The sequence below is a fragment of the Saccoglossus kowalevskii genome, chromosome 17 (genome assembly GCF_978046115.1).
Source record: "Saccoglossus kowalevskii chromosome 17, keSacKowa6.1, whole genome shotgun sequence".
Classification (NCBI taxonomy): Eukaryota; Metazoa; Hemichordata; class Enteropneusta; family Harrimaniidae; genus Saccoglossus; species Saccoglossus kowalevskii.
In genome coordinates, this window is record NC_140657.1 from 13,668,802 (window position 1) to 13,812,980 (window position 144,179).

Consider the following 144,179-nt stretch of genomic DNA (forward strand, 5'->3'; position numbering starts at 1 on the left):
TCGGTGAATGTAAAACGAGTGGCTAGTTTGTAACTAAACAAACTTAATTCAAACCACTATATAATTAAAGCGCGGTGGTCGTCGCGCTGCGCGTGTTTGAATTTCATGTAAATAAACAATGTATTTCACACGCGTTGTATACGTCGCTATGAGTCCCATATCAAACAGGACGCGGCACGACGCCCGCCGCCCTTTAATGCGATGCTGAGAGTACAGATTGAATCGAGTAATACCGGTACATTTTTCCTATGAAACACTCTTTTTCCTATAAAACCATCTTGCGACGAATCACTTCTATGACGTGACACAAGGCTGGTCAAACGTCTATAACACCTGGTCTGTAGTCTCCCATCAACGAAAATTATGTTTGAGATTTTACTATATTCTAGATAACAAACTACTACACAACCGAACAAAGTTTTCGATGTGAACGACATTGGCTGGATCCATATACTAGTCCGTTTTTTGTTTTGTTTTTGACGTCATATATGCATTCTGTCACTGGAGGGCGCGACTTAATGAATAGTGTATTACGTCACAGTCCCTCCACAACGTGGATGGACTGTGATTACGTGCATGAATTCAAACTGTTCAAGACTTGTCAAAATGAGGAATTGACTGCAAATGTATCTTATTATTTTGCCTAGCAAATAAAGAACGGTATCCATCTTGTTATAGCTCTACGCCCTACCATGGTGGCCGTATGTTGAATAGGCAAATTCTTCGCTTGTCGTTGACACAAGAGCGCCCCTTAAATTTAAAATTAGTTGTTTTGTTTTCATAGCATTTATTTTTACACGACAGACAGCAAAGGTCAAACATTCACACTAATTTACCCAGTCCACTCTGTCGCCTCGGTCAGAACGACACATGTACATAAGTTAATCGAAGTTTTTTGTGCCCGTATCTTGTCATCGGGACTATTTTAGTATTGGTTACATAATTTATGCTACTAAATTGTGCTTCATTGACGAATAATTAATAAAGCATCGTATTTCTGGCAATAACAATCGTCGTCGCATAGCAACGTAATACATGTCAACTATTAACAGGGGATACCAACAGAAAATCGATAAAACTGGGAATTCGCCCGACTCTAACCAATCAGATTAGTCATAGCATATCACGTGTTCTTGTCATTATCTCTACATGTCATCTCCTGTCATCAGGGCTAATCTAAGCGTCTTGTCGTTGCTGTTCTTATGAGTTATAGTCATTACAGTCGACAATGGGAAAGAAAAACAAAGTTGAGCACTCGGACATTGAAGGATCTGCCCATGACAGTTCAAAAGCAGATAAGAACAAAGACGGTGAGTGATTTTATGCGCCAATTGATCAAACTGAAAAATTACAATATTATATTGATTGTCCGCGTTGGAAGTGTTTACGTTTGCCATCGATGACAACATAAAAGCCTCGTTCCGTACCCCATAAGTATCTTGTGTAAAAATGAGCTAAGTTTCAGTTTGTAATATAGACAGCCTCAAAATCCGGGTTCGTTCAACTACCAAAGGTCGAATTTATATATTTATCTACTCTAGCGAGTAATAACTTTAGTTTAGAGCGCAGCTGTCATTTCCTTGCTGATCTATTTCAGAATGATGCTTTAAAAAAAAACATGGTTACTGTGCTATTTCAGTAGCATATTCTGCACGGAGAAGATGAGGTGGCCCTCTGGACAATATGTAAATGTTTACTTTGTTCTTTCTTTGCATGTAATGAAGGAAGATGTGGTAACGAGTTATGTTAATGTTGTCATTGTTGTAGTAGTTGTACTGAGTAAGTCGCGTGTGGTTACAATAACTCAAAAAGTTTGTATCCGATTGTTTAAAAGACAGTATAACATATCGGCTAAGATTTTTGCGCAACGCTCTAATTATGAGCTATGATTATATGTATATATATATATGGTTTCAAAGTCTATACAAACTATTATATGTTGTGCTTTAAACATTGAGTGTTATATGAGCTGCCAACTTATTGTTTCACGGGGAAGGAAGTTTTTACCAGCTATCTAATAAATCCTTCACTTTAAATTTGAAAAGTCCAGAGAATGGTATAATTTACCAATCATCAAAAATGACAGTAATTACCAGTAATTCGTTATGACTATAATATTATACACGCAGAAATTTAAACCACTAGAAAATATGAGTTTTATAATAGCAATTTTCGAAGAATGGCAAGTTTGCCGACTCATCGTCATGTATAGCCGTGGTTTCCCGGCGTTTTGGGTCCGGGAAGGTATTTTGCTTCGTCTGTCAATTATATATACATCGTCGGTATAGGGTCACCCGAACAAAAGCGCAACCACTTGCGCCAATGGGGCGCAAGGGATGGTGAGCATATCTCCTCTACGCAGCCCCCCCCCCCCCCATGCACAATTTCGTTCCACCGCCTTTGCAATAGCAGAAAATCATTCTTCAAACCATATGCATGACCGGAAATTACATCAACATAATTATATTTGTTTACAAGATATGTATGTATTGTCATGCTATTGTATTGATATGCGTCCGTATTTACATATATTGTTTAAACAAATTTTAACACAAGGATAAGAAACATTTTAGGTGATCTCATTAGCTTGCAGAGTAGCATCTATTGACTGTCGACAGTCCTCGGGCCTAATGTAAATATGTATCATAGACTAACGGCATTCCTGTCCCGGCGTTCGCAATGTATTCACGCCTATTATGTTCATACACAATATATAATAATAATAACAGATTAATATTAGGTACGACCCACTGTTGACAGTCTATAGCATCTAGTGAAGATCCCGTAGTTTCTTACGTGAGCTCACCAACTCTAGTTACTCAATGAAGATAAAGCATGTATATTCATGAATAATATGAGTAATGTAACCACACTGTACCATAAACCTTTTAAATAATTCATGCTTAAATAACAACGCTGCAAATTTTCATAAATATTCTTTTTTTATTTTATTCCTGTTATCTGGTTGACAAATTAAATATATCGACAATTTGCCAGTGAATAGAATATAATTTACACATTGTCTTATTGTATATGTAGTAAGTTATACCAGCTCATAGAACGACATAATACTTATAATAATATACTTTAGTATTATAAATCTGTCACCGTAACGCCATAAGTTGCAGTGTGCCGTAATTTTGCGGTATTGCACTGGGTATTTTCATCTTACCATATTAGGAAACGCGAATTACATGTAAACAAGCAATCTGATTTGCATACGAATATACAGTAACATTTGATTTTGGCAAGCAATTCATTCACCATGATTTATAACAACGAAAATCAACAAGGACCAATCATGTTTTCCGAGTATTTGTCATGTCATACTCTTCTAGCAACTACCAAACTGATATGACTCACTGTGCAATAACCAGAAGGCTGTAATGCGTGTTGGTACTTCAAGCCTTGCCGTTTGAAGCCAACAATGATGAAACCATTTTATTTCTATGTGCATCACAGAAATAATACTTCACGCAACTAATATCACAAATAGCACATTAATTACAAGTAATTATAGAATAAGGAAAAGCATGATAAGCTAATGTTATTGTTTAGGACAAAGCAAAACTGAAATACTGTTCACTCCACCAAAATCACGAATATAGCAGTAGGTAGTATTAGGGAACCTTCTTTTGTGTTTAAAAAAATGGCATGCCCCTCCCATATACGACCTCCCCCAACGGCAGAAGAAATGGTCAGTCCCTTAAATCATTCAATCAACACGAACAGTTTCAAACTATATAATACAAACGCCGTTAAGATATGGCGATGGTAAAAGATATTCAGCAGCTACATGTTACTGGATTACCAATATTTCCTGGAAAACTTTGTTTCCTTTAATGCTGAGGCACACGTTTTTTTTCATTGGCGATGCTGTGGTTTTGGTTGGTAGTTATATATCTTAAATTTTCAAGAGCTTCTAAATTTCTGTTTTCGATTTCTTCTCTAGACACTATTATCTTCTGTTCTGATGTGATGTGATATGATGCCTAATATCAACTTGTTGCTCAGTCTACATGTGACGTCGTTTATTTGCCTCTGCGACCATGAGGTTCACATCTCTTTAAATTTGGTAGCTTTTTCACACCAAGTTTGTAGTTGATACATTGGTGTATGCAGTGAACGATCTGTAGATAACAGTGTTTTAGTATGTCAGCCAAATAGGCTATAGACAATGTTTCCATCCCTCTTTTAATGCGTTTCTCGAATTGGGTAGTGATAGGTAAAATCAGCACCTACTTCACGTGACCTCAACATCAGTGATTTGGCAGTTTTAACTGAGTTCTCCACTTTGTTGCTATTATATGGATACCCGGAGAATTTGTTATGTTTTCAAATCAGTTTGCTGTAGCGTATTCGCGGAATTGTTTGGAGTTGTATGGCATGTCGTCACTGAAGTATTAATTGGTTTACTGAGAAGTGGCGTTTTTATTTTCTTGATTTCTGATGCAGTCTTCTCATACAGGCATCCAATCTCAAACTGTAGTAATTTAACAGCCAAAGGTGGTAATATAATTCCTTTTGCTGTATCTTAGAATGTCTGAAGATATTTTCTCCCAAGGAAAATCAAGAACATCACAATATATCATTGGATATCATCGAGATCATTTTTTCTTCCTGCTCAATAAATGACTTCACTGGTTGTTTGGAAGTTGTGTAATTTGTCTCTCTCGTCTTAAATTTAATCAGTATTATGATACATCAAAAACCTTTGAATACTAGATGTGAAGGTTAGTTGAAAGGGTATTTTTGTTAATGGGCCATACCCTCAAGATAACATCTTTAATTGCTGAAGGATAACATCGTTCGCATTTTCCCTTTGGGTTTCTCTTAGTTGTTGAGAGAAGATTGGTAGAAAATTTATCATATACCCACTTCAATATCTGAGCTATCGAGAAACGCAAGAAATTTCCTCGTCACGTTTCTATCTTTACTTTGCAAGTGGTTGTCACGCCACTACTGTACTTGCATCTCAGTAGCTGACCAGACTACATTTTGTGTAGTTCCATTCTACATCTTGGTGAGTTTATCTTCTCGCATATTTCAGAGAGATGTTCACAGTACTTTCCTCCTTATACGTTGTCTTAACTCAGAATTGTCAGAGAGGCATTTATCAGCGAAATGATTCATTCCACCACAATATGAACATCGCTTGGCACAAACTGGGCTCTTGTGTACTAGCACCGAATTTGCATTTTTTTAACAATCTGTGGATGTATCACGATTAGTAATATGTGACGTACTCTACTTGCTGGCCGTGTTTCCCTTCTTTACGTGTCTTTTCTTCTTCTTCTCTACTTCACTGAAGGTTTAGTTGTGACTCAGCATCACTAGTTAATATCAAAGTTCTCAATTCACAATGAACTGGAAAGGTATCTATGTGAGGTCTTTATTCAAAAACAACTAATACAATTCTACAGTCGTGCTAGTAACATCGAAAACACATTATTAAATAAAACTTTTGTAGTAAACAAACAATTAAAAAGCAAATGTTATTCTGCAATCAAATCACATTTATTAATAAAACAAATATTAATCTCAAACAACAGATAAATGCAAACACAGGAATTATAGCATCAACATTGAACAACATTTATTACAAATTAAAAGAGACATTCAGTCCGATAAAGTGACCACTCACTAAAAATTGAATGATGTGGCCAATCTAATGTACCCGATAATAAACGAATCTGTGGACAATGCGATGGCAATAGCCTTGAAGACGAATAGCATTTTATATTGGCTTGTACCAAACGCAAAAAATTAAATTAATTTAGATGCTCTCACAATCAACTTTCTTAATTTCTTAAATGTTCTATAACGTAATTACGAAAGCACGCGTTAGTATAGTTACAAAAATATCTCCGCCCGAAAGGATGTATTAATGAATCTTCGTTGACAAATCATTGATAGAGCACCGTAAATCTGGCTAGTGGCCGTTGCCACAGTAACGCAATATAATAAGTCTGATATTAAAGGCGGACTGATAAAACATTGTTAAATATAGAGCTTAGCAGGAAATACTTACCGTTTTACAGCTATCATAACACCAATAATGACTTACTTTATAAACCAACACAAACTGTAGCATATCGAAAGGCTAGGGAATCTATACATGGATATATACAGGTGGAGATAAAGGTAAATCTAGGCTAGACTTTGCCCTGGTTTTTCGACTAAAAATTCCACGCCTGTTAAACATAAACAAAAACAATGTCTAACAGCTCATCACCCAAAACTGACTTGTTAAATATTTATTTAAAATATACAAACAACATATCATTTTGTGTTGTTTTTTTTTGCATTGTTAATTAATACTTTATTCAATGCCGTTATTTAACCGATTTGACACCTTTGATCGTACAAAAGATACAAATTTCCGCGTAATCGAAATTCACGTAGATAACCATTGTCTAGTTTGTCAGGTAGTTTTCTAATGTTATGCCATAGTTGGATATATTATAAACTGTTGACGGCTTTATTATGCTTCAAAGCAGGTGTACCCAAATCATCATTAAATACAATCCCATTTCTTCTTTCACTTAAGTGTTTATATATTCAGAGCCATTTGTTTTAAGAGGATTTGGTAGTTTAGAAAATATTAGTGTTAATCGTTTGAAGTTGTTTATGTAATATCATTCATTTTAAAGATATTCCAAATGTTTGAAGAATATTCCCGAGCAGCTTCCATTTTTTCTTTCAAAAACATAATTTTCATTTCGGAATCCATTTTTTTTCGAATTAATGATTGAAAATACTTTTCTTTGTTTTAAAAATACTCTACTAATAAAGGTTTTATTTGGACATATTTCAGTAAATACAACATATTTATAAACTGTATACGTAGTACATGCATTATTATGATACGTTGTACGTGTAAAGTTATTGCAGAGGTTGTTTACCGTGGATTCTGGCTTTGCGGACGCTGATAGAGAGAAGAAAGCATGAAGGCTGCAGGGTTTACTTAGTATAGTTAATATTTAACAAGAGATACAACCATTAAACAGATGACGTTGGGAGATGCAACCGATTCTAACCAATCAGAATGGTCGTAGCGTATCACGTTTTCTGGTGGGCTTGTCAGTGTCTGTACAGGTCAAATGTAATCATTTGGGGGTATTAGATGGCTTATGGTTATAGTTTTTAAGAGTTTTAAATATAATAGTCGCCAGGACGATGGGACAGAAAGAGAAACATTATGATTACCCCGAGTCAGACAGCGATGAGTCGGACTCTGACAGGTCAACAGAAGAGACGAATAAATACGGTGAGTAACGGACTTTGTTTGTGATGCGCAAATTTAGTCGAACAGAAAAAATACATCGAGTAGAATGTTCGGGTTTTCGTTTGGCTACTGTTGACAAAATAAACGCCATGTTCAGTATCTCAAATGTATCCAGTATGAAATGTGTTCGTAGCCTCAGAATGGAGTTGAGAAATAGGTTTATTCTTCAGTTCCAGTTTAATGATATAAGTAGTGTGAATATACTGGTTGATTCAACAACCCAAGTTCGAATTTATTTGTTTATGCTAGTATGAGTTCCTCATAGACCTAAACATGTTTCCTGAAAATTTAAAATATTTAAAACATTTAATTTCGCGGTCGAATCAGCAGAATTATAGATAAAGCCTCTCACGGCCGATTCACGCGGAACGTAGATCCCATCAAATATGCTCAAAATGGTACAAAACTAATAGTTTGGATTACCAATGGGTGTTTTAATTTTTTTTAATTATCGTAAATGTAGATTCAAATAGTAGGTTGTGATGAATGTTTGTTGAGCTCTCATGTGTGCAAAGTTCAAATGGGAGGTAATGACGTTCTGATGTCTGTTTGTCTATCCTGTCATCTGTATGTGTCAAATCCTGATCCTTTAATATATCAAGCACCCCTGAAAGGTACACAGGTATTACAAACACCAGACCTGTTTATATTTTGCATATTAATTAGCTAGTTTGCATATTAAATTTTGAGACAAATCTATGCATATTAATTACTAATTTGTATAATTATTCGTAAATTTTAGGCTTTTGCACTGATATTAATCTGTGCATATTAATTATTTTATTTGCATGATTAGTCAATTTTTAACTATTGATATTTCAAGTACTAATCATTACATTTCAATGGAACTTGGCACATATATTAGTTTAGGTATAAAAAATTGTGCATATTAATCCCTGAATTTGCATAATGATTATTCAATTTTTGGCTTTTCCACTGAAATCTACAGTACTAATCATCCCATTTCATACATAGATGCTTTAGGACAATGCACAGAAAATGTGTGCATATTAATTAGCCAATTTGCATAATTAGCCGATTTTTGGCCTTCACACTGATATCTTTAAGTCAGTAAAAATTGTTTCACTGTAGCAGAGTGAAATGTTATTTGGGTTCGCTGTGAGATCAATTGTTTAAAGTTTAAGGAAGAGTATAAAATGGTTCAGATTCATCAGGGAGTTGTGGTCATTTGAATCAATGTTAAAATCACTGGTTAATATAATGTTTGACTGAGTTGAGTTCATTTTTAAGCCCATTCATACCTGGTTTTCTATGATATACAATACAATAAGTGTGTCTATCTGTTTCAATAGCCAGGTTATGGTTACAATAGTCTTTGCAGTTTAATTTAATTTTATACTAATTACCTGTAACTGTTTTTAGCTTACTTTTAAAAAAATTATAAAGAACATTCTGGATCAAAAACAAACTTTTTATTGAGAGAGACCTCAATAATGGATGTGAGTTAATCAGCCCCAATTAATTTAATTATTTAGTAATAAATTAACACACAGGAGTACTTCTCATGTTTGGTTTAAAAATGAGGAGCCATACATTAGCATAATATTAGCATATTATAATGGCCTACAGAGAAGTTAAAAAAATCATCCTCGACTGTGGCTGCTTTATTTTACACCTTATCATATGAGCTTATCATATGAGTGATTGTCCGTCGTCGTCTGTCGTCCATGTCAATGTTTTACTTTTTCGACTTCTTCTTGAAAACTACAAGCCTGAATGCTTTGATACTTGATGTATATGTACCTTGGGTAGACCTCTCTTAGATTTGTTCATTTCGTGATGATATCTTTAATTTGCTAATTTTAGTGAATATTTTTGTAATTTTTGGTAAAAGTGATATTTTCAACTTCTTTTAAAAAAATGCAAGTCCGATTGCTTTTATATTACACATATAGGTACTACATGTGGATCTCTTTCAGATTTGTTAATTTCGTGATGATATCTTCAATTATCTAATTTTGATGATTATCTTTGTCATTTTTGGTGAAAAGTGATATTTTTGAATTCTTGTTAAAAACAGCAAGTCTGGTTGCTTTGATACTACTGGTATACATATTGTTCATTTTCTAATGATATCTTCAGTTCTTAATTGAAATGTGCATTGCAAACAGCGGAGCTATCTCAGCTGACAGGCTGCTTGTTTTTCACATCTTACAGGCATGCATAAGTACTGCATTGCAATTTGTTTTCTGTTCTTGTATATTATCTTTAAAAGCATGTTTTCTCGTATCATGTATCCTATTTGACATCGTGACAAAGTTATTACGCCTTATCAATTTATTGATAACCTTTTTCATTATCTTGGGCGTGTGGGTCACGCACATCATACTTCATTCCAGATGTATGTACATGTATTTTTTCATGATTCAATTCAAGATGGCAGAATGGCAGCCATCTTAAGGCCAAAAATGTATTAATATCACATAATGTTCTCAATTCCGCAATGGATTCAAAATAGCAAACTCATGGTGGCCATTTTTTTCTCCTTCAACATGCATGGACCAATCAAGTTTAAACTTCACTCTTACATCAGACATCATATTGGACAAATGCACATGCATTTTTGTAACCATCAAATCCAAAATGACTGACTGGCGGCCATGGATATGGCTTTGGTAGTCATGCGATATCCCATGCCTGTAACATAAAACAGAGAATATGACATTGACACTGACTTCTATTCAAACTATGCCAACTTTTTGTTTCTGCAACACCATGCATGCATTTTTCTATTGGTGTCTAGCCTGCAAATTTGTTTTTCAAAAAAAAATTACCCTTGATTTCAAACATTCAAAATTTTTCCTGACTTTGGTGTTTTTGGGGCAAATTTTGTTGTTGGTCTTTTTTTTATCCATATAGAACTGAGCCAAAATGATCTTTGCGATTATGACATCACCTTATGATGTACTGTAAAATGACTAATTTTCACTTGGTTTAAATTTCGCTGATTTACCATTTCAGGCATATTCAGTGGGTTTTAAATTCACGGTTTTATCATTTCAGATAATGTGTTCTATGCTAAATTTTACATATTCATTGGGTTTTAATTTAGCGCATTTTCCAGTCAGTGAAATAAGCAAAATTAAAACACAGTGAATAATTAATCTTTTTAAAGTAACACCTAGACAGCTGGAAGGATTTTTTTGTTCAAACAAAGCGTAGACAAACAAAAAAAATTAATAAATCATGTGAGGTAGCATAACATCTTATTTGCATACTTTGATGTGTCAAAGTTGAATTTGTAGTTCTATACATAAAAAATATAAAAATATATGTAGAAACAAACATACAAGTCATTGTATTATTCATTATTAAAGCGTGGTGTTCGTCGCGCAGCGCATGTTCCAATTTCATGTAAACAAACAATGCATTTTACACGCGTTGTGTATGTCGCTATGAGTCCCATATCGAACAGGACGCGGCACGATGACCATGCTCTTTAATATACTTATATTCTTTGTTTCCATGACAACAGTATACATCAAAACTTGGCTCTGTTTAGGATTAATTAACAAGAGATTAATTTTGTAAGACAAGAAATAACAAAGAACAAAGAATGCCAGTAACTTTCATGAAATCTCAACTGCAATTAAATCACAAATAGAAAAATATGAAAGATTTCCATTGATAAAATGAATAAATAAAGCTAAGATAAATAATTAATAAATAACTTGTATCGATTTATTAGTTGGAAAATTTATTTTACTATAAAATGCATGCATATTATAAAGTAACTTATTTATGGGACTACCGGTATATTACATATTAACTCCATATTTATACACCCTTCAATTCAAATTGAAAAAAGTTGTTTATAATTTAGATGTTTTATTTGTAGCCATGGTCTGCTCATATGAATCTACTGTAAAATACTTTATTTTTGCTTGGAATTCATTTTCACTATTTTCGCTGAAGGAATGATTAAGTGAAAACAAAATCTAATGAATATACCCTTTTTCCTATGTTTCACATTCAACTTGTCAAAAATCAGTGAAAATAAATTCCATACAAAAACACCCAAAAAGTTTTTTCAGCGAAAATTAATTCCAGCTAAAATAATGTATTTTACAGTACTATATTTTGTCACTGACGAGCTGCATGTGCTAATTTATGAATATCCATATTTTTTAGTCCCCGTTTGGTGACTTATGTTTTGACCCTTGTGCGTCCGTGCTTCCATGCGTCTGGACCTGTATCTTAGAAATGCCTGGACGAATCATAATCAAACTTCACACATACATCATACATCATATTATACATATGCACGTCAATATGTTTCACGATCTGATTCAAGATGGCCGAATGGCAGCCATTTTTGTGCTAAAAAAATCATCATAATCAAGTATTTCTCTGCTGTTTACAGATGGATTTTGTTCAAACTTAGTATATACATATGCTTTGACTGATTATGTTCAAATTTTTAATATTCATTACACATCATGTCATAGATAGACAGATATATTGGTTTGATGATCCTATTCAAAATGGCCAAATGGTGGTCATTATTGTGCTAAAAAATCATCAAATATCAAGCATTTCTGGATGAATTTTGTTCAAACTTGGTATATACATCAGACATTACGGGTTCCTGATGCTCATCATTTTAATTTTCAGATCGGATTTAAAATGGCTGACTGGCGGCCATTTTGTTTTTATGAATGAGCTTCTAGACCCATATCTCTGACTTGCTTTGACTGATTATGTTCAAATTTTTAATATTCATTATACATCATGTCATAGATTTACAGATATATTGGTTTGACAATCCTATTCAAAATAGCCGAATGGTGGCCATTTTTGTGCTAAAAAATCATCATATATCTAGCATTTCTGGCATTTTTGAATGGATTTCGTTCAAACTTAGTACATACATTAGACATTACAGGTTACTGATGCACATCATTTTATTTTTCAGATCGGATTCAAAATGGCTGACTGGCGGCCATTTTGTATAAATGATTGGGCTTTTAGAGCCATGTCTCTGACATGCTTTGACTGATTATGTTCAAATTTTATATATTTGTTGTACATCATGTTATAGATATATACATCGCCAGTAATGATACAAACACCGGTGAACGATAAGAAACAGCTCTATTGAAAAGCAACAACAATGGCGGAAGACACCCGTCATGCACAGCGCTACTAAAGGAGCGCACACAACTATAAATACAAGCCTTTGGTGAACTATAAATACTAGCCACTGGCGCATAACAAATGGCTGATTTTGTTTTAATTAATGCTGTTTCAGAGCAATATCTCCCAATATGGACAAGTACTTGTTTGACGATCAGATACAAATGTCAATCTTTTTAATGTTAAACAATCATAATCTTATTCCTGACATGGTTATATTCCAGCTATATTACTATAAACAAAACTATATATCTTAAATTTGATAACTAACAGGGACTGTGCCATGCATGGCTTGTTCAATTTAAAACTAGCTTTTATCTCCATTACACTGGAGTCAACGTGCCCATGTTTATACACTGTAGTCTCGTTATAACGAACTCCTTGGGAGACATACAATTAGTTTGTTATAGTGAATTGTTCACTATATTGAAGCACATAATACATTGGGTTTATTGTAAGCGAGAGACATGTTATATGTTCATTATATTGAGGTAACAGTGTAATAGTTTTCCATTTTTACAATGGAAGGTTGTCTCCCATAATGCATTGTACATATGTGCAGTAACATGCCCAGTTGTGCAAAATTTGAATTCAATAATTCACAGGGTTGAATTTTTTCACCTTAGGGGGGATATAATGATGGGGTGGAGCTGCATTTATGGGGTGTATTTTATGATCACAACCACGTAGCTATAGATTTGATTGTCTCTACGCTGTAGAAAGCTGTCAAGTTTTTGACATTTTTCTGGCATTTCAAATGCAATATTTGTTTCAGACAATTTTGCATCATACCAAAATAAATAAAAAAAACCTAGGCGGGTCTGAGTTACACAGTCACACTCCTTGTAGTTGAAATTTGCTGAGTGAACCCTTAGCGGCCAAAGTCTTATCATGTAAGTGAGTGCATCCAGCTAATACATACAACCAAGACCAAGAAACAAATTTCCTCTTCAGGTCATGAAAACTGAATATTGCCCTCCACTTCAGTAGCTTTATGTTTAGCGTTGTCTTTACAATAGAATGTGAGGTACAAGTCATATTATATAATATTATATAATTTTTCACACAATTGTGTTATTTATTTATTTATTTATTTATTTATTTATTTATTTATTTATTTATTTATTTATTTATTTATTTATTTATTTATTTATTTATTTATTTATTTATTTATTCGTTTGTTTGTTTGTTTGTTTGTTTATTTATTTATTTATTTATTTATTTATTTATTTATTTATTTATTTATTTATTTATTTATTTATTTATTTATTTATTTATTTATTTATTTATTTATTTATCTGGTGCATCTCTTTCCCAACAGGACTAATTTATAAAAAAATGTTAATTATTTTATTATATGTTTGGTTTCAGGTGAGAAAAAAAAGTACGATCCTTCATTTAATGGACCAATAACAAACAGGTACATGATTTGAATATTTTTCAAATGTTTTTTATAAATAGTGCTACTATAATAACCTATACATAATCTGAAAGCTTACTATACCGGGTAATATCAGTGAATACGACCTCACCAATGCTTGTGTACAGATATTTAGCAGTTATTAGCTACGAAATAAAGGCAAATAAAAAAAACAACAAGACAAGATCATCTAGCCCCAATGTATATAAAACTTTGATATCATCAGTTTGCAATTTTATGCAAATTGGATAGATTCGTATATGTAAATACCATTTTCTGTGCAATTTATGTTTTGTTTTTAATAGTCGAATTGGTCAAAAAAGCACAGTAGCAAAATTTGGCATTGAGGTAATCTCTCACACAGACACTGGTAGGTATATGCAATTAATCGTCTTAATATATTTAAGCTTTCAGATGATGTATGCATAATAATTAGGTTGTAACGAGATTACAGCTCCCTGCTTATAGTAATTTTACCTTTCAGAGAATGTCTGAAACACAAACATTGTTAAATTGTTTTTTCCTTTTGCTATGTTTGTACCTTAATGACATTCAGCCGAATATATTGTTTGTAAAGTGTTGGCTGATATCAGGTTCGTATCAATAATAAGGATTTAAACAAGGAAGAATTGAACAAATTCTTGTGTTGATGTAACTCATATTCTGAACTTAAACAAATAGTATTGACATATTCGGACAAAGTCTGACAACAAGGTCTTATGTTTTAACCTCTGTGCATGCATCCATCTCTGTATCTCAGACACAACTTGGACCGATCACATTTTTGGGTTACATATGGCCAAATGGTGGCCATTTTTATGCTTAAAAATCATCAAAATCAAGCATTCCTGTCATTATGGAACCAGATCTGAGTTGTGTATGGACGGTACCTGTTCAAACTAGTACAAACATCAAAATTATGGTACCTAGACGGATCCAAATCATTTTGTTTTTTAGATTGAATTCAAAATGGCCGACTGTTTTTGTTTTTAATAGTGAATGCAGTTTTGGAGCCATATCCCTGACTGTTCATGTTCAAATGTTTCTCAAACTTGAGAACTCATTATTATTAACTTATCATTATTATTACGTAATCTTATATTGTATTATTTTAACTAATGATTTCATGTTTAAAAAAACTTTTAAAAAACTGACAGCAATTAATGAAAAAAAAAAGTATATAAAAATAAGTCTTTTCTGCTAATAATATTTTTTTGGAATGGTATTTATATGTATTTTTAGGAGCTGTACAGACGTTATTTGCTGCCTTATATTTGTTATCTTTGCAACTGGTCTTGGTTTTATCGCATATTATGGTAACTATAGCAACACAATTTTATTTTAGTAACCTATGTAGTCACTTTATTCAATGAACATTGAACATCCAATATTTACTATATTTAATAATTATACACTTTCATATTAATTAGAATTTCATAAACTACTTAGCATAATTTCAATAATAAAGTTTGGTGCATGTGTGATTCAGGATTGATTAGATTTAATTTAAGCTTCGAACAACATATTACTGATAAAAAAATTTTAAAGTATAAACAAAATATTATAAATAAAAACAATGCAGCAATTTTGGTGAGTTTGCACTTCAAGTGTTCCCACAGTTGATACATACAAGAAATGTTCAAGTAGTGCCCCTGGTGTGCATGGCAAGCTTTCTACACAGATGTATGTACAACAGTCACATAGTATCATTTGTATGATACGTACGTAGCATTCCTACAGTGACTAGAACTGTTTATACTATTCCATCGTTCATTGTACATCTTTAATACCATCACCTAGCTGTAGGGATACATACATGTATCACTGATCTACTGACTTCATTATCAGAACAACCACCGTATTATTGATTTTAAAGGTGGAGCACACATTGTGACCTCATGGGTGTCTGTGATAAACCCTCCGATGGTTTCAGAAATATAATAAATATCAGATATGATCTATTTATTTACATTTTTCCACCATTCTAAATACAGTTTAATTGCTTCCAATAAAAATCTTAAATGTTTTAAACTTTTCAACAAACTTCATATAGCAAAATATTATTTGTTCTGGTTCATACTGCTTGACTTATTAAGTTTATAGAAAATGTATATTTATTATCAATTCATTGGATAGGATGCGAAAAAATACCCTGATTTAAATTACATGTTTGCATAGTTTTCAGGTCTGTGTAAACTGTTTGATGTGATGTGTGTGTGAGTCACGGTAAATCATAAAATTGTTATTGCAGAGAAATTTTCAGTGAGCCTTGTTTTAAAATTAAAGTATTTATTTTATTTTCCTCTGTTTTATCAACTGCTTGCCATGTACACCAACATTGAAAAAAAGCTGGAGCAATACCTGATACTATTTTTTTTATACAAAACAAAATTTGAGAAGATTAAATTACAAATGCAGTGGGTAACAATCCATAGACACTGGGCGTAGATTATCCCCATTTTATTGTAAATGATTATTCATTAAAGCAAGATTTTCTATCTTCATTACTTTCTCTGTATATGAAGTGACTCAAAGTAAGGCCAGACTTTTATTATCCCTTGTTTCGCCAATCCGCCGAATGAACAGTAGCTGATAATGAAATAAAAATAAAATTTTATTTCAGCGTAATTTCTCGTGCCCGTCGACTTGTAAGCGCAAAAAAAATTGCTAAAAAAACATTATTTTTATCTTCATTTTTTTACCGTCCCCCACATACCAAATACAAGTTTCGTGGGAGTATCATGATCAAGGTACGGAAGTCTCGCGCAGATGAGAAACAAGGTTATACATTGAATAAAATTTTATTTCATTTCTTCTCTCCGATCAATGATCTCACTTACAATTCTTTGAGAATCACACAAATCGAATGGAAAAAAAAAATTAAAATTTTATTTTTTTTCCCACCCTCCTCAAAAAAATTGCCTCATAAAAACTCGAGAAACAAGGAATAGAAAAAGTCTGGCCTAATTTTGAAAAAAAAAATTTACTAATAGTTTACGATTTAAACAATTAGGTCAAAAAAAAGTTATGTTGAATATTTAGCATTTATTATAAAATACATGAATACATGCTTTAAAGATTGATTAGGATCAATCAAATATCCTCTGAAACATTTCCCTGCTTTACCATATGGTGGCGCACTTCACTCGTATGCAAATTTGCAAGAAAAAATTGAATTACTGTAGAATACCGGTACTTTATTTTCGCTTGGAATTCATTTTCGCTATTTTTGCCAAAGTTATTATTCAGTGAAAATAAAATCCAGCGAATATACTTTTTTCCTATAATTCACATTCAACTTGTCAATAATCAGTGAAAATAAATTCCATACAAAACACCCAAAATAGCATTTCAGCGAAAATTAAATCCAGCTAAAATAAAGTATTCCACAGTATTTATTCAGATATAAATCCCAGCTAACCAAAATAAAATTATGTACACCCAATCTGTTATCTTACAATTTAACCTTTCATAGTAAAAACAAATGTATTTTTGCTTCCCACCACTAGAAGGGAATTGTTTGCAATGGTTAATGATGGGATTATTAGTCCCCGTTCAGGCGCAGCCTGAAAAGGGGACTAATAATTCAGGTTATGTCCATAATTCCGTCTCCAACATTTTCTCAGAAATTCTACAGCAGATATCAGTGAAACTCGGCAGGTTGATGAGCATGTCCCCTCCGAGTATGCACGTAATTTTTTTTCCAGATCTGAAAATCCCAAGTGGGTCTTTTTCGCGATTTTATCAAAAATTGCCTCTCCCGGCAACATTGACAAAACGTCTGCGCATGCTCAGAATAAATTAATTACTGTAAAATACTTTATTTTTGCTTGCAACATTTTTTTGCTATTTTCGCTGAAGGAATGTTTCAGTTAAAATAAAATCCAGCGAATATACCCTTTTCTTATATTTTACAGTCAACTTGTCAAAAATCAATGAAAATAAATTCAATACAAAACACCCAGAAAAAGTCTTTTCAGCGAATGATAATTCCAGCTGAAATAAAATATTTTACAGTAGATTAGAGCTGTGAGTAAGGCTGCTGTTATTACGGCACGTGATTTCTCCATTGCGTGCAATTTATTATAGTACTGTTTATACATGTATTCTGTTTGGCTCAGTGGTCTCATTCACTCGTTACTAGAAGAACTAGTAACTTTATTTGATTTCAAGAACTTCAAGAAGGCGGCATAAGAGACGTGTTTGCAAAGGTAAGTTTTCCAGTTTATTGGGGTACGATTGGTGTACATTTCGTGACGTACGGACGTGAATATTATGATGATTGCCAGCTTTATATTCTTGTGAAAAACCAAAAAAAGCAAACAATTGTCTCTAATCTACGAAACTTGTTTGTGAATTGTATACCCTGTCAAATTATTGTACACGAACGATTAATTCACGAGGACATAGTTTTCAAGTACCGGTAAATCGTTTTCCGGTCTTTTGCTTGTGTAGCGATTTCCGAAATATTCACAACTCGGGGGGGGGGGGGATTTCTCTGTGTCGATCAATTTATTCATTATATAATAGCAGGTTGCCTATGATTATATTCGTATTTTTTATGTTGTGAGCATTGAACTGTTAGTTGCAATGAAGATTTTGGCGATCTTGTGCGATTCAACATGGCGGATGTACAGTGACAACACGTGTATGGACGGTCGGTCGAGCAGTCTGCAACGGACCACAGTCTGTGAACGGACCGTGAAATCGCCCGTTTTTTCGGCAGTTTTTTTTTTTAATGTTTTGGATACTTCATTCACTCCTGATGCCTAAAAGAGTCTAATTTATATTTTACCGTAGTCATTGACACCTATTCAAGAGTATCATGTTTATTGTGAATAGCGTGAATGGGTAAGCTTCGTTTCGACAATGGGCTGTTATTTCTGTGAACAATGTTAAATTATTCTTTGAATGCTCAGTTTATTTTTTGAAAACAACTAATTTTTCGATTTAAAAAAAATCATGCCGTTTTCCCCGTCAAAATCAAAGCATAAAGATCTTGCTAAACATCGGTGAATCCCCTGTTGCGTTCACCACGAGGTCACTGAGCCGTCATTAACATATTTAAATGACCACGTGTACTGAAATAACATGGCGGATATCGCATCGCATCGCATTTACATTCGACCGAAATCATTCGTTTACGATGAAACTAAGTTGAATATTACTTCCAATTCATAAAAATTCAACGAATTATTTTTTTGTGCGTATTATAATCATTACTGAATAATAATAAACAATTGCAATACTTCGAAAACAAGTAAGTTATTCACTTGCAAAACACAGAATGACCAGATTGTGCTACCGTGATCATTTGCTACCGGTACTAACAACTAAGCAATGTATTCGTGTTTGTATTTATTCGAAACTTCTTTTAGAAAATACTTTACTTTTCGTAATCTTTACTGAATTTTTGGGGGGGATTCAATTCCAACATTTCGCGATGCCAAACCAAAGGCCTTTCACTCTTTGAGTGTGACACCTAAACCAGAAGTTTTATGGTGTATAAACTGGCACTAAATGAAAAAGCCGTTGAACCTTATTCAAATTTATAATTACATGTTATTATGTATTTAATTATGAAAACTGACTAAATTAAATGTGATCTTATTTTTAATTTGAACAGAATTATGATTTATATCGGTAATGACGTTTTCATCCAATATTAATAGTGCAATTGTTAAAATGCCTACCTACACATTTATTGTTTTTGTTTCTGTTGCCCTGAAATAGACATTTGTAAAAAAAAAAAATTTAAAAATCATGCTTGATTCAAATTCAAAAAAAAAGATGTAGCCATGTAGCCCCTTCCTGTTATCTGTTTCCAACTTCTTCCAGAGTAAAACTGGTGAAGCCTTGTAATTGCCATACAATCATCAACTGTGGGAAAACTTGTATGTTATTGAAAATCTTTATTTTGTTGTCTGTGAATTAATATAATATTTGAAATGGTGTAATGGTGCAAAATATTCTCAAACAATTGGTTTTCTGGTGGCACTACACTGTGCATTTATGCATGATCTCAGCTTACTAAGTGATGATGGTGGTTGAAATGGAAAACTGAATACAAAAATCCAGTAACATCTCAAACGAATTTCCGTCTGCTGTGAATGCATGTTTTGTTACATCAAATAAATAACCCAATTTTATTGAATGTATCCAAAAACATGGTACCAATGATCTGAAATTTCAGGAGTGCTCACTGAAGGTTTATCAATCTTGCTTATTGTCTTGTTCTTTACCAATCCTGCATTTCAGTTACTAGAATTTATACTAAAAAAAAATAGTTTCTGTTTTTCTTCTAATAATTCGGCCACTCTCAAAAACAAATATTTTTCCATGGTCGAAATGCAAGAAGAATACAAAACTACTGTGATTGCCTAGCGATACCTGTAGGGCCATTGTCAATTAGTTCGCCTGATCAACACAGCGTTATACATAGGGCTGATATTGAATCACGGAGAGTAAAATCTTGTGATACTAATCTCTAGAACCGCTCAGATTGGTACATACCGGTATGTCTTATGAACCCACATGTGTATATCTTTAACAATACTAATTTTAAACTTTTTTTTTTTTACAGTGGTGCTGTGAACTGCTTCAATTTTGCAAGGCAATTTTTTCTGGGTTCCTACAACATGGAGTGTCAGGGACTTTATTGAAATTTCATAGAATCCTGAATATAGCTAGAAGTGAAAATTAAATGGTTTGCAGTATTTTATACCCATTAATAATGATGAAATGCAATAATATCACTGCACTAAAAAGACTTCAAACAATTATTGTTACTTCTCCATTGAAGGTTATGAGCAGACCAACCTTTACTGGCTTCCTTAATTATTACATGTACTTGCTCTGAAAACATAGCTTTTACAATTGTTTAAATTAACAGATGTTGTTCTATGTACAATGAATACATTTTAAATAATAAACCTTACTGTATTAATAAAAAATTGTATTTGACAACATGAGAATGATTCTGATGCCCAGTGGTGATGTTGAAACAAACCCAGGTCCTGGTAATATACCTGATTAACAAAGAAGTCATGTACATCAAGGTTCACTCAGATTTATGAATGCAGTTTCTTGAGCAAGTATACATGTATGACAAATAGTTTTGTTGCACTTGTGTACTCTGAGATTCTGAACATGGGTCAGTGGAAGTTCTTAGTTGTCAGTACAAAACTAGATTATGGGAAATCACTTTATGATGAGTTGTACCCACATAGAGTACATATTCATTCACCTGTTTGCAGATGTTCCTTGTACTACTTTATAATCAAATAACGGGGACTGTGACATTTCATGTCTTGTTTTTCAGGTTACACTGTGGGTGATCCAGACAAACTTTTTTACAAAGCAGATTCTCTAGGCCAGATTTGCGGGGTTGATGTTGAGTATGTTTTTGCTAATTTTTTTTTCTCATTTCATGAAACGTTTAAAAATGTCATTTTAACTTGATTATATAAAAGAATTAATTATTCACTGGGTTTTAATTTTGCTTATTTCGCTGACTAGAAAATGCGCTAAATTGAAACCCAGTGAATATGTAAAATTTAGCATAGAACACATTATCTAAATGGTAAAACCGTGAATTTAAAACTCACTGAATATACCTGAAATGCAAAATCAGCGAAATTTAAACCCGGTGAATATTAATCATTTTACAGTATAATAAAATATATAATATTAAAAACAAAAGAACTAAGTATTTCCAACTATAGAGTTGACCAAATACACTATAAGGCATCATAACATTTATAATGAATTGTTATTTATTTTTGTTATAAACTGTTTCCAACACCAGAGGGTAGAAAATTAAGTAATTTGATACAAATTGTTGTTTACAGGGATAGTCCATGTCTTTTTTACTTTGACTTCAAAGCATGCTCAGAAGAGACAGAGAACAATGAGTTGACCATAGAATGTGATACACCGCAAGTAAGCACAAAAGTTTTTAGACTTAAAAAATTTATTATGTAGAATTATCAACAAAAAAACTAAATAAGTAATTTTCAGCAACTGCAAATTTAACAGATTTTTCATTAACGAGCGTTAGTCGTCACGCTGCGCATGTGCGAATTTGTGTTGATAAACATTGATTTTCCCATAATTCAATGCGCTCTTCTAATGGAAATCACAAGTATGAGGTTCGACCTGGGCACGACTTGCACTATTTACCACCGGTGACTCATTCGATACCTTACAATCACCTAAAAAAGCTTGGTAACGCCTTTGATCTGCCCAACAGTCAAAGTCACCATCTTTGTTTATATGAGATCCATATATGTCGCGCATGCGTGGCGCGACGACTACAGCCCTTTAATTTTTTTTCGTTGTTAAGGTATGTATTGAGGAATGCCCGACAGAGAACTGGAATGGTTACGAAGAAGAATCCAGGTACTTAACGAATCCTACCAACGTCAGATGGGATAAATTCATATGCAAATATCATATAGATCCCGCTACGTCCGGAAAGGTATGTGACGTACCCTTGTTATATGAACACAGCATGTCATATTCTATAATCACAGTCCCCATTACAAAAAACTAAATATCAATTTTTTTAAAATAAATTGTTTTTGTTTGATTTTAGTCTCCAGCTGAGTTGTTTGAGGATGAAGACTGCGCCGCATACTATTTAGCAAGCTCACTTAGTAACTATTATTTATTTATTTCATTATTTTTTTTCAAATTTGTTATCATATTCAACTAGTGATTTGGGATTAGAAGAGGTTTTGTCTAACAATGGGGAAAAGGGGATTTCTTGTTTTGTGTATTAGAAAAATTATATTTATATTTCCGTGATTGTTTTACTTTTTATTGACATTTTAAATTCACCCTGGCTTAACTGATGTAGTCGCATATTCAAAATTCCTTATTGAAATTAGTAGATTAGACACAAATAGAGATTTACTATTTTTGTAACCTGTCTTGCTAAACATAGACTCAAAAAAGATCTGAACTTATTTTGCTGAGCGTTCATTATATGGCAGCAAGCAAAAAAGAAAAAAAGAAAAACTGTTAACTTTTTAAATGGTGATAATAATGCTGAACTTTTGGGGGGTTAAGTTTAAACTTTAAAAAATTGAATTTCCAGTAGGCAAAAAAATTGGAGAAAGAAATTTTGTGAATATTTCACTGGGATTCAAAATTCACATGACAATAAAATGTCCTTTTAATGCAAGAAAAATATTTTTTAGCCATATTTAACAAAATAAAATTAACATAATATTTTTCATATTTTTGACCACAATTTAATTAAAGGGCGGTGGTCATCGTGCTATGCATGTGCGACATTTGTGTTGATAAACATTGATTTTCCCACAATCCAATGTACTCTTTTAATCGAAATCACAAGTATGAGGTTTGACCTGGGTGCGACTTGCACTTATTACCTCTTGATACCTCCAGTCACCTAAAAATACCAAATTAAAGCTTTGTAACATCTAAACTGTCATATCCGCCATCTTTGTTTATATGAGACCCATATATCTCGCGCATGCGTCGGGCGATGACTACCGCCCTTTAAAACCTGTAGCCAATGCGGGCTTATGTCTACTTGGTCCACAATTATCATCAAAATGAAAATAGGCAAAATTTTTATCAAACTTAAGAATAACAGTTTATGCAAATATTTGATGATTGAATATAATTCTCGTATGCTTACAGGTGATGGAAGATGTGTTCCAGATTTTATTCTAAGTGGTGAACCACTTCCTGCCGAGGTTGTCAACTCCACATTACCAAACAACCAAACTTTAACGGAAGAGGATTTAGACGCGATTGATTCGTAAGTTTCAAGATTTGAATACAAATAGAATTTTCTAATTTTGTTAATGTTGCTTGATATAATAGTACATGCACTTACTAGAAGGTTTGTCAAAATACTAGTAATCCATTTTTCAATGATCCAGCATTAAAGCGAGAGGGTAGTCACCTGGGCATGCGCGGGAATTGAGTCCCAAGCGATGAGAACAACACACGCTAAAAACACAAAGGCTCATGGGTAAACCCTTGTTTGTAAACAATGACACGTTATGGCCATCTGACGCATGCGCAGGCAATGACTCCCCTGCTTTAAATAAATGCAATAAATGTAGGGCAAATGCAACATAAGCCAAAGCAATTATGCCCCCTTTTGTTGGATGAACTTCCACTTTCCATTCGTCAGTCAATCAAAATCAATATTTTTAAGAGAAATCTGAGAACTCATCTGTTTAGAAGACAGCTCTTCATTTAATTCCGATTTTACTGGTATTACAAATTATTTTTAAAGTATTTTGAAAACTTTTTTTTATAATATATATATGATTTGTATTCATGTTTGACACAATGAACATCACTTAAGAAATTTGTTATTATTATTATTATATTAAAGTTTAAGAAGTAAGGTACTGTGAAATACTTATTTTCACTTCGAATTAATTTATGCAATTTTTGCTAAAGGGAAGAATCAGTTAAAATAAAATCCAGCGAATAATACCTTTTTCCTAAACTTTACTTTCAACTCATCAAAAATCAGTGAAAATAAATTCCATACAAAACGCAAAAAAAGTCTTTTCAGTGAAAATTAATTCCAGCTAAAATAAAGTATTTTACAGTAAATGCAATCAAGGTCAAAGTTCAAATGTTGACTTTAAGTATTTTCTTACAGTGTGATAGCTATTGGTGGTCAAGTCATTGATGATGTCATTGCATCTCTGTGGTTTCTTGCAATGTAAGTATTGGTAGATGAGAGAAATATTATGAACTTTTTGAAATTAAATGTCATATTTGTATATCTGGATAAATTTGTAAATGTTTTTATTGAAAACAATTAGTCAATTATTGTATATGTATCGATAATACACAATTTTAGAAATTTCAGAGTTATAGAGTATATGTTCCATTCTCAACAAAGTGTGATTATGTTTCAAATGTTGACATTAGGACTGTACTCGTAAAACGAGGACTTGTGTTTTGGGTTGGTTTGATGACACTCTTGCATTGTGGGACCCCTCTAAATCTATCACTGATGACACTCTTGCATTGTGGGAGCTTTCTAAATCCACCACTGATGACACTCTTGCATTATGGGAGCCCTCTAAATCCATCACTGATGACACTCTTGCATTGTGGGACCTCTCTAAATCTATCACTGATGACACTCTTGCATTGTGGGACCCCTCTAAATCCATCACTGATGACACTCTTGCATTGTGGGACCCCTCTAAATCCATCACTGATGACACTCTTGCATTGTGGGACCTCTCTAAATCCATCACTGATGACACTCTTGCATTGTGGGACCCCTCTAAATCCATCACTGATGACACTCTTGCATTGTGGGACCCCTCTAAATCCATCACTGATGACACTCTTGCATTGTGGGACCCCTCTAAATCCATCACTGATGACACTCTTGCATTGTGGGACCTCTCTAAATCCATCACTGATGACACTCTTACATTGTGGGACCTCTCTAAATCCATCACTGATGACACTCTTGCATTGTGGGACCTCTCTAAATCCATCACTGATGACACTCTTGCATTGTGGGACCCCTCTAAATCCATCACTGATGACACTCTTGCATTGTGGGACCCCTCTAAATCCATCACTGATGACACTCTTGCATTGTGGGACCCCTCTAAATCTATCACTGATGACACTCTTGCATTGTGGGAGCTCTCTAAATCCACCACTGATGACACTCTTGCATTATGGGAGCCCTCTAAATCCATCACTGATGACACTCTTGCATTGTGGGACCCCTCTAAATCCATCATTGATGACACTCTTGCATTGTGGGATCTCTCTAAATCCATCACTGATGACACTCTTGCATTGTGGGATCTCTCTAAATTCACCACTGATGACGCTCTTGCATTGTGAGACCCCTCTAAATTCACCACTGATGACGCTCTTGCATTGTGAGACCCCTCTAAATTCACCACTGATGACGCTCTTGCATTGTTTTTCAGAGGTCTGTTATTTGCTGCTATAGTCTCATTTCTATTCATAGTATTAATGAGATGGCTGGCTAGGATTATGGTATTTGTCATCATATTTGTTGTGATGGGTCTACTTGCTGTTGGTAAGACTTTTTTTCTCTTTCTTAAAGCGGGAGGGTCGTCACCTGCGCATGCCCGGGAATTAAGTCCCAAGCGACGATAACAACACATGCTAAAAACGCAAAGGCTCATAGGCAGACGGTTGTTTGTAAACAATGACACGCTATGGCCATCTGACTTCCCCGCTTTAAATTGACTTTTAAAGACCATTCGCTGGTGAATTTTAGAATTGATTAGACCAACAACAACAATTAAATCTTTGTTTATTTTGTGTTAATATATCAAAATATTATCATTTCAAAAATTTTTCATTTCACATATGTGTTGATGCTCTAACAGAAGCTGCATCCCCTCTGTTGCATTGAACCATTTTAATAGAAGCCACAGTTTATAAGACAGATTTTACAGTAATTGTGCTTGTCTTGAATTTCTCAGCTGAATCATCACATATCCTTTGTCATTTTTTAGTGACTGTGTATTGTTTTTACAATTACAATGAGTTGGTAGAAGCAGAAGAAAATGGACAGATCACTGACTATGATAATTGGGAAACAATGTCTAATATTTGGCTGGGAGTTGGTATGTACCGTGACATCACCTTGGCTATCAGTATAGTCATAACTGACCAATCATTTTAAAGGATTACCATCATGTGACCAATATCAACCAATGATGTTTAACAATTCTTATCACATGATTTTCATCAACCAATAATAATAGTTGTTTATATGATAATTTGCATGCAACCATAACTTTCAGCATTCTAATTGTTCAGAAAAGTTTGCAGTTTCCAGATTCTTTAAATAAATTTCTGTTTTCAAATACTGAAACATTTGATTTTTTTTTTTTTTGATTTTTCCAGGTATTGCATTGGGTATTATTTTTCTGATATTGTTTCTGCTTCTATTATTCCTGAGAAAAAGGATAAAACTAGCAATTGCCCTGATAGCTGAAGCCAGCAGGTTTGCTTAATAGTATATTGCTATCTAACCTCATCAATAATCATGTTTTTATTACTGGTAAACTTTCCGTTTTTATGCAATCTGGGAAGTTTGAATTACTTAACGAATTACAGGATGACGAAGTTGAAATATCCAAGAACCAGCTCATACCAAAAATTATATCTCAAAAGTGAATATTCTTGGTGTATTTTAAGTCTCACTGGACCGGAAATGGGAATTTGTTACTACTCTAAATATCCAAGCATATTTTAGTATAAAGTAGTAAAAAGAATATTTAATATGTGTGCAGTACCCCGGTAGTTACCCCCCCCCAAATATACTCCATGAAATATCCTTGTATTTTTCTAGGGCTATTGGTTATATGATGTATACACTCTTCTTTCCATTGATTCCATTCGTTCTTGAAATCTTTGTATTGGTACTCTGGGCAACACTGACATTGTATCCTTTATATTTTACCAAAAAGTGTAATTGAAGCTTCTAAGTTGCAGAATGCACCTTCAACTTTGAGCTTTTTGTGCCGTTCCTTATAGTAAAGCTTATTTCTCTGCCAATCGTATGCCAGTATTAGGGAATGCACATTACTGAGGGGGGGGCAAGGGGGGTAGCTGGTACAGTTTTACGGGAAATAAAAAGGGCTTTTTTACAATTTACAAGGAAAAAAAGACGTTTTTACAGTTTACAGTGAAAATTGAATTTTGCAGTGAATTGTGTCATCTAGTCGTTTCACAGTTTCGAAAATGTAGTTTCCCTGGATTATTCTTTACGACTTTTTTTATTTGGATGTAAATTCTTGTACGTACCAAGAAAAATTACACATTTTTACAGTGTACAAAAAAAATATTTGATTGATTACGTTGTACGTCTAGCCTGTGATTACAGAATTACGGAATTTATTTTTTCAATTTACGTTGTACGAACAAAAAAATATTGCAATTACGTTGAACGAAAATAACCCTTGCCCCCCCCTTTCATTACTGTATGGTGATAACAGGGCATGAATTATAATTCCTTAAAATGTTGATAAATTGAATATATATTTATGCTGTGATTGGTTGGTTAAGAATGTTTTGTTTAGCGTGTCTAATACTGTAAAGGGGGTAATTATTCACTGGGTTTTAATTTAGCTTATTTCGCTGACTGGAAAATGCGCTAAATTAAAACCCAGTGAATATGTAAAATTTAGCATAGAACACATTATCTAAATGACGAAACCGCGAATTTAAAACCCACTGAATATGCCTGAAATGGTAAATCAGTGAAATTTAAACCCAGTGAAAATTAGTCATTTTACAGTATTTTAAATTTAGAAGACTACTGTAAAATCTGTATTAAAAGCCGCGTTTTTCATTAAAATGGTACAATGCAACAGAGAGGATGCAGTTTCTATTAGAACATCTACAAGTATTATGAGAAATTGGTATTTTTTTCGTTATTTTATTAGGGACCCAGCTTCTAATACAGATTTTACGGTATTATCATAATACAATCAGTCGCAAGACGTACCAAGAAAAGATTTATAAAATTTGAGTTGTGAGAAATCACAGTCTGCCCCAACAATATTTGTTGTGTTTAAAATCTACTTTCTAACAATATGATGAGTTTTATGTAATATTCATTAAATAATTATAAAAAGTTTAAAATTAAATGATGTTAAAGCATCACAATCATCGCACCAAATACGTTTGATGTGGGTCCCATGCTACATGTGTAAAATATATTCAATTTGTTAGTTTACATGATAGTCAAGAACTGTAAGTTTTTTATGATATCAAAATTTGATGATATGACATTTCATAATATATTTTCAATTTAAAAAAAAAAAAAATTAAATTTGATTTAACAATAGATTAATTTCTTAACTTGAAACAAATATTAGTTTCCTGGCAACCATTAGTACACCGACTTACACCGTCCAGAATGCGTCACCAGATTTTCATATGGCAAATGGAACATCTTGTGAGCCAGATGTAAGTTCTTTTTATTTGTATAGGTTAAATTGTGTAGACACAAAACACTCTTCAGAGATACAAACTGAAAATCCTATAATTGGATGCCATTTTACTTTTGTCATTTTTCACAGAATAAAAAATACTAATAAATGATAACTTTTTCCATCTTTTTTTTTTCTAAAATTTGATCAAGACCAAGATATTTATTTCATCTATGGTTTAACAAAGAGATTTATTGAAAAGCACACGATAAAATATCATTATTTTGGCAATGCGAAGAAATGGCTCACACACATAGACAATTTTGTTTTTGTCACTGAAATTTTATAATTTTGTAACATCAAATTTTGTTATTCATTTCATAGAGTTTTTACAATATGAGCGGCCTGTCAGATACTGCACGGTGTGTCTGGACAGGGGACTATTATTGGGAATCTTATATATGGGTTCTTCAGTTCTACAATCTCTTTGCATTGGTCTGGTTACTGAATCTTGTGATGGCATTTGGGGAAATGTCACTGGCGGGAGCCTTTGCTTCATATTATTGGGCGTTTACCAAGCCTGACGATATCAAGTCTCTCCCTGTGATACGATCAATGTGGCGCTCTATCAGGCAAGTCATTTGCATATATGAAATATTGGTATACTGTGAAATACTTTATTTTAGCTGGAATTAATTTTCGCTGAAAAACACTCTTTGGGTGTTTTGTATGCAATTTATTTTCACTGATTTTTGGCGAGTTAAATGTAAAATATAGAAAAAAAAGTATATTCGCTGGATTTTATTTTCACTGAATCATTACCTCAGCGAAAATAGCGAAAATAAAGTATTTTACAGTAGTTGGGTGTATATAGTGTGGAACTAAAAAGGTTTGAAAACAAAAAAACGAGTAAGAGTAAAAAAAAAAGAAAAAAAAAGAGTAAAGAAAAATCACATTGTTTCAGTTCTACACATAGTAAAAAAAATAATTTGCGCCAATATTCCACAATCTCTCAAACAGTTTGTAATGTTCAGATTTTTCTGAACACAAACTTTCAGTTCTAAATTCTGCGAAAGAATAAGTATAACCTTGGTTTTATTTATACCTATTTTCTCTGATAGCTATAGGTACTTATCGGGTAATATTGCAACCTAGTTAATAAGAAATGTTAAATATAGAGTGTTTTGTTTAATTCACAAATCAATGCTTTTTAATCTTCAATAACAAATCCTAATTTAATACATCTTCGACTGATGCACTTTATTTGGCTTGTCTGTTGAGTCTTTCAGCGACCAGGCAATACGATGAGCGTACAACAAAAATTGTACTAAGCAATTAATGCATATAGATTATTTGGTGTGTACAGTGTATATAGTTTTAGAAAGGGTACTGATGATATTTATAATAGATGTGCATATTTACCAGGTATCATCTAGGTTCTCTAGCATTTGGTTCTCTGGTGTTGACGTTTTTACGATTCATCAGATGGTTTCTACAACTGCTGGAGAAAAAATTCAGTAAGTATATAAATAGCTGCACAAATGCTGCAACTTAATTGTAACATGTATAGAAAAAGCTACACAAATGCTGCAACTTAATTGTAACATGTATAGCAAAAGCTACACAAATGCTGCAACTTAATTGTAACATGTATATAAATAGCTGCACCAATGCTGCAACTTAATTGTAACATGTATATAAATAGCTGCACCAATGCTGCAACTTAATTGTAACATGTATAGCAAAAGCTACACAAATGCTGCAACTTAATTGTAACATGTATATAAATAGCTGCACCAATGCTGCAACTTAATTGTAACATGTATATAAATAGCTGCACAAATGCTGCAACTTAATTGTAACATGTATATAAATAGCTGCACCAATGCTGCAACTTAATTGTAACATGTATATAAATAGCTGCACCAATGCTGCAACTTAATTGTAACATGTATATAAATAGCTGCACCAATGCTGCAACTTAATTGTAACATGTATATAAATAGCTGCACCAATGCTGCAACTTAATTGTAACATGTATAGTAAAAACTACACAAATGCTGCAACTTAATTGTAACATGTATATAAATAGCTGCACCAATGCTGCAACTTAATTGTAACATGTATAGTAAAAACTACACAAATGCTGCAACTTAATTGTAACATGTATATAAATAGCTGCACCAATGCTGCAACTTAATTGTAACATGTATAGTAAAAACTACACAAATGCTGCAACTTAATTGTAACATGTATATAAATAGCTGCACAAATGCTGCAACTTAATTGTAACATGTATATAAATAGCTGCACAAATGCTGCAACTTAATTGTAACATGTATATAAATAGCTGCACAAATGCTGCAACTTAATTGTAACATGTATATAAATAGCTGCACAAGTGCTGCAACTTAATTGTAACATGTATATAAATAGCTGCACAAATGCTGCAACTTAATTGTAACATGTATAGAAAAAGCTACACAAATGCTGCAACTTAATTGTAACATGTATAGAAAAAGCTGCACAAATGCTGCAACTTAATTGTAACATGTATATAAATAGCTGCACAAGTGTTGCAACTTAATTGTAACATGTATATAAATAGCTGCACAAATGCTGCAACTTAAATGTAACATGTATATAAATAGCTGCACAAGTGTTGCAACTTAATTGTAACATGTATATAAATAGCTGCACAAATGCTGCAACTTAATTGTAACATGTATATAAATAGCTGCACAAGTGCTGCAACTTAATTGTAACATGTATACAAATAGCTGCACAAATGCTGCAACTTAATTGTAACATGTATATAAATAGCTGCACAAATGCTGCAACTTAATTGTAACATGTATATAAATAGCTGCACGAGTGCTGCAACTTAATTGTAACATGTATATAAATAGCTGCACGAGTGCTGCAACTTAATTGTAACATGTATATAAATAGCTGCACAAGTGCTGCAACTTAATTGTAACATGTATATAAATAGCTGCACAAATGCTGCAACTTAAATGTAACATGTATATAAATAGCTGCACAAGTGCTGCAACTTAATTGTAACATGTATATAAATAGCTGCACAAGTGCTGCAACTTAATTGTAACATGTATATAAATAGCTGCACGAGTGCTGCAACTTAATTGTAACATGTATATAAATAGCTGCACAAGTGCTGCAACTTAATTGTAACATGTATATAAATAGCTGCACAAATGCTGCAACTTAAATGTAACATGTATATAAATAGCTGCACAAGTGCTGCAACTTAATTGTAACATGTATATAAATAGCTGCACGAGTGCTGCAACTTAATTGTAACATGTATATAAATAGCTGCACAAGTGCTGCAACTTAATTGTAACATGTATATAAATAGCTGCACAAATGCTGCAACTTAAATGTAACATGTATATAAATAGCTGCACAAGTACTGCAACTTAATTGTAACATGTATATAAATAGCTGCACGAGTGCTGCAACTTAATTGTAACATGTATATAAATAGCTGCACAAATGCTGCAACTTAATTGTATTTTGTAACATGTACAGAAAAAGCTACACAAATGCTGCAACTTAATTGTAACATGTATAGAAAAAGCTACACAAATGCTGCAACTTAATTGTAACATGTATATAAATAGCTGCACAAATGCTGCAACTTAATTGTAACATGTATATAAATAGCTGCACAAAGGCTGCAACATAATCGTAACATGTATAGAAAAAGCTGCACAAAAGCTGCAACTTAATTGTAACATGTATAGAAAAAGCTACAAAAATGCTGCAACTTAATTGTAACATGTATAGAAAAAGCTACACAAATGCTGCAACTTAATTGTAACATGTATAGCAAAAGCTACACAAATGCTGCAACTTAATTGTAACATGTATAGAAAAAGCTACACAAATGCTGCAACTTAATTGTAACATTATAGAAAAAGCTACACAAATGCTGTAACTTAATTGTAACATGTATAGAAAAAGCTACACAAATGCTGTAACTTAATTGTAACATGTATAGAAAAAGCTACACAAATGCTGCAACTTAATTGTAACATGTATAGAAAAAGCTACACAAATGCTGCAACTTAATTGTAACATGTATAGAAAAAGCTACACAAATGCTGTAACTTAATTGTAACATGTATAGAAAAAGCTACACAAATGCTGCAACTTAATTGTAACATGTATAGCAAAAGCTACACAAATGCTGTAACTTAATTGTAACATGTATAGAAAAAGCTACACAAATGCTGCAACTTAATTGTAACATTATAGAAAAAGCTACACAAATGCTGTAACTTAATTGTAACATGTATAGAAAAAGCTACACAAATGCTGTAACTTAATTGTAACATTATAGAAAAAGCTACACAAATGCTGTAACTTAATTGTAACATTATAGAAAAAGCTACACAAATGCTGCAACTTAATTGTAACATTATAGAAAAAGCTACACAAATGCTGCAACTTAATTGTAACATGTATAGAAAAAGCTACACAAATGCTGCAACTTAATTGTAACATGTATAGAAAAAGCTACACAAATGCTGCAACTTAACTGTAACATGTATAGCAAAAAGCTACACAAATGCTGCAACTTAATTGTAACATGTATAGAAAAAGCTACACATATGCTGCAACATAATTGTAACATGTATAGAAAAAGCTACACAAATGCTGCAACTTAACTGTAACATGTATAGCAAAAAGCTACACAAATGCTGCAACTTAATTGTAACATGTATAGAAAAAGCTGCACAAAAGCTGCAACTTAATTGTAACATGTATAGAAAAAGCTACACAAATGCTGCAACTTAATTGTAACATTATAGAAAAAGCTACACAAATGCTGCAACTTAATTGTAACATGTATAGAAAAAGCTACACAAATGCTGCAACTTAACTGTAACATGTATAGCAAAAAGCTACACATATGCTGCAACATAATTGTAACATGTATAGAAAAAGCTACACAAATGCTGCAACTTAATTGTAACATTATAGAAAAAGCTACACAAATGCTGCAACTTAATTGTAACATGTATAGAAAAAGCTACACAAATGCTGCAACTTAATTGTAACATGTATAGAAAAAGCTACACAAATGCTGCAACTTAACTGTAACATGTATAGCAAAAAGCTACACAAATGCTGCAACTTAATTGTAACATGTATAGAAAAAGCTACACAAAAGCTGCAACTTAATTGTAACATGTATAGAAAAAGCTACACAAATGCTGCAACATAATCGTAACATGTATAGAAAAAGCTGCACAAAAGCTGCAACTTAATCGTAACATGTATAGAAAAAGCTGCACAAAAGCTGCAACTTAATTGTAACATGTATAGAAAAAGCTACACAAATGCTGCAACTTAATTGTGACATGTATAGCAAAAACTACACAAATGCTGCAACTTAATTGTAACATGTATAGAAAAAGCTACGCAATTGCTGCAACTTAATTGTAACATGTATAGAAAAAGCTACACAAATGCTGCAACTTAATCGTAACATGTATAGAAAAAGCTACACAAATGCTGCAACTTAATTGTAACATGTATAGAAAAAGCTACACAAATGCTGCAACTTAATTGTAACATGTATAGAAAAAGCTACACAAATGCTGCAACTTAATTGTAACATGTATAGTAAAAACTACACAAATGCTGCAACTTAACTGTAACATGTATAGCAAAAAGCTACACAAATGCTGCAACTTAATTGTAACATGTATAGAAAAAGCTACACAAATGCTGCAACTTAATTGTAACATGTATAGAAAAAGCTACACAAATGCTGCAACTTAATTGTAACATGTATGGAAAAAGCTACACAAATGCTGCAACTTAATTGCAACATGTATAGAAAAAACTAGTTATAGTTTTATACATAATTTCACTCACTTGTTTTTCAGGTGTTGATAATGCGTGTTGCAAGTTCATGTTCAAATGTATGAAATGCTGCTTCTGGTGTTTGGAAAAATTTCTAAGATTTCTCAATCGGAATGCTTATATCGAGGTAAGAAAGCCGCATGTATTATTGAGACTGATCTTCAACATAATGTAAAATGAATTCTGGCCTTTCTTCAGTCATATAAGTATACTGTAGGCTAATTATAAACATTATTGCCACTGTAGGACATCCTCAACATAATGGTTTGAAATAAAATGTGATAAATGCAAACTCACAGTGATTAGATAAACATATGCAAGCTTAATTAGGAACACATTTCTTATTACATGCTGTAGAATACTTTATTTTTGCTTAGAATTTATTTTTGCTGAAGGGATGATTTCGTGAAAATAAACTCCAGCGAATATACTTTTTTTACTTATATTTCACATTCAACTTATAAAAATCAGTGAAAATAAATTCCATACAAAACACCCAAATAATCTTTTCAGCCAAATTAATTCCAACTAAAATAAAGTATTCTACAGTAAATAACTGCCAAGCCATTAAAAATAAATTGGCCATTGGTTCTAGACATATGTAAAGATCACTTTGCAGAACATAAATAGACTTTATGGCAACAAAATAATGTAAATTTTGTTTTGAATATTCTTTGTAGATTGCTGTTTATGGAGAGAATTTTTGCACTTCTGCGAAAACTGTATTTTCGTTATTAATGAGAAACATTGTCAGGTTAGTATTATGGGATATAATATTGTCAGGCAACTGAGAGTACGGAAAGTATGTGCAGTAAGAATGAGTATTAGTATTATGGTAATTATTTTCAGTGCAATTCAAACTCTTAGGCTGATAATTAATTAGATTCGTTAAAATTGTTTTCCTTTTTATCTGAGAAAGTTCATCATTGTGCTGTTACAATACTTCCTCTTTTGTAATAAATAATAAAATTTGGTTTCCTGATTTTCGAAAATTTGAACCGTGTATGAAAGTTTTCTGCACTAAATAGAGCTATACAATGTATGTGTAACAGAATAATAAGAACTAACATGTTAATTTTCTTTTCTTATTTGTAGAGCTGCTGTATTGAATGGAATGACAAGTTTTTTGTTATTTTTGGGAAAACTATTGGTTGTGTTGACAGTGATCTTACCTGCTTTCTACATCTTGAGTGGACAAGTCACCTTTATTGAAGATTCCGATGTTGTCGTCATGCCAGATCTCAACTATGTCTGGGTACCATTCTTGGTAAAAAAATCAACTTGAGTTTTAAATTATAAATGTGATGAACAGATCTGCAAACTTTCTTATTGATTTTCATTTCTTGTTGTACTCTAAAGTGTGGTGAAGAACTGAATGAATAACAACAGATTTTGTTTTGGTCCAACATATTTTTTTAGTAAAAGTACAGAAAATGTGTACTTTCTGGTGAGAACTTGATTGAAAACATGATATACCCCGGTAAACCCAGTACATAAATTTGCATATATGTATCAAAATATTCATTATACTACAGTCAAAATTTGAATACCAACGCCCACTTTCCACACTGTTTACCCACAAATTTGCATAATTATTGCCATGTTTTAGTAAAAAATGTATCAAAGGAATTTAAGTCCATTTGGTCTTAAAAAAAACAAAATTACAAAAAAATACAAAAAATGTGGACATATAATGGTGGGAAATCATGGCATTAAAGCACGGTAGTCGTTGCGCCACGCATGTGCGAGATATATGGGTCTCATATAAACAACGATGGCAACTTTGACTGTTGCGCAGATCAACGAGTACAAACTGAGTGCAAGTCACACCCAGGTCAAACCTCATACTTGTGATTTCCATTTGAAGAGCGCATTGGATTGTGGGAAAATCAATGTTTATCAACACAAATGTCGAACATGCGAAGACTACCCCGCTTTAATTAAAGTAAAAGATGATTGTTTTCAACAGTTAAAGATAAAGTAATAACAAATGTATCAATTGTATCAAAAACAATTTTATATTAATATTTATGTTATCATAATTTCTCTTTTTGTTTGCTTTATGTAGTTAATTATTATTGGTGCGTATATAATCGCGTCATGTTTCTTTGGTGTTTATGACATGGCCGTGGACACACTTTTTATTTGCTTCTGTAAGTATACTGTAAAATTACTGAACAATTTTATTATTATTATTGTTAATAAAATTAAAATTAATTTTGCCTAAATTTGCAATTCCAAATAAAATGGCTAAAACAATTTTACTTTTTACACCTTGTTGGTATTAAGTTTTGAAATTGGGATATGGTACATGAATGGCAATCATTTTAAATTGTAGATTTTGTAAAGGCAGCCATATTATGATATTCATTATAAAAAAAACTATTAGTCAATTACTGAAAATGTCTGAGTTAGTACAATGTATTGCATGATTTAATACAAATAAAAAATATTATTATACATCTGTCACCGTAATGACATAAGTTACAGAGTGCCGTAATTTTGCGGTATTTTACAGAGTATATGCGAATTCCAAATATGGAATGATTAGCGCATAAGCGTCTTGTAATTATAAAAACAAACATGGCTGCCACCAGAGTTTGACCAGACTGATTCTGTTCTAAACATTTTGGATTTCAGCATTCCCATGATGTATCCTTGGAAGGCAAAGATGTATAATAAATAATAAGGTTATTACGAGAATACCTCAAGATATGCACTCAGACAGTACGCCACGCATTGACCTCCGCTGCACGTCGGTCGATACTCCAGCTGTACCATCTTAGTCCATACTTTGAGGTATCCTCGTAATAATCTTATATTATCCCCTGCATAGCATCTCACATATAATGCCAATTAACTATTTTTCAGTGGAAGACTTAGAACGTAATGATGGTACACCTGAGAAGCCCTATTACATGTCAAAAAGTCTCATGTCTATCTGCGGAGTAAAGAATAAAAAGCCAAAAAAAGAGAAAAAGAAGAAGAAAAAATAATTTAGACGCCGGATTACATGTTGCCAATTGTTTTCAAAAACACTTTTTAAAAAATTGTGCTTATGTTTAAAATTATGTATAAATATTTAAGCGAGAGAGTCGTCACCTACGCATGCGTCAGATGGCCATAGCGTGTCACTGTTTACAGACAAGTGTCTACCTATGAGCCTTTGGGACAGGTGACAACACTCCTGCTTTAAGCAATATTAAATGCTGTATATATTCTTTTAAAAATTTCCTTTTCATTTTGTATTATCTGCAGAACACACCCCCTCTAATTATTGTGATGACCATTAAAAGTGATAAAATCAGTTGGTATGGCAACCATTCTTGAAATATTAAAACTGAAGCTAACCTGCACCAAATCATGCATCCTTAATTGTTTTAATCACTCAAGACTACATTACTTTTTTTAGAAGAGCTTTCTTAATTCTATTTTAGAATTATTTTGGATAATATTACTTATAAACTATACATTTTCAAATATTTTTTGAATATTATTTTGATTGACATTTCAAGTGTGTGTGTTTGTAACTACCGTTATCAGGTTTTTTTCTAGAAAAAAAACTGCAAGAGGGGGCACTGCAATTCAGTGGCACCATCAAGTGGAAGAGATAGGGTTCTCCCTACCAGGGTGTGGAGTTTTTGATAATTCTAAGTTAATAAAATAGAGCATTCTATGGCTTCCTTGGGCCCAAAATTACTATCAGACAGGTCACAGTTGAAGACTGTGGCCACATGTGATCCCTGGTCAATCAGAATTTCATGGTTGCCTGGATCTGCTCCCCAGGGTAAGGGGCTCATGTCCATGGCATGAGGGCGCTGTGCCCCTATTCCCTTATTTAAAAAAATCCCTGCCGTTATAATGAATATTGTTTGTGGTTTTTTGTGTTGTTATATTTATCTATTTTACATATGTATATATATCCCTGATGTATTTACTGTTTAGTTAACAAATGATTTTTTTCTGATATACTTTTATAATATTTTTATAATAATTGATTAATTTTGTAATCATTATGCATACATATCAAAACAAAAAGTTAAAAAAAATCAAAACATTCATGTTATTTTTGAACCAAAAAATCCACTTTAGTCATGTTGATTATCCTTGAACAAAAAAAAAACTCATGACAGGGACTAGCAACCATGGACAATCCTTCTCAATTCTTTACTGTATCTTTATGATAAGTATAGTTTTAGTTTTTTTAGAATAGTTTGTTATACCTTTATTACATTTGTATTCACCTAAATTGAATTTCTTTCAATATGGTTGTAATAAAGAATTGTCTTATCTTACATAAAAAAATATCAAAATTTAGTAGGAAAATAATGCAGAATCACAACATGAGGTTACTACACTGTCTACATAACAGATTGGAGCCAGTAATCGGTCTTCACCAATATTACAAAAAATATACATATAGAACTAATGAGGAGTGTATAATTTAAAACATGTCTGAATTTAAAACAGATCAGACAAATAAACACAAAAACAAAGCAACAGAGACAATGATAATGATGACAAGTTGACGACACAAAAGTATTGCTGAAATCACAGAGTACTTATCAGTAAGGTAAAACTAACCTGTCTCACGACGGTCTAATCCCAGCTCACGTTCCCTGTAAAGCGTTGCAAAGCAAAGTGTAAAAAAGCTGGATTTAGAATGTTTTGTTGCATGTCATACACTCCAAACATGATGCTGTGAATTTTGTATACCAGATTCGACTGATACCCTGCCCATCCTAAACCCTGCCCATGGGGGGTGTTTTGAATAGTGGGCGATGTTTTGGTCCACACAATGCTTGACTGAACCAACAAACATTTTAACAGACCCCAATTTTGCCGTTCGACATCTTGCATCTTGTGTACTACTTCAAATATGACGCTAAAAATAAATCACTGTGAAGTCGCAACGCTTTTGAGCAAACATTACCCAAAAAGATTTTCTCTTGGTATACTCTTCCGTAATAGTAAACTGGAATGTTTGGTCAAAATAGCAAGTTAATGTACTTTGAATAAAAATCTCTGAATACTAACAAGTTATTTGGAGAAGTTAAGGTGAAATATTTTCAACTGATTTTGTTTTTGCTGTCTTTAATTCAAATTGACATTACCATCAACACCATCCTTCATATTGTGAGCTTTAATGCAATATTTTATATGATTTTAAATTAGTAATTCTGAAAAAATTTGTAAAAAAGAAAAAATATTCATGTGCAGTATATGTATGTAATTTTAATTATTTTTATAACATTTTCTTTATGTTAAAAATTCTAATAAATAATCACTATTATATGAAGCATGTCTGTGTCATGTTTTAATATTTATATAATTATAGTGCATTTATATATTAAATATTTTATTTTATCTCATGGCAAAGGAGATTTTGACTGAAATGTTGTTTTATCATACTGTAAAGCATTAAATTCACACTACAAATAGATGTTCATGATTGAACAAATTGCTCAAGTCACTGCGACTCAAGCAATTCATTCATTTACAAAAAAAATTCCCTGACTTGAAAAATTCTTAAAACACTAAGATAGTTTTAACACTAAAAACTCATGGATTATTTAAAATTATTTGAAACAATTTGTTTAGACATGAAATTCAGAATTTTCACGAAAAATGGCAGAATTTGGATATTTTTGCATTTCAGTTTTATGAATGAAAATATATATAAAAATGCTTGTACTGTTAGGTATGTTATGTTAGTGTTAGAGTATACACTTTAATATGCGAATGACAGAAGTGTGTTTATGGTAAATAAAATCACATAATCAATTAATCACATGTTAATGATCTGTTATCCTCGGGCAGACATCCAGGAATTTTGATCGCCTGGCAACCATCACGGTGAAAACAAAGACCGAAAACTCAGAGAAAAACGGTACTTTGGGATAGTTGTTGAGACTCCCCTGAACAGTGTAACAAGATTATCCATGTGTGTGTAACGCATATAAATTTGATTATTCAGGATTACTTCAGTTGAGTTTGTGTTTTTTTATCGAATTTAGCTGTTTTCATTGGCTCTTCAATCGGCGTTCCACAGCAGCTCGCACAGAGTCCATAGAAATACATGGCAGAGTGTTGTCAGCTGTTGCCATGCAATGGCTAATAGCATATGTGATATTTACAGAGATGGTAAGAGATACAGACGGATTAAAACTGAATGAAAAACCCATTTTCTTCACGAAGTCAACAAACACTCCAATAGTTAAAGGGAAGTGCATCGCAACATGTGCTGTTTATTTCCACAGAATTTAAATGCACATGGCTGTGATGACCATTGACCACCGAAAGAAAAAAATCATATTTTAAATCTTACATATCGCTAATACATGAAGCCTGATTCACATTTCGATACTCCCATAGCCATTATTTGAGATATACCTCAATTGTTTTGTTTTTTTAGATATATTTTCAGTGTCCAGTATGTTTGGATTTTCTTTATCTGCCTTTGTTTCTTAGCAACGACAGAATTTCTAGATAATCTGTTGTTGCTAGCCTATGTTGGTAGTTATTGGTTGTAGCTAAAAAACAAAGACAGATAAAAGAAAACTCAGAAGTGATCGCCCCCCCCCCCACTCAGGATCCATAGGGGGTCGCATGCGCGTTCCCATTTTCTCGGGAAAGAGGGTACTTTTTGACGATCTGTCTCGGGAACATTTTCCCGAGAAAATCGTAGAAAAGGGGGTATTTTTTGCTTGTTTTCCCGAGATTCTCAAAATAGGGGGTGTATTTCAAAACACTTCCCGAGATATACAAAAAAGGGGGGTTTAAAAGGAGTTCTAGACTGAAAAGTTCCCTAGATAGGGGGTGAAATTCATCGGAAAAGCCTGTGAAAGGGGGGGGGGTAAATTTTCTTCTTTTCCCTAGATAGGGAGGGTCAAAAAAAATGAGGGAACAAGCATAGGCCCCCCTAAATATAGGGAGTGGGGGGGGGGGTCGTCCAGCCTATGGCACTACAAATGTCCTGTGCAATTTTCAGGCCATTTGCTTATCTAATAGTGTTAAAAACCAGTGTTTTCAAATAATTCTTATTTTATGTACCCCGGTATACATAACTGCATAATTCTTTGAAATACATTTGTTAGGTATTGTTACACATACATTTTCGTTTGTTTTGTAACCTTTGTACTTATTATAAATAAACTTTACTATGCTAAAAACCAAAAAAAAAGAAATGTCAAATTTCTTTAAGGATGTAAAAAGGCAATTCAATTCTATTCTATTCTATTCTATTCTATTCTATTCTATTCTATTCTATTCTATTCTATTCTATTCTATTCTATTCTATTCTATTCTATTCTAATAGTCAGAATAGTAAAAAAAAAAAACAATAGTGAAATTGGCCATCAGATTATTTTTTGTACAAGCATTATAATGACATATGCACTACCGCATTCAACTATATCTTAGCTTTCAGATGATATATAGGTTATTATAGTAGCATGCTCAGTAACCTTTAGAGAATGCCTGAATCAGAGATCAATTATCAATTAGTTGTTTTCCTGTTGCTACATTGATACTGAAGGAATAATTTGGTGAATATAAAATCCAGCGAATATAAATTTTTACCTATATACTACATTCAACTTCAAAAATCAGTAAAAATCAATTCCATACAAAATGCCCCAGAACTCTTTTCAGCGAAAATTAATTCCAGCTAAAAAAAAGTATTTTACAGTATACAATTCAAAATTCACTGGTTGTGGTGGAAAACTGTTTCATTGTAAATATTTATTTCGGGGAATGTTCTGATATTAGAACTCCTACAAGGAAGACTACTGTGTAGATCTGTCATGTTATGGTTTTTAGTCTCAAACACGCCATATGGTTTCTGTGTCAAAAAGAAACTTGTATATACATTGGCAGTGAGGGCAGAGTAGGCCAGAATCCTCTCAGCTCTGTAGAAATTTAAGCAATGAATGTAAACAAACCAAGTCTAAGTTGAGATTTGTATTTACATCCATAATACCTCAACAACTCGTTAATTTGTTCTTCAAACTAAAACAATAAAACAAGTAATCTGGTGAGAAACTTTCACATGAACAAAGGGGATTAAAAAAAAAACAGTAGCAACTTTCTCACAACACAACGTTTCTCTCAAATTCAGAAGAAATATTTGATCACAGTCAAGTTGTAGAACATTTATTTCTGAGCATGTATACCAAATTTCCATTCTGTACAATTCCTACAACACAAGCTTCTATGTTTGCAAAGTTATATATACGCCCTCAATAATATTATTTTTTTAGCATGCGCATTTGCGACAAAGAGGGCGTTGTGTCGCGCTATGCATCATGGGCGAAAGAGTCGCTTGACAACAAACACACAAAATCCAAAATGGAGTACACGGGGAGTAACTACGATGGTGATTACAAAAATGGGCGGTAAGTGTGCCGTGATTGCATCCTTGGTGTCATATTAACGATGGCCTGTGTCGTCGTAATAAACAGTGACATCGTATCGTAATTATTGCGCATTCTGATTGTCAGAATTTGGTGTCAAGTCGACTCAAGATACCGGGAAGACTTGATTTTCCGAATTATAAGCAAACAATATTTTAGTTAAGGTAGCGAGAAGGGAAATTTTCATTTTTTTCTTGATTTTTCAAAAATTGATAAAACGGTTACTTTAAACCTTGATACATCACCCCAGGTTTACAAAAGATCGAAATTGCGAAATAACGTTGCTTAAATTAGTGTTTTAAAACACTAGCAGAAAAGACTACAACTGCCGTTTCGTGGATATATGCATAGTGTTTATCTTTGGAAGGAATTAAATGATAACATCTTATCTGTATACTCTGTTGTTGACGATTCTGATATAACGGGTGATAAGCTTCCAGTTGCAAACAATGCGTGTTTATCTAACGTCCATTGTCAGCATTATTGTCAGTCGAGACTTCGTCGGAGAAACATGGTCACACAGTACTCATTTCGCCCAACCTTCCGCTTTTACATCGACCGCTTATCGTTTAATTTCCGACCACGCGGTCTTGTCCGACCGGAAACCGACCGCATTTTATTCGCGTTTTTTTTTTCGCTCGCTCGCTCATTGAAAACATTGACCGCTCGCCCAAACACTGAAAACTGGCACATGGGTGGTCGAAATGGTGGTTTTGATAGTAAAGTGTGAACATACAACTAGTATTAACTATTATTACATTCTGAACGACACTTTCAAACCTAATAGCTGTATTACACTTGTATCGTGAAAGCAACTGAACTGGGACCTCTTGTTACGTGTTTTGGGTGCTTGTTCTAGATGTAATATTTTTATTTTAATTTTAATGAGACAGTTACGTGAAAAAAGCCTAGGTAACTCCTTTTGACAGAGCAGAGAAACGAGGAAATGTTAGTGATTAATTCCAAAAATAACGATATCGAATTCACATCGGTCCACGTCTGGTAAAATTTGACATTCAATTTTTAAAATTAAGTCACGATCATTGAATGAGCTCGGTCTATACCGTATACGTACCGCAAAAGTGTTCTCACAAAAAATATTTTCGACTAAAAATGGCCACATGCCCTGAAAAAATCGAACAGAGCTTGACATTTATCACATGTATCATGCACTTTCGGTGTAATAACACCCGTGTGATATTTTTGGTATTACACACTTTGAAAGTGACGTCACACTTTAAGTCTGTGATGTGATTGGCCAATACACCTAATTTCACCTTTGACCTAATCAGTAAAGTTAGTACTGAATTGTGCAACACTTACGATGAGGCAGATTTTAATGACAAATTATGTAGAAATTATTACATATTATACTTATTAGATTTTTAGATTCTATATAATCTCTGATTTTATCGCTGTTGAATAAACAAAATATTAAAGATATTAATCACAGTCTCAATTCTCCCAACCCGAAAATAGTTCGGGCATGATAATGTTTCGTCTGCTGTCAATCGCACAAATTTGCATCTCAAAGTAAACAAACCTTCAGCTGATCGAACGTTCGAAATCATGATACATATGGGCGACTTAGTCAATACTTTTGATGTAGACGTGACAGAATTTATGAATGATGAGCAAGAAAGACCAAGTGAAGGTACGTTTACGTTTTTTCTTTCGTCAGAACTGATATACTGAGATCATGATCACTCGGCGTATTGTATGCTCGCATAATGCATTGGGTAAAAACACATCACAATACTGCGAGTACTAGATAAAATGATTCCACAACATGAATTTATTTTTATATTTATAATAACAAATGTAACATTTCTTTTCGTCACAGAAAATGCTTCTTTGGGTGAAGCGACAGCACAGACCACTGACAGCGACGGCGCCGAGGCCGGGCCTTCACGACCATGTAAATTTGTGCCAGTCACCGATGTCGATGTCAGAAGAACAATCGAAACTCAACAAAACAAAAACACAGCCAAGAAAACTCTATGTGATATGAGATTACTGGGTCAATTTTTGAAGACACCAGAAATAAACGAAGCTAGAGAAATTCACGAAATCCCTCCAAATGAACTGGAAACAATTTTATGCACATTTTTTATCAGTGTCCGTAAACCAAGCGGTGATGACTACGAGCCTACTTCCTTACGATCTATGCTTTCTAGCTTTGAACGTCACCTGAAACGACACAAATACATGTATTCACTGATCAGTAGTATTGAGTTTAATGAGGTGCGGGAAACAATAAAAGCAAAGCAGAAGAAATTAAAGAAAGATGGTAAGGGCAACCTACCGCGAACAGCTAAGGCGGCTACAGATGAGGAAATCGAAATTCTGTGGGAATCGGGACAGTTTGGGTCCCACAGTCATGAAGCCATAATAAGTACTATGTGGTTTTATAACACAGTACATTTTGGTCTGAGGGGTAATACCGAGCACCGTAACATGTGTTGGGGAGATGTGAGCCTATGTACTGATAGTCGTGAATATATTGAGTTTTCTGAACGGCAAACTAAAATTCGGACTGGAGAAAATCCAAGGGATACCAGAAAAGTGAAGCCAAAGATGTGGGACGTCCCTGCGAATCCCAGAAGATGTCCAGTTGCTATTTTCAAAAAATATCTCAGTCTACGGCCAGCTGGTTTAATACAAAAATAGTGACGACCCATACTACATTAAGTGACCAAAATATACCACCGACACAAATAATGCAGATCTCCGGTTATCGTAACATTCAGTCCGTCAATGCCTACAGCACTATATCAGAAAACCAACACAGAGAAATTTCTGGCATTTTAAATAATCAAGTAGCCACCCCTAACTATAGCACATCAAACCCATGCCAAACATCAATACCTTCTGTTATGCAACCTCAGCCACAACGTAACATAGCGTCCCAGTTGACATCAACCAATATCAGCCATCATGCCCGACCTTGAGTTCACAATCCACACCGATATTTGGAGGCCCCATTTCCGGCGAAGTATTTAATGTACACGTACATTACAACATTGCCATAATGATAGCTCAACAATTCCACCGAAAAGACGTCGAATATATGTGTTTGATTCCTCTCAGTCATCAGATGAGAACTAAATAATAACTTTCAATCGACGCAGCGTTGACTTCCATGTTTGATCTCGTGGACCATGTCAATGACGTCATGGAGTGACGGGGAAAACCCCGATAAATACTTGTAGTTCCTACAGCTTTTTGATGTATTTAATAGTTTTTACTGCTTTCGTTTTTCGCTTTAAGTGTTTAAGTTAAAAATAATGTAATTTGTTTATTTGTATTCTAACTAGGTTGGTGTTTGGACTTTTATTAAAGTTTTTTTTTGATCGCTTTTGTCTCTTCAATGATTCTTCACTTTTACTTGTTCGACTGAATCAATGCGCCCAGTGTTTGCGTTGTCGATTTCGGCTGCCGACGATAGTGGAAACATTTGGCTTTGAATTACAACAAAAAAGAATACATGTGATAAATAGGATCTCAAATTCGTGACCGTGTAATATCGGATTTATTAAACTCGTGTAGTAATTTCCATATGTTCCTCGCCAAAGGCTCGGAACATATGAAAATTACTACACTCGTTTAATAAATCCGATATTACACGGTCACTCATTGGAGATCCTCTATGTATGAATAATTTATTGGGCTTAAAAGAAAAACGTGTCAAATTTAGTTATAGCCATAACTATTTGGTGGCCAGTCGATGAACAATTCAAAGTCCTTCAGGGCTGAAAATCATCGACGCTACTCTGGTTTACTTAATTTCACAACTTGCAGAGAAAACTGATTAAAATAAAATAAAGCAAGCAATTGATAAGGATGATTATTAATATTTTCCCCGATGCTCTTCGAATTTTTATTTTTTTTATTTCAAGGTAAGAAATGGCTAGCTGAAGTTGCATCGTCTTCAATACGGTTGTTTCACCGCGAACAACTCTAGCTCTGTTTTGGGCATGGTTTAGTTTTGCGATGTAAAATAAAATATATATTAAAATATTAATACTTGATTAATTATTTGGGGTTTCAGCCCACAAATTATGGACATGATCTCCATGAATTACGGTCAATGTTTGTCTTCTCTCGGCTGATTGTCACGGTGTTGATCGACGCCCTTCCTAAACTCTGTATGGAGAAACCAACGGGGATCGACATTCCAAACAAACAATCGAAATTATCAACGAAAGACGAGATTTTTCTAGATATTTACAAACATACTGTCATGACAAACATATGTAAAGTTAACAAATACACAAAGAGGTGTAATATTAGGTTTTATTTTAGGCTTAGAAATATTTTCTTTCACTCAGCCCATGCATGTAACTGCCATTTAGCTTTAAGGTCCTTCAGCATCGGGGGAAAACAACAATAATTATACAAAACACATTGCGAAGACTCAACAATCAGGAAAGAAACCCCAGACAACCCTGTCGTACTTGTGTTGAAATACATTTTGTATTTCACGTCAGAATATTGTTTAAAATAAAATATTCAGTCCAAGCCAAATCGAGGTCAAAGGGTCAGGTTGCGTGCATATAATTATATATAGTTAAAACAAAAAGTATTTGAACTTTTGTCAGCTGTTCAACATCTATAAAAACCAGAAAGACAATTATAAGGCAATGTGAACCTCGTAAATTATTCTGTTAGTCCGAATTTTAAATGCGCGCGAGCGAGCAGGTGGGCGGTGATATTTCGGGGTTTGCGCGGTTGAAAATAAAGCGGAAATTGTCCGGTCGAATTCAACAAGCGGTCGCAAAAGCGAGAGAAAAAGGTGATTGAAAAGCGGAAGCGGGCGGGAGGTTGTGCGAAAGGAGTACTGTAACTTTGCACAACTTTCTTTTAAATCGTTTTATTTTCCAAGTCAATATTCTATTTTACTAATACATTTTTTTTCTAACGCAATGCCGAAAAAAAGAAAGAAAGCGTTGACAGACGAGGCAAAGAAAAATCTGCCACTCAGTGTCGCACTCTGACACAGCAATTTTTTTTCAAACATCGGCCATTTTGTTTCACCATGAAAACCGTTTTATTAGATGTCTTATCTGAGACACTTGAAGGATTAGCTTGTTTATAAACTGTCAGCGTGTACAGTGGGACAGTAATGTTTGTCAGAGGATTATCCCTCGTTGTTCGTTTGCATAACAATGGCAAACCCGAACGTTCCTGGAGTACGGACTCAAATGCCAGCAGTTTTCTTCATTTTTCGCGCTCGAGCTTGAAATTATTCATTATCTGACACTCTTTATGAGTTCTATGATATCAGTGGTTAATATGTTTGGCCATTTTTAGTGTATATTTATAATAATGCAGCAAATCTACAGTGTTTTATTAACCAAAACTGTTTTTCGCGTTTTTCTCGAGTTGAAGTTTTGATCGAGAACGACTCATTGGGACCGCCGCCAAATCAAGTGCGTTCGGACTTGGACATTCAAACTCGCAGTTATCGTTCAAAAGATAATGATGGTGCGAAATTTGTCTGGGTTTTTAAAGAAAATGCTTTGTCACAGAATAATAGTCTGTTAAAGGTGCCAAGTATGAAATAATTTGGGGACAAAAAAACAAACCTGCATAGAAATCGGAATAATAGGTCTTTTGATTATCGGAGACGCATTTCAATGGACTTGATTACGGACAATGCATAACTTAAATTTCACCAGGAAATTCCGCAGTGTGCTCTCGCAATCGCGTACTTAGTCATTTTTACAAGGTTCGCCATTTTTGATGTCACGTGATAATTATGTAAACAATGTCTGTCCAGTTTGTGCGAACTTGCACCTCTATACTTAGTCTTTTGATATATATAACCTAAATTACTGTTCTGAACGAGACAACAGACAGAGAATGTTTTATTTAAAAACGTCACAAAACCTTCTCGCTACCTTAAGAAGGGAAAGATAAAATTTAAATAACTGATACTGTTTTCAAGTTTGATCCACCGCGTGATCTCTCTCACTGTCGATTTTGTAAAACGAATTACCAAATTATTTAAAGCCAAGCAAAATAATTTTTCTCTACTCTTCACCCTCTCAGAATGGAAGGTAAGGGACTTTATGATTTCCCAACTGGTACAAGATACGAAGGTGAGATGAACGACGGCATGTTTCATGGACAAGGCACAATATTCTTTCCCAATGGAAGTAAATATGTTGCAAAGTGGGAAAATGGAATAGCTGTCGATGTAAGTAGTATTATCGTACATTTTAAGAGATACTGATGCAGTAGTGTCCGTATGGGAAAAAAACTAGTTAGTGTCCTTGTATAAGTATTACATGATTTTTTTAATATAGTTAGTGATAACCTATCTCATTTATGTACCGATATACACAATTTAACTTAAAGGTTGATGGTCGTCGCACTGTGCATGTGCAACATTTGTATTGATAAACATTGGTTTTCCCACAATCCAATGCGCTCTTCTAATAGAAATCATAAGTATGAAGTTTGACCTGGGCGCGACTTGCACTAATTACTGTCAGTGACTCCTTCGATACCTTCCAATTACCTAAAGCTTGGTAGCATTTCAATAGATGATTTTCCGTACAATTGCGAGATCTCGCGAGATGCATGTAAGACGCACGTCGAACGTCTGCCGCAAAAATCGAATGATTTGATTTTGAAATTCGAGTTTCTTTATTTCGTAGCTCACATCGACCAGCCGATCTTCGACAGAGGAATATTGCTTTCGAATACCCTTACTTAATCAAAATTGCCTATCATCAAATGTGTACAGCACATTACTAAGCATGGAAATGTCCCCAAAATATTTTTGCGTTTGTCGAATCCCACGCGATGTTTGACGACAGAACGACGCTATGACCTTTGTTTGTCCTGTTTTTACGTTCGATTTCACGCATAACGCGTGATTCTCGCAGTGAACGGAAAATGGTCAATTTGTACTTATTAATTTGCACAACAGTCAAAGTTGCCATCTTTGTTTATATGAGAACCATATATCTCGCACATGCGTGGCGCGACGACTACCGCCCTTTAATCATCCAGTGCTTTCTACTATACTATTGGTCAAAGAAGTTCAATTAACATACTACACATGGTACTCTCGTTGAATCGTCCATGGATATAACATTTGCATATTCGTAAAAGTCCTTGGCTTAGTCAAAGATTTTCTGAAGTAACTATAATTTGGTTGAAAGAATCATGTTTATTTTCCATAATAATTCAATAGCAGTTCTTGACCTAATGCTGGATGGTCACACAAAGTCAGTGTAGAGTAGTAAATCTTTATAATCTCGTTATTTTTCACTGATGTCTTTTTCTAATTGATAGGGTAAATACACGTTTGCCGACGGTCTTGAGTACGATGAACCTGAATGGCTATATTGTGACGGGTATGACAGGAGGTTTTTTACTGAAATTTGTAATGGTTTACAACCAGCAGGTGAGAGTCTGTATCCTGTAATCCTGTACTTTGCTATCCCAAATGTGTCCAGATCCCAAACTGTTAAAAGTACCATGAACTGATGGATCTCTTTGAGTGTGAGAAAACTACACATAATGTTTTGCTCCTCAAGTAATGTTCCATTTTGTCTTGTCATTGCATCCACTTCCACTGATATATTTAATCATGATATTTAGAACAGTGGACATGCTTACTGAAAAGAATGGAACATTATGTTGGGGGCAAAACAAGTTGTGGTTCTCTCACTTTCAACAAGTTATCAAGTCATTTGCATCTAAGATTTATCAAAATTGTGATGGCTTGGTAATCTAGTGGACTGGGGTTGTGTACCAAGAGTTATGTTGAATATCAAATCCAACATTAGAATGGTCTTTCAACCAATTTCTTCCACTGAAAGACGTATCTCTTGACACAAGGTAGTGCTCCACAGACTGTACCTATATGTTAAATAAACAATTATTATTATCGTCTATTTCGAAGCACACCAATAGATGTTTTGAATTTCAAGTCCACTAACCACAAGATTTTCACAATTAAATGTACTTACAAACAGACAGGTGTTTTAAGGTAGCGAGAGGGGAAAAACTAGAAAAAAAATCTTTTTTCTAAAAATCCCGGATTATGCAACCTTATATTGTGTACTTTCTTTATCTTTGGTCCGAATTTACAGTGCGCGGTGCATTTGTTGCGTAATTTCAATTTATTCCCGGAAACTTAGTTGTAGGTGAACACGTCCTTCACGCATTTACATATTATGTTGAATGACAGACTGAAGACAGAGGATTTAATTTGCATACTGATTTGTTGACCATCCAGCTTTATTATATCCTGTGTAATCTATAAGTAGTGTCCGTTACGCGATCGAAGTACAAACAAACATTACACTATAGTATTTCAAGCTTTTCTCGGTGTTTTAATAACCTAAGATGAAAAAAACTGGCCGCTGAAAAATGTCTGTCGCCGTTAAAAGATATCTAAATGAAAGTGACCTGGGCTCATATTATAGTCAGCCTGCAGAGTGGAATAAAAAAAATTTCCTGCGTCAAAAAAGAGTGGACATTCTTTTGATGTGAATCGTAAGCTGGTGATCGCGGCTCGTGGCATTGGAAAGGGTCGTCGTGCAATGTGTAAATTTAGTAGCTATATGGGATTACCGCCTCCTCTATTACTGGTATATCTGGAACCACATTCAGAGAAAACACTCGGAAAGTTTTAGACGTTGCTAAAAGACTATTAGAACAAGAATTTCAAGATGCCGACGATGAAATAAGAAAACTCAAAACAGAATTGGCAGAGATAGATGAGAGTGGTGACACGGATAAAAAAAACCAGTGGATATAGCGGTTTCTGTCGACGGGTCAAGCTGGGTGGTCCGAATTCAAATATCATGGCGTGAACTTTGGAGGTCATTACCCAATGCTACACGTAATTCAGACAGCTAACTGATTATAGCAAATTCGATAACGGTACACTCTCCATAGGCTGAGAGTAATGCAAACATATCTGTACTTGAAGGCATGTATATGCCGTAAGTAAATATATGCTGTCATGAAGGCCCGCCCTATGTTTAGAGAACCGATTGTACTGTTGACGCTGTTCAACATAACAAAGGGACTTGAATAAATTAATTGCGCGGTACGCCATCTTGCTCAAGTTAACATCCATTTTCGACGAAACTGCTAAGTTTTGTCACGTTTTAGGAAACAACCAACCAATTTTTCACGATCTAACATTTCACGCATATCAGATACTTGTATATTTACAAAGTATGATCAAAATGGTCGACATTTTGTCATTAATTAGCTGTTTATCTGTGGCCAAATTCAAAAACGTTTTATTGAGTTTTTACGGAAACTATTTTTTGACTATCATAACTATTGAAGATGTCATTTTTCAACACTTTTCTCTATGCTAACGATGTACAAATTACACAATCTATTCGCCACAAAATGGGCTAAAATATGATGTCTCATGGACATTTATGTGAGCCATTGACGTTGAGTTACAGCCTTGGGAACAGGAAGACGTTTGTAAAATTGAGTCCATAAAGTTCAACAGGCTTTATCTCCAGAACTATGGGGCACATACAAATTTCGAGACGCATTCTCAAAGACCATTATCTTATAAAGAAACAGTGAAAAGATCAGAGACATAGAAAAAAGGAACACCGAGAAACTGACAATCCCGCAAAAAAACTCTCCGTTTAGGAGGTTAACGAGAACGATCGTAACTTAATCTCCTGAGCAAATATCAAGACGAAACATATATGACCGTATTCTGCTATATCTCAGCTTTCTGAAAACATATACAGTGCCATAACTGCATGCTTAGTAACTGGTGAGGAAAGTCCTAAACTCGATTAAACTATAAATTATGTTTCCCCTCTCGCTACCTTAAGGTGTTCAATAATTGTGACATCTTTGGCAGCCATCAACGTCTTTTCTCAAAGCTCAACATTCTTCACATTTAGTATCAGTATACATACGTTATGAAAATTCAATAGTCAATTATTATAATACCTTCAACTATGAGTTGTTTGACAATAAAAATACAAAATGATCTTTTGTAGTAAATGTACAAGTCAGTTACCATGTATGACAAAATACTATTAATCAAATAATTCATGAGTTGTCCATTTACACTTGAAAATAAAATCTAAATATTAATTCTTGCCTGAAGATATAATTGGCTTTATGTTTCTGCCGAAAGAAAAGATCAGTTAGAAAATGGAACTTTCTCAATTCTCAACACAAGCATTGGTTTGAGTCAAGTACACAGTACATTTTACTTTGGTGTAACTTAACTTGATTTAATTTTTGTTTAATATTGTTCATATCTTTACAGGTCGATCACAGTTAACAAATCGCGTTCCTCCACGTGAAATTCCTGAAGGTTGCTACGATTGTGGAGATGGTTTTTATAATCCTAAAACAAGAGTGGTCATAGATTACAATAAAAAATTCCTCAGAAATGCAGGTATGTTCCGCAAGTGAAGGAATGATAGCAGTAAAAGGTGTGTGTGTGTTAAAGTACCCAAGTGTAAATGGAATTGTATCTGACCGGGCCGTCGAATGGGTCATCTACAGCGGGCACCATAACATTTTTCATTTGGGATATCGAGAAACAAGAATCGTTATGGCATTCATACGCACAACACCTCACCATGTTTAAACTTTTAAGTAGTCAGTTAACAAGGTCTTTCATAGTAGCATTTCTATGGGATTGACATACTAGAATGAATGGGTTCAATTATCAGTGTTAACTGATGACATCATTGACTGGCTCTCTAGAGGCGAAATAACACCATACAAAGTGGACGTTTGTCGTCTACTTCACAGCCTGTTTTATACTTGATATTTAGAGTATTTCGCAGCACATACAAGATGTTTTTTACCCTAGAATTCATTCATAGATCTCAAATTTCATGTACGGAGTGATAAAAGCCAGACCTCGGCTCCCCTTTAACACCCATGTCAAATGTAGTGGGACGTTTGATATGAAATCATGGTTAAGGTCATAACACTGTTGGAAATATTCCTAAAACATACAGCAATGTTGCAAAGGAAATTGATAGAGGTAGCAGTTTATCTGATCAGTTTATGATGACTTTTTCCCCTCTTCCAACATATACATACTGCAGGGTGGGGGGGGGGGGGTCATGCTTTTTGTGTGTATTTTGTTTTGCCTAAATGAAAGGCTGTGTAATTTTGTTAGTCATACATAAAATTTATATCATAAAAAAAAATTATTATACACTCCATCGATCTATTGTTTCATTTCAGATGATGATGAACATGATTGGATAGTCAAGACATGTCGTAAAGGCTGGGATGAAATTGTTGGATATAAACCAAAGCTGGAAGCGTGAAGCTGACAGATTGACTGGCGACAATGTTTGTGTATTCCGACTGTGACCAATCTTGAAATGTACATTCCAAAATATTTATATTTTTTTGTAAGATAAGGATAGCCTGCTTTTGAAAAGAAGAAAGAATACAAATCTTTGAATAAATTTTAGTCACAAATATTTCATTGAATGTCAAAGGTTCAAGCCCGAAACAAAACCTTTGTCATGTTAGTGGATATCACTCACACTCGCGTACATTAATGTGTTGGTGGTCTATGGATCTCAACTTTATGTAATACCAGTCAAATCATGGACAGATGCATTTAAGTGCACCTGTACACTTCGCAGGCAGACAAAATACAAATGTGCCAGTTGTCTTTCCCGACCCAGCAACCCCCTCCTTTGGTTAATAGTAAGTACATTGACCACAATTGCCTATGTATATATCGTATTGTAAAGTCTAAAAATGAGTACCATTTAGTCAAAAACAAGAGAAATGTTTCTGGATGAGTTTTTATTTGTACATAAGTTCAATAAATAGGAAATTAAAAAAACAAAACATGTTTTGTGCTTGCATAAAAAGAGTTCCGTTTTGGTATTGAGAGGTCACAAGCCACTGGTTGTACTGGTGTAACCCTAAACTAATACTAGCTAAAATGTCTCTAGTTGCAAATAACAATGACTTTGTGCATGTGTACATCAGTGAAACTGATAAACTGCTGATTAAGAAGATTTAATGAATCAGAATGTGCAATAAGTTATTTTGATGTTCCTACATTAAAGCAGGGGAGTCATTAACCTTTGCATTTTTAGCGTGTGTTGTTATCATCGCTTGAGAATTCCTGCGCATGTGACGACCCTCTCGCTTTAATATAGCCATACATATAACAAATATTTGATGTTATTCACACAATTCTATCACATGTTGAATTGTGAGCCTTAATGTTCCATTGGTCTACATACTAAGCGATGTATGTTTACGAAAGTTTTAGCATCTAGGAAAGTATTTGGGGATGTAGTCGTATTCTTTCCAGCGTTTCCTCTGGCATACAAAACACAGGATTAACAGTTTTTATCTTATCTGGAAAACTTCCTAATAACGATAAACCAGCAATTCCAAATAAAGTATGAAATGGATCAACCTGTGAAGGTGAGGAAAAAACAGAATGTCAGTTAATAGAAGAAAAATACTTCCAATGCAAAAAACATTTTTTGCATACTCGCAGTATAGGTTCTCAAACTTTGTACTGTTTACATCAATGTACTCGAAAAATTAATTTTTGACGCGACAAACAGGTGCTATGATAAAATAGAGTCTAAAATTAAAAAAGAACAAATCAAAGCAGATAGGAACACAATTACCACGCAATATAATGCTGAGTGTACCTACCACGTCACCAGGTCTGTCGGAGAAACCACCAGTCTCATCATCTTGACACGCTAATATAAAAGTTTCTAATTTCTTTTTATCAATCCAGTGTATTCTACCGATGATTTTCAACGATGCTAACACCCACCAGGAATAACACACATCTGGCAGTTTTTCAGGTCGACCTAGATAACAGTTATGATAATATATTGGTATTCTCATCGCAGTCACACTCTCTCAATACAATGTCAAGTTGTGTTAATGAATTCAAAACTGACAATGCTGATCAGAACTTAGTGGGAAATATGTAACAGCAAACTGGAAAATTTTCTCAACTAGACAAGATGTCTTTTGAATTGTACACAACCATGGAAACAGATTGAATCATCACTATATGTTATTGTAGCACATCCACAAATTTTTAACAAATGCTCTAAAACCGTGGTGTGGATGAACATTAGAGTTTGAGTTCATCTAAGCATGTATGAACAATGAACTTAATTTTGTTGTAACACAGATTACTGTAATACTTTATTTTCGCTATTTTCGCTGATGGAATGATTCAGTGAAAATAAAATTCAGTGAATATGCCTTTTTCCTATATTTTACATTCAACTTTTCAAAAATCAGTGAAAATAAATTCCATAGAAAACACCCAAAAAGTCTTTTCAGTGAAAATTAATTCCAGCTAAAATAAACTATTCTACAGTAGTTAACATTTTTTCTAAAAGTCAATTCAGTCGCTACTCGGCATTATTCTACCCTGCATTGTAATTCTGAAATAAGTAAACATTTCATTGTTGCAAAACCCTTGTGGCAGTTGTCGTTCATAAAGCTACCATCCAAGCCACTCGGCCAACAACAATTGTATACACTAGTGGTGCCAATGGCTCTCCTTCACATGTAGCTTACCGTTACTAATTGCAAAGCCACCATTCTAGTCTAACTTACCATTCAAGCCACCCGATGGTAGTTGCCGTTCACACAGCCACCATCCAAGCAAATCTGCATTTATGTGATGTAAACGACCAATGATAGACAGCATACCAACGCAGCAGTAGATCTGAAATAGAGATAGAACCGAACAAATTCAAGTCATAAAACAATCAGTCACTGATTTGCATATTAAAATAATAAAACAAGCAGCCTCTCGGCTGAGATAGCTCTGCTGTTTGCAATGCACATTTCAATTATAGAACAGAAGATATCATTAGAAAATGAACAATATGCATAGTATCAATGCAATGGGACTTGCTGTTTTCAACAAGAATTCAAAAATATCATTTTTCACCATAAATGATTGTGGTTTTTAACAAGAAGAAAATATCACTTTTTACCAAAAATGACAAAAATATTCACCAAAATTAGAGAATTGAAGATATCATCATGAAATGAACAAATCTGAGAGAGGTCTACCCAAGGTACATATACACCAAATATCAAAGCATTCAGGGTTGTAGTTTTCAAGAAGAAGTCAAACAAGCAGCCTATCGGCTGAGATAGCTCCGCTGTTAGCAATGCACATGGCAATTAAAGAACAGAAGATATCATTAGAAAATGAACAAATCTGAGAGAGGTCCACATGTAGTACCTATATATGTAATATCAAAGCAATTGGACTTGTGGTTTTTAACAAGAAGTCGAAAATATCACTTTTTACTAAAAATGACAAAAATATTCACCCAAATAGGAGAATTGAAGATATCATCATGAAATGAACAAATCTGAGAAAGGTCCACATGTATGATGTAGTACCTATATATGTAATGTCAAAGCAATTGGATGTACGGTTTTTAACAAGAAGTTGAAAATAACACTTTTTACCAAAAATGACAAAAATATTCACCAAAATTAGAGAATTGAAGATATCATCATGAAATGAACAAATATAAGAGAGGTCTACCCAAGGTACATATACACCAAGTATCAAAGCATTCAGGCTTATAGTTTTCAAGAAGAAGTCGAAAAAGTAAAACATTGACACGGACGACGACGGACAATCACTCATATGATAAGCTCTGCTCGACAAAGTCGACAGCAGAGCTAAAAAGTAAAACATTGACACAGACAACGGACAATCACTCATATGATGAGCTCCGCTCGACAAAGTCGACAGCGAAGCTAAAAAACAGAACAAATCATTGCTTTACCTGACCAGAATGAGATTCAGATCCGGGTAGACATCCAAACCCACCATCATAGTTCATGCATTTTAAAACAAATTCCATGGCTTTATCCACATCGATTTCATCAAGACGACCCTGAAATTAATTAAAAGCAAATTAATTTAAAAAAAAATTGTCATACTAACATTACCATAATCAATTGTCAATTTATATAAATTTTCTTTTTTTTTTTTTGTAACCCACCGTACTCACCAGTAACGAGAGGCAAGCTACGGCAACAAATGAAAACCTTGTATCAACTTCACCTGCAAAAACATAAATCAACCATTACGAGTGGGCAGGGTGGGGGAGAGTGGGGTAGAGGGGCATGGAAGGCAGAGGGCTGAAGAGAAATGAAGTGAGGGTGTCAATCAGGTAAGTCAAACACACAGTGAATCTTAGTGATTTCAGCCGCTTCATTAAGAAGAAAAATTAGAAGAAGCTTAAGAACAAGGTCAAAAACAACACTGACCCCACTTGTCTCCGGTGAACGACCCGTCTTCTTGCTGTAAGCCTTTGATATAGTCTACTACTTTATTCACATTGATGGCGTCCACTTTGTTATACAACGTTAAAATCTAATGCAAAAAGACAAATTTAATGAGAAAAACAAAGTAATCAATTCCCTATAGTTAGAGGGCAGTGTTGCAGATAATTTGAATGGTCACAACACAGCAAATTCCAAGAGTGGACATTATCACCTCAATGTATAATCGGAATTAAGATGAAATTGTCTTTTGTCTTGTTTTATTGATTTCCGTGAATGAAAAACAATGTTTTATTAGTACAATGTGTTTAGAAAAGGTATGAATGTGTTTTTTATAAAATATTCCTAAATATTTTCAGTTAAAAACAACTTGACCAATCCCAATACCTTAGCCATTATATAATTCCAGTGATCAGTGCGGCGGCCTTTGACCTATTGTGACAATTTTGTAGGTACCTTTAAATGAATGTTTAATAATTAAGTCATTCAGTGCCTAAATGCAGTAACAATACAACTTTTTGATATTTAAAATATATATCTGAGAATGATTAGAATATATATTTGATGCGATCTACGTTTGTTGTGATTGAGGAATTTATAGCCAATGATTGGAAGGTACTTTTCGGGTAATTGTTCTATGAAACAGTAAATTAACAGAAAACACTTATTGATGATGTCCGGTGAATATCCAAATCACTGAGTATTACAGAGTACAGTGTTCTCTCCAGGCCTTTCAAGCACTGCAGGCCTGTGTCACTTAACCAAAAAGCGACGTCGCTTTCGTTTCGCCCATGATCCTTGAAATCTTGTTCACAATGCTTATTGTATTGTTTACAAGTGTCAGTCTGCACAACTTTAAAACAATAACATGTATTGATTGAAAGGTAATCTCGCTTTTGTTAGACATACGGAAACAGTGCTAAAAACGGAAATCTACAAAAAGTTACCAAGTATTTCAAGGGTGCGAAGCCTGCAAATCCAAAAACAAATACTTGGGTAGTAATGTGACAAAACAAGTCTCACAAAACACAAAGCAGGGTACATCGGGATGATCTATCCCAATTTGCTGCACTGCTGTTAATTGCAGTTTTTACTACTTCATTGCTGGTGACACTACCTAATTACCAAAAATTTATAAAAAAACAAGTGAAATTAAGTCGCATTGAAAGGAAAACTGTAAATAAATCGAAGAAAAAATTATTTAACTGTGGACGAGAAGAAAAAACAAACCCTGACCTCTGGAAGTACCTCTTTCATAGAGTGCCTCATTACCGAGGAACACTGCCCTAAGGCGACGTAACAGACAGGGGGTTGCATGACACGATTGGTTGAAATAATCGTCTCATTTACATAAATTAATATTCATGAGCAATGAAAATCTTAACTTTGTAGTAAAATTTTGCCAAAATGCTTTCCGATAACACAAAAATAATCGAAAAACTGATGTAAAGGTGTTTTTTGAGACAGGTTTTTGATCAGACTCCAGCAAACTGTTGAAAGTAACCACAGGTTTTTTCTTTACCATGATCATAGCAACCTAAGAAATTCATTAAGAATGCAGAAGCATGTTTATATTTCACTCTAGTACTATTGCTCAAAATGTTTTCAATAACTTTCACCAGCAACAAGATACCTAATTAGTATACATTTCGAGAAATAACTGTGTGTGTGCATGCGCAGTTTGAAATGGAAAAATTTTTAACGCAATAAAATCACATGTGGAACTCACTCCAGCAAGAAACTTGTGGCGGTTAAATTGTTTTGCTATAGACATAATTTTCGAACCTGTATATTTGTATGTGATGTTTCTATATTTCGTTGAGAATTACTCAGTAAAAACACTGAAATGATTTCATCTGTTCGTAAACGGGATGTTGGTGCTTCGACGATGGGGTACAAATGACTGACTTCAAGATGTTCCATCCAAATTGGACGGCGCCCTCCTGTGCCAATCCCCCCACACGTTTTGACATCACGAACAATGCATGATGGGTTACAAAGGGATTTCGATTGAGGTATTAAATATGACGGTGCAGAGTGCATGTTTTTTCGCGATGTTTAAAAACAACATCTTGTTGGCAATTTTGATGTAAATTCTAAGATAATCGTCAATGAATCGTTTTAATTAACAAAACATTCTAAATTTGGTATTTGTTCACCAAAAAGTCAGATAGCAATGATCGCAACAATAGCTGACGATGTTACGGTGATCGTATCGCTACGCATGAGGTATAAGGTCAATAACAAATCGCAGACTTTAGTTTTGAAATGCCGTTGCGAAAAAAAAATGTTGTCATTATTGATTTAATAATGTCATCATATTTTGATAACTCGCAATCTCACAGATCTTACAAATTTAACCAAAAAATGTTTTCCTCGATGTCATATGAACTGACATAAAACTGAATGTACTTGTTGCACACAAAATAATGATGAACCAGTTACCTCCATTGATAACAATATATTCACTGACTGACTTTAAGTATTTCCACTTTTTTTTGCTGTTCTATTTCAAACTTTATTTGACTTGATGCACACATAAAATACAATGAAGTAAAATGATATATAATAGATGAGATATAAAAATATCTTTTCTTTATTTTAGTAGGGAAACTAAATATTATGCAAATATAATTATGCAAATTAGATGCATTGTTATGTAAATTAGCCATGATGCTTAAAAATGCGTCTGGGAGAACACTGGAGTCATTTATTTTTTGAGAGTAGTTTGGATTGTATTCCCAAGTCGATTCACTGGTTCAAATTCATGTTATTCAATTGATTTGGTTCATGAATCAATTTATTTATGTCACATGCAAACATCGAGCCCTATTGTGATAGAAAAGTTTCATGACTGAACATTATACAAACTAAGGAATATCAATGGTCCACATACCCCAATTGCATATGACTTGATAGTGGACCGGAGAAAGCGACTTTAGCTCTGACTATGCAACACGTTCAAAATTTACATAAATGCATATTTTATGAAAATATATTACATGTAGAAGTACATGTACTAACCTGTACAGCACTAAGTGTATATAGCATATGCGGATCATGTCCATTACTAGCACTGATTCCACCGCAATCGTGTTGACAATCCTTCACAAACTGAACTACTTTGTCTTTGTCCATGTTATGCAATTTACCAAGTAGGTCCATAGCGGTCAATCCCCAGTAAATGCCACTCATTCGAAGATATTCTGTCATGGCATATTCCTGCATAGAATGGTGGTTATACATGATGTTATATCACTACCGTTGACATTAACATTTAAATTTAATTTTGCTACATTAATAATAATCTTTATTAAACTCATAAACAAATTAAAAATCTTCTATGGTTTGTACTTAAAAAAGTCTTCTTTTTTTTTAAATGGATATAACATGAAAAACAGCGTATTTAAATTAGTACTTGTCTTTTAGTAAAAGCAAAGACACCAGAGAAAGAGGGATGTGCAACTGCGATATTTTTATTGATCTCACGTATGTTGGTGACTGTTAGAAGGATTAAAATAGCGGGTTGAAAATCCCGATGTTGGACATCCTGTCGCTCGTCCCTCTTTTTTTAGTGTCTTTGGTAAAAGCATTGTTTATGTATCTGATAACATGTCTGGGCAGAAATGGCTCTGTAGTGTTTAAAATCATTGTGAATTTGTCTATGCAGTGGTGTGTTGAGAAATTATTGTACTTTCTGTTCAATTGTTCATAAAATTCTGGTCTTTTATTTGAATATATTTGACAGTGCATTATGAAATGTATTTTGACTGCTGTTGTTTTACAAATTTTGCAAATTCTTTCATCAGCTGGTGTTTTGGGACGTATACGTCTCCCAACTTCAATTTCTAGGCAATGGCAGCTTAGTCGTCGTTTGGCTTATGTTTTAACAACTTGAGATTTCATCAATATGAATGAACATGCTTTGGTTTTTCATGAATCTGGAAAATACCCAGATTTCCATGTTATTTTCTTTCCATTTGCCATGCAGTATTATCCACAATAGTTACAAGTATAAAACCCTTACCAAAGACCTAGGAGAAAATGTGGCCATGTGATACATACTGGTATGTATGTACAGTTCTACATATACTTACATATTCGTAATCTTTCTTTGATCCATACGCTGCAATGAACTCAGAGTGTTTGTCACCGAGAAAAGACGTTGGAGCTTTGGAACTGATAGTGACATCTTTGATTGGAGTACCCTGGATGATCAAAACACAATGTTAATAACGCTAATTTCAAAATCCCTTTTATTAAACCACTATAAATCAGATTTAGCCATATCCAGCATGGCCACTAGTCCTGCATGAAATCATACGGAGAAACAGGTCTGGCCACACCAGATCTGTGAACTCACAAATAAAATTTATCAAAAGATATGCTCACAAATATTTTTCGTCAAATTTTCATTTTGGGTGTAAATGATGTTGACACATGCTGAATATTGCTACCCCTTCATGTTTACAATGGAATTAAAACATGTCTCCATGGATACGCTATGAATGGTATATAAAGGTAACAGTTACATTAACATATATTACCGGTAAGACCCATTTGAGTCAGGTTCATCTCATGGTTAAATAGATGGCACCTAATTCACCATTTGTACCACAAATGGCAGCCAAATACAAATCACAAGCACACATGTGTGTTCAAACACCTGTGTAAATTAGCTGTATTTGGAATATGGTAAATCACGTTTCATGATACAGAATGAGTATGATCAATTCACCATTCAAATTCAAACTGTCGTCTGGTGTGGTATTAACCTTTCAACACAGTTCCAAGTGTGTCATTTGAACAACATTCTTACGGATAGTGTGGCAGCAACCTAGATTGGCGCAGTCGGGGCGGTTCATTTATTTTTGTAGTTCAAATAAAATACAAAAATTCGCGAAATGGAGGTGTTAGCGCGAAATCCCCTGTAACTGTGAAATCACCCCGACTGGTTTATTCTGCATGGCCCTCTATCGACACAGCAGGAACCCGTCGATTTTTCAACGGGTAATTATGTTAATGATGTTCTAATTGACAATCATCTGAGCCAATCACAACGTCTCTTCAACTGATCTCTGACCGAAAAGACGTCGGCTGGTTGTAGCAGCCGATTTTTTTTAATTCTACGACTAGTACGAGTTACTTTTTTACAAATTGTGATGAATTAGAAACAACGACTACGACAAACTCGAATTTCAACGTGCCGCCATGTTATGTCTGCAGTGTGACCTTTACCATGTTCACCTCATTTGGCACGTGTTTCCGCGCCCACCTGTGGGCATTCATGAATATTTAATAGCAATGAATTTCCTGCAGAATAAACCAGTCGGGCGATTTCGCGCTAACACCTCCATTTCGATTTTTTGAATTTAAACTACAAAAACAAATTAATCGCCCCGACTGCGCCAGTCTAGCAGCAACCCTGAAATACTACAGTTCAGAACCAACCTTGACCTAGCTATTGAAAAGGGAAGACAAAAACAATCCCAAAACTCATTTAGAAAACAGAATTTGTGGTCAATGTGCACTTCTTCAAAAAGAATATGAGCAACACTTTTTCATGGAATGCCCCAAATACCTATTCAAAATACCTTCGAAAATATTTGTCGACAATAAGGGTTCCTATTGAAAAACAAGCCAATCTCTAAAAATATTATGAATTTAATTGGTCGAATTAACTGTGAATATTAAGAGACAATTAATCATCATTTCACAGTTACTTGGACAGTATTACTTGGCGTTACAGCTTACAAGTGACTGTGAGTAAGACTTTTATAAATATGTATACCGGTCCCTATTTCCAGTGTCCGGAGGCCGAAAAACATCACAGTTGTATTACAGTCTTATTTTGCGTTCACATGTGAGTGAGATCATTCATTTTTCATTCACACGCGAACGTTTCACTCAAAATCAGCGATCATTCCAAACCACGAGAAACAATAGATGTTACGTAATGCATACGGTATAACCATAACGATGTCGGTCTCATTATATCAGCAGTTTTCACCACAATCTTACCCACTTCCGCGTTTACTTACCATTTCGTCGTGTGCTTGTTTGTAACTCATGTGCTCCAAATTCTGTAACGCAGAGCGCCACCAAGAGTTTGACATGTGCACACATTTTATCGCATATAGCAGTGACAATGTTTCTATATATCTATATTTATGTATTTAAGTCAACAGTAAGTGGATTTGATGTTCACTGTCAGCTTTTTTGAAAAAAAACTGCCTAATAATACACATAAACTGCCAATATGACAGCAAATTCAAAAGACAACCGCCATTAAAACCCCACTAAATAATAATGTATTGTAGAAATCCACAAATCTCTATAAACCACTATCCTGTAAAAGGGGGTAATTATTCACTGGGTTTTAATTTTGCTTATTTCGCTGACTGGAAAATGCGCTAAATTAAAACCCAGTGATTATGTAAAATTAAGCATAGAACACATTATCTAAATTATAAAACCGTGAATTTAAAACCCACTGAATATTCTTGAAATACTAAATCAGTGAAATTTAAACCCAGTGAAAATTAGTCATTTTACAGTATATCGTTAGATATTGATATATATCCTTTCCATTGAAAACTGTGACAAAACATGCTATTTTCATCCCATTTTTTCACCATTTTTTTTCGAACAGAACACAGAGTGTTTGGTGACCCCCACCACTTTATTCAATATTGTGGGGAGCCTGATGAGAGCTTAACAACTGTCTATGTTGAAATTTTAAATTGTATGTATTACAAGTAATGTTACATGGGAAGACAACAATTTGGATTGAATTGTACGAAACTGTAAGGAAATATTAAAGCGGGGGAGTCGTCACCTGCGCATGCGTCAGATGGCCATAGCGTGTCATTGTAGACACCCATAAGCCTTTGCGTTTTTAGCGTGTGTTGTTATCGTCGATTGGGACTCAATTCCCGCGCGTGCGCAGGTGATGACCCCCCTACTTTAAATCATTTCAACATTCTCACTAACATCTCTTCATAGACTTGTTTATGTAGAGAAAAAAAAATAGAAAAAAACAAGCAACTCCATAGGGAATAAGAAAAAAAACAATAGAAGAAAGAAAGAAACAAACTGCCAGTGCAGAGAAAACAATTGGAGAAATAACCAATGTACATAGTACATCAATCGAACAAACAATTAATCTGCGAAGAAAACAACTTGAAGACTGAAACTATCTGTTCAGAAAATAGCAGGAGAAACAATTAATCCTGAGAGAAAATAACAGTCTGTTTAAAAACAATTGGAGAAACAAACGAACAATAAAACAATTTGGAGAAACAATCTGCGTAGTACAGTAATATGAAGAACAAACAACCCTTAGATAAAACAATAGGAGAAACAAACACTCTGTAGAGAAAACAATAGAAGAAACAAACACTCTGTAGAGAAAACAATAGGAGAAACAAACACTCTGTAGAGGAATTAATGGGAAAAACAAACAATCTGTAGAGAAAACAATAGAAGAAACAGACAATCTGTAGAGAAAACAATAGAAGAAACAGACAATCTGTAGAGAAAACAATAGAAGAAACAAACACTCTGTAGAGGAATTAATGGGAAAAACAAACAATCTGTAGAGAAAACAATAGAAGAAACAGTCAATCTGTAGAAAAACCGATCGGAGAAACAAACAAACAATCTGTAGAAAAACAATAGAGAAAAAACAAACAATCCACACACAAAAAAAAAAACAATAGGAAGAAACAAAGAAACTGTAGAGAAAACAATAAAAGAAAAAACAAATATAGAGAACATGGCACATCGTCCAATCATGGAAGGTAGATGTCCATGGTCAAATAAACAGAACAAGTATTCTGGCTGAAAACCATCGCCACTAGAAATATCGACGCGCGGATTTAGGGGAGGCGCGCGCGCGTCCTTCAGTCGACAAAAAAACAACAAAACAAAAAATCAATTGACAAACCCACTAGCAGCCCACCGGAGGTTTACTTCGGCCACGTCAATAGGAGCGCCTCCCCTTACCGAATTTCTGGATCAGCCAGTGATATACGTCAACCCTCACCCTGATAGAAATTGTCTCGATAAAGAATGATGCTTTTAAATTATATAAATCGACCCTGCTTCTGCCTTCGCATCTAGGTGTATGTTCCCTGGACCAGAATAAAATACACGTGGATACGGAATACTAGTATATTTATTCCATGTTGGTTATATCACATTACATCATCATCAACCCACCCATCCCCGTAAAAAAATAGGCGATAGACAATGACGTCATACTAAACTGCGCCGAACGTGGCGGGATTGAGTAAAGGCTACGCACGGAATCAATTAAACAACGACGTGCAGCTCGAAAACAGAAATAGTCGCAATCAATACCGTATTCTCAGAATACAGTGACAAGTGTTGTTCTAATGCTCGTGTACAATGTCGCAATAAGACACCCATGAAATACGCAATTAACCTCACTAGATTGCGTTCAATTACAACCAAATTACAAGGAAATGAAATTCCACTGAAATTTACAATTAAGCCTCGACATGACAGTCACTGATATTATACATTTAATGAATTTCTTTGATAAACTGAGACTCAGCTTGTGCATCACACGCCATTCCAATTACGCGTACCCATGCCGGTTATTGATTACATAGGATTGGACGCAGCCAATTCTTTTTTTTTTTTCTCTATTTTCAACTCGACTGAATCCAGGAGAAATGGAAATATATAGCGAACAAGGCAGGCAATTAGACGAGAACAAAGCACTTATGAATATCATAATATCATCTAAATTAATACATTTTCATTTTTCAGCGAGTACAGTAAACGTACAGCTGGCTGTATGGTCTGTCTGAAAATATCGATTTTATTAGATGCGGTTGGAATTTTTAAACCAGTTTTACATTGATATTCGCAATATAACTGCTACACCGTTGCTGTGTAATCTCCCGCCACTCCGTTCGGCGGCTATATATATATTTCATTGACCCAATTGCCGAAGGGTGGGAGGTGGGGGTAGGCACAGGTCCATAATGCAGTTCACAAATATCGTATGAGGTATATTATTCTATCAAATAAATAATAAATATCTGCGTTTTTTCATTGTTCGTTATCTCAAGTCTGAATTGTAATGTTTACCCCCCTTGCGTTCGCTTCATAATCATTGGGCATGCTATCGAGACGTGACCCTGCAATATACAATTGCCGTTGGGAATCATGTCAAATTTCTGATATATTTTGAAAAAGAAACAGCAAATCGGTGGAATTGGACTGTTCATTTCTTATTCACTCATCAAGATTAGATGCAAGAGATAATTTTGTGACGACTTTCCGAATACAGGGCTGAAAAACAAATCACTCTCCCAGGGGCGAATTGTATACACATGAATCGTACTTGCACCCCCGAAAGACATCATGGTTCGCCCCTTTAATGTAATTATACACTACATGTACTTTATTTTAACAGGAATGAATTTTCGCTGAATTTTCGTTTTGTATGAACAATATTTCACAGATTTTATATGAGTTAAATGTAAAATAAAGAAAAGAAAAGTATTTTCACTGATGCATTCCTTCGTCGAAAATAACTTCCAAGTGAAATTAATGTACATAACAGTGTTGATCACGTGCAACGTAGCGCGGTGGCGGTGAGGGTGAAGGCGAGTTCTCGTACTCAGCGCACGAACTTGAATACAAGTGTTGAAATGCGCCAAGCGCAATGATTGTCCGTTAAATGCTTTAGAGACCTGACAATGAGTTGAAGAGATGTATCTTAGCGTACAGATGTAGTTAATTATTCCCTGCGGGCATTTTATAAACTCGTCGTTCACCGAATACTTTCTTCCATCTCCTTGCTTATCAAAGAACGTCATTTACTGTAATGCGCGTAGAAGATAATTACGCACCGTGGGATTGTTATTCGCTAACAACATCTTCTTTCGATAATGAGGCCAGTTGATGATAATACGGCTGTGTTAATGGTAATTTCTGGTTATTAATAAAGCATACTGATTGCGTTCCTAATTAGATAATGTGTCCCTTCGTTATGTCCTAGGCGTACTTGTCGGATTTTTAAAAGTACTACTCAAGAGTCGTGAACGCTGAGGGCGCCCTGTATCATACCAAATCGTTCGTTCTCAATGTGTATCTTTCATTTACTTAGATTCGTCAGTGCGAGGCAACCGAAGAGTTAATTGTAATGTAGAATTTAGGGAAATGCAATAACATTATTTTTTTTTATAAATGTAAAAGTACACTACATTTCAGAAACTCGTGAAACGTTTTATATAAAATATTTATAACTAAAAATCTATATATATATATATATTGTTATACCAGGGCCTATGGTTATACTAATTGTTTCAAATATTTGTTAGATCTGTGATCCCCGTCAGCCAATTTGTACTAAAGGAAAAGACGACGAAATTTATGGGTAATAAAAACCCATGCTGATCTTAACTGGTCCTCAGCTTTCTGAAATGTATAAGAATGAAATTGCAATAATAAATTGTAAAAGACAAGATGCGATATATTGAAAGTAAGCCTCAAAGACCCGTTGTATTCGTTTTTTTCTTCTAACCTATATCAAGACAGAATAGAATTCTACAACGTTTTGGAAACTATCATAGAGAAGGGGTGAATAAGTACTGAGAAATGAATGTAAACTCACAGTTGATGCTGACATAGAAAGTAATGTACGCAAATAACACTGAATAAACGGAAAAGGGGTGTACATGAATCAAAGTCGATGTTGTTATTATGACTACGTAATTATTTAGTCAGCTACAATATTTGATGATATATGGTGGAAAAATGTTTTCTCGGTAAGATGCGAGGCACATATGACAATTTCTTTTTACTAAAATTATTATTTATTTGTCATTGTGACGCAACGCCATTCAGTTTACTGTATGTATGCAACCATGGAGACGTGTTTCAAAACAACGTCCATCTCCCGGACCTTGCATATGCCTCCCTGTTGCATACGCCTCCCTGTTTAATCGTAATTAAAGCGCGGTGGTCGTCGCGCAGCGCGTGTTCGAATTTCATGTAAATAAATAATGTATTTTACACGCGTTGTATACGTCGCTATGAGTCCCATATCGAACAGGACGCGACACGACGACTGCCGCCCTTTAAAGTCGGTAGATCTCCGCTTTAACACCGTCTACAACTAATAATGATTCCGTATCGTCGCCTACGGCATTCGTGAAGACATAATTATTATTTCCGCCCTTTGCGTGATTAACCTCGACGCCTGCAGCTCTGACTTCTCGTTTCAATGAGCGTTAAGTAACGAGGAATGAATTGATGTCTGCTTTCATGACATTGATATTAGTGACGTCATACTTTAATGCGACTCGTTTCAGAAATACACTCCGCGGCTACCAGCGTGAATGCGGTAGAGAGGACGAAAAAGTGGGATTGGGTGGACTAAATGTAGCTGGCATAGTGAAAAGAGACGGTATTTGTCTCACAAAAAAATATGTGTAGTTGCTATCTTATCACACCTTGGTTCAACAGTCAGCCATCCACCCACCAGACAAACAGATATATGTAACGAGCGGTGCGAAGAACAAAATCAGAGAGGCGAAGAAGTAATTTATTTGTTCCCAAACGCCTACAAAGCCCAAGGATTAGTATGTCCTATTGGAATGTAATATCGTAGAATAATCACTATTTTTATGTCCAGGGTAATGGCATAGACGATATGTATAAATTACTAGTTAAACATTCACACACAGAAATCGAATTTTGTAATTTGATGAACATTTTTGTCACGCAGGATAATTTGATTATTATCATGAACGCACACGGCTGATCCGTGCACGCCATTTAATTACACTGTCAGTAATATGAAGGGAATATTACCAGAGCAATTCTCATGAATGCGAAGCGAATTGTTCCTGTCTATGTTAATGTATGACCGATCTAAAAAAAAAGGAGCCTGACGTCCATTACTTATTTCTTTAAAAATATTTTTCGATAACATTAAACCATGAACTCGTCGTTATGTCTTGTGAGTTGGTTCATTTACGCTATACCTGCATGGGTACGGGTCAAGGGGTATGAATGCAACATATGACGTAATGTCACGGGATGTGTGTGCTTCCCTCAGCGAAAGGGTTAAGAGATTGTCCATTAGAAGCTCGGGGATCTGTTTTGAAAAACAAAATTACGACAGAAATAATTACAATGAAATATTTGTATATGACCCCCCCCCCACACACACACACACAGGAAAGAACACAAATTACACTGATATCACTGTGTTCTAGCTTAAAACTAAGGGAATAGGAAATTACACAGTACAATATGTAGTTTTGTCTCGACGTAGAAATTCCAGTGACCATTCCCTAACTTTGTTGCGTAAACACAACGAGAGATCATGTTAGATAATATTACATTATTATTTTCACATGGAATATGCCGGCGTGAATGCTTCTCCGAGTATTGAATGTTCAGTTCTCAAGTTTCGGGGGCAAATCTTTACGAAATTACACACAAATAATGTCCCGGTAATCGGTTCAATAAATTGTGAAATGAAGATGAAAAAAAAGATGTCCCCTGTACAACAAGAAAACATTACCTAGAATACAATACAACATATTAAATGAAAAGAAGTTTGCTAGTGCTTACTGAATTTTGACATGAACATTATATTTTCCTTAGAAGTAAATATGTCAAGATTAATAAGAAATAAGTCAAGTACATTTTTTTATTTATTTTATGATCTTTAGTAGCTCCTTAAGTAACAAGTACTTATATTACAAAGCAAAACTCCCGTGCCAGTACAAAGGGATTTTGCTGTTGACACGTGATGTCATGGTGTGTATGTATGTCTGTTTACGTCAAGTACCATAATCAGATTTCAATGAAGCTTCGTACATAGCTGTATTAGTCACTATGCCGTTGTGTTAAATGATAATCTTAAGTTATTTTGAATAAATTTTAAATATTTCCTTGTTCTACTTGCCTGCCCCCAAACCCTCATTCCTCAGAACACATGGGTTCTTTCTAAGCTTTCTTTTATTTCTTTTAATTTTAGTATAAGTATTAGTCTCTAATTTTGCTGCTGTACGCGTTGAGCGAACTCATACACCGGATGTAGAGAGATCGTTGAACAAATGGTAAGTTGGGTATAATGCAACTGATTGAATTAACCTTTGAACTCTGACCTTTGAACAACGTCGAGTTCGCTCATTATATTTAGATTGCTTTCATGTTTCGTTAAATTTATTCATATTAAATCTATATTACTAATTGTATATCATGTCTATATGTCAATATGTCATTAGTAAGTGTCACATTCGTAGCTCGCTGATTCAAATGTTGTTGCGAATATCTGTGTTGGACCATGGAGGTTTTTTTACCTCCATGGTTGGACAGACCATGTATTGCTAAGAGAATACGGATGTGTTTTTGTTGCTCAGATCGTCTGTACATTGATTATTATCGAAATCTAACACCTGTCCAGTGTAATGTTTATGTTTTGTATTTAAATTATTTACTTTTCAATCACTCTCTGAGCAAGACAGAAGATATGCAAAACAATGAACGAGCTTGAATTTCCACTCAGGTCAATGCCTTGGTTAAAGCGCCACCATCGTTGCGTCGCGTCGTGTTCAGTATGGGTCCCACACGACATAGTATACAACGCTATTAAATTATATTGTTCATTTAGGCGAAATTTAAACTTATTCTGAACAATGCTTTAATTAAGTATTTGTTCCTGATATTAATAGGATCGCTTAAAAGCAAAACAATTATCTCATGCAGTTCATCCAGCAATCAGCACTGATGTGACGCTGGTGGTGCATGTCATGCAGGCAGAGGTGTGAACCGGAGATCAAATTAGTTTGGTGTCGTCGTAGTCGAGTTCAGGGGAGAAACAATATTAGACATGATATCCACACCAGTGACTCTCAATTCGATATCAACCACGTTTCTGAATGTACCACTCGTATATAAACGGAAATATCTATTCGCTACTGACCTGTATTATAAATTGTTTAAAATTGATACAGAATTTGGTCCCCTGGGGATTCCGTTAATAAAAAAGGCGGTTTGGTGTCATACAGTTAGGGTGAGGGATATTAACCTTTCGTGTGTTGCCCATCTATCAATTAGTTTGTGAGATGCCGAAAATGCTTCTCAACATTTGGGACTACTGTTATCAGTGCCATGAAGATGGCGTCTGTTTATAAGTGGCGATTCTGCGCCTGTATATTTTTTAACAGTTTAACTTGCACAACTAAGAAATTAGCCAATCACAAGTTGTGTCGTATTTCCGCATTACATGTGCTGTGAAGAGAGGGACAATTTGTGCTCAGTAATATAATATGAATTTAACATCAGTTTATACGTAAACCACAAAGAAAAACATCTTCTTTCTTAACATGAGATCGTTTTATATTAACGTATCCAACATATAATGATCGGCTCATCCAAAATTCAGTGCTCAAACTGTAGATTTATTTATGGCGAAGGAAACATTGCTAAAAGGCTGTAAAATTCATCAAATATGTCTTTTCTCAATAGTGTAAATTATGGTTCTTATAAAAGTATCACGACCACCCTTTCAACACACACACCCTCATATCACTCGTTGGACGACAGGTGTACCACGACGCAGTGGAGTAATTAAGCAACGAACACGTCGTTGATTGACGCCAATTACGACAGTAGATGAAAACTAAATTAAGCCACAGCGGATTTCATTAAAGTTGTTCCCGTGGCAGAAGTAATTATCCGCTGATGAAAGCTGACAGGAATGTGGAATTCCGCGTAACGCGGAGCTTAAAATGAATTTATATACAACATGCATATAAGTAAGTAAGTTTTGAAAACTAGAGACTTTTTTTTTTGTCGATGATGATGCATTCCAGTGTGCAACGGTGCGCAGTCACACGCACTCAGAACTGTGAGGATGTGACGGAATGGCTGGTTTGCGTGCGGGAGGACTGTTTGAGAAATGGGAGTGGTATAGTTCGCGTGATAGTACCTTAACATAAGCTCGAACGTTCTTTTTAACTATGACGCAATGACAAATGTATTATAAGGTATGTGTTTTGCCGAAAAGTCATTTTAACAATAAAGGCGCATTACGGAATTTCCACAAATATTTTCTATTATTTCTTTAATTTTAATTCACTTCATCTGGTTTTCCACCTTAAACCATCTGAAACAAAGATACAAATTCCGTACGCTCGGGCACCAGGGAACCAGCTATTCGAAACTGTGGTGAGGAGAAATTAATAGCGCCCTCGGTGTCAATTAACACACTTGACGCTTCTATCTTGAGACACACTGTATTCCGTTAAAATGGCGAACAACCCGAATTTCAACTGGAAGCCGTTTTCTGTTATTGAAAATGTCGAATAGTTAAATGTGTGTGTAGAAACGTATGACGCCGGGGGTATATTGAGAGTAAATAAACACATCATTGTGTTAAAATGAGTAATGTTGTTTAAGTAATCAACCTTGTCAGAGCTCGATTAAGATGGACGACGTGAGCCTATATTGATACCTGAATAGGCCTTTATTGAATCGTGACTGGAATGCGATGAAAAATTGACAAGAACATGAGTTGGTATTAAATAAGGTCGCGTATGTATGAGCGATGGTGCACACATTTCGTGTAGTTCCGTCTGAGCCAAGTTCAAGTCGCTGTCGTGAGTATTTATAACCGCCATGTTGCGTGCGTGCGTGATGTCTTGAAGTGCGTGTCTTCGTTTGGGTCCGACTTACGTACAAGCCATTACTAGTCAGCTAGTCCCTAAGTTTAGCCCGTTACTGACCATCATGGTCTGTCTCAGTTAGTCTCTGAGTAAATACAACACAAATACAAAAATACCCCGCATATTGGTAAAACATAGACAAGTTCTATGAAATTCAGGCCCGTATCCTTCTCCCCCCTCACTCCCTTTTTAGATCGTTCACCCCTCTCTGTTGGTGTATTTCAACCAATCCGTTTTTTTACGCAAGTGTTTTAGAACATTTAGACGAACATTCGAATCCACTTTTCAACATCCAAATTATGATAGGCCAAATTAAGTCAATATTTACATTCAACGGAATTCCATCTGCATGTACTGAATCGCAATAAATGTGGGCTTTTACGAGAAGAGTAGATCTGAATGCCGCCATCATTTGAAACAGTAATTCTCACCCAACCTCTAGAAAACATATATGTCATCTCTCCCATCAATATGGTATCATTCATAGTAAAACGATGTGTGTGCGCAGACTGTCGTCTGTTTGTTTAACCGCTGATTTTTACTTACTCGTCATTGTCAAAATAGTTATAAACACTCCATATTCCATTAGTGTTGAAATTAACTTGTAAATATTTGACAACCATTATCAAAATCCGGTTTCCCATCGTTCACGTGTAGCAATTATTTGCGCCTGCGCAGTAGCGTTGGTGTTCGTATAATACACCTTTCGAATAATTCGCGCCCTCTAACGACGAAGGGCGTCTGTGATGTAAACATGGCGGAGACGGATGTAAACAATGCCGTCTCAAATCTGTTTGTTTGTGTAGTTGTTCGTCATTTAAAATACAGTAAATCTATAAAACAAGAAAGAAAATGTCAATGTTAACGGCGTCCCTTACGTGGATGTAACAGAAACTTCTAGGAATGGGTTGTTGTGATAAAAGTACAGGGATGAAAAGCGATTTTTTTTATTTTCTCTATCCTATTATATTTCATTATGTTTCAGATGCAACGCAATGAATATTGTCATTTATATATTTAAACTGAAATACGACGTTCATAAAAATAAACTAACAAACGTTTAATATTAGTACAACCACAAAGTGATTTCCGCTAAAAAAAATTAAAATATAATTTTTTTAACGTACAAAAAATCGAAGGTCGTTACATGTTTTTTTTTTTTTTCCCAATATGGCGGGTGCGCGCTATTAAAAACTACAGGTGTAGGTTGATACAGTGCTTCTCATGGTTGACGTGTCTCCCGTCAGTTATAACACGAGACCACCTTTGTTTATTTTACTTAATAGAATAGAGTGGGTTTGTTGGATTTATTTGTAGACATAGGAAATGGACTTGTAAACATTTCAACTAATATCAATCATGAAGCGATATCATCCAACACTCGGATGACCATCAACTTTGCCATTCTATTCGTCGACAATATCGTCTACCAGATCTTCCCGCCAAAGTATAGTTCACGACCGGTCACCGCGGTGGCGGAGTTCTAGTACTAGACGATGATTGTGTTTACATCCGGCTAAATGGGGAAGTGATGATTTGAAAGTCGCAGATCAGTTCAAAGAAACAGTAAAAGTTACTTTGCGTTTTTAAACAATGCTTATTTTTTTACAAGTTTGTTATGTGATCGAAGACATCCGTTTGTCTGCTATGACTTCTCAACCATATCCGTTCTTGCGTGTTGTTTTTATTCCACCGGAAATGTATCCATGATTTAAGGGGTCGTCTCCGAATTATGAACAACTTGACCTATCGAACAACAACAACATTAGACATCACTTGCCTAATGAGTACAATAATGCTGACTACATACACGCCAAATGCCATCTCCAACATTATGTTAGAGACATGGCGACACTCAAGAAGAAAAAAAAAAACGCACTCAAAACAGCAAATAATAAAAAATACTAGAAACCCTCGAAATGTATTTTGATAACTTAGTAGATATTCGATTAAAAGTACATACAATACAGTGTCTTATTGATTCTGAGACAGCCATTTAATGTGCAAATAGTAGGTTATTGAACCAAATACCAATTTTAAAATATCATTCGCCGTGATCAAAATAATTTTAATGTTGTCAATAGAAATGGACAGAAATTATCAGTAATAGAGATTTTGAATATTTCAGCAATTATATAATATATTAAATGTTAAGACTAAACATGCATGTCATTGATGATTTGAAACAAAAAAATTGTCATGGGATAAGGTTTTATCAGAATTGATAAAGTTAACATTAATTTTGGTTATAGGAAGTGACAATTAAATCTTGTCAATTCCTTCTCGCTAATGGGAAATTGTACGACACCACCTAACGCAGTATTAAAATGGTTCGTTCAAAATCAAAGATTCTTTTTTACGAGTTTAAATTTATTGATTTCGACGAAGCACTTTGTGACGTTTTAAAATAATTCCGAAAATAGAATGTCTAGTACGAATTACTCCATAATTACTCCATAATTGCAATAATGTCGTTTTAAAAGGTACGTACCTAAAATATGTAATTGTTTATGGTGAATATGTTGAGACTTCCGATAATACAATTATTGTGATTTCCGCTTCAGACGGCGACAGAAGACCATAGGGTTGATTGTAACATGCTTTACGAAGTTTAGACAAAGGACTATGAACATAGTAAATAAAATGTCAGTTTATGTGTTTTATTTCATTTTGATTTATTCTCGGAACACACTTTCCAAGAAACAAAATATAACACATTATAATGCGATGTGCCTTGTCATGGAACTTAATTACAAAGCACTTGTGAAAAACTAAACTTGACCACGTTTGACATACTAGATTTGATACGCTCTATGGTAGTCGTGCAATCTATATAGGCGTTGTCTCTCTGGCCGACGCCCATGAAGAATCATTGTAATCGATACCATGATTCCGTCATCTTCCGAAGAAATTTTCACAGTTACTCTCTTCCTCCAATAGATCAGAGCCCTAGTATAACAATATTGATAGACGTTTAACACAAAATTGTCCGATGTGGGTAAATGAACCGGTTTTTTTAATTATTAGCCTCAATTGTAAATCAATTTAATTTTTTTTTTCAATTTAAAACGACCGCCACTGAACCATGGTTTAACGCTATGTCATTATATCCATTACGCCATTTGCCTTCCTTTTGAATTTATTTGATGGCGCTTAATGGTGTGTGGGATGTGTAATATGTTTTACCCGCGTTCATCCGCGTCCACGCCGTGTTCAATATGGGTCCCATGCCACGGGTACAACGCGTATGTGAAGTTAGAGAGGGAAAGGGGGTATGGTGGATACTCGTCGTCATACATAAATTCGTTTTCGTCGTCACGGGTGTGTTCGTCCTTCAAATACACAATTTTTGGTTCACGACGACTGTAACACATTCATTTACCACGTATATCGTCTTCAGACTGTTTTCTTTCATTTTGATTCTCATATCTAGCAGAACGAATTATTTATTTTTTTACAGAAAATTATCTAAGAATCGTTTGTTTCTGTTATTTGTCAGAAACTACTCCTTTGAATGATTACTTTTCTATCAAATCTGATTAAAAAAAAAAAGAATAGAAAGGTATCCCATCTGAAAAAGTACTTACATCATAGCAATTTGTCAAAAAAGGCGGCAACTAAGATAACAAATGCAATCTCACACATTGTAGTTAAAATTGAATGGAAGATAAAAAGGAGGAAACACACGGATAAGATCTAGAAGTACTTAGAGACAATACATTGCAAGTGACGGAAAGTGCCATGTTCAGATATAAACTCGCGAGTTCTCTCTGATGACGGTGATAATTTATTAAAGAAAAAAAGTAGCATTTGGTAGCCAGAGATACACAGCTAGTGTTAGTCAGCAGACACCTACCGCCATCAATCTAGTCCCCGCGGACCGTCTTAGAGGGTCCTAATTACATCCTCGTTCGCCGTTAAGACAATGAACACAGCCATCAGGTGTCAAACATTTGAAATAGTGGGGTTTGGGGTAACAGAGTGTGACATTTTTTTCTTATCTGTGCATTTTTATTTTTCGTCAATGTGCTAGCATTTTTCCCTTGCAACACTTTGCATGGATGTTTTCTCTCTGTGTCTAGCTTTCAGATTGAAAAAAAAGATTTTCCGGCCACCCCCATGATTACAAATGGTCGACCCTGAACAATGACGCATCGTACTTTGCCCATTCGGTTAAAAGATGACAACTGTGTTTATGTGACTGTGATAATTTTTTTTATTGGAATGTACCAGGAAAAAAATCGTTCTATTTTTTTTTACAAAAACGCAGGTCGGTTCGGGCCTGATTGGTTGATAACACATAAATGCACACATGTGTAAGGTGCCACACGGTCACTATATAGTTGAACGTTCCCTTAAACGGGCTATTTTGATATATAATATTTAAATGATACATATTCCGATTTAATAATAAATCTTTACGCATCCTATAATTAATGTTATCAGAATATTTTTTTACTTCAGTCCGGGTGATTTGTGGATTATTTTGAGACGACCCCTATGTCTTACGTTTGTTGGCAAGTATTAATATCAGACCACCATTAACGTTGGTGTAATTTGTTTTAGATCTAGGGACCAACCCTTGCATATTTCACGCTCTTTAGCCCTCCACCGGTGCTGGAAGTTGATTGTGTTTGTATATCTCGGTTTTTCCACAGTATAGTACACTCTAATTGTAATTGATAGCTGTTGCCGACACTCGACCCCCTTTTCATCCACGCTTTGAAGAACGGGTCGGCGTCCCAATAAAAATAATGGATGAAAAAATCGGGATAATGGTACGAGGGATTTGTATTTCCCCGCTGTTTTCTTTGTTAAACCTACACCAAACAGCTGGCACTTACCACAGTATTAGAATATTTGTTCCTGAACGAGGATTATCCTCAAATGATTGCTGAAATCTCAACTTTCTAAACGTATTAGCACTTGGAGAATGCGCGCTATTTTATGTTAGTTTTAATGTCACTTATTTTCCAGCGGAGATCGACTCCCTAAAATGTCAATATATATATAGATATATCTATTTCACAAAATTAATCGATTGAAATCATGAAATTGATAACATCATGGTGCAATTATGATTTGTTTAAATGTCTCGATGCTGCATGACAGTTTCTGTCTGGATATTGATATCGATCTGACACCGGGAGAAATCTGTCAGCGTGAGAAGCCTTTTTGCGGTTGGTGAAATTCTCGCAATTTTCAGAGGGTCGAATTCCACTACATTTTCCGAGACATTGTGAACAACTGCTAGGAATGTCACGTGATGAACGAATGTTCGTTATTAGCTATCTAGGAGAGTTAAGCCCCCCCCCCCAAATAAACAAAACAAAATCTGTCTATATGGTCCAGAAGCTCAAAGCTATTTTAAAAAACGATGCGGTGATGCGATTTTTGTATTAAGAAAGTCAATCTGCGCATGCGTGAACCGGATATCGCACCACCAACGACAGGTCTTGTTTCAAATAAAAAAAAATACACAGATCTACCGGTAATTGTTGTTCGATCTGGTTACTCTGCACTTTTCCATTCTATTCTCAAAAAAAGCAGCCACACTGTCAACTGACGTGGGTTGCTCAGCCGATCACGAACTTTGGAAATAATGACATACGAAAAAAAAACACGAAACTTTTACGAGTTTGCATGTATAATCAATATAACCCATGATAAAATACAACTGAAAAAGTTAAGAAACAAAATTAAAATCTATTGCTACTGTGAATGAGTGCGCTTGTCTTTGAAGCAAAACAAATCCAGCGAGGATTAATTCGAATTATTTATAGCGGTTAGTCCCATCACGCAAATCATCAGAGGCACGTGACATGGCGGACGTCGGAGTAAGTTATACAGCATGACGTCATCACTAATTCTCGGGCTAGCTTACATAAAAGAAGCAATCATACATCGACAGTCTTCTTTTAAATATAACAGAAAGTAATTTTAAACTTTAAGGTTTCCAATTTTCTCGATTTAATTTTTCCCAATCGTTGTTTCAGCTCTACCGACACATGAATTGATTAAAATGAACGTCACTTCCTACAAGTCAGAAATTCACTGTATTCAGACTGAAGTCTGTTTTTATTTTATTTATACATGATATAAATCCCAATTTGTATAAAGTTTGTATTAACATCGCCCCCTTTCGGTTAATTGTGTAGTTGTCCGTGATGCACGTGAGATCTCGCGTTATTTGAAAATAAATGTCAGTCACTTAGTTCTGAAAGACCTTATTGATTTGGATATAGCGACATTAGTTGTTATTACCATGAGTACAGTTCTATTGTCATAGCCTTTATTAAAGTTAAATAACCACACACACACACACACACACCCATAGTTGAAAAGTACTCGTTTTTTTTTCATTAGACATAATGGCCTCCGATTTCATCAACACAAAACCACACTCGGAAGACATTTTCCACTCACAAAAAGCAACTGGATCGAATATAAATAACATCGTTTCGTTTTTTGTAAAGCTAAATGTACTTTTCTTGTAATTCATTTCAAACGCCTGTTTGCAGCTAGCTTTTGTGTAAATACTGTTTTTTTGTACTCATTAACCGACTAGCTATCTCCAAACTTTGAATCGCCACTTCGGTAATCTGTCTCAAATTGCCAGTCATTGATAAATTGTCAGCAATTTTATGTTATTCCTAAAAGTAGATTTGTATATTTTTTTATTATTATTATTATTATTATTATTATTATTATTATTATTATTATTATTATTATTATTATTATTATTATTATTATTATTATTATTATTATTTTAATTTGATAGATTTTTCAGCCCACGTCATCAGAATTATATGCATCAGAATTAATTATATATTTTATACGCGTGTGTTGTATAATTCGTACGAGACCCACGTCAAACACGACGCGACGATTACGGCGCTTTAAAAATTCGCCCGCATTGTTTTGCGAGCGGGAAAATTAAAACTTGCGCAGTATCGGCTGCCACCGCTGTGATGTTGATGAATAACCAAGATGCTATCATAAAATCACGGTGTTTATTGTGAAAAAGCCCCATTATTGCAATCAGTGCTCAAACCGTTCACTCATTGAGACAATATCCGTTTTCACTATCGACCGCAAAAGCATCCCTAATGGGGGTTTGGTCAGGCTCTACAGCAACAGCGCCAGCCAGAATATATTATTGTGAACATACATTTTCGAAGTAAGATACTTAATTTCGGCAAGCTAAAATTGGCGGGTAGATGATCAATTCTCACCGTTCTGCGCTAGTCAAATTTAGAGGTAATCACTGCACGTCGATAATCAGTTTCGAACCACCCAGCTGATGCTTGATTGGACAATAAAACCACTTAGCAGCTGTTAAAAGATATCGTTTTCAATGTCAATATCAGGAGATGACGTCATGCAGCTGACGTTTCTTCTATCTTAAACTAAATACATTTGTGTTCTGGGTTTCCGCGTGTGTAACTTGCCATTTTAATGTCTTTATTGAAGAATACGCAATATTAATAGGTTCCCATAATGCAATGCGGGTAATTTGAGTTCAGCTTCTGATAGGATGTAAAAAATGTGGCACATTTACGATCATCTCCCGCTCAAATTATTTGCATATAAATCATCCTGTGCAAGATGCCTGTTACAAAACTTCAATGTATTTTGGTAACAAACCACAATGAAAAATAAATAAATAAATAAATAAATAAATAAATAAATAAATAAATAAATAAATAAATAAATAAATAAATAAATAAATAAATAAATAAATAAATAAATAAATAAATGCTTTACACGAATATATAAATAAAAAAAACTATGTATTTCACCATACTACGTAGATAACATACTGCCTCGTTACAGTCGATAAAAATTAGGAAGATTCGTGACGGATCGGAAAATGTGATAATTCCAGTTTGATTGACGACATCACGTTCGTGCACATAGAACCAATTATCGAATCCCGTTCATGGGAAAAGAGACTTTTAGCACGTGGGAGTCACCAGTTCCGCGGCATCGTGTTTCTATATCGAATGGAACATGTTGGACGTAACTGGAAAGTCGTTCATTGGTTTGAAGTTACGACCATACATAGTTTTCGAATCACATGATGACGTCGAAAATTCGACAAATCGCGCCGTGCCACCATGACGTGTGCATATTGTTCGCCCCATCTCTCTCTCTCTGCAGATATTGTATTATACCAGATAACTCGGGAAATTGGTTGGTAATGTACAAGGATGCGACGAGCGTAACAACCTGTAATTTCTATGTCAACAAAAGCTCTGGAAATGTCATCAAACAATTACCATGGCAACAATAATTACTGCCGGTGCCCGGGAAAATATTTACTGGAAACACGCGATTTGCTCTTCCCAGTCTTGGTGTGATATGGTTTGTGCACAAAGGGTACATTTTCTGCCGACAATACACATCCTCGGGGTGCTGCCTTGTGATTACAGCGGTGGAGCGACGTGTACAAAATCCGTCCCAAATTATGTCTATATTTTTTAAATAATCGCAAGGTTTTCTACACGCATGGCAATTACGGCATATTAGGTGAGAAGAGCGGCCCATAATTACGTACACTGTGTAAACGACAAAGGTTACATCTCCTTCGTGAGAGCCCCGTAATTTGACAGCTATTATCTGTGTAAAGGTGTCATTACTATCCATGCGTCATTGTTGTATCTCATCTCCATTTTCCATAACTAAATTGATCGATAATTTTAGAGTAATTTTGTGGAAATCTCGCATGTCCAACCTAATCAAAACACGGTCTGTTGGAATCACAGCTCAGACTGCTGTTTCACAAATAAAAGACCCTTCGGCAAGAAGTGTTATTTTGCAAATTTTCTATATTTATTTATAACAAAAACGTTCTTTTACTTCTTACTTGATTTCACCTAAGAATTTTGCAAGTTCGAATATTTTTAAAAAAGGTGGGAAGATGAGAGGGAGAAAGGGAGAGAAGAAGGTTGGCAATGCAAATGATAATAGTTCATTGAAAACGTGACTGACAAGATTTTAATACCAAAGTACGGAAACTATTATATTTCAGACGTAGACGCCTATTTCTCTGTAAATTGGGATCCCAGTTTTCAATTCTATGACCACCATCGCCGTCAGACATTGGCCAAGGAGCAAGGCAAATACATATCCAAATTAATTGTAATGAAAAGCCTATATTTTGACGGGTGTACCCCGGGGGCACTGTTTGCTTTCGTCGCCGGTTCTTGGCATTAATTGTAAATTGTGCATATCTTGCAAAAGCCTAAACCAACACAGGGTTCGTAACGGTAAAGTGACACAGCGTTCATTAGTGGGGAATTGCGAAGATATTGAATAAAAGTACGAATTCATCTTTTTGGTTGGTTGGAAAAAGCGTCTACTGACAAACCTATCCAGAAATGTCAATAAGTTTTCACAATCGTCATTATAATCGAGCCCAAGGCTACTCCACGCTCTCCTCTATTGAACAAATCATGCAAAACTATAGTACTGTACCGCTTTGTAGAAATCAGAATGAGTTAGAACAGTGCGGGCATTGGTGTACGACGTGCAGCAATTTGGACGTTGGAACCACTGTCAACATAGTAGGGAGATCAAACACTTGTGGCTTTTTCATAGAAAGCTGGGACTTTTTCCGAATACATGCGTGTATATGGATGATTGAATTTGAAACGTGACGTCGCGATGGTATTAAAAAATAAAAATAAATCATTAAATCAAAAATCGCATCAGAAGAAGATTTTTAATCTCGGATCGTCTTCTCTGGCATGCTGCGGTGATACATAACACTTACTGACACGTAATATAATAATTATTGGAACGTATTGTGATACTCACTGGCACGTAATAAAATAGTTACTGATACATATCAGAACAGTTACTAGAACGTAACATAACAGTTACAGACCCGTAACATAACAGTTCCCTGACATGTAACATAACCGTTTCAGGAACGTAACATGATATTTACAGACACATACTAACATATATAGTTACAGACAAGTAAAAAAATGTTACTGTAACCAACGTAACAATTAAAGAATGTAACTTAACAGTTACTGATACGTAACATAAAAGTTATAGCTGATTTGCATCTGTTACTGGTACGTCAGTCTTTAATTCAAAATACTCCAAAAGTAGAAAAACTCATTTTCGTGATTACGGCTAAATATCTAATCCTCTCTTCATTCAATAATTCGTGTTAGAAAACTTGTTTCCCCCAAAATGTATGAAGCCATTCACTGATAGACGACTACGGGCGTATCCGGTACAAAGCAGTACATGACGGTTTTGTTACAGGAATTTAGCACTGTACTCTGGGATAGCCATTCAAGAATCAGCTCATATTATTCCATCTGACCAATCAAATCAGCGATTGAATGAGTACGTCGAGTGTTTGTTGTTTGTTTACTCCACAATACAATTAATTGCTTTTTAATAAATACACTGGAAACATAAAATTAATACAGCGACTGTATTTACGGTAGATGACACAAACTGCACATGAGTCGAGCCGCTCATGAAAACACTAATAACTTTCCAAATTATGTTATTATTAAAAACTGTCTTAATTGATTAGGTTGTCGAGTCGTCGGCTGCGCATCGCAATTAATTGGAGGAAAGCTAGTACACACACAATATTATTATTACAACTCGTGGTTTTGTCATTATTATATTTATAATGAGAAATGGACAACGTTATGGAGAGTAATAAATCACCCACGGTTCTTTGCATAACAACCGCGCTGTTTTTTAATGAATCCGATCCCATATTACTGTTGCTTGGGTTTGACGATACCAGTAATTTCGACTGCGCACATCAACTGCGCTTTGTGTAGCAGTTGTTATGTTTTCGTTATTTTTATTACACCACAATTACTAGTTGGAATTTTGAAAAATGCTTGCAATGTGTATCGTGGAAGGGACAGGGGTGGCTGGGTGGGTTTGTGTGTAGTAGGAGTGGAGGTGACGAATCAATGCATGTCCATTCTGTAACGAGGTGTACAATGATAAATTACGACCCCATTCTGATAAAAAAAACTAATTAAATCCGCCCTCCATGACAAAATTAATATCAACACAACTATTTTATCATGAAATCAAAAACGGGAATTTTCCCGTCCATATTGTTGGCGCAGGAACCGTTTAATAGATATATTTATTAATTTTAGCCGTGATTAATGTTTAAACGGATACTGCAACTTTCATTTCCATCTGTCCTGTGGGCGGGAGTGTATTTTACTTTGAGTGAAATGTCGGCAAATTCGTGGAAAAAAAACGCGGCCGTGCTGTTAAGCGGAAACATTCATAGTCATTTCCGTGTGCACACGAAAACGCTTCTATAAAAAAAATAGTCCCTGCAAACCTGTTGTTATGTGTGAATAAACACGAAATTTCGCACACTCTATTTTTTTGTGTTGGGATTATTACTGACAAACTGGTCACAGTGTGGGTAAAAACTGTTTTTTTGTTGTCTGTTACCGCGGAGAAGCTCGGGTGAGACACCCGCGGCCTCTCTAGAAAGGTTGTCATCCTTCCTCGATGCCGTGTCACCAAATACAAAAAATAAAGAATCGCAATCCGATCACAAACAGCTGGAACTTTCTGCTAAGAGCTTAAAATGTTTGAAAAGCTCAAATACAATGAACAAGAAGTGCTCTCTTGTCTCTGCTTACTCCATCACTCGGTGGGCTTTTACGGTTGCCCCTGACAACACACGTGAAGTACATTGCATCTCTTATTAAAAGCCAATTTTACCGTATGGTTTTTAATGTATTGTGATTTCAACATGTCATTAAGCAATGATGTATTAAGTTATAACCTCGATGTAAACCAACCACCTTCCGATGTGTAATTAGGGGATTTGCTCTGCCTCCGCATCATTCAGGCGATCTTTAGATTCACGTTTAAACCCCGATTACAAATAAGAAAGGTTACTTGTTGTAAGGGCAAATTAGCTGTTATTGCGGGTTAGGAATAGGTGTTGTGTTAAGTGTCGTCCATCGCCCCGATAATTACAGAATGTGACGGGCGTACGTTTTATTGGCAGTTGATAAAAGGATCACATTTTCCGAGGGGTGGGGGCTTGAAATTACGTAAGACGACGTAACACAGAGTAGGAAGTAAGAGCGTCATGAGAATAGATGTAGGTTTCAGTTCCGTACAAATAGTTACGACACGTTACGCGAGCACCAAACGATGAAGTGACATTTTGAGTTGAAAACCTGAAAACCCCGATTTTAATAACATCGCACAATGAGTGATACCGATAGTTCAGTATAGGGGTCACTTTAACAATTTGTCCAACTACAACTTAAATTGTAAATCGATCTCAATTTTTCAATTCAACGCATTGTTCATAAACAGTCGGCCGTTATCATGATGTTAGCCGCTCCACTACGCGCAATAAAGTCGTCATGTGCTGATTACCCCGGATGTAGCAACAGTTGCTACGTTGTCGGATTCAACATGGTGACGCAGAGACACAGGAATTTGCACAGTACCAATCTATTAATTTATCAAAACATCGTCTCATTGCCGAGAGCACCATGACAAGACCGACAATATTAGCCTGTAATTTATGTGTGCACGCAATGTGTGATCCAGTGGGATTGTATGTAATCTCCGCTCTCTGCCGGCGATCGCCGGTTATTAATTACCCCACTTATTTGTGTAATCTGTGTTCTCGAGTCGTTTAGACAGATGTAGTTAAAACTGAAGTCCGGCCAATATTTCAGCTGTCTCCAACACTGCACTACCGTAACGATACAGTACGATACACTAGACTAGATTAGACTAGGCTAGGCTAGACTAACGACACACTACGATACACTGCGATACACTAGACTAGACTAGATTAGACTAGACTAACGATACACTACGATACACTAGACTAACGATACACTACGATACACTAGACTGGACTAGACTAGACTAACGACACACTACGATACACTGCGATGCACTAGACTAGACTAACGATACACTAGACTAGACTAGACTAACGATACACTACGATACACTGGACTAACGATACACTACGATACACTAGACTAGATTAACGATACACTACGATATACTAGACTAGACTGGACTAGACTAGACTAACGACACACTACGATACACTGCGATACACTAGACTAGACTGGACTAGACTAGACTAGACTAGACTAGACTAGACTAGACTAGACTAGACTAGACTAGACTACACTACACTACACTACACTACACTACACTACACTGCACTGCACTGCACTGCACTGCACTACACTACACTACACTGCACTACACTACACTACACTACACTACACTACACTACACTATACTACACTAAATAGGGTAGGGTTTTAAAAGACTGACAGAAAGGATACTTTTAGAATACTGATTGACAGCTGCTAACGAGTCGAGCACGGGCACATAACAACTCAAACGTGTTTTGGAGTGTGTAAGACCTCGTTGTTTTAGATGTTCCCTCTGAACAAAACACATCAAATGCAGGAAAACTTATTATCGTGGGATATGCATACGTTTTCCTGCTATATTATCATAATACTACATTATCACATATTTCGTGTATAAATGAAATAAACATGGACAGAATAATTCCATTTTGAAAAAATAAAGTGTTTCGAACGGAAGGAAACGACATCGTATTTTTATGTTGTTTTCCCAGAAGTCCGCATTCATCGAAAAAGAGGGTAATTGTAATTTATTTAAAAATTAGTGGACAGGCGAACGAGGATGTCGTTACCGGCCGCATCCGATCAACGATTCTTACTACTCATCGCAGGTTGTGATCGTGTTGTTTTCGCTGCTTTTCAAATGATTACAATGCCTCACAAAGAGTATAATTGTAGTGTTTTTATAATGTGCAAATGCGTTTGAAATTGTAATTCGGTTCGCAAAAAAATCAGCGGATGGGAAGGCCAATAAAATTGGGAGTAACCAGCCTCCTCGAATTAAACTGCAGTCTAAAGTTGAAATAAATTGGAAAAAAACTAAAATTATTTTCGCAGAACTAAAACACAATTAGTAAAATGTACAATTTATCAACTAGTAAAGTTCACTGGAAAAAGCGTTCTCATAAAGTTATGGTTTTGTCAATGTGTTCACTCTAGAATCATCCTGCAATCCGAATACGCGCGCGTCATGGAACAAAGAGCACTGTCGAACTCCCCTTTCATGACATGGCAAAATCACACGATTCGAATGAAAGCGAACGCCGTGTTATTATAAGTTGTCTAATAAATATGTTTAGTTGTGGCTGTATCTTGCCCAGCATCATCAGTGATTCTCATAAAAAACAATTAACAGAGCTCCAAGAACGCGTTCTATCTCAGACAACTAATTCATAAGTTGTCTGAGGTTCTATCAAGTAGCGAACACTTCTTATATTAGTAATTCAAAGTAAAGGTAGACAATAACGTTTGGCCGAACCAAGTGAGAGGTAACCGAAGTGATCCCATTCTGAAAAATCCGTCATTTTCTTCCCATTACATATTTCCCTATGGATTTGACCTCTGTTTTGAGGACGTGTGCTGCCTTAAGGTCTTCCTAAGGTCAGACACACAAGTCATCCCGGACGATACCAATTAAAACCAACTCTGCATGTCCAAAGGAATTGGTCTAGATCGGCATCGCCGGGTGTGACTTGTAAGTTTATTTAAATAATTGGGTGCTTATTATCTTTTGATTACTAAACAGATTAATTGCCATTAGAATAACACCAGTCATATTAGGAAAAGAATTTCGATACACGATACGTGGGGCCTCTTAGTGTGAATTGCTAGCGTGATACTTGTAAATCAGTTTCGCGGTATGTTCAGCGGGGACGGTCCAAGTAAAGAAGGCTGAATCGTGTATTTATCATTACAATGGATAGTATATAGTTGAGTGATTGACATAAGTAGATGACCAGAAGTCTGTACACAGTTTTGTTTACTAGTATATCGCTTACTTTAAAATCTGACATGTCATAGAAGGTACAGTGAGTGATCGTGTGTGTTTCCAGTTTGTAAACGGCCGCATCAATTGATATGACTGTATTGAGCACCACAGCAACCGCAGCATCCACTGCAAAGAACTACATGTGATGAATGGAGCACGTATGGTCCGCCGTTTGGTTGGCATGTATTTTATTTGACAAATGGAAATGATGGAACATCCTCATACCGTATCTCACCATGTTTATCGGCAACTCACCAATGCGACACCGAGTTCCTCTTAGCAAGGGATAATGTGGGATCGGCAAGGTATCAAAAGTAATCTCCGATAATAGCGGATATTCGCCATTTATCAACGTAATAATCGAAAAATATTCCATTAATATTTCAAATTCTCGACACTCGCAAGTACTTTTCCTGAGCCGCTCTGATTTGTTCATCATGTCCTTCTCGGTTTCAAACATTGAAATGCGGGCGATTCGCATTGATTTGGCTTGATTTGACAATCATGACGGACATTCTTATAATGAATTCGCTGCATTGTCTGCATAGTTATCTAAAATTAACTATTCATCAATTTATATATTGACCCAACCGTCTAGGGTCACGTGGTCTTTTTTTTTTAATATGCCAATTTTGAAAAGTAATTACTTGTTGTATTGTATCTTTTTTCTTGTTAATTTCATTTCCTGATCTCTATGCGAATATACGTTAGAAAATTAATATGATTACCAATTTAGTAAGGCAATTTTAATTACATAGTTGCTGGCTGTGATAACATGGACCACGTGACCGTACTTCCGTGGAGAAAGTGTACAATAACAATTAATAATATCAATAGTTTTTGAATCGTTACTCATACCCATGGCTCGATTTGGCTGATATACCCTGTAGAAATCACCAGTTTATGGCAAAATAAAAACGGACGGGCACATTTATCTAATTTTAAAGAGATTAGCCCAACATAACCCGCCACTTCAATGTGAAACACGGGCCTCCCAAATGCCTCTCGAAATAAGATAACAACCAATAGAGTGGCGGAGGACAAAACAAGCAAAAACATATTTTGTAGAATCTGAACGAGGAGTGATTTCGAAGAAATAAAGTTTATAGGTTCATTTGTTTTCGTTTCAGCATTCACGACAATCAATCATCGTTCTCAATAGCCCTCTAAATATTCGCCTCATTATATCAATGTGATGGCATATAGCAGGTAGTACTATGAATCTTCTAGTTTACGCCATGTCAATTTATACGATTAGTAAATTTGACGGAATTCGTCGGTGCGTCTCTCTCAAGAGTCCCAATGTTCACTGCCACCGTGACAAAATTTCGCGATTTCTCGTGAAACCCACGCGCTTTTACAGAGCACCCAAAATGGGTAACAGTCGTCTCTAAGTATGTAAGTATGGTTAAAAAGAATTCCCCACAGGAGACAATGGCGTCATGATTGACACTAACTTAGACCACGCTGCCACCATGTTTAAAGTTGAATGGCAGGATCAAGACGGTTAATAATTATTTCAGTGTATGAGAATATTCCAGTGATATATTTCGACTGAAGCATGTTGTTATTTCCATGTTCGCGGAACAATCACCTTAAAATGAGAACAGGTGTTATATAAAGCAATGTTACACTGGACATGTCTAAATTGTGTTCCCAGTGTTTTGCAAGAATCCCAATGAGTACAAAATAAAGAAAAATAAGTTGTCGCAATTAAAATGTATCTGTTGTTTATAATTACAAACAATGAAATGTTTCCCTTTGCGGTACAGTCTCTTCCAGTAAAGACTTTTAATAAAACATCGATTAAGGTTTTCTACAGTAAAGTTGAGCGGTACGACAGTAGAACCCCCGCGCCACCACATTCGCTAAATTGAACTTGAAAGAAGCCCCACGGGAAAATGTTTTGTGTTGTTCTCTGGCAATTAAGGAGGCTGAGAAAAAGTGGGGCTTTCGTTTATTTTTCGTGTGGACGATTCTTAGGGAAACCGCTTTCGATATCTCAACAAAGCCCTAAACGCGTTTGTTACGCTGTCAGATTGCATCCGTAAATCTACAAATATAGCTTAGGTACCTGTCCCAAATTATGCCTAATTATTATATGAGTACTACCTGGAGTTCAGTGATATACACACAAAAATAACAAAATAATTGTAACTTTGACCGGTAGCTTCGTGATTTCTATCCGCCTCCCGATTCTGATTTGAATTCTAATCGCACCGTACAGTATAGTTAGTTGAACAGGTCACCTGTGAGATCGGAAAACTGAATGAACTTTTAAGTTAACATTTAATAAAATGCCTGGTCACGCTTAAAACATTTGCCATAAGGTATTCTTTTATTTTCAGTTGCATGCATATTTGTATTAATTAATGTTATTCACGTTTCGCGGTTATCTTAAATATTATACGTACTGTGTTAACCGGTTTAGACGAATCTCGCCAGTATTTCTCGCGTATCACGGTGTTTGTTTATACAACCATTATAACCACTACAAAAACACACGCATCTGTATTATCAATCAGACCGTGTTGTTGTAGTGGCACATAATTAAAGTAGTGGCAAAATTACACAATTAAGGAATGGTTGAAAAGATTTGTTTGTAAGCTGGAGTTTGTCCGTGAATGCGTTGTTAGAAATGGGGGTTGGGTAAACACACACTAAATTGAACGGACTTAGAACTTAATTAGGGTATCATGCCAGCCAGCTAGTGGTGTTTTCTCAACCAATATGAAGGCGGGGTATCTAATGCGTCCACACATGACGACTGAATAGAAGGCAATTTTCGAACGAAACTTGTGTTTGCCCTCTTCTCCTTTGAAACACTCCTACAGTAAACGCCGTGGACACTACCGCGCACTTGTTCTAAGTGTTGAATCGTGAGCATTCGCCAATTCAATTCAATAAAGGTTCGTTGTTCGGTCCCCTGAAGCTAACAGCACACTGCAATTAAAAAAATCGAAGGCAGCTCGTTTGAGGGATATCCCAGGCTCCTCATCACCTTGCCAATGAAGGCGGGTTTCGTTGTTGTCGGCTGCAAAATAAATTTATTGAGCTTAGCTTGTAAAAACCGCGGTAGCGCCAGTCGTTCCCCGTGTACCACAGTACTGCACATCCAATTGAATTTTTCCACCACATCACTATTACATATCTGCCATTTTATACTGCCACCACAGAGAACGATGAATCAATAAACTAGTTTTAGAATATGTATATTAGTAGTAAAGGTCACGTCGTAACTGTGGTACGTATTCGCATGAATCAGCCGTCTAGTTTTCAAGAAAACGGACAAGAGTGATTTGTGTGTGGTATATAACTCACCCTTCACACATTTGAAGCCGTACATGACACTGTGACGTCACCTATAGGATATTCAGATTGGACCTATGTTGCGAACCTGAAGGGGGGGGGGGTGTCATTATATGATCAGCTCATATTCCGTGATTACACGCTGCTTCAATCTTGAAACAACTTTTGGGGTTAGCATATTAAACAAAGGCGAAAACAAGAAGATTTGAAGATCGCCACCAATGTTGAGTTGAGTGAGTTGTTACAGCCTGATTATTAAGTTTGTGTGATATTTTCAAAAGACTGGAAATCAGTGATTCCAATATATACAGGTGCGGGTGTGGTGGTACTAAAATTCATTTTAATATTTTATGGAATTATAGGCACCGTGACGAATACCTTTGTCGTACGACTTGTATCGTGTTAGCCTGTAAGTACGCAAGTATGACATAACACGTTCTCATTTGCATAATTGCCTGTTCATATCGAGGCTCTTCGTTTTATAGCCCAATGTGCGCAAGGGGACCGTGACCGATATGTTGTGGCAAACCCTGGTTCTAAAGTGAGTTTTAGCGAAGACAGACATTCCAGTGTTGCGTAATTATGTGTCTTCATAATCGATACTTGATATATATATATATTGATTACGTAACGTGGATGTAAAGTAATATAATGAGCAGAAGAGCAACAAGGAATTTAAATAAAAAATAAACTCTGCCGTAAGAGAAAGAAAAAGAAAGTCGACAAGCCCGCCGCATTTTCTTTTCGTGCTCACCGTTCTTGCAGACAACTGACAGTGTTTTATTTTCTTAAGAAAAACGAGTCGTGTCCAAGAAAAGGATTACTCCGTCACTTCTGCGTGATTTTACGTGACAATCCTATCCTTTCTTTGTGCACGACTACATATTTAGCTGCTTGTTCACATGTTCTCTCTAATGAGTAAAAACGAAATAAGCAGGAACGTTTTTTTGGAAGGAATTGCTGTAAAACGCCACGCACGTTTCTCAATTAGCTGGCGCTTGTATGGTAGCGTGTGAAGAGAAGTGTGTGGAACGACGACGCTAATTGGCCCAATTATTATAGAGAATGTAACAAGGCCAATTAATAGAACTAGGACTCCCACTACTACGTTAAACTTTGTCGCGAGAACACATAGTCGGCTCTCTTTGATCAAATAGAAAACCTAGCTTCCAGTCAAAGATTCCCCCTAGAATCCGAATACTGTTGTTTCTTACGCAATTACTCGAATGACGTGGACTATTTCAAACGATAGGGGTGGCTGAGACGGTGTTGAGGAGAGTTTTCGGTGGCTTGTTCCGCTCACGAACGTTCCACTAATTGGCAGAACGAAGCAGTGATAGCTTTCAGGAGACAGGAGAAACTTCAATATTTTCTGTGGAGTGGTATACTTCGTTTACCGCCAGCTTCATTATAGCCGGTTATACAGTCTATTATAGTGGCGATAAGTATAAACAAACGTGCAGAATTCATGGATACCCTCAGAGACTCGTCTAACAGTAACCTCAGAACGCGGCGACGCAACCGAAGTGTTCTGCAAATTGCCCGGTAAACAACTCCATAGCAAACTAACAAGCGTCGAAGAAGTGCGATTCCCAATTAAAACGAAGCCCTGTTAGGAAGATCGTTAAAAGCTAGAAAATAGGGGGAATTGGCGGATAAAAGGCGATGGTATGCTCTGTCTGTAAGTCCCGATATAATTGCCTATTGTAGCGGGTCCTGTGGCGACTATAAGTTCAGAAGCAGCAAATACGTCAATGACAACATAAAATTGTACTAATTATTGCACTCTGTGGCGAATTAGGGAGCTAACAAGGACAATCAAGACACACTTGAAATAAACAATCCACAGAGAAAGCACCCAGCATCATGTCGGCATTTCTCTTTTTTAATTCACCCATACATTGCACGCCTTTAAAAGAGGATTTTTTTTCTTTTATTGAGCATGAGGGGAAAGGCTCTCGTATACTAATAGGATTACGGTGTTGATGGGTGTTAGTACAAGGTCTTCAATTGTTGACTCGCCAATCTAGCAATCGTGAAATGAATTTGAGGGAGCACTCCAACCACAATAGCACAAAGCTCTCGATATTGTGAGCTCGTAAAGTTCAAAGCTATTTCTCCTGAAAAACCATCGTGTAATTCCGGCCGCCATTCATCGCGCTAGTGGTGTCTGATTCTTTGGTGACCGTTCACTGTCGATCGTTACCTGCAGATCCATCTCATCTGCAATACATCTCATTATCGGCGCTTACGAAATAAGGCTTCCTGCGCCTGTCTATGTTACTTTTTATCCGGCTCAATAACGAGTTGTTAAACTCCGGCTCATGATCGTTAACAGGCGTATTTGCCAGACATTTATTCGATTTTTTCTCTTCTTTACCGATCTCATCTTGTTTTCTAATCTTTCCATGTTTCCCCCAAGATATCTGCGAGTATATCTCTTAATATTTTATTGTTCGTTCATCGATGACATCGCTGATAAAACACTGACAAAAAATAATTTGTTTTGAGGTTCGCTATATTGAGCGCGGATTATCTGGCATGTTTAGCGCAGAGTGTAGCTCAGAATACGCTGAGACAATTATTTATTTGGGATTTGTTTCAAAGATCAGGTTCATACATTTATTAATATTTATGGTGTATGCTAATTTCACGCATGTAAACACTTATGATTTGTGTGAATATCACATCCCAATCTCGTTTTTAATTTTCTGTCCTCAAACTTTTTTTATTGACGGCATCGCTACAAGTTTTTATGATATCTTTTCTATACCCACCCTCCCTGGGTTGAACTTAGCTAGGAATCCTGAAAGAAAATAATCTCGTAATTAATCCTGTAAGTGAGTGATCCTGTAAGTGAGTAATCCTGTAAGTAAACCTGTAAGTAATCCTGTAAGTAATCCTGTAAGTAAACCTGTAAGTAATCCTGCAAGTAATCCTGTAAGTAAACCTGTAAGTAATCCTGTAAGTACACCTGTGAGTAAACCTGTAAGTAATCCTGTAAGTAAGTAAGTAATCCTGTAAGTAATCCTGTAAGTAATCCTGTAAGTAAGTAAGTAAGTAAGTAAGTAAGTAAGTAAGTAAGTAAGTAAGTAAGTAAGTAAGTAAGTAAGTAAGTAAGTAAGTAAGTAAGTAAGTAAGTAAGTAAGTAAGTGAGTAAGTAAGTGAGTGAGTGAGTGAGTGAGTGAGTGAGTGAGTGAGTGAGTGAGTGAGTGAGTGAGTGAGTGAGTGAGTGAGTGAGTGAGTGAGTGAGTGAGTGAGTCATTAAGTAAGTAAATAAGTAAATAAGTAAGTTACGGGATTTCTGAATGGCTGACTAACAAAATAACTAACTAACTAACTAACTAACTAACTAACTAACTAACTAACTAACTAACTAACTAACTAACTAACTAACTAACTAACTAACTAACTAACTAAATAAATAAATAAATAAATAAATAAATAAATAAATAAATAAATAAATAAATAAATAAATAAATAAATAAATAAATAAATAAATAAATAAATAAATAAATAAATAAATAAATAAATAAATAAATAAATAAATAAATAAATAAATAAATAAATAAATAAATAAATAAATAAATAAATAAATAAATAAATAAATAAATAAATAAGAAGTATGCATATTGTTATGAACATTACCAGACGTGCATTGTACACATGGTTGTTACAATATTGAATTAACGACGTTCATAGTGTCACTTCTATAACTCATACAATAGGCGTGTTGGTCAGATTTACTTTTTTGTGTGCGCTACGGAAATTGAAAATAACAAACATTGTTCGTAAAACTGTACTTATTTAATGACTCCTCATCGGAAAGATGGCGAATGTGACAAACCTGGGAAATAAAATGAACAAGCCTTGTGATGAAAGCAATATAAGCTATAGAAGAGAAGGCAGATAAGGAAATCTACTAATTTCCTTTTTTATTAATTCCCGTATTAATATCTCATTAGTACGTGATCCTCGTTATGAGTAATAAATTTATTTATAATCCATGTTGAATTCAACCTATTACAGTTTCAATTTCCACCTAGAATTGCTTGTTGAAATATTCACACCTGCTTCGAGGTGTTCATCGTCAGTTTCAATTTCCTCGTGCTTCCGTCAGTGCTCGTCATTTTTAGCTTGGTGCTTTCTCATCGCTTGTGTTCAACCCCGAATCACACGGTACGCGACTGCTGTCATTGGCTGGTTGTGGGTCACGTGAGTGCAACGCGACAACGGGACTCAGTCGCGATCAAATTGTAGACAAGAAGTGTCATTGTCATAATGAAAGATATTATTCAGTGCGATGTAGATGCAGTTTTCGTCACGTGACAGAAACAATTATACAAGCCGTCGGAAGATTGAGACTAAAGATGGTATCACCGCATCGAGATAACGACCGATGTGCGGCAGTTTGGCACTTGCGATAAAGACCACATCTTATCAGTACATCCACTGTTGCTACTTAGGGGTGGAACATTGTTTCTAGTGGGGTGAATGTCGTCCAATATACAGACAGATTTGTCCCAATTTACTAAACATTGCTCCCCAAAGACCACGCCCACATATCCATTATGCCTATTATGCTGTCTCCGTTTTTTTGTTCTCTCTCTCTCTCTCTGCAAATTACTGTATTCAGATTTTCGACTAGCCATCTCAGCAAAAATAAAGAATCGTTTGTCAATGAGAACAACGTCATGGTGGATTTGTTGATGGAATAATCATTCATTTAAATCGAAGAGTACACAGACTGCCGCCAGCTCTGGCCAGGGAACGTGTGAATGAAGATCGAGGTGAGCCGTGTCGCCATATACTGTCGGAGTAAAAGGGGCATCTTGAGCTTAAAGGGCAGTGGTCTTCGCGCTGTGCATGTACAACATTTGTGTTGATCAACATTGATCTTCCCATAATCCAATGCGCTCTTCTAATGGATATCACAGGTATGAGGTTTGACCTGGCTTCTTCGATACCTTCCAATCACCTAAAAATACCTAATTAAAGCTTGGTAACGTCTCAGTTTGTACTCGTTAATCTCCGCAACAGTCAAAGTCGCCATCTTTGTTTATATGAGACCCATATATCTCGCGCATGAGTGGCGCGTCAACTACCGCCCTTTAATCATGTAATGGCAAATGTACTTGCTAGATTAGTGTTCTGGTAGTCAGGACACCAATCATAAACACAACAAGCATAGAATTATTTTTTCAAAAAATATATAAATTTACGAAACGCGAACTATCATGCCCAGTCACGTGCCTTCTTTAATAATTGAAAATTTCGAATTTTTCATTCCAAAAAAAATGTTTGAATATTTTACAATTTTCTTTTTCGTGACTTCAATGTTTTACAAATGATGACGCAACATTTGCAAAAGTTGGTATATTTGTTGTTTTATTGTCGATTTGCATACGTTTTACGTAATCAATTTTTCATTGACTTGAACAGCGGCGGTCGCTATGGCTGCGAGCAAGTTTTGAATAAATAAACAAAATTTTCCCCTAGTTGCGTACTACACGTTACTGTGCGTCGTATGTGCGGGACTCACGTCGAACGCACGTGACGACCATTACCGTCTGACAATCTTGAACTATCAGCAGTAAGCAAACTGGTCTTTGACTTTTTTTACTTAAAAAACAAATTTCCTTTAATTATACAGTAAACAATTATTATTTTTTCAAATCAGTATATTCGAGTATGTTGATTGTATTCACTGGATTTCAAACTCAAGGGTGTTTCACTTAAAAAATAATGAATTTTACTGTAATTTTTTATGTTCACTAGTGCTTATCAGCGAAAGAAAGTGAAAGCAGTTTGTAATGTTACATCAGATTCTGAGATAAATCTCTCAGCCTATCAGATTGTATTTATTTGAGCCAATCACAGATGTGATCTTATTGACTGATTATACACGCTGCCGCTCATATATATTATATATATATGTTACGATTGTTAGTCTATAGAATTATGCTTTCTCTCACGTTCGTTCAAATAGTATATATTTACTCCGAATTTATGTATTACACCAGTGTTCATGTGTTGCTACTGGTTACTATGTCAGTCTACCTCGCAATAACCAAAGTCGTTTTTTTGCAAACAACTGCCCTATTTGGTTCTGTTCCAGTATAGTCTTCCAGAATCCTACCTTAGGGAGTTAACTTCTACACACTACGTATGCTTCCCAACATTTTCTAGTCAGCTAGTTGAGTGATTCTGTGACAAGCTTTGAGAAAATATATCATATTATACATTAGAACGCAAGTAACATATGCGTTTGGCTTCAAATAATCCGGTCCTCGTGTCACGTTATTGATTAAAAGAGGGTGCAGTCTCACTCAATAATTTAGGCTCGAGGGTGTCTTTGACAGGAAATTAGCTGTTGGGATTTATGACGAACTGAGGGTTATGTCGGAAGTAGATTAATAGTTCATTATGATTGTACTTCCGTTTCCGGTTTCACGGCAATATACAGCAAAGCAAAACATGCGCGGGTTAATATCTGACGCTTGCAATTAACACAAAAAGTGACGTTTAATGAGTTATATAAAATGAGAAATACACATAAATCTGTGATTTTTAATGTGATTTGTGCGTTGCTATTGGATACTCTTGGCGCGCAGACGTGACAAGTGGACGAAGTGCAGAAGGCTGCGTCAAATTGACAGAACACCTGCAAAGGAAATTCATGCACATCAATACCATGTAGAGCGAGTGAAGATAGGATACGTGTGTGTCGTGGTAAACTGTTGATTTATTTTTTTGATTGCTAAATTAATTGATAGTTTGATTGATTGACTGATAGCTTTGATATTGTTTCAACGACTTGAAGTAATTGGGTTATAGGCAAATATAATAATTCTGTAAGACTGCTTCAAAGAAGGCATGAGTGTTACTAAAACTGTATAATGTGACTCAGATTATTATCGTTATGTGGACTATTTTTTTTCAAAACATATCAATTGCTCTTTAAAAATATGCCCTGGTATCTTTCGCGCTTTCTGTGTTTTGATATGTTAATCAGTCGTTTGCGTGCTTGTTTGTTTTCTTGTATTTTGTATTCTTCGATATGTTATTGCCCTTCGGGGATTATTGTATTTCATTCGGGTATCATCGGACATCATCAGATATGATCGGGTATGATCGGACATGATCGGGAATAATCTTATCTCTACTTCAGCGGACGTTAAATCGAATAATCAATATGTCATTTCCATTATTTATTAATTAATATGCAAATCAGTGTCTATCGTACACGAGCTTCAAATAAAATGATCTCTGAAATAGGTTATCCAACTACCATGCGAGCGAAAATGGGGTCGAATTTACCTTGATTCACTTCTGTGGTCAGCGAGAAAGCAGGACTATGCAGATTAATATTATTAGAATATTTTACCATACCAGTTCGAGTTTTGCTCCGAACATTTTGATTCTGTGTTGTAGGCATCCACGTTACTTTTCAAAGTTTAAATCTGGTTAAGTCGGACAACATATAATTTATAACATGTTGTTATCCGCGCACACTTTTGTAAGATATTTTTGTAGGATATACAACGTACAATGTATGTTTATTCGACGTCAAAACAACCACGATTACTGCGAAATCATGTAAACTGTGATAAATGCGTGAAATAACTAAAAAATGCCAAAAAAGGCACAATTTTATACGTCGAAAAAATATCAACAAGGTGCTCTCTGATTAGCCTGACTGTAAGATGTTAGGGTTGGGTAGCCAATCAGACACACGCTTGTAAGTAGCTTTGCATTGTCTACGCGATATACACCAATAGAGGGTACGATTTCACGTTGGCGACGCCACGTGGGACTTCTCTATGCTGTTACGTATAAATTTGGAAATGTCTTCAACAATTGCTCAAAGGGAAACTTTTCTTTTGCTTCAGTCAATTCTTTATCTGCTGAACTACTCTTCTGGGAATCGTCCCTCAGCCAATCAAAGTGTACGTAAATATATAAGTCACTTGCAATTTGCACATTCAAAAAAAAAAAAAAAAAAAAAGTCAGGAGAGACAACAGTGACATTCAATGTCCGGAACTGTCGCCTGGCACGAAAAATCATAAAAAAAAAAAAAATCTATAAGTCATAATTTGATAGGTTGTCATACCCAGTTTATAAACAAGGTGTTCCCTGATTAGTTGCCAATCTTCACACTTGATTGAGATTCGTTGATCCAAAGTTATGCACGGATTTAGTCACGCGGGAAAGTGAGAATTTGCGCAAACTTCTACGTACCCCAAACATTGGAATGTAAAAATAATGACTTTGTGGACATGAACATACATGAACAGCGTGCATCATCATTCATAGGTGAGGTGTTACTCTTCACACCGGGGTATCACGTGACATACTGGGACTGTGATAGAAATATGCAAAACGCTTCACTAAAAGTTTGGCAAGAACATGGATGGTACTCAAAAGGTTAAATTCGACGCGAGATTAGTGTTATAGTAAGGTGCTTAGTTTTGGCTTTTATCCCATGCAGCTGCCTATTGTCAGAGGGCGGAGAATAACTAGAAGCAGTGCTACGAACAGACAAGCCGTTTACCTAACACTTCATTTCACATTGATCTCAGAACGACGTGTTTACCACCCACTCCGGTGACGCCGTCTAATTAATTGATTAAACAAATATGTCCTGAATAAGTGAAAGGCGCTTTTTCAGAAACATACAAAGGATATAATACAGATTTTAACGTTTTCTCTAGTAATCGCCAAGTCAGCTGAAAAACAATATCTATTGTCCTTGAACGAGCCTGAGTGGCGCGTGTTTTTCTTTAGCGCGCTGCTTGACACATTCAGCCAGAATATTTTCGAAATGAATGAAAACAATCGACGCCAATTTGTCTGTTCTACCCATTTTTTTCTTCAAAATATAAGATTCTGATTTGCCATACAATTGTTGCTCACATTTATATAATAATTTGAACAATAAATATTGCCAAGCATTTGTACGTATTTTGTCAATTATGTATAGGCTTCTTTTAGGTGAGTACGTCGAATTTATTTTATTTTGATTCCCCGTTCTACTGCCCCCCCCCACCCGCCCAACAAACAAATATCTATATTAAGTCGTGGATTGTGAAAGTACACCGATTCACACCCGCCCCCTGATCTACCTCTAACAAGACACTTGACCGAATCCCATGCCATAACAACAGCACTCTAGTTAATAAACCGACAGGTACGCACGGACACTGCGGGGGGTAGATTAAAACCCAGATGACTACACAATGTTTAATTGTCTAACCGTATTGGGTTATGCGTTCTGAACTTACTGAATTTTTACCTGTCCGGAGATAGAAACATCTAATGATGTGTAAATACAAAATGATCGAATATGAAAATTTTCTATACTTATTACTCCATCCACCCCTATAATTTACAATGGTATGACCCCAATATTTAATGTTTCCGACGATTCGGATCTGAGATGTGGCTGCTTTCGGCTACCCGCCGTAATGGCTTTTCAGAAACATTAGACGGTTACATTCAATCTATTCCAGAGGTGATAACATCCAGCTGCCGATTTTTTTTTTCTCCGCTGTTGAAATGAAAACGTTTTAATGCGTGGAATTTACACGGTTTCCTGACACGCGAAACAAATTAAATTCTGATTTACAACCGTCCTGCTAATAAACTGTTTACAAAGTCCAAACTCTTGTTGAATTATAACCGGTTTTAAAAGGGGCAAAACGAGACAGTTTATGTTAATTGGAAGTAAACAATGGGAATGGAGGTTTAACAGAACGCCGTTACAAAAACAAACACGTAAAGGATCAAGGCCCCGAGTCGCACTTTTTTGTTTGTTTTCGCTTTTCGCTTTTACATTTAATTAAACTAGTCCGACTTCCCCTGAGTGAGATGGACACATTTGCCGAATTCAATTTCTGACACCCACAAGGGCGAGAATTTTTCTTCACAGTAGTTTTATTTTTCACACTAAAAATCAGTAAAATAACGCAATCAAAATTATTAAAAAAAATCACAGGCGCTTCCAAGCCGTCGTTGCCAAATGTTGTGATTATGGCGGGTTGCGAATGAGTGATTACATCACTCCTAACCTAAAGTAGATTTGGGTAAACAAATTATTGTTAAAGTTTAATAGAATTACTGAGATGAAAATTATGCTACAATCCCGCGTCCAGTCTGTGTTCAATTATTCGTCTTTCCCCCATCGATGTATGTTACCCATCATGCACTGCGGTTAATGTAAGTGAGTAATGACTAATTAGACTATCGGTAAGGGATAATGAATTTGTAGATGCCCACCCCGGGGCTACACTTTAACTCACTCTCCGAGTCGCCTTGTTTTTTTCCCATTTCCAGACCCAACTACATCGAATATACTAGCAGCCGTCACTGTAAATGTATAACAGCATGCTGAGTAGAAAACGGATCAGTCGAAGTTATTTGAAATTGTTGACCCAGCACGGTCCAAACGTTGATAAACCGTGCACGTAGTCTCGTTCATTTTACCCCGATGACGGAAGGGGCCGATCAACCACTTTATGTCGTGGTCCATCCATCCACTGCCACGTGTGTGTGAATGTTTTTTTTTTGTTTTTTTTTACGAATTTGATTTATTTGACGTATTATTTAGTATAACGTGAATGTTTGAATATTAAATACCGATGTTGTATTAACCAAAAATGACAAAATATTCCCAGGAAAGTTGAAGTCATCTCAAGAGAAGTAGTTTGATTAATAGCAGATATAAACCGTAGATACTTATCGCTACAGGACTGGGTTGCAGTGGGAATGTCATTGAAATTAACGCAGTCGTCACAGTTTTAACGCCTCCACTCAAGCGTTTCCCGCCAAAACGCAACGTTTCAGACAAAGACCGTTCCTGCAATGACGTCCTATCATCCTCTTCTTGGTTACAAACTGTAAACGCGTTATTGATTAACTGCATTTTAAAGGGCGGCAGTCGTCGCACCGCGTCCTGCTCGATATGGGACTCATAGCGACGTATACAACGCGTGTAAAATACATTGTTTATTTACATGAAATTCGAACACGCGCTGCGCGACGACCACCGCGCTTTAATTTTGTTATTTTTGTTTAATTCACTGCCGCCGTGTAGAGCGCATTCGAATTTCGTGTAAGCAGACAATGGGCCATTTCTCGTTCACTGCGAGATCCCGGGTTATGCGTGAAATCATGATCGAACGTAAAAACAAGACACGCGAAGGTCATAGCTGCGTCAAAACGTCATATGCATTTGACGATGATGAGTTTTGATGAAGTAAGGATAATCCACTCTGAATGATCGGTATTTTGACAATGAGCTATTAAAAATAAATTCAAGTTCTAAACCAAATCCTTTAACTTGTGCGGCAGACATACGACCCGCGCCCTTGACGCGGGATCTCGCATTGAACGCATTGCTATTGCAGATGTTGTACGTCGCACGAGACCGAGGCCCATTTCGAGCACGACACATCGCGATGAGTGGCGATTTCACTCTCAGTGCAAATTAATTCCATCATAATATTATGATAGCACTTTTCAGTCTTTTTGTGTTTTCAGATTATCCAATAGCTCTTTAAATAATGCGCAAAATATTGTAAAGAAACCGACAGCCCTTCACTTTGGCAATGTTTGTTTCGCTGTTAACAAAACTCAGATGCAAAAAAATGTGGTCACCGAATTACTTTTAACGCAAACATTAGTCAAACATCTATGAAATTGATTGAACAATTCACCATTGTCCCTATGGTAACTAATTCTCTTCATATCGCAATTGTGTTCAGTAACATATGGTGAAACAATCCTATGTAGATATAGATGGGTACTCATGGTTGCCATAGCGATAAATATTGTATTTATGAAATAACGCCTCAACATTGATTCCTATGGAAATTGCCATTACATAATAATTGTTGATTTTGGATTTTGTCAGACAGAAATATTTCGTATTGGGGTAAATTCAAACAAAAGTTAACAACTTGTGTTAAAATCAGAGAACGATTTGGAAACAACAAAATAAATACTAGTATGCTCGTAGAATGTGATGGTTCGAATGTGCGATTTTAAAATGGGAGTGTTGTGTGTCATTGACATGCCTAAGTATGTTCTCACTTCGAGAGTAGTGTTTATTACAGATCAAGATAAAATGTTTCCAATTCTGTTTAAATTATATTTTATAGTGAAATCACATGACATGTACGTCACCTTGTAAATTAAAACCTTTGCAATATTGACCCTTTTCATGCGCGGATTTAGGGAGAGGCGTGTCCCCTCTTTCAACCCGCAAATAAAGAAAAGAAAAAGAAATTGACAAATCAATTGACAAACCCAGCCCAACGGAGGTCTATTTCGGCCACGTCAATAGGAGCGCGCGCCCCTTAACGAATTTCTGGATCCCCCAGTGTTTTCAGTCCATTGTAGGTTGTCCTGAATTGATGCCGTCACACTGATTTGGGGAAGGCAGCACAGGCAAGAATGTTGGTTAATAACCGCATTTTACCGCACTGGAGACACATAGTAAAAATAAAATTTGAATTGTTGAATTATTTGTCAGGTTTTTATTATTACTTTATTAAATGAAATCAGCACAAGCTGCACTCAATATGATTAAAGCCAGATCTTATTGGGCTCAACTAATTTCTTTTTTATTCTTGTAATAATCCATTTTTTTATTTTATTCATATTTTTTCAAGTTTCAAATTTATTTTCTTAACTTTGCTTTTTAATTTTCTGACTGCGAACGCCCAAAAATCATTTTGCCGTCACAATTCCTCTGTGTATTAGTCATTATGACGTCAACATTCTTCTGTGTATCAGTCATTTTGACGTCATAATATTTCTGTGTATTAGTCATTTTACGTCACCATTTTTCTGTGTGTCAGTCATTTTGACGTCATCATTCTATGTGTATCAGTCATTTTGACGTCACAATTCTCTGTGTATCAGTCATTTTGATGTCATCATTCCATGAAAGTAACACCGCGCACATAAGGCTTCATTAATAATGTAGAGGTAATGAAATCTAAATAAAAAAAACAAAAAACAAAACAAAAGAACACTTATGTTTCAATTAAGTGTTTAGAAAGCGGTAGTCACATACGCACACGAATTAAAACTATTGCAACGTTGACTTCTCTTTTAAAAAGGTCACGACCTCAAATAAACACTCGTGAAAGCATCAATACGACGTCGGCCACTGAGGTTAAAACTTACGAGAACTTGTCTCCATTAATCCCTCCGGGTCGACAAAAAAACTTGTCTGTAAATTGCAATGGATTCTTGTACGAAACTCGACTAAAAACCAACCTCAGAAAATGGAGTAAGTGGTATAAATCCATAGGTATTGTGCATGTGTCTGCTTCCCCATTTTTCTGATTTTGGCAGAAAGTCAGAAACTCCGAGAACGTTCATGTACGATGTGTATTCGGTTAGTCTCGTTTACCCATAATACACCGCGATGAACACGTGAGTTCTAACATACTTTTCAGACCGAATTATACACACCATGTGATTGGCTCTTCCTTTGCATTTCCTCTCCCCTTCCAACAATGGGATAACCACAGTCGGTATTACAGACTCCTAGCCTGACCCTGGTGTCACAGTGCACCTCTGGAGAAATATCCCCTTGCCCTGGGATACCTGTTTCGGAGTCATTCGTGATTTAATGAACTTTTCCGAATCTGCACCTTGACCTTTTTACTCGGCGATAACATCTGAGCCGAAACAGACAGTCTCGGGTGTGCCTACCTCGCCACGGTGCACATGTGAAAAAAAGGCAGCGAGTATGTCCAAAATATCGTATAATGGATTCGACACAATTATAGCACGAGATTGTACGACGAATAAGGACTTTTCAAACAAGTTCAATTTTAAACCAGATAATTGGAAGTAGTTCATCCGATTGCAATCAATAACGTCCGCATTCCATGGTGCATGCCAGTACAATACAAATAAGACAACTGTAAGACAAATATACAGTAAATACCCTACTCAATCAAACCCGATGTAAATGAAACTGATGGAGGAGTTGGATTGTCTGTCGCTTCATATGCTGAGCCGCATGGGTCGAACGTGACGAAACGGGCAATCTGGCATATTAAATCTTAGCAACTAATATCACAATATCCAGGAAACGCCGGATTCCGACAAAATAACGCCTGCTCGTTTAGTTCCTATTATGAGCAAGAAATGATATGAAATCATACATCAAACTGCGTGTTAATTTCTCTCTATCATTGTTAATTTCGTTCCTTATCAATCTAATTTTCGTTTTATCGATGTGCCCCGGGTTAATTACGTGGCAAACCCCTACAATCAACAATGCTGCGTACATCAGATAGGCGAGATGGCTCATTTCTGTTTGTATTGGATGGGGCATTATCAACTCGATTACATTGTTTATTTCATATTTAATTGGCCCAGTTAATATCTAAAAAACACAGCCTGTGCCGTATTTTGCTCTTATCTTCGCGTAAAAGGAAATTAGAAAATGCAATGGAGCAGCTTTTTTTCTCTTTCTTTTTCCATCTGCGTTACCAGCGAGTGTTTAATGGCTTTTATTTGCGACGGAGCATGTTAAAAGCCGCAGTGTTTTCAATTTAACCGTCACCACCTTCTACGATCAAACGATTCTGCAAACCCCATTAGCAGAGAAGACGATTTTTTTTTCTCTCTCTCTCTGCTTATCCCATCTATCCATCGCTCACGTACGTGCTGACACTTAGCACGTTGAGCAAACGTTGTCTTAAGGAGTAAACTCATATTTGCTGTGTGTATACATACAAGGGAGATGTAGTAGTCGACGCAATACAAAGTCATGGTTGAGTGAGAATCGGAGGTTTAATTGAGCTGAAGCCGAGCAGTATGTCGCACGGTCACGCTATGAACCATCAATCGAAGTGAAGCGGGCAAGCATAACAAAACACATCGTAGTACCGAAGCGTACATCCATCACTGTCGTCATCGATATAAAACGACGAGATCTGTGACGGACGCAGAATAAACCGAATTAAAACAAGAAAAAAACAATTATTCTCGCAGCCACGGTGTTTTACGGGTCAAAGGTTATCACTCTACTTGTTTCTGTGTTTATTTCGGCTCGTAATTGCATTTCGCTCCAAGTTTGTAATGTATTTCGTAAATGGCCACGTAGAAGTCGACCATGAATGACAAGAAAACGGACATTTAGTCGTGTTCTACGTGACACGCGCGTAAAGCACAAATTTTGGTGGGAAATGGCGGCGAGGGATAATCTACGTGTTTTGATATCTTTATCAATCAACAGACAAAAATAGCAGGCCTCTCATCTCGGAAAAAATCAATGGTTGATTTATTTCCATAAGACGACACGAAAAAGGCGCCAAAAACGTCACGTGAAGTGATGACCTGACCTGCGAAAATGGTCATTGATCCAGAAATGTTTCATTTCGCTTCATTGTCTGTCGATAAACGGCAGCTGGACTGTTTACTATTGTACACCGACACCTCATTAATCAAGTATTTTGGGCAATAATTGCCAATTTCAATCCATCGCTGAGCAAATGACCATATTTTTCAAACCAAATTAATACGGGTGTCGATAAACAGGTGATTTAAGGTAGCGTGGAAGTGATCACGTGAATTAAACGGGATGCGGATCAGATTATTTCACCATGACAACCAGGTGATCAGTCAAGAGACCTCCTTTAAGACGGACTCAAAAGAACTGAGAGTGTCTGCTTAAGGCAATTTGGTTTTTTTGAAAAGTGTGAACGCCCTTAAGTGGCGCATATGTGGCAAATATCTCCTTAGCCTCTCTAATTGAAGAAATATCCACGCCGATTAAAAAACAGAATCGTCTTCTTCAAGATTCGACAACACGGAATGGTGGTTATTATTGAACGTTGATTTTTTTTTGAAACGGGACGCGTCTCCGAGCTAAGCCAATTAAGGTAGCTTTCTTACCGTCTGACAGGGATTCACGTTGATAAGCGCCCTTGTTAGCAGCAGATAGAGTTATGTCTTCCACCCTTTTAACCGACACTGTCAAGTTGTCAATACCAAGAGTGAGCGGGTTTACAAAGTAGCTGGCACAAATAACAAGAAAAGTCCTCCATGTGTCTTTTGTGTCGTGTTCCGCCGAAAGCAAAACGAGAGTTCCATTAGAACGTAGCTATAATTCATAGGCAAAGGTAATTACCACCCCATATGACTCAACCTAGCAATTGACCCTCTGGTCTTAAACAGACCGATTCATTTCCCAAAAGTTCCATTTTCACAAATGAAATATAGTTCAATTTGGGCCCTTAATTTCATGAGGGGCACGCAATTATTTTTTACACCTCGGCACGTTATGTGAAATGTCGTCGCTATTCGATAAAATGCTATGGATATGTGCCATGCCATGTCGGCCTTTTTAGCTTCTTTCCACGGTTTTTTGAGCTGTGTTAACACGTGGGTCCGTCGGAGCCCGCGGCTATTGTGAAATCAGCCTTCAGTATAGTATATTACGCGCAAATAGCATATACAGTGGACGCCCATAAAACAAGGCGCGCAGTTCAATCTGCACACAACCTAAAGAATTGAGTTTGAGAAAATTGTCTTACAACGAACGCTACGGATGATTGTTTCGCCGTAAATGCACTCGACAGCACCACAAAATGCCAACTCTTTCGTGGATAGCGTAGAGAACGCCCGGAGCTGTGAATATGTCGCCGCTGTCTCATATTTTCAATTTTCGTTCTCCCATCTTGATTTGCGCAATATCCCTGCTAGCAAAATGAAAGCAAACTCGTCCAAATTAAAATGGATCCTTTATTTCTACCATTCTAAATAATGCACTATTCCTGAAAATTATTTCCTTGCAGGGACACTGACATATGTAATCGTACGAGTTGGAAGTTCTGAGATCCTCCAATGATGTTGACAACTCTCAACTTATTTTAGTAGCAGCTGGATGGTGGGGAGAGTAATACATAGCATTTCAAGTTCAGGCGATTTGACGGTGTCACGAGGCATGTTCTCTGTGGTGGACGATAAAACACGTTTTTTAACAATATGTATATAATGTCCTGAAAATGTACAAATACCGATATACCTAAGATCTGAGCGCGGATTTACGTTCAAAAACATGCGCGCCGTACTCTGCACAGACATCGTACAACTTTAACTTTTCGGCAACGATCGAAGCATATACAATTTTAATTTGCGATATCACCTGCTATCATTTTAATTGTTAATATGCAATTGTTGTGAAATTCTGACTAATTATCTAAATTGTCAATATTAATACATCACAAATGTTAGTGCATTGTGGGATAGTTTTATCAGGTTGCACTATGCAGCAGGACCGATTCAGTTTGTGATCGGTGGAGAAGTGTTCGAACACGGTCTTATCCAATCTGGTCCATATCTGCAACACTTCAAAATTCCTATCGCCAATTAGTAAAATCGTCTGGAAATGGCGTACTTATAATTGTTGTTCCCGGCAGTTTATCCCAGAATACATTGCGCCACAGACACACTAATTACCTTGTTTTCTGCTGTAAGCTTCTTTTGATTTTGTCTATCTAGTGTGAGTGTGTGGGGTGGGGGGTGGGTGTTTTATTAATATATTATTCATGTATTTTTTTTCTTCTTCAAAACTGTATCTGAGCAATTTTTTATTTAAATTCATCATCTCCAGAACCATCATATACATTTGTATATTAACGTATATGCCGTGCATTATGTTCGTAGACAGCACGCAATACTACAGTGCCAGTGCCGCGTACGATGTGGTCCCTTGCGATATATACAGCGCGAGTGAAATTCAAGTTTATTTTGGGATGGGCCTTTACAAACTCTGAGGAGTGATGGTAGAATTAACTGTGCAAAATAATTTTTCCTTCACATAGTTTTGTGATATTTCTTTCCATGGTAAATCTACTGTAATTTATTTTCCCCCAAGATTTAGGCGTTCAGATTTTGTTTCTGTTAGTAGTTATTGACCCCTGCAAGATTATAATTTGAATGTATTTTCCTGTGCATTTTTTCCAGATTCTGCCATCGCCCCAGAGTTTTTAAAGGGCGGCAGTCGTCGTGCCGCGTCCTGTTCGATATGGGACTCATAGCGACGTATAGCCCTATTAGACGATGGCCCTTCATGGAAGAAAAACGTTGACGTCGTCGGTCTACTCCAGGGAATGGTCTGACGATGTTTTCACCAATCGAGATTACCCGTGTATATCCGGGCAGCGATGTAGTGTCGAGAACCGATCGAGTGCAGCGTACATCATACATGCTGTATGATGGAGCAACGATTGTTATTAATCGCTTTTGTCCATTATTACATTAGTCCAACTTAACACGTTGTCAGACTTCTTCTAAATATGAAATCTAGAGAAAAAAAATCACATTTCAGTCACGGAGTTGTTAAATGATTTAGCGGGTCACGTGATAAATTGTGCATTTTAATCAACGTTTGAGTGCTTACTAATGGATGTAAGTATGTGCAGGTAAAACACTGTGTATTGACCTTTGTAGTGCAATAGGACTCAATAGTTACGGAACTCAAGCGCGTATAAACAAACTCACCTTCATATTGTACGAGTATACTGCGCAGAATCACTACCCCCCCCCCCCCCCACACACACACACAAGTAACAAGTCCGTATTTACACCATCAGGTTACATTGTTTTGTGTGTACTAAATTTGCGTGAAGATTGTAATATTAGCGTAAATTCACGTTCAATTACGCGCAAATTATGTTGACAATGCTTTGTCATGTGACCTCTGAGTATGATGTCATACTTGCGTCCACGGAGAGTGGCGCTTGCACCCATTCCATACACTTCGCATCAAATCATCCGTATACTGTGCCCACCTCATTAAAACACACTGTTCTCGTTACGTCCTCTCTACAGAATATATCCGATTAAGTCATAGGAGAAAGATTCAAGGTCCCACATTTCCTATTTATCGGACAAAGATCACTTTATTTTTAGTAAATTCGAAAATATTGCATCCTTAAGGTTTCAATTGGTATCGCATCCTGTGCATTGCTTAATTGGTATGAGACAATCTGGAGATTTACGATGGAAGTTCAATCGAGCAATAAGGTATTCCAGAAAAAGGGGATTAATGCCAGTTACACTTAAATCGTATTGGAATAACTTAAGGAGAGTCCGCAACCGGCTTTCATTAATATGCCTAGTATATGATGTCAATTAAGGGTTGGGAGTGGGAGTATTCTGAAACAAATGAAAACGACGTTCGTGGAACGGTGGACATTACAGCAAATGCAACCGGTGACAAATGCGGCTCTAGATGAAAAAAATAACGTGGAAACGCATATTGATAGATAAGGAAAAATGCTTTATTTGGCCTTTTTGTAACAAAAAAGGAACGATTGCCATCATCATTTATGTTGATAAATCAATAAACACGTCCAATATACTTGGAATCGAAGTCCGTTCCCATTCTCTCCATGACAACAGTGAAAATACTCGTAGTAGTAACATTAATAAGGAAAAGTGGTCTGTATACATTATATGGAACCAACGAGAAATAACGTATGCTGAAACGATTTAAATACAAGCGCACCATATAGGTGGGTAAAGACGAAGGGATTGTATCCCCCGGATTCAGCTGTACAGAATGAAAGTGGAAAAAGCTTTCAACAAAACATAACGGAGGACACGAATCAATAATGTAGCAAATTTCAGCAAACAGAAGCAACCTTATTACTATTGTGTTAATTTTATTTTAAATACGCGTCTTCTTTCAGTCGCTTAATAGATGCATTATATTTTTATACAAAAATATAAAAGATAAGCCCCAAACGGTTGCGTTTTGTCAGTGACTGCACGTGTCAGGGTGTAAATAGCTAATGCAACACTATAAGCAACAAATAAATGAAAACACGCCGTGGTCACGTGACGCCGACCGCAATGATCGTTATCAGAGAGGATTTGTTTTTTTTTTATACGTAAATATACGAAACATAGTGCTAGGTACATTGCTGACGCACATGAGAATTAACTTGAATTCCATCAACAAATTCAAATAAAATAAATAACGGCACCTTGTTTTAATTATTCGTGTCACAACACGAATTTTTAATATTGCAAATATTAATAAACTATAATTAAGTTTACATTCGGTTTGGCTTTCGCTTCTATTAACCGATTGCATGACATTTTTACGACAGCAATAAATTCGAACAATTAAGAAATTGTGTACAGATTGACACACAACTAAGGTGGACAGTAATGTTAAAATAAAAAAAAACGATGAGGATTGAGGACTATGCGAACAGTTTTCATGATGTATATGTATAATAGTGCATGTCAAGGCTTAGAAAGTCGCGAAAACTAGTTTTTAGAAGATTAGCTTTCGCTTTAGTGTGTGCTGGGAAAAAAATATGACGTAAATTCCACCAACCAATAAAAAAAAAAACGGCAGACGATACACGCCACTTTACACATTTCGATGCAAGGTATTAGTTTTATCAGAATAAATATCACCTATTTTGAGTATGTGAAATATTACAAAAATATCGCGATATTCTTCAAATAGATTGAACTAGAAATACAATTTGAACAAGAAGAATAAAAAAGAAACTTTCGTTCACTCCCTTTAGTGAAACAAAACAAAAACAAACTGGAGTTCAAAGCCACGGCGTCATGGCGCGTGATAATCGGGCAAGATCTATCAGATCAAGATTGTCCCACTTTGGCTTAATACATTTCTAAGAAAATGACTTAGCATTGCACTTTAATGTTTTAGTTAAATCAATACGTGTCGATTTCATAAAGTAATTATAAAATTATTTCTATCTGCATGATGCCTACAGAATGGGTATACAGTTACAAATATGCTCACACGTGGTTAATGCGACTTTCTCTTCTCACACAAATGCACATTTTAAAAACCAAAAATCAATTTCTGGATACTGAGTATTAAAATTAGCATTATCAAAACGAGCGTACAATATTGGCAAACCAATATTTTGACGTAATTGTGGATTCTCTTTAAGATACCGCGTGAAATCATTAGGAGTAGATGGTGTGTAAACAAACAAACTGGGCCGCCATGATGAAGATACTTCCTCACATCCAGGAATTCAAAGGCGCTTCAACATACTACGGTCCGAGAAGAAGCACAAAATAATAGGTAAACTAAACATTTTAGTTAAAACATTCCCTTTTTAAATATAATTGCATTTTCAAAACTATTTACATTTTTTAAATAATACATGATGTAGAAGTCTCCTTCTTCCTTTTCAAACCACAGTGTTTTTATAATCCAAGTTCTGATAGTTTTTTTTTAAGAGTCAACACCGATTATTCCCGATCCGTCCTTCATTATTTGGTTTAAGTATTCGGCATGTGTAATTCACGACACATCGTCGCGGGAGATTTCCAAAGTTCGATAAGCAGGTGCACGAGGTAAATTCAAGTCCTGACTACATGCCGCAACTGCCTCCACACAAAGATAGGGGTCCCTGCTTCGAATGGTCATTGGATCCCAGTTGTTCAGTACACTTGTTACTGGTTTGACAAATGTTCAAAGAACGTGAAAAAATAACCCGTTTTACGAGGACGATTTCTGTAGTTTGAAGAAAGACTTCCATTACGACAATCGCGGACGTTCTAACACACCTGTAATACAACAGAAAGAAATATGAAGTTAAGCATACATCATTTAAACAGTTACAAATCTTTTTAAATTGCATCTGTTGACGAACTAGAATGTTTTTTGATCAAGTAAATGCATTACGTTCTTTCCTGCCATTATGGTGTTCACACATTCAAAATAATAGGATTGTTGTTTACACAGGCAAATATGTATAGACATACACTCGCATATCGAATAATTGATAATACACAAAAATGTAGCTGTGTCAGTTCTCAGCGAATATTACGCTTGTTTCTACTTTAATATCCGACCCACCACTTCACAAGTAAACAATGGGCATATTAAGCGTAATAAACCACTAAATAAAGAAAATAAATAAGGCGAGGCCGAGTATCAATATTAAACTTAATTTCAAGAAGTTTTAATCAGACTATTATTAATGGCAGGAAATTTAATATCCTGTTAAGAGGTTGTTAATGGTGTTAAGAGGGTTGTTAATGAGTGTAATATTCAACTTCCATACACAGGGTTGTGTACAGTGGTGTCAGTGATCACGTGACTTTTTGATCATCGCTGATGACCTGCCCAACGAAACTTCTTATCCAGTACATTAGTAGTACGAGTTTCCGATTTATCACAACCAAGACAGGGGCAGTGTCTGATATAAAAATGAGTACTATAACACACGGCGCGATTTAATCTTGTTGAACATTATCACCCCTTCCAACCCATCAAAATGTTGGTGTTATATTTTGCACACTTACAAATATTTGTTATAATGCTTTTAATTTTGGATCAAATGGTCATAATGGATGGATAGTTACGAATCTTGATAGCACCTGTGAAACATTTCGGGTGTCGACGAGTCTTCAATTTAATCGCCAATGTACAAGATATACAGTTCTTAAGCTATTCGAATCAAGAATTCCATATTTTCGAAATTCTCGCAAAGGCTTTAGATTTCCATTGTGACCTTAGATGACCTTCGCGAAATCCTACCGCTCGTAACAACACTTGCAGTTAGAAACGTTTCACCATGGACTCTGTCTTTTACCTCCATGGTTTACTAAACCTCCAAGGTTTTCGTGAATAGATGCTGTTTGTTACGTTGTACAAATAGAACGTGGTTGTCCCCTTATGTAAACGGCAGTTCGTGACTACAGTAGACTGGATCGGACGGCACAAACACGCGAACTGATATATCCTCGGGGGCGGTCATCCGGGCATTTTCTACTGCCTGGCAACCCTCGCGGTGAAAACAAAGACCAAAAACTCGCAGAAAACGGTACTTTGCGATGGTTGTTGAGAGTCCCCCTGAACAGTGTAACAAGATTAGCCCTACGTGTGTAACATATATGAATTTGGTTGTTCAGGATTTCTTCAAAGTTGAGTTTGTGTTGTTTTCTCGAGTTTTCACCGGCTCCACCGGCGTTCCACAGCAGCGCGCACAAAGCCCATAGAAATACGTGATACAGTGGTGCGCGTTTTAGCAACGTAGAACGTCCATGACGTAGCTCCGCCCCCGAGGATAGCCATGATGCCCCATATGGGACGTAACAACCACAGCTATTCGTGCACTTTCCATGTTTGTAAGGCTCGAGTAAGAACGGGATGTTTCAGCTCGGTGAGCAAATTATTAAATGTTATTTGCACAACAAACGAGACAGATCTTTAATAAATTACGGAAAACACGCTCGGATAGAATAGGAACGCACAATGCTATAGCAACTATACTGATCCGCGGTCACAGGCGGACATGGGTTCGGCCAAAGGTCCACCACGTGGCTTCAATTTAATATACAAGCTGGATCGGTGGTTCTATCATCAACACACCAATCAAGTAACCAATCTAACACAGAACAAGGCAAATTAAAGGTAATATCTATCATGTTAACATCCCGGACAAACAATCCAAGTCAGTCACATCCAAACCTTCGTTCCAGCAGTGCTCATCCCGCCGCAAATGCCAATCCCCTTCCATGCACTTGAGGGCGCGACTACTATATTGTCAAACAAGTACCAATTTCAATTCACTGGCATGCCTTCCACCGGTGCACACCCCACCCAAACGCTCACCCCCCACAATGTACTCGAGGACAAGTACTAATTTTATTTTAATTTAATTTAATTTATTTTTTTAAGAATTACAAAATCGCTACATAATTGGTCCAAAGCGATAGATATCACGGGGAAAGGCATAATCATTTTCACAACAGTGCATAATATTATATCAGTTCACTGGATCGCTGATAATCGACAAATACATACCAGAACGAACTATCTTGAAAAGGCAGTACAAATGGCATCGCTTCTCCAAACAAGACTAAACACAATAAAAGTTAATTGCTTTTAAACACATATTATTGAATTAACCCAGTTTAAAAGATCCATGCAACATATGTGTGGCTATACTTAACAAAAAAATATGTTAACACGGTCGACGCATGCGTAGATCCTATCACAAAATACGGCTCCCGCGGATCATCATGTCTGGGAAAGCAACATTTGTTAATCACCAACAGGAGGGCCGCGCAAATAAAACTTGTACACGTGATTAATCAGGTTTCGGTCTAGTTAAAATGATTTCTTTAGCTGAATTGGAATTAGAACAGCAAGAGAGATACCCCGAAACTAACATTCAGTCGAACAGGGAGTCGAAAATCCGGGTCTGGTGTCGGATTGATGAGAGCCGGCGCGGGGGGGGGGGACTCCCACGAAGTCGATTATTGGAGCATACCGTCGCAGATGGGACAGTGATGATGTTTCTTTCCAAAAAGACAGTGAGCAGGGTTCTATCGCAATAACATGTGCACATGTACAAGCATAGTCCAAAGCTTGTTTACTTGGCATATGGGAACTCTAATTGGGCGAGTATTCACATTGCACCTCCACTCACGAACTCAAACAAACAAACTAGCCAATTTACTTGGTATATGTACCAACATATGTCGTAGGGCAATCACAATAGGAATGTACGCAGTCAATTCATTGCCGATCCAATTTCTATTAACACACAATAACTGTACCATTTAATCACATTTGCGGGTATCCCCTATATATCTAACTAAAAAAAATAATGGCTTTGTTTGTTTTTTTCAGCGTAGAGCTAATATTACAAAATAAAACCGCTACCACTAAACGAGTCTGGAAAACATCGTACGAGTTTTGTGATGTTTTAAAATACATCTATGACTATAACATCGCCCATCATATTTATAATTCCAAACAGGAATTTTAGTGCATACATATGTGTATTAATTATTTATAACTCCAAGTTCCAAACAATAAGTAGTAACGTCGAAGACTTGTTTACTTTTTTATTTGCAAGAGTTCTGTCAGTTGCCACCAACAGCTGAGCAACTCGTTTGTACTGTGATATCTGGCCTTGATACCATAAAGTTAGAGGTGTTGATCAGTTCACGGATCAGGAGCGAGACAGCAAGAATGTGAAACTCTCTCCTTGGGCCTCGTCACACTCCAGAACACATCGCATTCATTTTCGTTTTATCTCTGGCCACCCTAGCACACTTTTGGTCATGCATCAGCGTTCAGTTTTATTTTTGACATGTATGATAAATTTAGAAGACGGTATGATGCAAGTTTCAGCATATATAAATATATACGTTCGAAGGCATCCCAGCCCGAAATAGCGTTCAGTCATGCTGAGCTGCGTAGAAAATGGGTAAACATATATGGTGAAATAGACGAGACTATTTTTGCCATGTAATTAATTACCCTCTTCCACTTTGTTAAATTAATAGATTAGCTTTATAAATTGCCAATCAACTGCTATTCTGGAAGACCCGATACCAATTAACCTCACTAAATTGGAAATTTAATAGTTATAATATTGCTCAATGGGCAGCTATATACGATGCAAATAAACAGTAGTTTGCTTTCAAAAGATGTATGGCTCGCACGAAAATCGATCTATCGGAACATAGATATGTTCGCCGAGATGAAAAGATTCGACAAATCAGTTTTAAATCGAATTACGACCCTCTTTTGGGCATGTTTATAGAGACTGTAAAGACCGCCATCTAAGTTTTTACCGAGACTAAATTGGAAAGTAACCGACCCGTAGCAAATGGACAGCTGGTTAGCCGTGTTGATTGACGTGTATCGCGCGACGCATGCGCAGAACCAACCTCATCACCAACGGCCAAGTATTTCCAATTCATTTTCCGACTGGGAAATTGGAATACGTTTTAAACAAATAATGCGCTGATTAGGGGGTCTTAATGGCGTCTCATTGTATGGACACCAACATGTGCTGGGGTCTCATCATACATAAAGAAAGGAAATGAACGTGTTTATTTTTACGAGAGTCTATTCATAACATTAGCCGGCTTTGACGGGAACTGGAATTCGTTCCCTTTTTTCCATTAGTGTGTAGATGCCTTCGTAAACACATCGCCTTCAAACGGAGACCGTTTTCCATTTCCTCTCATTTTATGTTCGAGAAATTAATCATGCGCGGATCAAATTTGGCTTTCTTGTTCTCGCACCTGCCTATAGGGAGTCATTGGATGTGAATCGGCCTGATATTCTTCGATTGTCGATCGGTTGGGGCTGTCCCTCAGTGGTGCACGCTTCAGTAGAAATAATGAATTTTCAAATTGAAATTGCAGTCATAAATAGAGCACTAATTATCGTCCGTATGCTTTTCTATATAAGCAAGCCTCTCTTGTGGCACGATCTCATACACTCCACCGCAAATTGGTAGCATCGTTTTTATCGTCTGCCACCAAATTTGCCCGCCAGCAAAATAAAACTGCACATAAGCTCGGATTGTTCATCAGATTTTTCTCTGGGTGTCACTGTATATTCACTCTATGAAATCCTATCTAAGACGAGCTAGAGAACGCGGACATTTGTTTTTTTGGGGGGAATGTAGTCTTTGCGAAGACAACATGACAACGGACGTCTGTCTGCTGTGGGAACATTCAATAGTCTTATGTCAGGTGGTCTGAAGTGGAGGAAACAAACTGAGAACATCGCTATAGAGATAAGCAAAGCCATTGGAATGATCATCATTAAGTCGATGGGATGACTCAAATCTTTCAAAGACCACCAATTTTCATCAGCCGTGATTATCATTTCTTTTTCTTTAAAAAAAAGGAAATTGCAAGTTGCAGCTTGTATGTCCGCCGCTTTTATTGGCTTGCACGTTATCGGGTTGCTCGGCCGTCGAGATTAAAAACACGATATTGGCGCCAAATTTATTTGCAACAACCTCCTCCACTGTTCAATTTCGATAATTAAAAGTTCAATTTCTGATAAATTCGACCTCATTTTCAGCAGTCATGCTATTAGGCTGACTTGTTCCTCCGAAAAATGACGGATCTAATCACAATTTACTGGTATGCCGAGTTTGAGTGACAGACTCGAAAAGCCGTCGAGCAAAATTAATTAAACAGTGGCTGTTATTAAAAAGACGCGTTATTAAACAGGATTGTCTAATTTATTTTGTTAGTAATATACAAGGTAATATTGGATAAATTTTGTGCTATTAAATCTGACAAGACCGTTGTATATTACAGTTGTCATACCACCTTTGATGGGTATTACACAATGCTTTTATTGAGAAATTATGGGTTCGGTGCAGTGCATCAGGGAAACATACTGAGCATTTAACCCGGCGAGTTCTTGCGTGCCATTTTTCAAATTAAAATAACTTCACTACTAATCCGCGTGTATTTACAAATACAATTTGTCGAGTATGCAAACACGCAATTTTCCCCCTCCTCTGACGTCACACAAACATTGGCGGGCAAATTTGAATATGATATAGCGCACGCACAACAAAAACTGCAGAGACATTAATTTAACAACCAGAGATTACTGTTAATTAAAAACGTTAATTTCTACGGTTGTGTCACTTCCTAAGTGTTCTTCTTTTTTTTTCTGGTTTGTTTTTTTCATCACAAAAGCGAACCGAATAAACACATTTCTGGAACCTCCTTGTATCATTTATATGCTAAGAACGTTATTTTTTACTGATAAGTCAAGTATTCATTATAGTTTATTCATATCGGGGTGGGCCAAGGCCGGTTTTTTCTTTCGCCACGTATTGCAATTTTGAAAACGAACCACATTTTTTGCTTCGATTGGGTGTTCACAATTTTAGAAATATAAGCATATCGCGTGGCCGATAATGTAGCATATCTATACACACTCAAATGGCACCCAACAATACAGAGATTAAACCAATCCACGTGTCTGGGCAGGCTTCAACATCGTTGGGAAATAATTTAATGCATTGTCTGGTGGCCTGGCCTAATCTAACTCAACAAAAAACATACAATATAAAACATCAACGATGTTTCTATCCGACTTGAATGTCTTACTGTAACAGGTAGAGGCATATTCTCATTAAACATACATTTCTGTTCGAGTTTTTAAGTATAGCTGCAAGCTTTCACGTATGCCATAACTTGAGTGCTCCTTTTAGCCAACGTGAATGCAATTCCACACCTGGGGAGGTGCCCACTTAGAACTATATGCCCATTCCCCCCTCCCTATCTGCTGTGTCAATCATTCACCGTCGTCTGGGATTGCGTAACACAAGTGTATTCAGGTTTCCTGCAATACTAGCACCAATACAACCATGTGAGTGGGTACACAGGCTTTATTTCGGCGAAACATTGACCGTATCACCGAAGGAGTCGCAGTCCAGGTGATCCAGAAATCATGACACTGGACCCTTTCGGACCTAGTCAATATTTTTTTCCTATTTATGAATTGACAACATCGAGTTAATATTATCAATGTTGACACTATGAAAAGTATATATTTTAAATAAATCTGAAATCTCACAGAGGCAGTTCCACAACCAAGAAAGGGGGGAAACGCCTATTACGTATTTCATCTCTGAACAGGGCCGGATATGCATGGTCTTGGCACTATCCTGTTGTAGACGACATATAAGCGTGCGACATACCTTATTCCTCGCTCGTATTCCTGTGTTATTGTTGGCTCTTAATATCTTAAGGTGGTCGGTCTCACAAAACAGGTTGCCATTAACTATCAGAAACCTGTCACCCGGAACGAGTTGATTGTGACACGACGTGCAAGCAAAACACTTCTGGTGATACACGTTCCCCTGCGCCCGCATGACCAATTCACTGGCTGGTATCGACTGACCACACGAACTGCAAGCACCACTGTTGCCGAAAAGTCTAAAAGGGAAGAAAACAAGGTGTAACAAATTATTGTGAGTTAGTAATATGCTTGGGTGAAGAAGAAGAATTTGGCGTTTCTGTCAACGCATGTGTAGTCCGGTTACTCCGTCGATATCAAATGCTGGTGTCACATGCTCTGGTGGTCGTCAACGATAGGGGGGTCAGTTACACACACATTGTACCCAAAGTGCGTGGCTATACGCAACCACACTGTAGCAAGCCTGAGCACATAGGGGTACATCAACTGTGAACTACAAAAAAAGCAAATCAGAAACTAATCCGGATAAGAGTCAACAGTTTCTACTTGATACATTCTTTGGGATACGTTACAAAACATAGTATAATTGTGAATAGATTCAAGTTGTAGAATATAATATTTGACAACAATTGTAAAAAAAAAGCGATTGCGCAACGCATTTTTAAAAACACAGCGCATGTAGCAATAATGAGTGCACAAACAGACAGGGAGAAATAAGCATGGACATTATACTGACAAAGACAAAACGATGCAAAATTTTTCATTTTTTACTTCTCAAGGACAGACAATAAGTATGGATGCTGTGTGTCCTCAGTCAACCTCGATGGATTGCGTGTATTGGTGCTAACAAAGAGGTGTTAATCGTCAAATATTGCGGGGGGTCCTCCGCCAGTCAGGATGGTCACGTCTGCCTTTTTACTAAGTCCCGCTCCTGTCAACATTGTGCTATTCTCCGCTGTCATCCGATCTCCAGCGCTCGAATCCCCCTCGTCCACTAATGAAATCATCGACCATTACCGCAAAGAGACTTTACCAACATCTGACAGTGCTAGTGGATTTTAAAATCCAAAGTAGTCAGCAAATAACCCAATAAAAGATTTCTAGACGGGACTGACAGCCCTTTTAAAAACAGTTTAAGAGATGTTAGTTTGGTTGGTATTTACTCGTGGATAATAAGAATCGAATTTTCCCCAAGACTGGAGACGATAGGTCTCAATTTAACTGAAAGTCACGTGACAGTCCATATAAAAGAGCACCCCGCGATAAGTGGCCACTATTATAGGCACTAAGATAAAAGCCGTGTCTGTTTGTTGTAACTAAGCTAAACTCTTGTAACACGGGATGGTAAAAGGGCTTCAAATTGAACTTAATTCTGTTAGCGGATCTAGAAAGAAAGTAAACTACCCACGAATGAAGCGGACTAAATCACGTATGTTAGTACTGGCATTGACACGATCCGGTATTTCTTTCTGTACATATCCAAGGTCCCCTTTTTTACATACACTACACAGCAAGCGTGTGTATCTAAAAATAATATCACGAGTTTATTGGAAATTTTCGAGCAAGCTAGATAACAAAGACGCGGGAAAAATTCTCTTGCACGCGTTGAAATCGAGGCTACACACTTCAATATATAGATTTTAGCAGTGGTATACAACATACAGGACATTAAAGTAAATTAACAGCAGAAAAACAACCACCTAATAATACATGGCACGACTAATTACACTAACTGTCGCACAAAGGCGTACATTAATAAAGGCTCATTTCAGATCGAAGTTGTCAGTCAACACACTTTAATCCAAAAACTCTTCCATTGTCATACGCTTTTGTGGGTGGTTTTAAGAAAAACAAGAAAAGTGTTCCCTAATTGTGCCCTGGTAAAGTAGACTTGTTTTCTGAGATCAATAGGAGCTGGGATAGACCCTCTAACGTTTTGCACTGTTACGCACATCGGATGGATTGCCTGGCTGGCTGGCTGGCTGGCTTGGCTGCCGCTTATCATATCATTGATCAGCCTACAATCGTGAATATGGGTTTAATAAAGATGGCGGCGAAACGTACTATACTACGCATGGTTACAGCTACCTGTCCAATATCATATCTCAATTGTGCCCCTGGGAGTTAGATGACGTCTCGCGCTTGTCATTGGAAGCCCACTAAAGAAGGCTTTAATGACATATTAAGGCCTCCAGACAATTTACCATATTTCCAGGATTATTCAGAATACCTGTTGACGGGATTATAGCTTGACATTCTCTACTAGCACGGCAAATCACTACTGAATTTATCCGCCGATATAAAGAAGAGCGCGTTGCAGTCTTAGGAACTGCGGGGGTTTGTCCTCCAGTTTTCGAATGCAATTTCAAAATTGACCCGCCACGAAAGCGTTGGAATTGTGTCGGGAAATGTGCATTGTATCGGGAAAGATTGCCTTGCCCAAAACTAAGTAAAAAGTACTACTATAAACAGCGAGTTCTTAATTCGAAACATCCCACTCTCCGTTTTACGATTAATGGGCCATTACCTTCAAACCATTTGACAACCAACATATGCCCGTCAAAGAGAATAAAACAAATAAATACATTTTATTCGATCCAATTAAAATGGGACATAAAATATAGACCTCGACTGAAGTGATTATAGACTCCCCGCTTTTCCCGCGTTTAAAAAAAAAAAAAAACCGGTGAACATCCTACTCCACGTTATCATACGTACAGCGTTAACAACTTAACCTACCTTCACCGGAAGACAAACAGCTCAATTAAGATCACATATTAACAGTTTCACGTTTATTTAATTGTGATTTGTTTTACATTTTTTTTTATCTATAAATTGCACATAAAAAAAATATAAATTCGTGCACAGGCAACAATATACGTTGGCGCGTACTGCGCACACTGACAGACAGGTGCTATTCCTTAGTGGCCACTATGACCATGGAATATTTATGGCTCCAATTTAAAAGGAGACATTTTCTTCTATATGTTAAATTGAACGAGAAAAACTCAAGTACTCTTTTCTCTATATACTAACCATGTGATTAGGTCACATCAGGTCGATCCGTGGACATCGCCCAATCACATGGTCGATATTAACAATTATTGCATTTTATTTCTCAAGCTCGTTCTGGGCGACTAGGGAATACGTCTCGCCTTCCATATGCTTACACCCATTTGCCCCCTACTCTATATACATTAACGACAGGCAAAATTACACTTTTCATTACTAGAGTTGCCGAGCTGATTTACCGGAGTCGTTCTTCACCGAAACGCTGTCGTGTCAGCGCCGTGATCCGCAGGTAAACAGAAAGCCGAGCGAGGCTGGCTAAATGAAAAAGCATGTACTGAGAGTGTTGACATTCACAAGTAAAAACGTTAACGAGCCTCTACACATTCTAAGTTCATTAAGAATTTCACGGTTGGCGTGGCTCATACTTAATTTAGGTACGAATCGAAAAACTGCATTATGGCATACTAATACAGGCTGAGTGGGTTTGGTCACAGCTAAGTAACGGGCTTTTAGCAAATACTCTAGCGTTTACCAAGTTTTAATGAGACCTCCACTGTGTTCCCAGACAATAGGGCCCGTCTTAATGATACCTCCGTCTCCAGGGCACGGAGATGGCATTCAGTTATATCGAAATGCAGCGTTGATAAAACTAGATCCCTTTTGGTGATACAAGTTTCGGCGTAGAATTCCTCCGAGAGTCGGTAATGGGGAAAAAGGGATAAGACACCGAACACCCATCCATGATGTATGACCATTGTAGACACCCTCGTTACGCAGTTATATTGCGATTTTATTACTAGAAAATATCATTAAATATATATTTTAATACTGTTTCATGGAGTCTTGCGAATGAATAGGTAAGCAGGTGCTCACGTGTCCACAATAATTTACATTTATATAAGCCTATACACGCCATACCCATTATTTACGTCGACAAAAATTGCTGGGCCGAAGTGTTCTTAAGGGAAGCCCTTAACCGGAGCTGTCCGACAATAATAAATGCCTCTATTACAGCAGTCTTATTTTTAGCTGTGACTTAATTTAGAACCAATATGAGAAAGCTATTAAAATAGATTCCCGCAGCTAATCAGTTATGTGTGCGGTGGACAGCCAGTCACCCTAGTGTAAAAGAACGAGTGTTCGTTTCCATAACACACTCGCCGGCCGAAGTGCTCCCCTTTTATACACGTTATATTTGCTCGACACTGAAGCTTAATTACGGAGCATCTGATTAGCCCAGTTTACAATGGTTCGGGGTGTTCGATTCAATCTTTAGCGACGTGCTCTCAATCTTCAATGAGTGCCACCACTTATATCCAATATCTTTGCCGTGCTACCGCCTAATGGCAATTAGAATTCAGTGCACTAATATTAACCAAAGCGATCGCACATGCGCATTAACGTAGAAGACGGCTCAATGGACGCTCGTTCCAGTTATTCGTCAACTAGCGATTTCAATCAATGTACAACGATGCTAGAACCACCATGACTCGCCCGGCACGAGTTTCTAGCCACGTAGGGTGTTTACTCTTCATGTTGGAAAAGATGGAAATAATAAACTAGGCGAAAACATCACCAAATGTGGAATAAACATTGACCAGTCGCTACGTGTTCTCTATATCGCCGACATGTTTGGTTTGTTTTCTGTACAACCAACGTAGGCCCGTCGTCCCCACTATATAATAAAGGTAAACACGCCAATCATCTCAATTAAAAATAAAGATATATAACTGACTAGAAATGACAAGCTCGAAGAGCTTTCAAAAAGTTCAAACATACAGCAGACTGGGTCGAGTTGAATGTGGCGGCACTGTAAACATGCTTTTAAATTCGCAAAAGCACAATAGACCTGATTTTCATTGTAGCACCCACCGACTGTCAATCAGTATACACAGTGCCCGTTGTAATTAGGTAAGCACAATTCGTAGTACTTGATGACCAATAAATGGGAACACATCGCGCAATTACGGGTGAAACTGACAACCAACACGCGTGTATAAACAGACGACTTTCCGCCTAATTAAGACATTAAAACGAAATGCAATTAACCTTACCTTAAATAGTCTTTTTTGCAGAGTATCATGCCTCCCTTCGAAAAACACGACGGACCCAATTCACCAAGCTGCGCCCCACAACACGTACACTTCAAACACCCAGTATGCCAATAGCGATCAAGAGCATGTAGTAAGAATCGGTCCATGATCTTTACGCCACATCCCGCGCAGGACCTGACGTTGGCGTTGTTGTTGTTGTTCGTTGTACTCACTACACTCTGTGCCCGCTGTTGCTGCATGGTTGCTGTAAAAAATAAAATAGTCGACAAAAATGCCTAATAAATAAACAACCCGTGAATGCGAGGAGGAAGGGTGTGTGGGCACAAGTATTTTTATAGCCACATTTTTTACGAGGCTTACCCACAGAGTGAGTCAATCGTGGTGTGTTTTTTACTTGGAGTGTATGCTATATACACCACCACACGCCGTCAAAACATAACGAGACTGACAGGATCCCAGGTTTCAAATTGGGCGGCGAACCGTAGTGGATTTCAAGACCACCCTTGGTGCCCTGGTTGACAATTTCATAATCTTAAAGACAGCGCTGAACGTTTTTTAGTAAGACAGTCGTGTTTCTTCGAAGCTGTCAACAGCCCAGTAATGTATTCTATCTTACAAACGACATGCAAGGCAAGTAATATCGACGCACTGGTGAGGTCAACCCAAGCACTATTTAAAGCGTGCCTCAACGCAGCTGTTAGCGCAATCAGGCCACTATGTGCTTTTAACCAGCGAATGCATGGCTAAAAGGGCGGTCCAGCAGCCCGCAGAACGCACACATTTGACAATCGACGATCCCTACCCTGTAATAGTGGCGGAAAATGACGATAAGCATCGGGAAAAAGAACGAAGGACTGACTGTAAACACACACAGCGATGGCCTCGTCTGCAATATACTAGTATGCACACTCACCGGTAATGTTATCGAACTGAGGACCTTTATTCTCCATTAGCGGACAAGCCGATCTATAGCGATCTATCACAATAATGTGTTGCCACTATAGTCCCTTCACAGTTAAGAAGAAAAAAACGTAACAGCAAATGCTTTTAGCGACGCTGGATATTAGTCATTTAGCTGTGTGTACACGGTAATATATAGAACCATTCCATGTGATGGAGGCGATGATACGTCCGTACAAAGACACTGTGCTCGTTCGTCAACTGGTATGTCGTGACTCGCGGGAGGGTCTGCAGTATCACTCCAGTTATCTCGACGTTACAGTGCGATCGGAGTAGGACGGGTAACTCGCTCGGAATCGCTGTGAACGTGTGTACATGTAGTCGTATGAACTGACGGGTCTGAGAGGTGCCTTCGTGTTAGCCAGCAATGGCTGTTATCGTTGTCGACGTAATGCCAGCACTGAGGCTTTTCACCAGTATTGAACCTTGTCTTGAATGAGACTCAATGATTACCAGCGGGCGAATCACGTTACACCGTTCTAAATAACCGTGTCAGCTGAAACCAACATGTGTGGAGTACTGAAGAGAGCGCCAACAATGGTCAGACGACAAACTAGCCACCTTGCCAGTAATTGCCAACCTAAGTGGCACGTTCCATTATGGTGGCGGGGGAGACTAATTTAGCTTGACATGCTTTTAATCTCCGACCTTGTCATTTTACACGTTATTCCTCTTTGCTGGGTTACGTACTAATGGATCTGAGTGCTCGCTGTACAAAAATAAACCTTTTACCATGATTTGCCTAATGCACTCGCATTCCATTAATCTAATTAAAATAATTCACTACAAGCCCCTCTGTTCATAAACGGCAATCCCACCGCCGGCGGGAAATGGATCGTCCTGGCATAGTTGCGCTGTAATAAGGTATCCATAATTAAAGAGATAATCTGCAGTCACGTGACTCGGGTGTAATTACATTTTACCCTACCACGTTATTTGGTTTTCTATGGGAGCTTGAGTCACATATACCCAAGGCGACAATACAGCTGCTTTCAATGACAGCCAGCGACGAACAACAACAATACCCGCTGTCAATTATTTGTTTACTAACTCATAAGTCCGACACAATTAAGCTTTCTCACGAAACTGATGCTACAATTCGGCACGTAATTGCAATCTACCTGAAAAAATTACCCGGGATGGTTGCGTTATTGTTGACACTGCCGTTAAAGTTGGAGTCCGGACGTTGGGGACGGGATAACGAACGAGTTATTTATTGTACCAATATTGGTATTAATACCGGGAACAACCAGACTAATTAAAACGGTGACAAGCACGTCTGAAACTGGACAGGAAAATTCAATTTAACTACATCGTATAGCTGTCAACACATCCAGGTACATTTCACAGCGAGACAGTATCGGGCCATTGTCTCGGTCAGTATAGCATAATGAAATCCAATATATCACGAAGGATGGAAAAACAATAGCAATAAAACAATGACAGCCACGTCAAATAAATAAATAAATAAACAAAATAACAGCACGAGTAACACGACGTTCCTCAGGTTATCAATGTTGGCGATAGTTTGATTTATTCAGACTACACGACCAGAAATGTGTGTTTGGATCGGCCAATTAAAAGACACACTAATTAACTAGCGCGGGGTCGTCGACCTATCACCACAACTTCATTTCCTTTACCCAACTTATTAAAAAAAATAGTCCGTGTTCTTCAGGGAAGTCGCACAGAGCGGACATCGTACATTCTATCGTATACTGCGTTAGTGGCTTATTAAAAAATATGGTACTTCATTAGTAAGGACTTGGAAGACGCGAACGCGCTAAGCCGGGGGAACCGAGAAGAATTCTTCATGATGTGACGTTTTTTTTTTTCTTTCCAAACCATCGTCGACGCATCACTAGCGTGATTGATGTTTCCAAGCAAGAACCCAATTACAGGTTTAATCCGTCCCCAATTTGAAGGTTTCATTATTGCGAGCTATTATAAAGCTAGTCGAGCAATTTACCCAATGTCAATGAAAATAAACAGGGTTTATTATGAATGGTGGCAGCTGTCATGGAAGGAAATTGGCTGCATTTCGTATGCGACTCGATATTTGAAATTCAATAATAGAAATGGTCGTATCTGGGTTAGGAGCGTTTTCTCTAATTGACACCTATGTTACTCGCTTCGATATCGGACAGTAGTTGTATTTCGTCAGCAAGAACGTATGTGAGCGCCTTATCCGTCCCCGCGCAAGACAATCACACCACGCGAAGCATGCGGTCTTGTCAATTTCGCGGGCCTCGTCACGGAGATTCTGACAAATTTGTGCAGATTCGAGTAAAATGTAATGAAATCACGAGAGCAAATGACACTCATACTGATTAGCAAACTCGTCTCCAGAATGTAATCAAGTCTGTCTTTCAATTACACGAACATCGTCGACAGTCGGGTCGGAAAACGTACTGAGTTTTATATTATCTCTGGGCTGTTTACGTGGTTGGTTGGATGACTGACTTTCCTTGGTGTAATTCGCTGTGATACAAAGTTGAATGAAATTGAGATTACCTAACCTATAAATATTGATTAGTAATTCGGTTTTAATTAAAAGCCAATATTAGAAGGATCTACCACGTGACCGTCTGTCCTCGGAAGGTGGTGGTGCACATCGCAATAACGGCATCGTGTTCACGCAATGCTACCGGGAACGCTATGTAGCTTCTGTTGCCAGCTTTTTTTTGATGTACTAAATGAAAATATGGTTGTTGATAAGGTACTATTTACAAATCAGCGTCTATCACTTTAATTGTTGTGTGTTATGTTATTATTAATTACCTGCTCGCAGGGAAATTAAGAGCTGCGCGGGGAGCCTGAGGCAGACCATGGAGCTAAAAAAAGATCCGTGGGTAGACTATCACAGTTGCTGTTGTTTTGTTTTTTAAAAGCTGCAACTGTCAGGCAGATTGAAAACAAATTAGTTGATGAACTCGGATTAAGTTTCAAAATAATTTTAGCAACTAATGATTGCTGAAGACCTTGAAAGATACATCCCTTTTGACAGATGACGTTCCGATTAATTTCTAATTTTCCCAATTCGATTTTAATCAAGTATTGAAAACAACATGGATGATAGGTTACCGATAAAACGAGAAAATATCGAATAGTGGTCGGCCTTTATTTCTTGACATCACACGTAAATACACTGGATGCGGTCCCGCACAATGTGATATCCTCATCAAGGCAGATAAACAAATTCTGGGGACTATTATATAGAATAACTGGAAAAACACAAAACGATTTGTTTGATTCAAGACAAAAAGAGACAAAACCACCATGCAATTCAACAAGGGACACGAAGGTCAGTGCACTGTCTATGTTGAATCGTCCGAGTCATGAACAGTCGTCACGTAATTGGGTTCCTAATTAACTGTTCTTCCCAATAAGAAAAAAAAGTAAAATGACCCACTCCCCATTCCGTGTCTTAGTTATGTTTCGAGATCGGCTTAGCGTGTTTCCGTCTTAGACTGTCTCTAGTCCATAACGGGATGATGTCAGAAGCCGATCCGACAACGTGACGGGACAAAGTGCACTGACGTACGCTACTTCCCTCCCCTCGACGCATGTTTCACCCTCCCCCTTTATATAAGCTGTTTCGTACCACGTGATCATGTCGCCGCTACACCCATCTCCTTACTAGTACATGTATTTTAATCAACATGTCTAATTGTGTTCACTTCCTTACTCATATCGTCATTCTTTTATGATATTGCTTGGAACCACTCACCCTATTAAATATCTCTTTCATGTTAAATTGGTCGATTACTATCTCAACTTGAAATTTACTTTGGTCATTAACATATAGATGGAAAATAGAATGGAATGAGTGAAATATGAACGCGCATATTAATTCCTTGGAGTCCAACTGCTACGAATATGTACTATTGCAGTTATACGCGACAGTACTGCGTGTTTTGGCAAAATAATACTAGCTGCGATAATATCCACTGAGGACAGCAAGAACACGTCAACGGAATTTGGTGGAGTGAGGGTGTTATCCCCCTCCCCGGCATCGAGGAAAGTGATCTTATCAACGAATAATAATAGAATTCACAGTCAATGTTAGAATTGGACCAATATTTATATACTGAATTTGGTTAGGTTATACGTTTCCTCTTTTACTGAGAAACGTACAATTATAATTTTAAACAGTTCGACTGGAAAATGGAGCCAGTGAACAAGTAATTTTAAAAGATCGTGACATCTGACCACTAAATATTAATTGTATTTGTTCTTTCGGATTCATTTTTTTTCTTATCAAGAAGAAGGCCATTAATAGTAATATAAACTTCAATTATGCACCTTATTACGGGAAAAGATAAACTACAACTTTTGAGTAAATATATACGGGGCGCCGAGTCGTTTATTAGAAAACTACGCCATGTATTTACCTTACTGGACACGGTTACGTCTGATGACGCCCCGAGTTTGTAATATAACTAGCTAGTTTGGGATGTGTTTTCAATAAACAGGAGAGGTGTCCAAGCTACTTTAAAAAATGGCGCACATTCGTACATTTCAGGCGGGGGTGACGGCAGTGATGAGAACGAGGCCGAATGGTGCAATATAATTTGCTGTTCCTTTTAACGCACTGAACGAGTAAGCGAGATCGATTGGGCTCGATGCAATAGTGATATGATATAGATCCCCTTATCTGCACGGTTATATTAGCTTATAATTAGAGGTTAATTGAAAACACACAAAGTGACACTTCCAACAAATTAGCACCGCAGGGGGTTCTCAATATTGAAGTCGGCGGGTATACGCAACTGTAAGCCGTCCCAGTCTGATTCTACGTCCCCCGGTACTGGATTGCAAGATGCTTTTGGACGTAATCATAGCGAGCGGTAAGCTTAATAGTATTTGGAGAACTGTCGACTTGGGAATACCCCGGATGATGGTGATTGCCTGGGAAAAGTGGGTGTTTTTTACGACAATTTTACAGCGTAATCGCGTGATAAAGGTGGGGTAGTTTACAGTGGGGGAAAAGGAGAACTCAGTCAAATTTGAAAATTCAATTAAGTTCTACACGTTTAGCTGTAATAGCAACTCCAGATCGGATTACTTATCTGCGTGAGTTTTTCTGTATTTTGTTTTCATCAAAATGATTTTGAGAATAATTTTATACTTTGGAAGATCAAAACGCAATTAAACTTCAATCTTGTGTTTGTGCATCTCGTCACGGATGTCACGTGGTTCGGGTTTCCCGCGCTGCACCGTTCAGTTTAACCCCGTCCAACGCCCGAGACGATATAATTATGAAGTCTGGAAAACGATCCACGAAAAGATCAATAAATTTACTGAATTCAAAGCGTTTAAGCCTCCATTGACAGGATTCTTCGCAAAAATATCCCCACATATATACACACAAAAATAGACGTCTACACTGATGCGGATCTCAATTATTCGCGATACTCAGCAGAAATATAAGATACACGGAACGCGTATGTACGAGGAAGTGACCGGAAAATTAGACCGGGGGTCCAAATATTTAATAAAATCCCCGTCAAACAATAAACTATATTGGAGACCAGCGTACGGAATGTGCTGTGTTTGGTATGCACGCTCCATAACAACTGCACTCTCTCGCTGTAAGAGGAAACGGGAAAATTGAATTTGCGACTTTCACAAGGGAGCGCGGAAACGTCAGGTTAAACTAGGCTGTGTATTAATCTAAAGGGCAACAAAGGAAAATGACTTGATTAGGGTTTGGTACATTAAGATGGAACGTCTCGATTTTATTGAATTTTGCCGCGAGCAGTACTACTAAAAATGTTCAAGTAAAAGTGCATTGCGGTAAATAACGAAACAATGCTCTAACGCCACACCAAAGGTGTACATTTTATTCCACCCATCCCTAATAGGGGTCGGGCAAAAATGACTGGCGTATGACTTAGCAAGAAGAGAGATGTTTCGCGGTGACGACTGGCACAATACGATATATTGGAGGCCGGGGAGGGTGTAGAATAGGTGACATCTACGAAAGTATGGGAACCGGGTCAATCCAATGATTTCACGCAGGAACAACAGGCGGTTTGGAGCGGATGAGGGAAAATGTGCACACCCACCCGCTTGAAAAACAATATCAATCAGAACACGCAGAAATCTAATTTCAAACCTGAATGTTATTTACCCTGAAATGATTATATAACATATCCCACACTGTCAAGTAAGGATGTTACGTTCCGATAGCGTACCATCCCGGTAAGTGGGCGTGCCTCGATTAAATAGCGGCAGTGTGATTATTTCTCTGAAGTCGAACCTCGGTTATTCTGTACCTCCACACAAGCGTTCGTGTGTGAGACGCGGTTAGTAGTCATACTTGTGCACAGATCTACACTGACGGTGAATGTGCCTACTTAGTCGATGATAGTCGAATTCAACCTTTGCCGAGCATTTGAGCCTAAAAAATAACGAACTCCCTGAGTTAGAATTGGCTTTCAGATCACCGATTGGCTGCACGGATCCAGTACACACGAGGAATTAGCCAATCACGGAACATCTAGCTGGGACAACCAATCATTTTGTAGATCGTGGACACTTACCGATTGCGCAACACTAGTAGTTATCCTACCACATCCCACATCCACATTATTCAAGTTTGTTCCAAAGATATTGTGACGTTTGTTTTTTACCATGATTTATTTGATTGTCTCGGTAGACAGATAAAGTAAGATTTTTTGTTTCTCAACAAGAACATCACGTGATAACGGTTTTTTCATGACAGCGAAGGCTGTTCCAATAACCTGCACCAATCCCACTAATAGAGCGACAACACGTGACGTAAATAAAAACAGTAAAAGTAGAGAAACCAGAAACGAGATTTTACGTAAATTTTATGTAACTATTACTCATTTAGGCCACGAAAGACATTTCAGTAACAAAATCAACAACTCGATGAGATAATAATTCTAGTCAAAATGTCTATTCTTCACGCTACTTTGTTTCTCTGTCGCGAGATGTGCTGACATTTTATCTTCCTGCATTTGCATAACATTTACATATGGCATCTTTTTGCGGGGAGGGAGCATATCTACTCGAGATTTGTTTTCAAATCTAATGTACTATCCCTAACCCGACTACCAATAATGCCACAGTAAAGAAACAAACTACCATCCACTGAAATAAAAATATACACATCGCAACCCTGGGTGTGCGGCAATGTGGGTGGATATTTCGACGACGGTTATCGGCGTGTGGGAGTATGTGTGTTTAATGGAAGAGCCTAATGTCATTTATGGCGTTGAGAAGTCATAAAATATCGAACTATTGTCAGCGTTCGGGACTTAACCCCATGTCGCTATGATTACACTTGCAATCCTACCACTAACTCTTCAACAACTGTAAACGAGTCATTTCTCATCGACTTGAAGAAACATCAAATCGGTGAGCTCTCTCGATCGATCTAGGGATGATGCCTAAATCGGGGCTGGTGGCAGCGTAGTAAATAACATCGATAGTCGCCGTAATTCTAGTCATCCTGACGACTAAGCAGTTTTCCATTAGTGAACTTCTCGAAGGGAGGATACGGTTTTGAATCGTGGTTCTGGATCAAGTTGGAACGCATTTTTCTCATCAGACTGGTCCTCCGATTTAAACACACCCACCACAATTCACTTTAATAGATGTGCGCATGCAGTCAGGGTAAAAGTCGCGTGTCCATGCTGTAGTTTACACTGTGCAAACCAAGGAGCTCGGACCATTTTCGCATAGAAACAAAAAAACAAACAATAATGTCTGATATTATTTCAATGACAAATATAAAATTCTGATAAAGTTATTGCCTAATGGAACATAATATTCCTCATTTAACTTTATAAAATAAATAAATAAAACAAATCGTAACTTAATACAGAAACAGTTCGGGCGTCGTTTAGTAGTGTAAACGCAGTTATGTGAACTACTTTAACTTTGCCGGTTTAGACGGACGGATATAGAGGTCATATGTTTTTGACACATATCCAATTCATTCTAAGTCTCCACAATCATTACCGTATACTTTAACCAATTACGGGATTTCTTGAAATCTTTTGTACAAAACATATTTCTTTTGACCAAAGTCGTGTCAATTTGCGATGGATCTGTGAGATTAATGGTTTACTTTGTGCATTCTAATGTGAATACACTCACCACGACGGAAGTGACGTATGCGGACTTTGCGCTCCTTTTCAGTTCTTGTGCAATGTGTGTATAAGGGTGAACTCCCGTGTAATTGGTTACATATACAAGCTAGTTTACCCAATTTAGCTGGATTCGGCCAAATTGTGACCCGTAATTTTAATTTGAATAATAACAAAGTTAAGTTTCTATTTTCGTAATGATTTTGTTATCACTTCGCGCCGACAATGTAATAAGAGTATTTTAACAGAGTATCTAGGCAACAACCGTTGACAAGGTTTGAAATTCAGCTTCCGAGCATTCGTGGTCGCACCAATGCAAATGCCGATTTCCCCCCCCCCCAAATATGGAGCAATAATCTCCCAGGATGCCAACAAATCTAGTGTACAGACAATAACTAAATGTTTTTGGCTAACGTTTATATACGATGTGTGTAATTTAACAAGTTTCGCTTTGTCAGCATCATTTTCTTTATTACTTAAGTTTGAAAAAAACATAGTTTTAGATCATAACTGTGATCTTTCTTTGTCTAACTAGCTGTGACTGCAATCATTCTCAGCTAAAAATACGAAGAGTATGAAAATTGACACCGTCTACCAAGTAGTGACACAAAAACATCTCACACGGGGTGTGTTGAAACAGTAAGTTACCCATAACCCATTTCATGGCTGTCATCAGATAGAAATCCCAGGATTCCGGGTGTTAATATGAATGTAAATTAAATTCAAATTTTCCCAATGTCGAGATGTGTACAGATATACTAGTGAATACCCCCAGGGCGTGACGATGTTACTACTGATGTTTAGTTAAGATGAATCTCTCAACACGATAGCGAAATATAACAAATACGTCTGTCTTACCGCCGGATTATGGTATCACGGCTGGCGTTGTCAGTTGGGCATAATCTCAGCACTGACTCAGAAGAGTTGGAATTAAAAACAAACAAAGTGAATATAGACTTAACACTTCAGGTGTTTCGCTAGAGAAATCAGCTTTTTTCTTGATACGCGTAAAATTTCAATTCTAGCTCCCGAACACCCGACACGCTCTCAGAATAATGCTCACGCCATGATAAAAAGTGTTCTGTTTTATTATTGGTTTTGAGGTGGAATGTCACAGGGTTTGATGTGACTATTATTATGATACGATGATTGGAAATCCATACATCCCTTCATCCTGACGTATCTGTCAGTCAGATAGGTATCCTGCAGTTACGGACATAATACCAGAGTGTAATCGTTCCCCGGGAATGGTTCCAGCAAAACATGTACACGACGTGTGTAGAGTCGACTGGTAACGGTCCTCGCTCAGTGAGCTAGTTCAAATACTCGACAGATACAAGTGAGGGATCCCCAATTTATTATTTCCACCCAGCTAAACACTCCACACAATAATATTAAAAATGTTCATTTATCATCCACGTATATTGTATGCATATCGATTTTTGGAAGTTTTAAGCGACTTGAAATATGACAACTCTACGTTTGTGCAACTGGACTGATGCCGAGAAAAGAGACAAGTTTGCGTTTGTAATCAGCGTATTTCCAGTTTGCCCACCGGGCCTTCAAGTCGTTTTCCTTCATGATATTTGATAAGAAAGAAACATGTCCTGAAAATACGGGACATCCCACGAGTACCCCGTATCCTCCACAAGCTGGGCAGTGTCAATTTCTTATCAATGTCATCGGTACTTAGGAGAGAGATAAATAGACACCGCCCTCGGGGTGGATTGTCTCCCAGTTGGGGAAGATTATGCCTTCGCGATGACTGTCAATCAATGCCCCGTTCTCACGTACGCATGTTATGAATACTGTCATATAATAAAGATGACGATAATAAGTATTAGACGTTAATCAAAAGAACGCAGAAAACCTGACAAAACCAGAATAACAAGAGAATAGAGGGCGCTATTCACCGGAACATTTTAACATTATCCCAATGCGTACTTTAGTGTCGTAAAAATAAACGTTCCTGAAAAACGACTGTTTTTTTAATCAATAGTTGGGTCTTACACTCATATATACTCAATAGAAAATATATGCTAAAATCTAAAGTAGATAACCCAATGACTGATCACAGTGAATGTGCAAAATGACTGTTCACAGCCACGGTGAATGTACTACACCGCCACTTCAGAAGGAGTGGCATAGTCGACGCGGAGAGCTCTTTTGAATTTCGTGCACACTTTAGTCGCATTGTATATGAGACCCATATGGAACACTACGCGCTGCGTGGACTGTGACGTATTGACTTGTAACAAATCATCTGCTCGACAAATCAAATATTTGAAAAGCCTGAAAGTAGTTAGCATATACCAGTAATTACTGCACGTGCTACGAGCATTTGACATTCTATAATTTTGATAGTCTTGTATTCAACCATGGACCTTAAAACGATCTTTCTAAAGTCTGTGATTCAACTTTGAAAATAACAATGACAACAGCGTTTTGTTATAGATGCGCGTTCATACATTTATTATTCTTACGCCATTTATACTACGCTGTATATACTACATTAGTTATACTACGGCAATTTATAATACGATATATCGCGTCGTGTTACGGTAGATGTTCACAATACAGCAACGATACTACGTCGATATACCCCATATTTATACTACCGTATATATACTACACTATTATTTATATAATAAATATACTCTTTTATATTAAAAACAGTAGTGCGAATCCATACACTGTGGTGTATTATTTCGCGATATTTTTTTTTTTAAATGTGTTATTTGATAAAAGCATTTATGGCATTATAACGGTCGGTCGGGAAAGTCGGGAATCTCGAACTATCAGATAAATTGAACGAAGTATTAAACTCACTGTTTAATTTTACGTCACTTCCGGTATTATACTATCCAATCAATCTACTTACACGAAGAACCGATCAGTCGCGAACCGAGACGTGACGTTTCAGTCAATCCCCTTCACGATGCTAGTCAAAGAAAACGACCATCATTTTAAAAAGTATATCGCCCCTGGCTCCAATTATAAACCCCCTCAAGCAGTTAGTTAAAGAAAAAAATCCAATTGCATCGAATTCTCGTCTTGTTTAATTGAGGTTTATGGGGAACTTGTCGAGATATGTGCCCTGCCAATGAAAACTTATTAAAAACCATAAATTACCCCATAATTACAGATATTGTAAAAAATCACTATGTAGTCTAAAATCAAATATATGTTGTATTAGTCGATGGTAATAAACTACTTTATTTTGATTATGTTATTAACTTCTGTGTAGCGTAATGACGTAGCTGCCAATCACGACCCTCCCATCATGCATTGCGTGGAAGATAGCGAATACTTGTCATGGCCGTGTAACAGTCTTTTCACTATAACTCTACACGTTAATTTGTATTCTAAATTCAAAGTTAAATGAGGTTATCAAAGTATTTGACCAATTTTAAGTTATAATACAAGTCATCGCGATTATTTGCGTTATAGTTTCTATATTAGACCTACCAAACGATTAGAACGAGTGCCAGGTATACTTCTTTACTGTGAACGTGACATTTCCGGAAGTACTAGATATATTGCCTTATACTGTCTTTTCTGTGAAATGCACATCGCGAGAAATCGAGAGATAATAAATTAGACCCTGTACCGCAATATGTTGTCAGCGAAACCCAATTTTAGTATCTAATTGTCAAGTTTGACCTTGGCTGGAATACACTTTGGAATTTTATCTTTTGTCAGTCCACAGTTAACGGTCTGACCTTTCGTTTCTAGTTTTTTTTTTATCAATTACATTTCCAGTTGCAATGGATAAGAAGTCATGCTGTTGTTGTTGTTGTTGTTGTTGTTGTTGTTGTTGTTGTTACGAGTATAAATAAAAGTCTGTTTGTGCCATTCTATTATGCCTCATATATACCACTCCATGAACATCACCCAGTAGTGTATGATAGTAACATATATACCACACTGTAATGTATGGTAGTAACATATATACCACACTATGAACACCACACAGTAGTGTATAGTAGCAACATATATATCACACTATGAACACCATACCAGTGTATGGTAGCAACATATATACCACACTATGAACACCACACAGTAGTGTATAGTAGCAACATATATATCACATTATGAACACCATACCAGTGTATAGTAGCAACATATATATCACATTATGAACACCATACCAGTGTATAGTAGCAACATATATATCACATTATGAACACCATACCAGTGTATAGTAGCAACAAATATACCATACCATGAACATCACCCAGTAGCGTATGGTAGTAACATATATATCCCCCTCTGAACACCACACAGTAGTGTATAGTAGTAACATATATATTACCTTATGAACACCCCACAGTGGTGTATAGCAGTAACATATATATTACCCTCTGAACACCACACAGTAGTGTATAGTAGTAACATATATACCACACTATGAACACCACACAGTAGTGTATAGTAGCAACATATATATCACATTATGAACACCATACCAGTGTATAGTAGCAACATATATACCATACCATGAACATCACCCAGTAGCGTATGGTAGTAACATATATATCCCCCACTGAACACCACACAGTAGTGTATAGTAGTAACAGATATATCACACTCTGAACACCACACTGTAGTGTTTGGTTGTAACATATATACCACACTATGAACACCACACAGTAGTGCATGGTAGTAACATATATACGACACAGTAGTGTATAGTAGTAACATATATACCACACTATGAACACCACACAGTAGTGTGTGGTAGTAACATATATACCACACAGTAGTGTATGGTAGTAACATATATATCACCCTCTGAACACCACACAGTAGTGTATAGTAGTAACATATATATCACACTATAAACACCACACTGTAGTGTATAGTAGTAACATATATATTACCTTATGAACACCCCACAGTGGTGTATAGCAGTAACATATATATTACCCTCTGAACACCACACAGTAGTGTATAGTAGTAACATATATACCACACTATGAACACCACACTGTAGTGTATGGTAGTAACATATATACCACACAGTAGTGTATGGTAGTAACATATATATCACCCTCTGAACACCACACAGTAGTGTATAGTAGTAACATATATATCACACTATAAACACCACACTGTAGTGTATAGTAGTAACATATATATCACCCTCTGAACACCACACAGTAGTGTATAGTAGTAACATATATATCACACTATAAACACCACACTGTAGTGTATAGTAGTAACATATATATCACCCTCTAAACACCACACAGTAGTGTATAGTAGTAACATATATATCACCCTCTGAACACCACACAGTAGTGTATAGTAGTAACATATATATCACACTATAAACACCACACTGTAGTGTATAGTAGTAACATATATATCACCCTCTAAACACCACACAGTAGTGTATAGTAGTAACAGATATATCACACTCTGAACACCACACTGTAGTGTTTGGTTGTAACATATATACCACACTATGAACACCACACAGTAGTGCATGGTAGTAACATATATACGACACAGTAGTGTATAGTAGTAACATATATACCACACTATGAGCACCACACAGTAGTGTGTGGTAGTAACATATATACGACACAGTAGTGTATGGTAGTAACATACATACCACACTATGAACACCACACAGTAGTGTATGGTAGTAACATATATACCACACTATGAATACCACACAATAGTGTATGGTAGTAACATATATATCAAACTATGAACACCACACACTAGTGTATGCTAGTAGCAATATATATCACACTCTGAACACTCCATAGTTGTAAATCCTTGCATTTTGTGTGTAAAATTTCAGAAGAACCATATGTTCAATTATCACACAAACTTGTAAACACCTTCGTCGTAATGAACACATCAGAAAATACCAAAACAGAGCAACATGTTCAACATTGATTTATATAATCTTATGGAAACAACATCGACCATCTACAACTGCAAGAGTCGTTGTTAGCATTTCGAAGTTTCGTATATCCTCGTCCCACTAACAGATACAACAATATTTCCCATGCGACTCATAAATAACCTGGGATACCCCACGTGAGACCACGCAACTCCAGGTCTCTCTGTATATATCTCTTTAAATTTATTTCCACGAAAAGTTTAAACAAAGAAATGAAAATGGGGACTCTAAAAACGAGCGTGTTACCATGACGTAGTCGCTGGTTACAACAGACCGATACAGGATGCAATTTAATAAATAATAATGATGAGGTGCGGGGCATACAATGTTAATCAAACCCTGCAGCTGTTTTCAAACAAAATGACAGTTTCAATAAAACGAGGTATTAATTTGTGTAAGTTGATCGTCTATACAACGTAATGAACATCCCGGCCAATGAAAATGCTCCAGGCGTCCGAATCGTTGCCTAAGAATGACGCAATTTATTTAACAATGTCAATGTACGGTGTTTCAGCTACCGGGCTGATGCTATCGAAATTCATTCATCCATCCATTCATTCATTCATTCATTCATTCATCCATTTATTCGTTCATTCATTCGTTCGTTCATTCGTCCTCATACATCAAAGTGGAAGTCTGCAATATGTACGCTCATAAGGCTCCGTGTGCACTGTTGTACTCACATAAGGCTCTGTGTGCAATGTGGTATTCCCATAAGGCTCTGTGTGCACTGTGGTACTCCCATAAGGCTCTGTGTACACTGTGGTACTCCCATAAGACTATCTGTGCACTTTAGTACTCCAATAAGACTCTGTGTACACTGTGGTACTCATATAAGGCTGTATGTGCACTGTGGTACTCCCATAAGGCTCTGTGTGCACTGTAGTACTCAAATAAGGATCTGTGTGCTCTGTGGTACTCACATAAGGATCTGTGTGCTCTGTGGTACTCATATAAGGCTGTATGTGCACTGTGGTGCTCATATAAGGCTGTATGTGCACTGTGGTACTCCCATAAGGCTCTGTGTGCACTGTAGTACTCAAATAAGGCTATGTGTGCACTGTAGTACTCACATAAGGATCTGTGTGCTCTGTGGTACTCACATAAGGATCTGTGTACACTGTGGTGCTCATATAAGGCTGTATGTGCACTGTGGTACTCCCATAAGGCTCTGTGTACACTGTGGTGCTCATATAAGGCTGTATGTGCACTGTGGTACTTCAATAAGGCTCTGTGTAAACTGTGGTGCTCATATAAGGCTGTATGTGCACTGTGGTGCTCATATAAGGCTGTATGTGCACTGTGGTACTCCCATAAGGCTCTGTGTGCACTGTGGTACTCCCATAAGGCTCTGTGTGCACTGTGGTACTCCCATAAGGCTCTGTGTACACTGTGGTAGTCATATAAGGCTGTATGTGCACTGTGGTACTTCCATAAGGCTCTGTGTGCACTGTAGTACTCAAATAAGGCTCTGTGTGCACTGTGATACTCCCATAAGACTATCTGTGCACTTTAGTACTCCAATAAGACTCTGTGTACACTGTGGTACTCATATAAGGCTGTATGTGCACTGTGGTACTCTCATAAGGCTCTGTGTGCAGTGTAGTACTCAAATATGGCTCTGTGTGCACTGTGGTACTCCCATAAGACTATCTGTGCACTTTAGTACTCCAATAAGACTCTGTGTACACTGCGGTACTCATATATGGCTGTATGTGCACTGTGGTACTCCCATAAGGCTCTGTGTACACTGTGGTACTCCCATAAGGCTCTGTGTACACTGTGGTGCTCATATAAGGCTGTATGTGCACTGTGGTACTCCCATAAGACTATCTGTGCACTGTGGTATTCCCATAAGGCTTTGTGTACACTGTGGTACTCATATAAATCTGTATATGCACTGTGGTATTCCCAATAAGGCTCTGTGTGCACTGTGGTACTCCCATAAGACTCTGTGTGCATTGTAGTACTCATATAAGGCTGTATGTGCACTGTGGTACTCCCATAAGGCTCTGTGTGCAGTGTAGTACTCAAATATGGCTCTGTGTGCACTGTGGTGCTCCCATAAGACTCTGTGTGCATTGTAGTACTCATATAAGGCTGTATGTGCACTGTGGTACTCCCATAAGGCTCTGTGTGCAGTGTAGTACTCAAATATGGCTCTGTGTGCACTGTGGTACTCAAATAAGGCTGTATATGCACTGTGGTACTCCAATAAGACTCTGTGTACACTGTAGTACTCATATAAGGCTGTATGTGCACTGTGGTACTCCCATAAGGCTCTGTGTACACTGTGGTACTCCCATAAGACTATCTGTGCACTTTAGTACTCCAATAAGACTCTGTGTGCACTGTGGTACTCATATAAGGCTGTATGTGCACTGTGGTACTCCAATAAGACTCTGTGTACACTGTGGTACTCAAATAAGGCTGTATGTGCACTGTGGTACTCCCATAAGACTATCTGTGCACTGTGGTACTCAAATAAGGCTCTGTGTACACTGTGGTAGTCATATAAGGCTGTATGTGCACTGTGGTACTCCCATAAGGCTCTGTGTGCACTGTAGTACTCAAATAAGGCTCTGTGTGCACTGTGATACTTCCATAAGACTATCTGTGCACTTTAGTACTCCAATAAGGCTTTGTGTACACTGTAGTACTCATATAAGGCTGTATGTGCACTGTGGTACTCCCATAAGGCTCTGTGTACACTGTGGTACTCCCATAAGACTATCTGTGCACTTTAGTACTCCAATAAGACTCTGTGTGCACTGTGGTACTCATATAAGGCTGTATGTGCACTGTGGTACTCCCATAAGGCTCTGTGTGCACTGTAGTACTCAAATAAGGCTATGTGTGCACTGTAGTACTCACATAAGGATCTGTGTGCTCTGTGGTACTCACATAAGGATCTGTGTGCTCTGTGGTACTCATATAAGGCTGTATGTGCACTGTGGTACTCCCATAAGGCTCTGTGTGCACTGTAGTACTCAAATAAGGCTATGTGTGCACTGTGGTACTCACATAAGGATCTGTGTGCTCTGTGGTACTCATATAAGGCTGTATGTGCACTGTGGTGCTCATATAAGGCTGTATGTGCACTGTGGTACTCCCATAAGGCTCTGTGTACACTGTGGTGCTCATATAAGGCTGTATGTGCACTGTGGTACTTCAATAAG

At 36.5% G+C, this 144,179-nt stretch overlaps 4 protein-coding genes across 5 annotated transcripts; 2 read left to right on the forward strand and 2 right to left on the reverse strand.

The window, feature by feature from the left end:
- Positions 1 to 7,082: 7,082 nt before the first annotated feature.
- LOC102807122 (choline transporter-like protein 2) lies at positions 7,083 to 37,809 on the forward strand. The gene is made up of 22 exons (XM_085492290.1): positions 7,083 to 7,270; positions 13,817 to 13,865; positions 15,108 to 15,181; positions 21,187 to 21,262; positions 21,673 to 21,675; positions 21,722 to 21,806; positions 22,210 to 22,344; positions 22,462 to 22,522; positions 23,538 to 23,658; positions 24,523 to 24,585; positions 25,832 to 25,944; positions 26,390 to 26,500; positions 26,784 to 26,883; positions 27,232 to 27,324; positions 28,763 to 28,853; positions 29,201 to 29,448; positions 30,242 to 30,334; positions 34,739 to 34,844; positions 35,398 to 35,471; positions 35,813 to 35,984; positions 36,786 to 36,870; positions 37,589 to 37,809. The coding sequence occupies exons 1-22, from the start codon at positions 7,180 to 7,182 to the stop codon at positions 37,711 to 37,713; spliced, it is 2,169 nt and encodes a 722-aa protein (XP_085348416.1). The 5' UTR covers positions 7,083 to 7,179; the 3' UTR covers positions 37,714 to 37,809.
- A 5,220-nt stretch (positions 37,810 to 43,029) lies between these two features.
- On the forward strand, positions 43,030 to 54,978 carry LOC100368154 (MORN repeat-containing protein 5-like). The gene is made up of 5 exons (XM_002740177.4): positions 43,030 to 43,113; positions 49,186 to 49,333; positions 50,440 to 50,551; positions 53,417 to 53,548; positions 54,355 to 54,978. Exons 1-5 carry the CDS (start codon positions 43,067 to 43,069, stop codon positions 54,438 to 54,440), a joined length of 525 nt encoding a protein of 174 aa, XP_002740223.1. The 5' UTR covers positions 43,030 to 43,066; the 3' UTR covers positions 54,441 to 54,978.
- On the reverse strand, positions 54,917 to 64,534 carry LOC100368447 (geranylgeranyl transferase type-2 subunit beta-like). Of its 2 annotated transcripts, none has more exons than XM_002740179.4 (9): positions 64,482 to 64,534; positions 62,538 to 62,648; positions 61,465 to 61,662; positions 58,426 to 58,531; positions 58,167 to 58,219; positions 57,939 to 58,049; positions 56,740 to 56,851; positions 55,810 to 55,973; positions 54,917 to 55,561 (listed from the first exon to the last, which is right to left on the reverse strand). In XM_002740179.4, exons 1-9 carry the CDS (start codon positions 64,509 to 64,511, stop codon positions 55,415 to 55,417), a joined length of 1,032 nt encoding a protein of 343 aa, XP_002740225.3. In that variant the 5' UTR covers positions 64,512 to 64,534; the 3' UTR covers positions 54,917 to 55,414. The 2 variants fall into 2 exon arrangements, with proteins under 2 accessions (XP_002740225.3, XP_085348677.1); XM_085492551.1 differs by lacking the exon at positions 64,482 to 64,534 and adding an exon at positions 64,405 to 64,472.
- A 47,897-nt stretch (positions 64,535 to 112,431) lies between these two features.
- On the reverse strand, positions 112,432 to 127,515 carry LOC100368004 (LIM domain transcription factor LMO4.2). The gene is made up of 4 exons (XM_078013885.2): positions 126,908 to 127,515; positions 125,995 to 126,238; positions 120,930 to 121,167; positions 112,432 to 114,009 (listed from the first exon to the last, which is right to left on the reverse strand). Exons 1-4 carry the CDS (start codon positions 126,942 to 126,944, stop codon positions 114,001 to 114,003), a joined length of 528 nt encoding a protein of 175 aa, XP_077870011.1. The 5' UTR covers positions 126,945 to 127,515; the 3' UTR covers positions 112,432 to 114,000.
- Between the last annotated feature and the right edge of the window lie 16,664 nt (positions 127,516 to 144,179).

Excerpts from the sequence above, each read along its gene's own strand:
- LOC102807122 (XM_085492290.1), top strand. The coding sequence starts at position 7,180 with ATGGGACAGAAAGAGAAACATTATGATTACCCCGAGTCAGACAGCGAT. Across the intron at positions 13,866-15,107 it reads AATGGACCAATAACAAACAG|GAGCTGTACAGACGTTATTT; the intron begins GTACATGATTTG and ends ATGTATTTTTAG. Across the intron at positions 36,871-37,588 it reads CACACTTTTTATTTGCTTCT|TGGAAGACTTAGAACGTAAT; the intron begins GTAAGTATACTG and ends ACTATTTTTCAG.
- LOC100368154 (XM_002740177.4), top strand. The coding sequence starts at position 43,067 with ATGGAGTACACGGGGAGTAACTACGATGGTGATTACAAAAATGGGCG. Across the intron at positions 43,114-49,185 it reads GGTGATTACAAAAATGGGCG|AATGGAAGGTAAGGGACTTT; the intron begins GTAAGTGTGCCG and ends TCACCCTCTCAG. Across the intron at positions 53,549-54,354 it reads AAAATTCCTCAGAAATGCAG|ATGATGATGAACATGATTGG; the intron begins GTATGTTCCGCA and ends GTTTCATTTCAG.
- LOC100368447 (XM_002740179.4), bottom strand. The coding sequence starts at position 64,511 with ATGAGTTACAAACAAGCACACGACGAAATG. Across the intron at positions 55,974-56,739 it reads ACCATCGGGTGGCTTGAATG|GTCGACCTGAAAAACTGCCA; the intron begins GTAAGTTAGACT and ends ACTGTTATCTAG. Across the intron at positions 55,562-55,809 it reads CCGACAGACCTGGTGACGTG|GTTGATCCATTTCATACTTT; the intron begins GTAGGTACACTC and ends TCACCTTCACAG.
- LOC100368004 (XM_078013885.2), bottom strand. The coding sequence starts at position 126,944 with ATGGAGAATAAAGGTCCTCAGTTCGATAACATTACCG. Across the intron at positions 126,239-126,907 it reads TCAGTTCGATAACATTACCG|CAACCATGCAGCAACAGCGG; the intron begins GTGAGTGTGCAT and ends TATTTTTTACAG. Across the intron at positions 121,168-125,994 it reads TGCAAAAAAGACTATTTAAG|ACTTTTCGGCAACAGTGGTG; the intron begins GTAAGGTTAATT and ends CTTCCCTTTTAG.